This window comes from Pecten maximus, chromosome 6, assembly GCF_902652985.1.
Source record: "Pecten maximus chromosome 6, xPecMax1.1, whole genome shotgun sequence".
Classification (NCBI taxonomy): Eukaryota; Metazoa; Mollusca; class Bivalvia; order Pectinida; family Pectinidae; genus Pecten; species Pecten maximus.
Window position 1 is genome coordinate 29160620 of NC_047020.1, and position 121896 is coordinate 29282515.

At 37.6% G+C, this 121896-nt stretch overlaps 2 protein-coding genes across 2 annotated transcripts; both read left to right on the forward strand.

Annotated features, from left to right (window-relative positions):
- Positions 1–54329: 54329 nt before the first annotated feature.
- On the forward strand, positions 54330–116906 carry LOC117329481 (transient receptor potential-gamma protein-like). The gene is given in 13 exon segments (XM_033887438.1): positions 54330–56048; positions 85254–85715; positions 97583–98119; positions 98354–98588; positions 101029–101178; positions 101664–101803; positions 102370–102722; positions 103353–103548; positions 104898–105092; positions 105465–105506; positions 106270–106329; positions 106331–106460; positions 113295–116906. Coding segments are annotated over 13 exon segments (3099 nt in total). The 5' UTR covers positions 54330–56003; the 3' UTR covers positions 113849–116906.
- A 2742-nt stretch (positions 116907–119648) lies between these two features.
- Positions 119649–121218, forward strand: LOC117329482. Its single transcript, XM_033887439.1, has 2 exons — positions 119649–119950; positions 120051–121218. Exons 1-2 carry the CDS (start codon positions 119869–119871, stop codon positions 120902–120904), a joined length of 936 nt encoding a protein of 311 aa, XP_033743330.1. The 5' UTR covers positions 119649–119868; the 3' UTR covers positions 120905–121218.
- The last annotated feature ends 678 nt before the right edge of the window (positions 121219–121896 follow it).

Consider the following 121896-nt stretch of genomic DNA (forward strand, 5'->3'; position numbering starts at 1 on the left):
ACATGTACAGGTGAGCTGGGTTTTTCATTGTGTATAGACATGTACAGGTGAACTAGGTATCTCATTGTGTATATACATGTACAGGTGAGCTGGGTATCTCATTGTTTTTGACATGTACAGGTGAACTAGGTATCTCATTGTGTATAGACATGTACAGGTGAGCTGGGGATCTCATTGTGTATATACATGTACAGGTGAGCTGGGTATCACATTGTTTTTGACATGTACAAGTGAACTGGGTATCTCATTGTGTATAGACATGTACAGGTGAGCTGGGTATCTCATTGTGTATAGACATGTACAGGTGAGCTGGGTATCTCATTGTGTATAGACATGTACAGGTGAGCTGGGTATCTCATTGTGTATAGACATGTACAGGTGAGCTGGGTATCTCATTGTTTTTGACATCTACAGATGAGCTGGGTATCTCATTGTTTATATATGTCTACAGGTGAGCTGGGTATCTCATTGTTTATAGACATGTACAGGTGGACTGGGTATCTCATTGTTTTTGACATGTACAAGTGAGCTGGGTATCTCATTGTGTATGTACAGGTGAGCTGGGTATCTCTTTGTTTATATACGTGTACAGGTGAGCTGGGTATCTCATTATACCCCCGCAACGAAGTTAGGGGGGTATACTGGAATCAGGTTGTCTGTCTGTTCGTCCGTCCGGCCGTCCGTCCGTCCGTCCGTCCGTCCGTCTGTAGACGCATTTTGTCCGGACAACTCCTCCTAAACTGATGGGCCGATTTCAATGAAACTTCACACACATATTAATGATCATGTGTAGATGTGCATGCCACTTTCTTTTTCTCAAAATTATGGTTGCTATGGCAACTGGTCAATATAAACAGGTTTTCTGATAAGAACCATAACTTTTTGACATGTACAGGTGAGCTGGGTATCTCATTGTGTATATACATGTACAGGTGAGCTGGGTATCTCATTGTGTATATACATGTACAGGTGAGCTGGGTATCTCATTGTGTATAGACATGTACAGGTGAGCTGGGTATATCATTGTGTATAGACATGTACAGGTGAGCTGGGTATCTCATTGTGTATAGACATGTACAGGTGAGCTGGGGATCTCATTGTGTATAGACATGTACAGGTGGACTGGGTATCTCATTGTTTATAGACATGTATAGGTGAGCTGGGTATCTCATTGTCTATAGACATGTACAGGTGAGCTGGGTATCTCATTGTGTATAGACATGTACAGGTGAGCTGGGTATCTCATTGTGTATAGACATGTACAGGTGAGCTAGGTATCGCATTGTTTTTGACATCTACAGGTGAGCTGGGTATCTCATTGTGTATATACATGTATAGGTGAGCTGGGTATCACGTTGTGTATAAACATGTACAGATGAGTTGGTATCTCATTGTGTATATACATGTACAGGTGAGCTGGGTATCTCATTGTGTATATACATATACAGGTGAGCTGGGTATCTCATTGTGTATAGACATGTACAGGTGAGCTGGGTATCTCATTGTGTATATACATATACAGGTGAGCTGGGTATCTCATTGTTTTTGACATCTACAGGTGAGCTGGGTATCTCATTGTGTATATACATATACAGGTGAGCTGGGTATCTCATTGTTTTTGACATCTACAGGTGAGCTGGGTATCTCATTGTGTATATACGTGTACAGGTGAGCTGGGTATCTCATTGTGTATATACATATACAGGTGAGCTGGGTATCTCATTGTGTATAGACATGTACAGGTGAGCTGGGTATCTCATTGTGTATAGACATGTACAGGTGAGCTGGGTATCTCATTGTGTATAGACATGTACAGGTGAGCTGGGTATCTCATTGTGTATAGACATGTACAGGTGAGCTGGGTATCTCATTGTGTATATACATGTACAGGTGAGCTGGGTATCTCATTGTGTATAGACATGTACAGGTGAGCTGGGTATCTCATTGTGTATAGACATGTACAGGTGAGCTGGGTATCTCATTGTGTATAGACATGTACAGGTGGACTGGGTATCTCATTGTGTATAGACATGTACAGGTGAGCTGGGTATCTCATTGTGTATAGACATGTACAGGTGGACTGGGTATCTCATTGTGTATAAACATGTACAGGTGAGCTGGGTATCTCATTGTTTATATACATGTACAGGTGAGCTGGGTATCTCATTGTGTATATACATATACAGGTGGGCTGGGTATCTCATTGTGTATATACATGTACAGGTGAGCTGGGTATCTCATTGTGTATATACATGTACAGGTGAGTTTGGTATCTCATTGTTTATAGACATGTACAGATGGACTGGGTATCTCATTGTGTATATACATGTACAGGTGAGCTGGGTATCTCATTGTGTATATACATATACAGGTGAGCTGGGTATCTCATTGTGTATAGACATGTACAGGTGAGTTTGGTATCTCATTGTGTATAAACATGTACAGGTGAGCTGGGTATCTCATTGTGTATATACATGTACAGGTGAGCTGGGTATCTCATTGTGTATAGACGTGTACAGGTGAGCTGGGTATCTCATTGTGTATATACATATACAGGTGAGCTGGGTATCTCATTGTGTATAGACATGTACAGGTGAGCTGGGTATCTCATTGTGTATATACATGTACAGGTGAGCTGGGTATCTCATTGTGTATATACATGTACAGGTGAGCTGGGTATCTCATTGTGTATATGACATGTACAGGTGAGCTGGGTATCTCATTGTGTATAAACATGGCTAAACTCTTGTTTTAAGATTGCTTAGGGCATGTGAAGGAGGTGGGTGAGATAATGACCTAGAAATAGACAGGGATTCAATTTAAAGCACGATTGTTCAATATCATGAAGACTAGATCAATGTCCAAACTTACCAGGGCCTCTAGCCTCTGTTTATATAGTATTTATGATTGGTGGATCAGGGTCGGTCAAATGCTTGCATGACTTTGTACACATTGAAGCCAACTGAACAAATGATCTTTACCCGAGAACATCTCGGTGTTGACCATTGGGAGAGATTATAAAATCAACACAAACGATTTGTACCAACAGATATTGAAATAACACCACACAGAATTCATGATGTATGTGGAAAAAAATTCCTATGAGACTGTAAATGTCAAGGTAAAGATACAGAAATTGTTTCTTAATTAGCCAGAGTCATGCAATCATAGCATCTTTAGTGAGAGACAGCTACACTATGTATTAATTATCACTTTACTGTTCTTCAAAACTATTAGTTACCAAGACCAACAGGACAACTTCATTTTGGACACATATAACTAGTTTCCAAGCCACAAATTGCTTTTGAAAAATTTAATATCCCAAAAATTACACAACACAATTTTTAATAAATAGGCAATTCAATAGTATCTGTGAACCTAATTTTAGTGAAAGCCAAACTCTAAATCTAGCCATGGATATTTTTTTTTAGTTTACAATATAATATGGCTTGCATGTTCTAGCAATATCTATCACATTATTATATTCCATCATTTATATTCATTAATTGGTAAACAGTATTAAACAGGTATCTGACAGTAACCTGATGGAAATACTGTGATAATACACATCTCTGGACACGTCCACACCTTTATTGGACAGGCATGATATCATCATGCCTACAAATTGTACTTCATTTTCTGGCCTACCTGTTTGCCACGATGTAGGACTGGTTGTCATGGTTATTGACCTCAATGTATTGGTAGTGTGAATCGTGTTTGTTTTCGTGTCATATGAGTTATCCCCCATGAATGGTTTTAACTTTGATCCTAGTCCCACTGGTGTTTGTGTTTAAATGATCGGAGTCTTTCCAATGTTTATTTGTCACTGATCAGGGTCCCAGCAGTGTTTGTACATGAGTGATAAAGGATTTAACCGGTGGTAAACGGTGGTAAACGTATACAGAGCAGGAAAACTTAGACACCTCCGACCAGGGGTAAATAAACGCCTCCTCTAGTAGTAATTAATGGTCCCGCAGTCAGATGGCGGGAATAACAGGACACCAACTTTTCTAACCTGATACTGTTAATCTCAATTACTTTCCACATGCATCATTACAAGTTACATAATAAAATGAATCTGTCCAGTGTCACCACCAAACCATCACATTACAGAAAAAGTTATCCAAGATGGCCGCCGGCCTCCGATTAGCTAAAAGACTAATATGTTATAACTCTTTAACAATTCAATAGAATTCAATAAAACTTTGTTGGACAAATAGTTACAAGATCAGTTTTAATTTTCTATAAAAATTGAAATAAAAAACAAATTGGCCATCATAGAGATGAGTTCTGATTGGTAGAAATTTAGATATTGTTTGATTTCAATTAAACTTAAGCATGTAGGTGTAGTATGGCATTGTGAAAACAATGGCAGTGTTTATGAAATTTGATATATATGTTCACCATGGAACACTGTTCACTTTTGCAACTTCAGTTTCACATTTTAAGAAAATGTCTGCCATTTACTGACTTCTGATTGGTCAAAATTTTGGTCAAAATTGATATTGTTCAATTTGAATGACAATTGGTTTCAGGTACTACATTTTGGGACCTGCTGACCTTGAGGTGACATTTTACCTACCTTTCAAAACTTATCTTTGACCATAGTATGTTAACTATACGAGATTGACATTTCATATTTAACAGGTGTGCTCCTTAGTTAATATCACAAGGCCTTTCTATTGGCACTACATTTAAAGACTTGCTGACCTTGACTTATGACTTTGACCTAGTTCCAAAACTAAAAGATTGGGCTGCCATATTTGACATGTGTGTTCCTTGTCACAAGATCTTTCTATTGGTACATTTAAGACCTGTTGACCTTGTGACCTTGACTATGACATTTGACCAGCATGGTGAACTATGTTGCCTTCTGACAACTCTTATTTGCCATATCTCATTTGTTGGAAGCGGGTTGCATGCATACTGTATAACTCAGACAGCTGCTTCCAAGAAAATGTATAAAAAAATATTCATAAAATGTTTACAAATATAGTGTAATGCACAGAGATGAAAATGTTCATCCGATTGGCTGATTTCAGCCAAGGTCACATTTAGATATTTAGATATAAACGATTTTAAACAAAGGTTGCATATGACACTGTCAAACTCAGGTTTTGAAATCTGTCCAAAGAGGATGTTGAAAATGAACATTCAAGACAAATTGACTGGACGAATACTTGTACAGCTTTTAAACTGTGTGACAATGTCCTATAGCCAGCAATAAACACAGGGTTTGATGTTTATACTCTGTTGATATGTTTCAAGACTTTATCTCAAGATGTGTAACACGAAAAGCCAGTTGTAAATGAGAAATCTACACTGTTAACATTAAAATGTGGCATTCAACAACATCAGGAGAAAAGAAGGCAGGATATTGCAGGTAACTAATGCCAGCATCATTATTGGAAATGACTTCCATTGATATCTTGGCAAAAGACATTCTGAAATTGTGAATAACATGGTCCCTGGTGCCCAGGTATCAAAGTGACAGCTCCAATAGGGAAAACATTAGATTGTATAAATAATAAGACCACCCCCAGGGCCTGATGGCATGTGACGCAAATGGGTCCAAATGGGTCCAAATGGGTGAAATTTCAACCATGGAAATTTAATTTTTTAAACCCATATTTAGTTATATTGATGTCAGAGCTAATTAATCTGACAACGATAATTGATAATTGGGAGCTTTTAAAACAAAAGATTACCAGAGACTTAGAAGATTACATAGATTAGGAGATGAATCTTTTTTATCTGGTGGTGTTTATTAGTCTGTAAATGGTAGCAGCTTGTTCTTTATTCTCTATGGCATTTTAAGTAGTGTAGTTACAACCCTAAGTTTAATGATATTGGCTGATATTGGGCTAATTATACCAGTTTTACTTGGCACTAAGGCTGCCCTTTCTCAATACCTGTATTTACAGAGAACCCAAGTAGTGGTAGGATGTATGTTTGTACAGCAGCTGAAGTCAGACTGAATCAATTTCAGCAAAACGGTTGTGGTCTACAGTGTATTGACTCAGTCTGACTAACTAAGTAGATGCTTAATACTAATTAACAATATTTAGAAGTTTGAAGATTTTTACATTAGACTATTAGAAAATGATATTGTGTATCATGAATGATCATAGTTAGGGTTTCCAAGGTCAGTGCATGGTCTTGATCATTTCGTGCCAACAGGAGCAATTCAGATAAAGGGTATATATATGCTGAATGACTACAAAGTTACAGGGTATATACTGTAGACTATAGAGTTACAGGGTATATACTGTAGACTATAGAGTTACAGGGTATATACTGTAGACTATAGAGTTACAGGGTATATACTGTAGACTATAGAGTGACAGGGTATATACTGTAGACTATAGAGTTACAGGGTATATACTGTAGACTATAGATTTACAGGGTATATACTGTAGACTATAGAGTTACAGGGTATATACTGTAGACTATAGAGTGACAGGGTATATACTGTAGACTACAGAGTTACAGGGTATATACTGTAGAATATAGAGTTACAGGGTATATACTGTAGACTATGGAGTTACATGGTATATACTGTAGACTACAGAGTTAAAGGGTATATACTGTAGACTATAGAGTTACAGGGTATATACTGTAGACTATAGAGTTACAGGGTATATATACTGTAGACTATAGAGTTACAGGGTATATACTGTAGACTATAGAGTTACAGGATATATACTGTAGACTATAGAGTTACAGGGTATACACTGTAGGCTTTAGAGTTACAGGGTATATACTGTAGACTATAGAGTTACAGGGTATATACTGTAGACTATAGAGTTACAGGGTATATACTGTAGACTATAGAGTTACAGGGTATATACTGTAGACTATAGAGTTACAGGGTATATACTGTAGACTATAGAGTTACAGGGTATATATACTGTAGACTATAGAGTTACAGGTAGACTGTAGACTAAGTTACGGGTATTATGTAGACTATGTATGGGTATAGTAGCTATAGTTACGGGTATATACTGTAGACTATAGAGTTACAGGTTATACGAACTAGAGTTAAGGGTATACTGTGACTATAGTTACGGGTATATATGTAGACTATAGTTCAGGTATCTACTGTAGACTATAGAGTTCCAGGGTAATATACTGTAGACTATAGAGTTACAGGGTATATACTGTAGACTATAGAGTTCCAGGGTATATCTGTAGACTAAGAGTTACAGTGTATATACTGTAGACTATAGAGTTACAGGGTATATACTGTAGACTATAGAGTTACAGGGTATTATACTGTAGACTACAGATTACAGGGTACTACTGTAGACTATAGAGTTACAGGGTATATACTGTAGACTATAGAGTTACAGGGTATATATACTGTAGACTATAGAGTTACAGGGTATATACTGTAGACTATAGAGTTACAGGATATATACTGTAGACTATAGAGTTACAGGGTATATACTGTAGACTATAGAGTTACAGGGTATATACTGTAGACTATAGAGTTACAGGGTATATATACTGTAGACTATAGAGTTACAGGGTATATATACTGTAGACTATAGAGTTACAGGGTATATATACTGTAGACTATAGTTATGGGGTATATACTGTAGACTATAGTGTTACAGGGTATATACTGTAGACTACAGAGTTACAGGGTATATATACTGTAGACTATAGAGTTACAGGGTATATATACTGTAGACTATAGTTATGGGGTATATACTGTAGACTATAGTGTTACAGGGTATATACTGTAGACTACAGAGTTACAGGGTATATATACTGTAGACTATAGTTATGGGGTATATACTGTAGACTATAGTGTTACAGGGTATATACTGTAGACTACAGAGTTACAGGGTATATATACTGTAGACTATAGAGTTACAGGGTATATATACTGTAGACTATAGTTATGGGGTATATACTGTAGACTATAGTGTTACAGGGTATATACTGTAGACTACAGAGTTACATGGTATATATACTATAGACTATAGAGTTACAGGGTATATATACTGTAGACTAGAGTTACAGGGTACATACTGTAGACTACAGAGTTACAGGGTATATACTGTAGACTATAGTGTTACAGGGTATATACTGTAGACTATAGTGTTACAGGGTATATACTGTAGACTATAGAGTTACAGGGTATATATACTGTAGACTATAGAGTTACAGGGTATATACTGTAGACTATAGTGTTACAGGGTATATACTGTAGACTATAGACTTACAGGGTATATACTGTACACTATAGAGTTACAGGGTATATATACTGTAGACTATAGAGTTACAGGGTATATACTGTAGACTATAGAGTTACATGGTATATACTGTAGACTATAGAGTTACAGGGTATATACTGTAGACTATAGAGTTACAGGGTATATACTGTAGACTATAGAGTTACATGGTATATATACTGTAGACTATAGAGTTACAGGATATACACTGTAGACTATAGACTTACAGGGTATACACTGTAGACTATAGTGTTACAGGGTATATACTGTAGACTATAGTGTTACAGGGTATATATACTGTAGACTATAGAGTTACAGGATATACACTGTAGACTATAGACTTACAGGGTATATACTGTAGACTATAGAGTTACAGGGTATATATACTGTAGACTATAGAGTTACAGGGTATATACTGTAGACTATAGAGTTACAGGGTATATATACTGTAGACTACAGAGTTACAAGGTATATACTGTAGACTATAGAGTTACAGGGCATATACTGTAGACTACAGAGTTACAGGGTATATACTGTAGACTATAGAGTTACAGGGTATATATACTGTAGACTATAGAGTTACAGGGTATATACTGTAGACTATAGAGTTACAGGGTATATACTGTAGACTATAGAGTTACAGGGTATATACTGTAGACTATAGAGTTACAGGGTATATACTGTAGACTATAGAGTTACAGGGTATATATACTGTAGACTATAGAGTTACAGGGTATATACTGTAGACTGTAGAGTTACAGGGTATATACTGTAGACTGTAGAGTTACAGGGTATATATACTGTAGACTGTAGAGTTACAGGGTATATACTGTAGACTATAGAGTTACAGGGTATATACTGTAGACTAGAGTTACATGGTATATACTGTAGACTATAGAGTTACAGGGTATATACTGTAGACTATAGAGTTACAGGGTATATACTGTAGACTGTAGAGTTACAGGGTATATACTGTAGACTATAGAGTTACAGGGTATAAACTGTAGACTACAGAGTTACAGGGTATATACTGTAGACTATAGAGTTACAGGGTATATATTGTAGACTATAGAGTTACAGGGTATATACTGTAGACTACAGAGTTACAGGGTATATACTGTAGACTATAGAGTTACAGGGTATATATTGTAGACTATAGAGTTACAGGGTATATATTGTAGACTATTGAGTTACAGGGTATATACTGTAGACTATAGAGTTACAAGGTATATACTATAGACTATAGAGTTACAGGGTATATATTGTAGACTATAAGGTTACATGGTATATACTATAGACTACAGAGTTACAGGATATATACTGTATACTATAGAGTTACAGGGTATATACTTTAGAATATAGAGTTACAGGGTATATACTGTAGACTATAGAGTTACAGGGTATATACTGTAGACTATAGAGTTACAGGGTATATACTATAGACTTAATAGTTACAGGGTATATATTGTAGACTATAGAGTTACAGGGTATATACTATAGACTTAATAGTTACAGGGTATATATTGTAGACTATAGAGTTACAGGGTATATACTGTAGACTATAGAGTTACAGGGTATATACTGTAGACTATAGAGTTACAGGGTATATACTGTAGACTATAGAGTTACAGGGTATATACTGTAGACTATAGAGTTACAGGGTATATACTGTAGACTATAGAGTTACATGGTATATATTGTAGACTATAGAGTTACAGGGTATATACTGTAGACTAGAGTTACAGGGTATATACTTTAGACTGTATAGTTACAGGGTATATATACTGTAGACTATAGAGTTACAGGGTATATACTGTAGACTATAGAGTTACATGGTATATATTGTAGACTATAGAGTTACATGGTATATACTGTAGACTACAGAGTTACATGGTATATATTGTAGACTATGGAGTTACAGGATATATACTGTAGACTATAGAGTTACAGGGTATATACTTTAGAATATAGAGTTACAGGGTATATATTGTAGACTACAGGGTTAAAGGGTCAATATACTGTACAATACAGGGTTTTAGGTACATATACTGTTGACTAGCTACTACTGTTACAAGATATATAATGTAGATTACAGGGGTATATGGATATGTATTATAGACTATCTGATAAGGTATATGTAATTAATTACTGTAGGGTTATACAGTTTATATACTATACTTTACAGGATTAGAGGGTAGATACTCTGTAGGTTACATGACATAAACTGAAGATTACAGGGTTACATGTTATATACTGTAGACTGTAGAGTTACATGGTTTATATACTGTACACTACATAATTACAGGGTTAATACTCTGTAGGTTACAGGGTTACAGGATATAAACTGAAGATTTCAGGGTTACAGGTATATATACTTTAGATTAAAGGGTTACAGGTTAAATCTGTAGATTACAGGGTTACAGGTTAATACTGTATATTACAGGGTTGCAGGTTAATACTGTAGATTACAGGTTAATACTGTAGATTACAGGATTACAGGTATATAATGTAGACTACAGGATTAGAGGGTAGATACTGTGTAGGTTACAGGGTTACAGGATATATACTGTAGATTACAGGGTTACAGGTTAATACTATAGTTTACAGGGTTACAGGTTAATACTGTAGGTTACAGGGTTACAGGATATATAATGTAGATTACAGGGTTACAGGTTAATACTATAGTTTACAGGGTTACAGGTTAATACTGTAGGTTACAGGGTTACAGGATATATACTGTAGATTACAGGGTTACAGGTTAATACTGTAGATTACAGGGTTACAGGTTAATACTGTAGATTACAGGGTTACAGGATATATACTGTAGATTACAGGGTTACAGGATATGTACTGTAGGTAACAGGAGTGGGATACATTTGTATCTACCTTGTGGGAATAATTATCAATAGATTCTGTCCAGCAGCTTTGTATTAACAAATGTACAACTGATTAAAGACATGGTGTTACAAAATCTTCCAGTACACCCTTATCATCAGATGGAGGCTATTTGCATTTGCCTAATGATTTAGCATCACCTTGGGGATCAGTAGGGTTTAGTATGACGTAACTGTTTTACCAGTTCCTGGCGTCTTGGGCATAAGGCAATGACTTCACCAGAGGCTCTCTATAGCTGCAGCCACAGGGACAGACACTTGTAGAGCTATTCGATTCCTCATAAATGGATTTATATTTTTTCTGTAAATTCATTTTGCTCACTTTAATAGTGTATGGTGATAGTTACTGGTTAATTGGGAAATTTTAGGACCTAGAAAAGTTTAAATAATAAAATTAGAATAATTCAATGCTGTGAATTGATTACTTTTGTTTGAAAATCTATAGTGCCAATTTTGGACTGCGAAATGACCGCCACAACAGCTATTGGAGGAATCTGTAGTGTTAGTGCTGGTGAGCGGGTGAGTACTAGATAGTCCTGGGCGTGATCAGATGTGATGGACATATAGCACTATCAGTACTTATTCGTTAAGGTTTGTTAAATACCTTTTCGGTGTTACATGTCAAGGTTACTGGACGACCTTTGGATTATATATTTCTGAATAACACAGTGGAAATTACAATATTGCAGTTGTACCTGTTGATGCCGCTGGTGTTGTAAGGGTATACTGCTGTGTTTGACTAAAGTTCACAAGTTAGTGTTAGGATGTGAGACATCTGTCTGAGGAAACAGTTGATGATGCTGATGATGACGATGAAGAAGTAAAAGTGTTCTGGCTGTAAATGTCTGTCACAATCAATATCCCCTAAGGACCAAATCCCAGGAATTGACCTACATCACCGTCACACAGGTAGGCCACCTTAAGCATTTACAAAAGTTGGCAATTATCAATAGTAGGTTCATTTACCTAATTAAGCCATTTTAGATAGCATGTTCGACCCACAAGTAGGCAACCATAAACATCTACATAAGGCCGTCATTATAGATAGTAAGTTTAAACAACAGGTAATAGATGGATGCTGAATTGAGTGTCTGAACAAGATGTATTAACCTGTCGGAAACAAAACCTGTAAAGTGTTGCTCTAGCTAGTTCAAGTACCTTCAGAATGTAAAAACATCAGTTCTGACTTCTTGATGCTGCAAAACATTGACACTTTACTCCATAGAAACTAGGCTCATTGAAGCGTATTGTAATGCTCAGCTTTTCATGCTAAAATGTTACTCTTAAATTACGAATGTATCTTCTATATCCAGCAATAAACCCATACCCTGGTCTTCTATGGGCCAAAGGCCAGGTATTGGAATTATATACTCATTGTGGCAAAACTATGGTAATTTTTGCAAAAACTTACTGGTCATATATGGAAAAATGCTTTAAAATGTCTTGATGCAAGTCCCTTTCAAATCTTTTTTATAATTTTGTTTTTAGACAACATGTTTAGAAATCAATTCCATCTGTGATAAAATTTGAATATTAAGATTTTACTGGTCATAATTTGCAAATATTCAAAATTTCACAATGGCATGTATGTTACTAATGTTCTGTATAATTTTATTTTTAGATAACATCTTCAGAAATCAATTCCACCTGTGATTAAAATCAAATATTAAAATTATCTGTTTCAAACTTCTTTTTTCCAGATTAAAAGATTAGTGATTTAATCAATTGTGTTCACAAAAACTAGTAAATGTACTGTCAAGTAAGTGTATAATCAAGAACATCTGAGAAGTATGTTCACATAAGAAAAATTCTTGTTAATATGTTTAAAATAATAGAGTTACAATTAGAGTATGCTAACAAGCTTTTTTGTTTTAGTCTATACATGATAGGTTCATATTGCTAATTAGGTGTAGAATAAAGTACTGGTCAGCTTAATATCAGGTTCATTGTGTATATTGACACTTTATCCTAACCAGGGATTAAAATGTTGGAAGGATGACAAATCACCTGATGATGAATAGGGTGTGTGATATTGTATATGGCCTGTTGGATTATAGCTATCAAAGGTATTTTTCTTGACTCAGATTTCACCATTGGGTTCCTACTGTAAATTGAGTACCACTAGTTTGGCCCTTGGCTTTGATGTTTTATTTCTATTTCAACCTATTTACATAAAGTCCATTGATTAGATAAAAGATTGGTTCAGATAGCATGAAAAAATATTGATGTAGTGTAATGCATTGTCTAAATAATGCCTGTTGCCACAGGGAATTTCTGAATGTAGCAATTAAGTGAAAATTAATACTTAACTAATCATATAAATATCTAGCAGAGGTTAGAAAACAAAACCAATCATGAAAGTAGGGACATCAGGCATATATATCTCCACATTGGCAGACCTATATCTAATCATGTGCTGTGGTTCACCACTGTGACATACCTCTAGCCGAGTCAGTAACATGTGACTGGGTGGTTCACCACTGTGACATACCTCTAGCCGAGTCAGTTACATGTGACTGGGTGGTTCACCACTGTGACATACCTCTAGCCAGCATAACATGTGCTGGTGGTTCACCACTGTGAATACTTAGCAGTCAGTTAAGTGACTGGTGTTTTGCAAACTTACGGTCATAATGTGACTGCTGTTCATCCCTTAATCTTTTAATAATTGCTTGTTTAGCACACTGTTGAGAAATTACAGTCCACATGTGATAAAACTGTGAAATTATGAGTTACGGGTCATATTTTGCAAATATTCGAGATCAGTAACATGTGACTGGGTGGTTCACCACTGTGACATACCTCTAGCCGAGTCAGTAACATGTGACTAGATGGTTCACCACTGTGACAAACCTCTAGCTGAGTCAGTAACATGTGACTAGATGGTTCACCACTGTGACAAACCTCTAGCCGAGTCAGTAACATGTGACTGGGTGGTTCACCACTGTGACATACCTCTAGCCGAGTCAGTTACATGTGACTAGGTGGTTCACCACTGTGACATACCTTTAGCCGAGTCAGTAAAATGTGACTAGGTGGTTCACCACTGTGACAAACCTCTAGCTGAGTCAGTAACACGTGACTAGGTGGTTCACCACTGTGACAAACCTCTAGCCGAGTCAGTAACATGTGACTGGGTGGTTCACCACTGTGACATACCTCTAGCCGAGTCAGTTACATGTGACTAGGTGGTTCACCACTGTGACATACCTTTAGCCGAGTCAGTAACATGTGACTGGGTGGTTCACCACTGTGACAAACCTCTAGCCGAGTCAGTAACATGTGACTAGGTGGTTCACCACTGTGACATACCTCTAGCCGAGTCAGTAACATGTGACTAGATGGTTCACCACTGTGACAAACCTCTAGCCGAGTCAGTAACATGTGACTAGGTGGTTCACCACTGTGACATACCTTTAGCTGAGTCATTAACATGGCTATAATGAGTACCACTGTTGGCCCTTGCTGGTAGTTTATTTCTATGTTTCCACTTGTACATACAGCCCATTAATTAGATAGATGGTTCACATGTGAAAAAATTGTGAGTCAAGTACATGTGACTAATGATTCCCTGTTGCCAACAGGGATTCGTAATGTGACAATTCACGTGAAAACTTAATCATAACTACATGTTAACTAATATCTACCCAGTGTAAAACAAAGACAGGTGAAATAGGACATCCAGGATATATATGTCCACATGGACATACCTCTACTATCAGTCACTGTGGTTTTCACACTGTGACATACCTCTAGCTGAGTCAGTTACATGTGACTAGATGGTTCACCACTGTGACATACCTCTAGCTGAGTCAGTAACAGGTGATTTTCCACTGTGACATACCTCTAGCCGAGTCAGTAACGTGACTAGGTGGTTCACCACTGTGACAAACCTCTAGCCGAGTCAGTAACATGTGACTAGATGGTTCACCACTGTGACATACCTCTAGCCGAGTCAGTAACATGTGACTAGATGGTTCACCACTGTGACAAACCTCTAGCTGAGTCAGTAACGTGACTAGGTGATTTTCCACTGTGACATACCTCTTGCTGAGTCAGTTGCATGTGACTAGGTGATTTTCCACTGTGACATACCTCTACCTGAGTCAGTAACAAGTGACAAGATGGTTTACCACTGTGACATACCTCTACCTGAGTCAGTAACAAGTGACAAGATGGTTCACCACTGTGACATACCTTTAGCTGAGTCAGTAACATGTGACTAGATGGTTCACCACTGTGACAAACCTCTAGCCGAGTCAGTAACATGTGACTAGATGATTTTCCACTGTGACATACCTCTAGCCGAGTCAGTAACATGTGACTAGGTGATTTTCCACTGTGACATACATCTTGCTGAGTCAGTAACATGTGACTAGATGGTTCACCACTGTGACAAACCTCTAGCCGAGTCAGTTACATGTGACTAGGTGGTTCACCACTGTGACAAACCTCTAGCCGAGTCAGTAACATGTGACTAGGTGGTTCACCACTGTGACATACCTCTAGCCGAGTCAGTAACAAATGACTAGGTGGTTCACCACTGTGACATACCTCTAGCTGAGTAAGTAACGTGACTAGGTGGTTCACCACTGTGACATACCTCTAGCTGAGTCAGTAACGTGACTAGGTGATTTTCCACTGTGACATACCTCTTGCTGAGTCAGTTACATGTGACTAGGTGATTTTCCACTGTGACATACCTCTACCTGAGTCAGTAACAAGTGACAAGATGGTTTACCACTGTGACATACCTCTACCTGAGTCAGTAACAAGTGACAAGATGGTTCACCACTGTGACATACCTTTAGCCGAGTCAGTAGCATGTGACTAGGTGGTTCACCACTGTGACAAACCTCTAGCCGAGTCAGTAACATGTGACTAGATGATTTTCCACTGTGACATACATCTTGCTGAGTCAGTAACATGTGACTAGATGGTTCACCACTGCAACAAACCTGTTGCTGAGTCAGTTACATGTGACTAGGTGATTTTCCACTGTGACATACCTCTAGCTGAGTCAGTTACATGTGACTAGATGGTTCACCAATGGACATTCCTCTAGCCGAGTCAGTAACATGTGACTAGTTGATTTTCCACTGTGACATACTCCTAGCAGAGTCAGTATGAAGACACTTGCTGGTTCACCATTGTGATATTTCTCTAGCTGAGTCAGTAAGAAGCTTATATTCTAATTAAAGCTGACAGTGCAAGTTAAAACGGCTCTCATTGAGATTATATATATTCAGAAATTGTTTCTGAGATGCCCCCTATGATTACAGTATGTTCTGGTCATTGTGTCTAAGGAAGTGCTGACATTTTAGTTTGTGCTCTACATGGAGACGTATACCCTGATCCGACCCTATTGGACTGTTTCTCTAGCATATAAAATATGTCATCATTTATGCAATATATATGTAAATTTGCCTATTCGATATATTAATTTTGCGATATATATGTAAATATTAAGGAATACCTGCAAGAAGTAAACAACATTACATTCTGTTTACTTGTAACTGCTTATGTAAAGTCTGCTACAATAAATAATCCATCATTTGTAAAAAAAAAAAAAAAAGGTTAAATCCCAGTTATGTCCCTTGGGACAGTTCTATTTTAATATCCCCTTTATTCAATCGTAATGATAACTTTTTAATGGTGAAGTTTTTGGTTTACTTTACCCCACTCTTAGTATCATGTGTACAATTATGGTGGTTTTAATGAATTGCTGATGATAAATGTAACATTATAAGGCAAGAAATCTCTACAAAGGGAGATAATCCAAATCATTGTTGGATTTACAAAGGGAGATAATCCAAATCATTGTTGGATTTTCATTGTCAGTAGCATTGTATCTGACACTGTAAGTAATTTGTCGAGGTGTCTGGTGTTTTCACTGCAATGCTGTTTGTAAACAGCATTTAACATTATCACTGTGATGGTATGATAACAACATAAAAATTAATTATTGATGGAAAGAAAACAGATAGATCCATTAACTAATAGTGTTAAATTCAAAACTAGGTGGAAGTAATGGTGTGTGATCAGAAATGTCACCGAAGACTTGATTATAGTTATTTTATTAAAGGGTTGATTGATTTTCTGACACTCTATCAACTGGTTACACATGCGAATGCCTTTGACATGGAAAGCCACTCACAATGAGGCCTGTAGTGGCATAATCTTCAATAAGTGAGGCTGATTCGACCCCTGGGGACAGAGGGGCGGGGCACCAAAATGGAACCTACCAGGATAACTAAAATTTTGCTTTAAGACAATAATCCTACTTTATACCTTAGTGAATTACAACCATATTTGATCTGAAACTTCATTGATGTAGGACAATCATTTCTTACATAAATGAGACTGGTTTGACTTGACTGAGGAGTGAGGACAGAGAGGCAGGGCCTCAAAAGGGGAAATTAGCTCAAATTTGCTTTAAAACGTTAATGCTTTAGTGAATTCCAGCCTATTTTTGTCTGAAATATCATTGGGAAGGGCAATCATTTCATACATAAATAAGTTTATTTAGATATCAAATTATTTATTTTTATAAAGAATTTTGTAACATGATGAAAAAATCTGATCTTCCCAAAAGACCACCTTTGATAAATCATGATAAAATGTAATTGTCTCTCAATGATAAACATGATATACTCTCACTCAATTATAAATAGTGATTTTATTCATTTGGAAAAATCAGTACAAATCATCCTGTCTTTTCCTTGGCTACATGTATTGTTAACTGGGACATACACAATCTTGGATAGCCATCATGTTCACAAATTAATGGAAGCCCTGAGTTCTCCTATCCTCAAATGGTTTTCAAAACAAATAGAAATAGTTCTGCATCATTAGCCCCATGGGCCTCTTGCTGTAATTATAGTAATTTGATACGGTTATTTATTAGCAACTGCTGGTAAGATATCACAGAATTTCATGCTAAGGTGCATTACAATGAAGAGACCTGTGGCCGAGTTTACATCCTGAACGGCCAGCGTTAAAAAACTGTCCCAGTCTGTCTGCTGAATGATAAATTATGTGAGTGACTCCCTTTTCCTAGAGATAAATCGCACACTTCGTCAGAATTCCGCTCACAAGACGTGCTTTAATTCCATCTCATGGGCAGTGTCCTGTATCTTTATATCCTGTTGAATGTGTCAGCTTCCTCATCTCAAGTCTCATCTGTAGCCAGGCTTTTAACATTATATAACATCACTACAAGTCATCAATGTTGTCTATTCATGTTAATTACTGGAGCTGCGTGTAAAAAGAAGAAATAGTTAGACTGTTTGATGACATTCGTTTCTGTATCAGTATATGTTAAGCTTGTGTGGTGAGAGGTAGCTTTGCCCGGTATTTTAAATTGATATGGTTCACCATATTTAAATACTTTCTGTGTTGAATACAGGCCTTGTCATAAAATCAATATCTTCATGCCCATACTTGACGTCTTTGAGTTCCCCACTCTGAAAGTTTAATGCATGTTTATGGAATCTGATAGATATGTCATGGAATATACCTATTCTTGTGATAATTGTTTTGTTATAATATTTTATATTCTATTAAATAACTGAAAAAGTTTACAGAGCAAATCATACTTTATTTTGAAATACTGGCAGGTCTCAACACACCAGAACATTAAAAAGCCATTATCTAAAAAGTAAATAGAAACGATATCTAACCAGTTACAACAGAATATGGTTTTTTCCCACCATTAGAGAACCGTTATTTGTTTTGTCAGGTTTGGATACCGAATGATATGATTTTTTTCTCTTCATTTTACTGGTTGTGGACCATATATCAATTCCTCTTTTGTCTGTAGGTCGTGGCTGGCTGTTTGTCAGGCTAGTTGCATAGTTATATGTTCTCATAACCCTTGCAACAAAGTTGAATGAGGACTGGGGTGGAGGATGGGCAATATTGGAATAAGTTTTTCAGTCCTAATTTTGTAGATAGCAGTTTGTCTTGTTGAACATGATCAGTAATAGCAGTTTGTCTTTTTGAACATGATCAGTAATAGCAGTTTGTCTTGTTGAACATGATCAGTAATAGCAGTTTGTCTTGTTGCACATGATCAGTAATAGCAGTTTGTCTTGTTGAACATGATCAGTAATAGCAGTTTGTCTTGTTGCACATGATCAGTAATAGCAGTTTGTCTTGTTGCACATGATCAGTAATAGCAGTTTGTCTTGTTGAACATGATCAGTAATAGCAGTTTGTCTTGTTGAACATGATCAGTAATAGCAGTTTGTCTTGTTGCACTTGATCAGTAATAGCAGTTTGTCTTGTTGAACATGATCAGTAATAGCAGTTTGTCTTGTTGAACATGATCAGTAATAGCAGTTTGTCTTGTTGAACATGATCAGTCAAGATTTTTGTTGTTTTCATTTCGATGATTTTCCAATAGTCCTTTCCCCACCAAATCGGTGCCAAAGGTATCTGACTTTTGAAGAGTTATGCCCCTTTTATTGACATCTCTACATGAAGTTAAGGGAGTGGAGGGTTTAAGTATAAAGTATTCCATTGTAGTTTTATCGTAAACTAATGTAAGGCTGACTAAGCAACAACATCACACAAATATTACTATTGTTACATATGTAAGGCTGACTAAGCAACAACATCACACAAATATTACTATTGTTACATATGTAAGGCTGACTAGGCGACAACATCACACAAATATTACTATTGTTACATATGTAAGGCTGACTAAGCAACAACATCACACAAATATTACTATTGTTACATATGTAAGGCTGACTAAGCAACAACATCACACAAATATTACTATTGTTACATATGTAAGGCTGACTAGGCGACAACATCACACAAATATTACTATTGTTACATATGTAAGGCTGACTAAGCAACAACATCACACAAATATTACTATTGTTACATATGTAAGGCTGACTAGGCGACAACATCACACAAATATAACTACATGTTACATATGTAAGGCTGACTAAACGACAACATCACACAAATATTACTATTGTAACATTGCATGTTGATGCCAGTTGCCTGTGAATATCAGAATCAATGTTTTAATTAATAAGTGATAAAGCTGTACACTTTCTTACATCCTCAGGGTAAAATGGCTCAAAGTAATTTTCTAGTTTTCATTGGTAAAAATAGAAATGCATGTCCATCATCCTTACTTATCGGTGTGTGGTTGTAAACTGGGTATGTTTTAATGCCCAGTGGAACCGCTATACTGATTAGTATTGCTATTTTGTTGTGGAATATTTTGGGTTTATTAAATAAAGTTGGCAGTGAAACACCAGTACAATGTTATACTATAGTTAACAGGTGAATCTTGGAGTTGTAATTCAATGTTATATATTTTACACATTCTTTAAATTTGGTAATTAAAGTGAAATACAATAACAACAGCTAGGACTTATGTTAGCCGTCTAGAGTTGAAGTTTAATAGTATCTATTTTATAAACATGACTGCTGAGAAGAAATGTTGATTCTCAGATCTATCCGTGATCTAAAATAGTCTGTCTGCCCCCCTACACAAGTTTAGTCTTTTTGTCTTTCCATCTGTCTGTCCCCCTACACAAGTTTAGTCGTGTTGTCTGCCCATATGTCTGTCCATCCTTCTACACTTAACTTTTAGTCTTGCTGTCTGTTTATCCCTCTACACTTAACTTTTAGTCTTGCTGTCTGTCCGTCCCTCTACACTTAACTTTTAGTCTTGCTGTCTGTCCATCTGTGTGTCCATCCCTTTACACTTAACTTTTAGTCTTGCTGTCTGTGCATCTGTCTGTCCATCTGTCTGTGCACCTGTTTGTCCATCTGTCTGTCCATCCCTCTACATTTAACTTTTAGTCTTGCTGTCTGTCCATCCCTCTACACTTAACTTTTATTCTTGCAGTCTGTCCATCTGTCTGCCCATCCCTCTACACTTAACTTTTAGTCTTGCTGTCTGTCCATCCCTCTTCACTTAACTTTTATTCTTGCAGTCTGTCCATCTGTCTGCCCATCCCTCTACACTTAACTTTTAGTCTTGCTGTCTGTCCATCCCTCTTCACTTAACTTTTGGTCTCGTCTGTCCATCTGTCTGTCCATCCCTCTACACTTAACTTTTAGTCTTGATGTCTGTCCATCTGTCTATGCATCTGTCTTTGCATCTGTCTGTCCATCTGTCTGTCCATCCCTCTACACTTAACTTTTAGTCTTGCTGTCTGTCCATCTGTGTGTCCATCCCTTAACACTTAACTTTTAGTCTTGCTGTCTGTCCATCCCTCTACACGTAACTTTTGGTCTCGTCTGTCCATCTGTCTCTCCATCCCTCTACACTTAACTTTTAGTCTTGCTGTCTGTCTATCCCTCTTCACTTAATTTTTAGTCTTGATGTCTGTCCATCTGTCTCTCCATCCCTCTACACTTAACTTTTAGTCTTGCTGTCTGTCCATCCCTCTACACTTAACTTTTGGTCTCGTCTGTCCATCTGTCTCTCCATCCCTCTACACTTAACTTTTAGTTTTGCTATCTTTTCTGTCCATCCCTCTACACTTAACTTTTAGTCATGCTGTCTGTCCATCTGTCTGTCCATATCCTCCACAATAAGTTTGAGGGAACACTATTGCAGAATATAGACATGAAATTACTGAAAATATGTATTACCATATTTATCTGCAATTAAGCCCCTGTTCACAAATAAGCCCCCTTCTTTTTCTTTTGCAAAATCATTAATTGTACATGTATTAAAAATTATCCACAAATAAGTCCTTACCAAGATTAAGTTCTGAACTTTAGGGAAGGGGCAGATGGTCACAGTTCCTAAAAGTAAACTGAGAATATGATGGAAATAGGGTAGCCTAAGTCAGCCCAGGTGTTAACCAGTTTATAATATACCGATCTGATAATATAAATTGTCACCATTAGTTTAGTTTATGTATATGCATTATTTGCTTGAACATTGAATTTGTTAACACACATCACTTCTCTACATTTAAATGCTAGATTTTTTCTGGTGAAAATTAATGTTACCAACATGTCGTCAGTGTTCGCTTCCAAACGAGCTTCCTATCATGACACTAACATATTGCCAGCAGTGATCCTGCTAGTAATCCACACTGGATTGCTTCTCTCCTATAACCCAGGGATTTCAGCTGACACTATAGTTATCTTAACATCCAAACTCATGTAGCTTTATCTCCCAAGAAAATTAAGAAAATTACTTATTGCCTAAATCAATTTCATGAAACTAACCAATAGAAATGCTCAAATTTGCTCTGTTGCTATGGTAACAATGGGGTATGTAAATTTAATTTTTCTTTCATGGAAATCACTCTTATTGGTGTGTTAGGCCTTTTTTCTAGAGATGGTTAGGAAGTGTGATTTTCTCACCAAACAACTCCTTTACATATCAATGAATTGTATTCATTACCATAAGTTGAATTTCAATTTCTCTAAATGATGGAAAATTTGCAATATAGGAACGGTAATGTGATTTCCAGTCATTGCTATTTGCAAATAAAGTGATTAATTTTATGGTTTTAAATTCAGATATTCTGGAGAAGAAATCTCAATCAGTCATCTTTGTGATGATTAAAGGACACTATGATGCCATATTACAGATCAACTACCTAAATCTCACTATGGTGTTAAAGTGACTGTGACTATAAAAGTCACTATTGGAAATATCATCAGGCATAATACTTTAAAAAATGTATAATGGAAATGAGATGTCTGCTACTGTGTATTGGTAAAACCTCAATTGGTAGGTCCTATAGGATTGCATGTAATTACCTGCTCGTAAGTAGAACGATGTGCGGACTCGTCACTTGAACCGACGTGACGTCCTTTCAGCTTTCTCTGTGTAACATTCTTTACAAATATCAACTGAGGTAAACAGTGTTTTTAAACTCGTAAACATACATTTGTATATAATATGTTTTACCAATATATAGATATTCCTGTACACCGTATCTATAGTCCCAAGTTTGATTATTTTTCTAACATACTCTACTTAAAAACAGTGACAAATTGTAAGGTATCCTCAATCTTTTTCATCCCCACATCAGGGAAATATACGTCAAAATTGATAGAGCTGTCATCGTTACAAACGATATCGATGTATTGACGATTCTCATCTTCCAATACGATATCGCTTCATACTTCAGAGTATCGACGCAAAGGTAGACAACTGTGGTAAAATTTGTATATGATGATGAAATTAATATTTTCTAGGATATCTCCGTCTTTCTACTCGTGTCCGTTCTCACTATTCGAGAACAGCCATTTGCCGGTTGTGTTATATAATACACAAAACAACTACTCTCCAGATTTTTAAAAACGACAAATCCTTTCCGTTTTTTTCAACACTGATTGACAATTCTTGTTGTAAAAATATTACATGTTGCAAACAAATGAGAACAACGAATAAAAACGATCTTAAGAACATTTAACATAACAAAATATGGGATGATATCATTTTGAAATTCCGTATTCCGGTTCCATTTTAAGTGTTATTATTCCCCTTTATTTGGACATGAAGCATGGCGGAAGGAAATTTAAATGTATTCGACTTTTCTTCCAAACGTGGGAAGAAAACCGACGTATGGAAATATTTTGGATTCCTGGCCTCATCAGAAAATAATTATGTTCCCGACAGCAATCAAGTGGTTTGCTAAGCTCTAGTTACCTAAGTAAGGGTTAAATTTAAACAGTGCTCAAATATGAATAATATATGTGTAAGTTAAATTTTATTTTTTTATTTGATTAAAAATGGAGAAAAAAACTTAGTTATATTATGTTCAGCTTTGCAGTGAAATCACCTTTGTACTGAATATCCAATGTGATAAACAACATACTGTAAAACATGCATGAGAATGAAGCAAATACAATTATTCATTCCTGACTAGTTGACTTTGTAGTCTTTTACTAGTCTGCATTATGCATAGCGTAAACAATAACCTTGATACAGATAGTCAGATGCATTACTACACAGGTATGTTCATTTTTGTCAAAAACAACAATTAGAACGATTTCATTGAATGGTAAGCTTTATTTGACATTCTCATCTCAACAACATTAATGTTTCGATATATATCGATATATCATGATATTTTTCTTTCGATATATCGATACTCATAACTCATATCAATGACAGCTCTAAAAATTGATGACGTCAATTTACGATGTGGTTATATATTCTACATAACATCATGACGTCACGCTATTGTGAGTGGCATCATAGTGCATGTCAGCTGTCGACTGTCCCTACCTCGTGTGAGATCAATTAATCCCATTCCTAGTAACCACAGGATCAGCCTTGAATGTAAGGATTTATTTTTCTCTTACCCTTGGTAGGGACATTCACAATTTTATCGGGGTGAGATTTTCTTATCTCACCCTAGGGTTGAGACAAGCTACACGTGCTTTCTCAACAATTGTATGACGTCGCAGCAACAATACATTGATGTCCTGTGGACAATTCAATCACGTCATGTCAATCATTCACCCCCTTGGGAATGAGGCAGGGGAGTTAGACCCTCGCGGAAAGATTCTTAACCTGCCAAACACTTGGCAACCCTTGTTTTCCTCTAGTATATATTTTCATACATTCATTTTTTCAATCCAATGCATAAAATCTCATCCATTCTCATCCATTCCTGTGTACAATCTCATCCATTCATTGATACTATCTCATCCATTCATGTGTACGAATCTCATCCATTCATGTGTAAAATCTCATCCATTTATGTGGATAATCTCATCCATTCATGTGTACGAATCTCATCCATTTATGTGTACGAATCTCATCCATTCATGTGTACAATCTCATCCATTTATGTGGATAATCTCATCCATTCCTGTGTACAATCTCATCCATTCATGTGTACAATCTCATCCATTCATGTGTACGAATCTCATCCATTCATATGTACAATCTCATCCATTCATGTGTACAATCTCATCCATTCATGTGTACGAATCTCATCCATTCATGTGTACGAATCTCATCCATTCATGTGTACAAATCTCCTCCATTCATGTGTAGGAATCTCATCTATTCATGTGTACAATCTCATCCATTCATGTGTACAATCTCATCCATTCATGTGTAGGAATCTCATCCATTCATGTGTACAATCTCATCCATTCATGTGTACAAATCTCCTCCATTCATGTGTACGAATCTCATCCATTCATGTGTACAATCTCATCCATTTATGTGGATAATCTCATCCATTCATGTGTACAAATCTCATCCATTCATGTGTACGTCGAATCTCATCCATTCATGTGTACGAATCTCATCCATTCCTGTGTACAATCTCATCCATTTATGTGGATAATCTCATCCATTCATGTGTATGAATCTCATCCATTTATGTGTACGAATCTCATCCATTCATGTGTACAATCTCATCCATTTATGTGGATAATCTCATCCATTCCTGTGTACAATCTCATCCATTCATGTGTAGGAATCTCATCCATTCATGTGTACAATCTCATCCATTCATGTGTACAATCTCATCCATTCCTGTGTACAATCTCATCCATTCATGTGTACAATCTCATCCATTCATGTGTAGGAATCTCATCCATTCATGTGTACAATCTCATCCATTCATGTGTACAAATCTCCTCCATTCATGTGTAGGAATCTCATCTATTCATGTGTACAATCTCATCCATTCATGTGTACAAATCTCCTCCATTCATGTGTAGGAATCTCATCTATTCATGTGTACAATCTCATCCATTCATGTGTACAATCTCATCCATTCATGTGTAGGAATCTCATCTATTCATGTGTACAATCTCATCCATTCATGTGTACAATCTCATCCATTCATGTGTATAATCTCATCCATTCATGTGTACAATCTCTTCATTCATGTGTACAATCTCATCCATTCATGTGTACAATCTCATACATTCATTTGTACAATCTCATCCATTTATGTGTACATGCAATCTCATACATTCATGTGTACAATCTCATCCATTTATGTGTACAATCTCATCCATTCATGTGTACAATCTCATCCATTCATGTGTACAATCTCATCCATTCATGTGTACAATCTCATTCATTTATGTGTACAATCTCATACATTTATGTGTATAATCTCATCCATTCATGTGTACAATCTCATACATTCATGTGTACAATCTCCTCCATTCATGTGTACGAATCTCATCCATTCCTAAACCATCAGAGGTCGGTGTGTGATCACTCCCAATATCTGGTATCCAAAGCTTCAGTAGCATGCTGGTATCAGACCTGTTTATTAAACGTCCTTTTTCTTGACGAAGCAAGAAATTGTACTGGTCACAGAGACTGAGAACTGATATTTCCTTCCAATGGGCTGACTGATCAATACTGAGTCAGGTCCTGAATGTGGACTAGTGTGACGAAGGAAGATAACGATGTTAGCAGGGTGATGTCTAATAGAAGTGCGATCCGCTTGCTAATATGACAGGTCACAGCTCTTTGTGGAAGGAAGATTGCCTTCTAATGTAACACAGTGTCTTGTCAAGAACAGATTTTCTTTTTGATATGGTGTTACATTGCACATGAAATGGTTTAAAAAGCTGTTTTTATATTACAATTACTGGAGAGATTCTGTCGTATACCTATATGTAATCTGTACATGTAGCAGATGAGTGCATTTGGTATCACTCTGTATGTAGTGAATGAGTGTATCCTGGTATATATATATATAACTGATAATGTATGGGTGTATCCTTGTATAACTGTATGTACGAGTGTATCCTGGTATAACTGTATGTATGAGTGTATCCTGGTATAGCTGTATGTATGGTTGTATCCTGGTATAACTGTATGTACGAGTGTATCCTGGTATAACTGTATGTACGAGTGTATCCTGGTATAACTGTATGTACGAGTGTATCCTAGTATAACTGTATGTATGGGTGTATCCTCGTATAACTGTATGTATGGGTGTATCCTCGTATAACTGTATGTATGAGTGTATCCTCGTATAACTGTTGTGTATTTGTCTCATTCTCTTATTGCCCAGCATCACTATGGCGATAAATCACAGCCAACATCGCTTCAATACGACAACGATTAGACAACAGTTAGTAAGACATGTCCCCCCAGGGGCTCCATAACGACCCTTTCAAGGAAGACAATTATTCGTGTTCTGTTACCGTTACAAGCTAAGTAGCAGAAACGGCTTATACCAGTGAGACTAGAAGCCACAGAAGAGCATTATACCCACACGGCTCTATGCTTACACAACTGTTGAGCAGCTCATAAAACATATGGCTAAACTTGGGGTGCTTCTAGTTTGTGATCACCAGGGAGACATTGAAACCCAGAATATTTCGTTTTTATGCTTTAAATTGATTGCTGTAACCAAACATTTTACAACTTTTTCAGCCATTGTTTCTGTCAGGTAGACAAGAATAAAGCTTTGTTAGCTTGTTGAGTTTTTCGGATCTGTTAACAGATCTGGAAGTTTCCGGCTGTCCAAGACTGTTTGATTGATACGAGCTATTAGTGGTGAGTAACTACAGCAATAATCGACAATCAGATGTTAACGAGGAACTTTACAACAATAAAATCATTTACTCCAAAACATTTTCACTGATTTACGCAAGATTCATTGTAGCCGTGATAAAAGAATTTTACCATGTAAATGTTACATATGTTTATTGTCTCTGACAACTTCATACTTCAGTGTCACAATATTACCACGTTGTACTTAGCACAGCTGTCACATGTGTAACCGATGATGTAGCTTATCCAGTACTTAATTAAACATTATAACTGGATAAACATCATTAGATCCTTCAGGGGACTGTGAAATTTAATTGATTTATGCATGATCATTACAAGATAATATTGAGTCTGTAGCATGCTAGTATGAAGGGAAACCAAGTGTTTACATATGAATTGACTTGACCTACTTTCAGGGTCATATGGGTCAAATATGCAACAACTTTTAACAACTACATTTGTACTTCTCAATAATTAAGAGGTCATTTTTCACAAGGAGGTGTATATTTTGAACATGAAAAATCTTAATCCCCTATGGAAATTCCAACAAGTTGGTAAGTATGGAATCCTTGTTACCTAAATTTGTGTTTATTTAGTAAGAATGTAGAGCTATTTTATTGGGTTATGTCATAGGACCTATTTTATTGAGTTATGCCATAGGACCTATTTTATTGAGTTATGCCATAGGACCTATTTTATTGAGTTATGCCATAGGACCTGTTTTATTGAGTTATGCCATAGGACCTATTTTATTGAGTTATGCCATAGGACCTATTTTTAGCTCACCTGGTCCGAAGGACCAAGGTGAGCTTATGCCATACCGTTGCGTCCGTCGTCCGTCGTCCGTCCGTCCGTCGTCTGTCGTCCGTCGTCCGTCGTCCGTCGTCCGTCGTCCGTCCGTCCGTCAACAATTGACTTCTTCTTCATAACCACACATCAGAATTTGACCAAATTTGGTCAAAAGCATCCCTATGGGTAGGGGACTCAGAATTGTACAAATGATGGGGCTGACCCCCTGGGGGCCTCTGGGGCGGGGCCAAAAGGGGTCATTTTTGCGCTATTGATATAAACGACTTCTTCTCTGAAACCAAGCAATGGCTATCACTCATATTTGCCTGGTAGCATCACTATGGGGTGGGGATTCAAAATTGTACAAATGATGGGGCTGACCCCCCAGGGGCCTGAGGGGTGGGGCCAAATGTGGTCAATCTGGCTATATTGATATAAACGACTTCTTCTCTGAAACCAAGCAATGACTATCGCTCATATTTGCCTGGTAGCATCATTATGGGGTGGGGATTCAAAATTGTACAAATGATGGGGCTGACCCCCCGGGGGCCTGAGGGGTGGGGCCGAATGTGGTCAATTTGGCTATATTGATATAAACGACTTCTCTGAAACCGAGCAATGCCTGTCACTCATATTTGCCTGGTAGCATCACTATGGGGTTGGGATTTAAAATTGTACAAATGATGGGACTGACCCCCCCAAGGGGCCTGAGGGGTGGGGCCAAATATGGTCAATCGGGCTATATTCATATAATTGACTTCTTCTCTGGAACCAAACAATGGATATCTTTCATATTTTACTGGTAGCATCACCTTGGGGTAGGAATTTGAAATTGTACAAATGACGGGGCTGACCCCCTGGGGTCTGAGGGGCGGGGCCAAAAGGGGTCAGTTTTACAGAATTGATATATATAAATGACTTCTGCTCTGAAACTAAGCAATGGATATCACTCATATTTACCTGGTAGCATCCCTATGGAGTGGGGATTCAAAATTGTACAAATGGTGGGGCTGCCCCCCATGGGGTCTGAGGGGCGGGGCCAAAAGGGGTCAATTTGGCTCTCTTTATATAAACAACTTCTTCTCTGAAACCAAGCAATGGATATCGCTCATATTTGCCAGGTAGCATCACTATGAGGTGGGGATTAAAAATTGTACAAATGATGGAGCTGACCCCCCGGGGGCCTGAGGGGCAGGGCCAAATGTGGTCAATTGGGCTATATTGTTATTAACGACTTCTTCTTTGAAACCAAGCAATGGATATTGCTCATATTTTCCTGGTAGCATCACTATTGGGTGGGCATTCAAAATTGTACAAATGGTGAGGCTGACCCCCCGGGGGCCTGAGGGGCGGGGCCAAGAGGGGTCAATTTGGCTGAATTGATATGAACAACTTCTCTGAAACTTAGCAAGAGATATCGCTCATATTTGCCTGATAGCATCCTTTTGGGAAGGGATTCAAAATTTTATAAAGGAAGGAACTGACCCCCACTCCCTCCGGGGTGCAGAAGGCGGGGTCAAAAGGGGTCAATTGGTTTAAACAACTTCTTTCCTGAAACTAAGCAATGGATATCACTCACATTTGTGTGGTAGCATCCCTATGGGGTTGTGCCAAAAGTTCATTTTATTTCATGGATTAATGCATTTTTTTACATCAAATCCTAACGTACCCATATAAAATGCCTATGATATATTGACATAGCAATACCAGTGACAAATATACTTAATCATCATTCTTGTTTCATATCTCATGAAATCCAGGTGAGCGATACAGGCCCTCTGGGCCTCTTGTATTGGGTTATGCCATAGGACCTATTTTATTGGGTTATGCAATAGGACCTGTTTTATTGAGTTATGCCATAGGACCTATTTTATTGGGTTATGCCATAGGACCTATTTTATTGGGTTATGCAATAGGACCTGTTTTATTGAGTTATGCCATAGGACCTGTTTTATTGAGTTATGCCATAGGACCTATTTTATTGGGTTATGCAATAGGACCTATTTTATTGGGTTATGCCATAGGACCTGTTTTATTGAGTTATGCCATACATGATTTCTTTAATACTTCAGTTTTTAGCCCACCATCATAAGATGGTTGCTATTCAAATCGCCTTGCGTCCGTGGTCCGTCCGTCCGTCCGCACTCACTCAGATATACTGAGTGATATGTGCATTAACGTTTTATTCCGTGCAAAAATCTTCGTCGCCTATAGGCGATGAAATTAAATGTAATTTTGTGTCTTTTCCCATAATTCATCATTAAACCTCATTGCGCATGTGCTTTTTTAGCGACGGAATGAATGGAAATTAAATGTGATGTCCGTATCTAATTAAAACTTGTGCTTGCACCCTACAAGTTCACAGACAAAAGACTACACCCCACAAGTTAATCCTGTCCGTATGACCGTCGTCCTTAAACAATTCTTGTTATCGATATTTCTGAGAAAGTACTGAAGGGATCTTTCTCAAATTTCATATGCAGGTTCCCCTTGGTCTGTAGTTATGCATATTGCATTTTAAGGACCAATCGGAAAACAACATGGCCGACAGGCAGCCATCTTGGATTTTGACAATTAAAGTTTGTTATCGCTATTTCTCAGAAAGCACTGAAGGGATCTTTCTCAAATTTCATATGCATGTTCCCCTTGGTCTGTAGTTATGCATATTTCATTTTGGGACCGATCGGAAAAAAACATGACCAACAGGCACCCATCTTGGATTTTGACAATTGAAGTTTTTTATTGCTATTTCTCAAAAAGTACTGAAGGGATCTTTCTAAAATTTCATAAGTAGGTACCCCTTGGGTGCATTTTGGGACTGATCGTAAAACAACATGGCCGACAGGCAGCCATCTTGGATTTTGACAATTGAAGACAGACCACGGATGCAAGACGATTTGAATAGCCCACTAGAGGGATGTTTCTCAATTTACACAGATTAGTAAGAGGAAGGGAAAAATAGAGAGGCGAACAATCTGACATGGAACCTAAAATGATCATTCAATGGTGGGCGCCAAGATCCCTCTGGGATCTCTTGTTGGTATGTGATATCAAACCAGTGTATACTTGACGGGGTCTTCTCTTTATAGGTCACATGAGACAAAGTCTTAAAATCACCTTTGTCTGTCATCCTGCGTCGTTCGTCGGTAAACAATTTACATTTTCGACTTCTCAGAAACCCCTGATCCAATTTCAATGAAATTTTGCAGAAACCTTTCATTGCTAAAGGTCTACCAAAATTGTGAATGATATGGTCCCGGTCGCCACCCCAGGGGTCAAATTCATGGAAATTTCAAAAACATTCTTCTCAAGACCCAAATAAGGTACAATCAAATACTCTTCATAGATAGAAGTTCTGAATCTGCTTAAACAAAATGTGAATTTCATGACCCTGGGTTTTTGCGTTTGCCCCTGGGAAGGGTATAAACTTTTAATAACTATAGTTTATATATGGAACTCCCATTTTTGACTATCATTTGTTTGATTTCTATTGGAATTCATTCCAACTTGGTTAACATTATCAGCATGGGATGACAATTTGATGGTATGCACATGTTGGCCCTGACTGACCCCAAGGGGCTGGGGCAGAGCCCAAAAAGGATCAAATAAACTGAAATATTTCAAAATCTCAGGTGACCATCAAGGCCCATGGACCTCTTGTTTACAAATATTATGTGAACTTATACCACTTAAGACATATATATGCATAGAAAACCTTGCTGACTTCAATTCCAAGGGACTAATAGTTCAAGGAATATATAACGTGTATAAGTCCTGAGCCATCATATATCAATCCAGAAACAACCAGCATACTATAATCTTCTTTATTTTTCAAGGTCACAAAGGTCAAATGTCTTGAAAGCATTTCTTCTAATATAGAATAATGATGTTTGGCTTATGGCTGTTTATCAAAATTACCTTGGTATTTCAAGTTACCAGAGGTCAAATATCTTAAATTCAGAGCATTTTGCCAGTAAACAACAAGTGCATGATACAGGCCATTTGTGTTTCCGGACAGATGAGGAAGGTTTATTAATTCTTTCTTGGCAAAAGAATAAGAAAATATACACGTGGAGAAATCTAGTAAAATAAAGAACCAACAAAATATAGGGTGAATGGAAGCTGACTGACGTCAAACTAACAAATTTTCCTGTAGTTGTAGTTTTATTGAATGTTTCATTCCCCTTTAAATATAGATTGGTGATTTTGACAAACAAGAGTGGAATAATGTAATTACTGTTTATAGTCTGTGGGTCTGGCGCTGGCATTCATAGTATAGTATGGTGCCATATCATCCCAATGGGACTATGTCAGGAAAAGGGAGAAGGCAATTGGATATAAACAGCAGCTTAATTCACAGTTCAATCAACTTTATACATGCTTGTACTGCAGTTTAAGATAATAAATGATACACCTGATACAGCCAAGGTAAGGGTATACGATTAACATACACGGGATATTCTATCTGAGGGATCGCAAATGTGGTAAAACAACTATCTGTGGAGTGTTGAACAACGATTTATGTCTCAGAAAGTGCAACATCCCAATCCTTCATGTTATCCTGGGGGTAAGATAGAGTACATTTCCATCATATCTAGCTGGATACCTAATTTGAGATTATCATCAGACATTCAGTGATTTTCCTATAAACTTTTCTAGAAATCCACAATATGCACATATTGCAGACATTTGACGCCGCATGATTGTTAATTCTTGCAAGCTCTCCCTCAATCACCCTCCAGGCCCTATGCTGTAGAATTAAAACAACTCTATCATTATTATATCTATATAATTATATGTATCATTAAAGAAATGTTTCATAAAATTTTGGATAACCTAGAAATTAACAATTCTATTGATGTTACCGTATTTGTCCACAAATAAGCAACTGCAAGCCAAATAAGTTTAATTCCAAAATAGTAAGCTCAAAGCAGTTTACAAATAATCCTTCCCCAAAATTTAATACTTAACTTTTATACTAGAGGAGGGGGGGGGGGGGGGGGGGGGGGGGGGGACTTATTTGAGGATAAATACTGTACTAAACTTTCACAATAGGGACGGGGATTATTTGAGGATGAATACAGTACTAAACTTTTACATTATCGGGAGGGAGATTATTTGAGGCTACTCTTATTATAGAACTGTATATTTGTAAGGATTTGCTGTAGGCTTTGTAGGATTTTTTTACATGCAGTATGAAAGTCATAGAGAATAGATATTCTCTAGGAACTTTGAAAAATGAAGTTGCTGTTGACATGATTGAGAAGGATGGATTATGGCAAATTGAGGATTCTGATGTTAGGATATTCTATAGTCATCGTGCTTCGTCCGTTGTCGTCCACCATCCGCCGTGTGTAAACTTGTAGATTATTTGACATGGCAGTCACAGCGGCCATTTTGTAACATGATTGCGCAATCATGGTTTTCCTGAATAACACCTATTTCAAATTTCTTCTCAAGTTCCGCCAGTGGGATTCAGCTCATACTTATCAGAATTGATCCTGAGATGGTTCTGATCAAGTTTCTTATTATTTGGCTCAATCCAAAATCCAAGATGGCCACCATGGCCAACAGTGCCACTATACTCACTACAGAGAATGTATACTACAAAAGTATAAGGGTCTTTAGAGTCATATGATGGTTAAGGCCCATGGGCCTCTTGTTTTATTTGTTTTTGTTTATTTTGAGGTAGAAATGTTTTTCTCTCATATCTCGCCATGTTGGATAGAGTTTGCCCATGTAAGATAGCTATGTAAGATAAATCTATCTTACATAGCATTTCACGCGCGCGGATTAATCTGCGTTCAAGGGGGACAACTCTCACAACGTCGTCTGCTTGTGTTCACATCCGACAGTCCTTATCGTCGGTGTCGGTTTTGAAACGTTGGACTTAACTATAAAAATACATACATTCTTAGATAAATATATATCATATCAGCAGTAAATCAATAGGGCTACACGGTTAAACGATTAGACATTTCATCTGAGCGAACATATAACTCCGTTACTGTAACAAACAGTTAGACTACGCCTACAGGCCTGTTGTAACAGTTACAGTACAATACAGACTTGCCTACCCGACAGATTTGTCATTTGTCATTAAAAACATGTAAACACACACAATCACCTGGCAATGACAGGAAGTAAAATAAAAGCCATACATAAAAAAAATATAAAAAGAAAATGTCAAACGTCACAACCTATGAAATGGTTCCGTTTGCGTCAGCAGGGGGCCCTGGAATTTGTTTACTCTACGGTACTGTCAGTAACTGTTAGGCCTACTCAGTAACCTGTGTATTTGGAAGTTGGGAATTGGCTCTTAAATGAACGAACATTCGGTAAAAATGACACCCCTCGATGTTCCTATAATAAAATATTTATTTCAATTGTAACTCAGAGTCTATATTTGTGTAGAGTAACCATGAAAACTAACTGCCATCCTAGCCTTTCAATATGATCATCGTTAGCCTATCGACTGACCTACCTTCGTCATTCCATCAAGACAACCGGTTAAACACATATAATCCTATGTCACAGAAAAGATCGAATACTCGTATAGAGTCACTGTTCGCTGGTTCACACACGAAGTTGCCAAAATCACAGTGAATTTAAAATTACCAGCCACGAAACATCGCCGCGTCATGGCGATCGAGATCGACATCACTCTCATTGAACTATGAATGGAATTCCAATGACAGTCGTGACGTCATGCAGTGACGTAGTATTTTATAAAAAAAAAATTGACTTGACATTTAAAAGTACAGTGTGTTCTGTGAAATGATTAAATATGTCGAGGTGCAAATCAAATTATATGTGAAGTTGGGAAACTCATTTCAGCGTTGGCTTTCAGTATTGTTGATAGAACTTCTTTTTCTCGGATGTTGACAATTTGATCACGGCCACGTAAAAGTCGGTCAAGTTACGGTAATTTTTATCGGCGAATTGTTCATTCGTTCATCACTTAACCACAAAATGAATGAAACTTGTGGGCAAACACTGTTTGCCAAAAATAGGGTATGATCTTTCAGAATATCATAAGTATATTTAGTAAAAACGTCAAATAAAGAAATTAAAAAATTGAAGAAAATGGATGGCTGAGGGACACTTTCGCCAGAAATTCGGTAATGATATGAGAGAAAAAGACTCTTTCATTATGTGTGTATGTAGGATAGGGATATTCCACCCTCGGGATCACAAAATGTGGTAAAACCCTCGGCAAGCCTCGGGTTTCACCACATTTTGTGACCCCTCGGGTGGAATGTCCCTATCCTACATATACACATATGAAAGAGTCTTATAATCTTTGGCTGTAAAATATAGATTTGAAAAGCTACCAGTGTTGTTGAGCTCTAGGATTAGCCTTCCTTACATTCCAGTGTATAGTAGGTCATTCATTTTACTTCACCTCTCTCTTGGGTATAAAACAATAATTGATACAACACTGTTTATACATCTGTCAAAATCTTTGACAGGACATATTATGGTATGGCATTGTCTATCTATATATCATAATCTTTTTGTCAAGATTGAGTTCTCATCTCTCAGTTTTGATAGATCTTTTTGAATCTTAGAAGGCCTTATCTGCATTGTGACATGTATTTTTTGCGATCCTGAGCAGCTTTTTAGTTTGAGAATTTAATCTTGTCTGGAGTTTAATCTTGTCTGGAGATCTCCTGTTTTAGTTTATGTCAGTAGGTTTTGTTATTACATGTAGTAGGGCTTTCATTTGCCGCTTTAATTCAATAGTTCATGATCTCCTATTCTAGCTCCTGTTTGTTATTATGTCATTAATAATTTTACTATATTTCATGTATAGTGTTCTGTTAAATGACCAGAGCTGTTTGATAGTACAATACTAAACTGAACAGGTAGTGGTTCAGTCCTTAACTGACCACACCTGTTGATAGTACAATACTAAACTGAACAGGTAGTGGTTCTGTCCTTAATGACCACAGCTGTTGATAGTACAATACTAAACTGAACAGGTAGTGGTTCTGTCATGAACTGACCACAGCTGTTTGATAGTACAATACTAAACTGAACAGGTAGTGGTTCTGTCCATAACTGACCACAGCTGTTTGATAGTACAATACTAAACTGAACAGGTAGTGGTTCTGTCCTAAACTGACCAGAGCTGTTGATAGTACAATACTAAACTGAACAGGTAGTGGTTCAGTCCTTAACTGACCAGAGCTGTTGATAGTACAATACTAAACTGAACAGGTAGTGGTTCTGTCCTAAACTGACCAGAGCTGTTGATAGTACAATACTAAACTGAACAGGTAGTGGTTCTGTCCTAAACTGGATGCTTTTCATGAACACCTAGTCTAGTTCCTACTTGAAAATTGAATTCTGCAAAACTGGAGAGGGAGCAGGGGCATACTTGCAGGTAAATAATTCTGTATGATATTTAATTATGATATTCTGCATGATAATTGCTACTACAGCTGTAAATATTAATGGTCTATACTGTGACCGTCCTGTCTGGGGACAGCCATCATTGATCTTAACATCATTGCCCAATACTTTGTAAGAATCAATGTCGAGTGTTTAATGAAACAGGCTTGAGCTCCATCTTGCCTCTTTAGTAGCCATGTAATATCATTAATAACAATGGTGTTTGTGGGTACAATGAGAATTTGATTGTGTTTGATATTTACTAGACAGCGTATAATGAAGTTATTGTTTACATACATCAGTCACGGTCTAGTCAACCCACGAGGTTCTTGTCTATGTGAGACTTGATTGGGACGTCAGTTGCCACTAGAGTCGTGTAATTACGGCTAGAACCTTGTAATTACTATCATGGTGTAATTAGTCCACAGTGAGATCAATCGTCTCTCCAGGACACTCTGTGACTCTCGGAGGCACTCTTGACCATGGTGAGCTGGCTGTGATTGGAGGATACTTATACAAGTGTTACGTTATGTTGTCCCCAATTGTGGGTCTTGATTGAGTAAAAGATCTCCAAATCGCTTCACCAACTCCAGGACCGATTTGTCTCATATATATGGAAAGAGAAGGCTGTGATTGATGTTCTGTGAGCCAGTGACTCCAAGTGGCTCATTTTCCCAATTTTACCAAAATTTTCAGCAACCTGGAAGATAAAGAAAATGGTTCAGTATATTTTGATGAAAATTGCAAGGGTTTTCAAACATTACAGGATCTTAAGTCTGAGGTAGGTGTTATATCTCTGAGGTATCAACAATAATCAAGATGTCTGGGATGGAACAAGCAAAAAATGTTTGCCTCAACTTTTGTAAAATTAAGAATATGAGAAATAATTGGGAAATTCAGTTGTAAGCACTCAGATTTCATTATATACTCTGAGATATACTTTTTGCCATATAAGCTCACTATGAACATGAACACACACACACACCCCCCCCCCCCCCCCCCCCCCCCCCCCTCCAACCTACTTTTTTTGCCATATATGCCCACTATGACACCAACTCCCACCCCCCCCACCCAAACAAAACCCCTCCCTCAGAACATTGGGAAAAAGCAATGTTTGAATGGATTTGATTGGTACAGTAAAAAGCAATTGTGACATCATTATGGCCCTGCATTGCAGCTGCACTAAAGTAATCATATCCAGTGTCCGTCTGTCAGCACTTTAGTTGTTTCCGGAGATTATCTTGAAATCCAGAAGGTTAAACTTCCTGAAACTTATCATGGCGTTACACTGTGATGTGAAAATATGCAGTTGAGGTTGAAGTTTCTGATGTCAAGGTCACTGTTACTGGAAATATAACTCGGTATCAGCTAGGAAGGCTCTTACAGAAGGTCAATGTTTCTGAAATTTCACATCATGATGCACTGTAATATACACTGTTCAGATGCTTATTAAAGGTTTAAAAAGTTACTTGTATAATTTAAAGTCACTTTCATTAAATTTGGTAATTTCAAGGTTAAATGGTGAAAGGTCTAACTTGACCACTTCTGAAATCAAAAAAATATTTTGAACACAATACCTCATGAACCCCTCATTGGATTGCCTTCACCATAGTTTCATGATATCAAATAATGTTGTATTTCTATATTTGTGGCATATAAGTAGTAATTGTTATCAATGAAGCACTTGGTTAAGGTCAGATTTAGAAAAAGACACATCGCGGGGCCCTCACTGATATGTCAGTATTATTGCCAAGGATTCTGAGTTCTTATGACAAAGTAGTTTGTTAAACCAGACATGGTGTAGTCACGGTATTGAGGTTACTGTAGGAGTTCTGAACTACAGGTGACATTTGTATGTTCAGATAAGAATGGTGAAATCAAGAAATGACCTACAGAGCTGAATGAGATCATTCCCATTGACATGAGTGACAAGAATGAATTTAAAGCAATGATCTATTTATTCAGTACATTGAAGGATGTTGAATGTTAAATGAGTTTGTTGTGTAGGCTCCCCTTGGTCCCTATAGATGTCTCATTTGAATGTAGATTTTTTATTAGAAAATCAAAATGGCCAACAGACGGCCATCTTGATTTTGATAACTGAAGATTGTTATTGTTATTTCTTGAAAAGTACAGGATGGATATTACTCAGACTTCATGTGTAGGTTCCCCTTGGTCCCTAGTGGTGCCTTTTGAATTTAGATTTTTGATCAGAAAAACAAAATGGCCGATAGCTGGCCATCTTGGATTTTGAGAATTGAAGTTTGTTATCGCTTTTTCTGGAAAAGTACTGTAGGGATAGTCGTCAAACTTCATGTGTAGGTTCCCCTTGGTCCCTAGTTGTGTTAATTCATTTAGATTTTTGATCAGAAAAAAATGGCAGACAGGCTGCCATCTTGAATTTTGAGAATTGAAATTTGTTATCAATATTTCTTGAAAAGTACTGTAGGGATGTTTCTCAAAACTTCATATGTAGGTTCCATGTGTTCATATTAGCAGATTAGTAAGAGAAAAAAAGAAAGAAGGGGAAAAATAGAGAGAAGATAAGTCAGACATGGATCCTGTAAAGATCATTCAATGGTGGGTGCCAAGATCACAAAACCAAAATAAATTTCAAAGCCGTAGAAAAAGTACTGTTGTTTATCTTTTCATCAATTATATGCATGTATCACTAGGTCTATTCTTATCTTATAAAATAACAACTTTTCAGTTGGGTGCTGGGGTGGGGCAGTGGTAACATACTTGCATTTCACTTCGGCAGCCAGGGTTAGATTCCCCGATCGAATGTGAAAATGTTAGGCGTCACCTTCCTGATCATGTGGGTTTTCTCTGGGTACTTCAGTTACCTCCCACACCAATACTCCTCAAATGCTTCCATCCAGGCCAACAAGGGACAATAAGATAAGTTGGTATAATTTGTTTCTCAATTGTTGTAGATTAAGAAGTTTAATTTTAACAACATTTTAGGTCATCTGAGCTGAAAGCTTATTGTGACCTACAAATGTATCTCAATTGCATTTGTCCATCATCATTTGTCTTACATTAAATTTTCCTTGTGAACATGATAACTTCAGTAGATATGAATAGATTTCTGGTATGCAGCCTTATATCAATAAGATTGCTGATGAGTTCCACAATCAGGCCAACTCATTTATAATTTACAGAGTTATGGCCCTTTGTAGTTTTATTGCCATTGGACCTTTTGAACACAATAACTTGAATGAATATAAATGTGGATTTTCATGAATTTTTGTATGCAGTCTTATCACTAAGAAGGATCAGTTTGATAATTCATCAGATTAATTTGTAATTTACAGTATTATGGCCCTTTGTAGTTTTATTGCCATTTGACCTTGTGAACAAAATCATTTGAATAGTTATTAATGAATTTGCATAAAGCTTGATATAAAGCCTGATCAATAAGATCTCGGATGACTTTGACAATTGGGCCATTGTAACTGTAACTTGCAGAGTTATGTCCCTTTATAGTTTTATTGCTGTTTGACCTTGTGAACATGATGATTTGAATAAATATGTTATGGCCCTTTTCAATTTATGGGTAGGTCTAGGGTCATGGTATTGGTCCATGAGCATTGCTGGGATGAACAGATTACCAAGCTTATTCAAAGTGAATTACCTTGCCTTGCTTTCAAGTTCACAGGGTCAAAGATGTTAAATGATTAAGTTTAAACGCAAAACTCACCTATCAGTATAGAGTATATATAAATCAGATCTCATGTGACTGATAAGGCCCATGGGCCTCTTGTATTCCAACTAGTCAAACTATTTGGACCACAACAAATGACATAATTCCCTGAATAACAGCATGATGATGGGATGTAATTTCTCTGGATTCTGATGCATGACAAACACATTTCTATTTTACACTTTACAGCTGTATCCTCGAGTGTTATAGGTACGATAATTAGTTAGGGAACAATGACATGTTAATTCAAGTCAAAAACAGCATTACATATTGTATTACCTATACTGATGGACAAAACTCTTACATACATATGTAATTTTACCTATAATAACCAATGCAGCCACAGTGCTGCATATTTCTGTATATATAAGATTTACTGATATGTATGACAATATTTGTGAATATTGATGTAGAAAATACACAGAAAATGCATTGTGGTAATTTGCCTCAATCATTATGTATCGGGCATGAAGGATGTATTATATGTAACCGAGGACCTCTTCTCTTCCAACACTATTAATGTAAAACCCAGTTACACCCAAATATTACAGAAGTCCTCCGATGTCCATTCAGTGTCCAGTCAGTCACTCAATTTATTATTCATGATCAATTAAAAGATAACATCTTGTAATATTAGCAGATTTGTCTTACCCCATCTTGAAAAATAATATACTTGATTAACTGAATTTTATAAAAGGACTTGTAAACTTAGGACACTCTAATAGAAGGACCTGTATACTTAGGACACTCTAATAGAAGGACCTGTATACTTAGGACACTCTAATAGAAGGACCTGTATGCTTAGGACACTCTAATAGAGGGACCTGTATACTTAGGACACTCTAATAGAAGGACCTGTTTACTTAGGACACTCTTATAGAAGGACCTGTTTACTTAGGACACTCTAATAGAAGGACCTGTATACTAAGGACACTCTGATAGAAGGACCTGCATACTTAGGACACTCTAATAGAAGGACCTGTATACATAGGACACTCTAATAGAAGGACCTGTATACTAAGGACACTCTGATAGAAGGACCTGTATACTTAAGACACTCTAATAAAAGGACCTGTATACATAGGACACTCCAATAGAAGGACCTGTATACTTAGGACACTCTAATAAAAGGACCTGTATACATAGGACACTCTAATAGAAGGACCTGTATGCTTAGGACTCTCTAATAGAAGGACCTGTATACTTAGGACACTCTAATAGAAGGACTTGTATACTAAGGACACTCTGATAGAAGGACCTGCATACTTAGGACACTCTGATAGTGATAGAAGGACCTGTATACTTAGGACACTCTAATAGAAGGACCTGCATACTTAGGACACTCTGATAGTGATAGAAGGACCTGTATACTTAGGACACTCTAATAGAAGGACCTGCATACTTAGGACACTCTGATAGTGATAGAAGGACCTGTATACTTAGGACACTCTAATAGAAGGACCTGTATACTAAGGACACTCTAATAGAAGGACCTGTATGCTTAGGACACTTCAATAAAAGGACCTGTATACTAAGGACACTCTAATAAAAGGACCTGTATACTTAGGACACTCTAATAGAAGGACCTGTATACTTAGGACACTCTAATAGAAGGACCTGTATACTTAGGACACTCTAATAGAAGGACCTGTATACTTAGGACTCTCTAATAGAAGGACCTGTATACTTAGGACTCTCTAATAGAAGGACCTGTATACTAAGGACACTCTGATAGAAGGACCTGTATACTTAGGACACTCTGATAGTGATAAAAGGACCTGTATACTTAGGACACTTCAATAAAGGACCTGTATACTAAGGACACTCTAATAGAAGGACCTGTATACTAAGGACACTCTAATAGAAGGACCTGTATACTAAGGACACTCTAATAGAAGGACCTGTATACTAAGGACACTCTAATAGAAGGACCTGTATACTAAGGACACTCTAATAGAAGGACCTGTATACTTAGGACACTCTAATAGAAGGACCTGTATACTAAGGACACTCTGATAGAAGGACCTGTATACTTAGGACACTCTAATAGAAGGACCTGTATACTAAGGACACTCTAATAGAAGGACCTGTATACTAAGGACACTCTAATAGAAGGACCTGTATACTTAGGACACTCTAATAGAAGGACCTGTATACTAAGGACACTCTAATAGAAGGACCTGTATACTAGGACACTCTATAGAAGGACCTGTATACATAGGACACTCTAATAGAAGGACCTGTATACTAAGGACACTCTAATAGAAGGACCTGTATACTAAGGACACTCTAATAGAAGGACCTGTATACTAAGGACACTCTAATAGAAGGACCTGTATACTTAGGACACTCTAATAGAAGGACCTGTATACTAGGACACTCTATAGAAGGACCTGTATACTTAGGACACTCTAATAGAAGGACCTGTATACTAAGGACACTCTAATAGAAGGACCTGTATACTAAGGACACTCTAATAGAAGGACCTGTATACTTAGGACACTCTAATAGAAGGACCTGTATACTAAGGACACTCTAATAGAAGGACCTGTATACTAAGGACACTCTAATAGAAGGACCTGTATACTTAGGACTCTCTAATAAAAGGACCTGTATACTTAGGACTCTCTAATAAAGGACCTGTATACTTAGGACTCTCTAATAGAAGGACCTGTATACTTAGGACACTCTTATAGAAGGACCTGTATACTAAGGACACTCTAATAGAAGGACCTGTATACTTAGGACACTCTTATAGAAGGACCTGTATACTTAGGACACTCTAATAGAAGGACCTGTATACTTAGGACACTCTAATAGAAGGACCTGTATACTTAGGACACTCTAATAAAAGGACCTGTATACTTAGGACACTCTTATAGAAGGAACTGTATACTTAGGACACTCTAATAGAAGGACCTGTATACTTAGGACACTCTTATAGAAGGACCTGTATACTTAGGACACTCTTATAGAAGGAACTGTATACTTAGGACAATCTAATAGAAGGACCTGTATACTTAGGACACTCTAATAGAAGGACCTGTATACTTAGGACACTCTAATAGAAGGACCTGTATACTTAGGACACTCTAATAGAAGGACCTGTATACTAAGGACACTCTAATAGAAGGACCTGTATACTAAGGACACTCTAATAGAAGGAACTGTATACTTAGGACACTCTAATAGAAGGACCTGTATACTTAGGACACTCTAATAGAAGGACCTGTATACTAAGGACACTCTAATAGAAGGACCTGTATACTAAGGACACTCTAATAGAAGGAACTGTATACTAAGGACACTCTAATAGAAGGACCTGTATACTTAGGACACTCTAATAGAAGGACCTGTATACTTAGGACACTCTAATAGAAGGACCTGTATACTTAGGACACTCTAATAGAATGACCTGTATACTAAGGACACTCTAATAGAAGGACCTGTATACTAAGGACACTCTAATAGAAGGACCTGTATACTTAGGACACTCTAATAGAAGGAACTGTTTGCTAAGGACATTCTTAAAGAAGGACTTGTATACTTAGGACACTCTAATAGAAGGACCTGTATACTTAGGACACTCTTATAGAAGGACCTGCATACTTAGGACACTCTAATAGAAGGAACTGTATACTTAGGACACTCTAATAGAAGGACCTGTATACTTAGGACACTCTAATAGAAGGACCTGTTTGCTAAGGACATTCTTAAAGAAGGACTTGTATACTTAGGACACTCTAATAGAAGGACCTGTTTGCTAAGGACATTCTTAAAGAAGGACTTGTATACTTAAAGGACAATCTAATAGATTGACCTGTATAAAAAGAACCCTCTTATTCAATGATCTGTATATTAAGGACAAAGTTATAAATGACACTGTATGAAAAAACGACCTTGAATAGAAGAGTTGGTATAAAAAGGACAGCCATATAGCGATACCTTTACATAACAGATGAGTAAAGCTTAGTTGAGGTAAATGTTCTATTGACCAGGTCTTTATATAACTTTTGTCCCATTGATAGGGTCAGTTATTGGTCACTGAGCAACTGTCCCATATTTACATGGATTCTGTAATACAATAGACCAAAAGTCTCTGGTGACTGTTATTACATTCACCTAGTTCATCAAACTCGGAGTTTGACCTCTAGGGACCATTCGTGTTGGTACAAGGCTTAAATGGTAAGGCGGTGTGTCTCATCAGATGATTTGGGGTTAAGTTTTTAGAAAGAGATGGTGATGAAGTATGTCTAATTGCACAATGATAAATATTTGTACTAAATATCAGACTCATGCACCTAATTATGGTATGGCAGACTTACCTGTAACAGAGTGTTACATCATCTACCATTGAAAACCAATATGAATATTGATAGAATTGTGTATCACTAGAATTCCTGTTTTTAATATATTTTTTTAGCCCAACATCATCAGATGTTATCGCTATTTCTGAGAAAGTACTGAAGGGATTTCATATGCAGGTTCCCCTTGGTCTGTAGTTATGCATATTGTATTTTTGGACCAATCGGAAAACAACATGGCCGACAGGCAGGCCATCTTGGTCTTAGACAATTGAAGTTTGATATCGCTATTTCTAAGAAAGTACTGAAGGGATCTTTCTCAAATTTCATATGCAGGTTTCCCCTTGGTCTGTAGTTATGCATATTGCATTTTGAGACCGATCAGAAAACAACATGGCCAACAGGCAGCCATGTTGGATTTTGACAATTGCAGCTTGTTATCGCTACTTTACAGAAGGTACTGAAGGGATCTTTCTAAAATTTCATATGTAGGTTCCCCTTGGTCCGTCGTATTGCATTTTGGGACCAATCTGAAAACAACGTTGTCGACAGACAGCCATTATCGCTAAATCTCAAATTTCATATATATAAGTTCCCCTTGTTTGAAAAGTACTAGAAGGATGTTTCTCAATTTACACAAAAAACACATAAAGATCATTCAATGATGGGCACCAAGATCCCTCAGGGATCTCTTGTTTCTTTTGAACTCAATGACTTGTACCAGCCCCTCATCTACAGCCACCTTGGAGAATCCTGGTCTTGTGAACATTATTACTTGTCCTTGTACCTCTCATGTACAGCCTCAGGGTAGAGTTCTGTTTTTGTGAAGGTATTGAGTCGTCCCAACCCCTCACTTGTGAACGTATTGAGTCGTCCCAACCCCTCACTTGTGAACGTATTGAATCATTCCAACCCCTCACTTATGGATCATATTGAACCTTCCCAACCCCTTACTTGTGAATGTATTGAATCATTCCAACCCCTTACTTGTGAATGTATTGAATCGTCCCAACCACATACTTATGGATGTATTGAATCATTCCAACCCCTTACTTGTGAATGTATTGAATCATTCCAACCCCTTACTTGTGAATGTATTGAATCATTCCAGCCCCTTACTTGTGAATGTATTGAATTGTTCCAACCCCTTACTTGTGAATGTATTGAATCATTCCAACCCCTCATCCACAATCATTACATGACGACAAAGTACTTTTGCATTGTAATGCTTCATTAAGTTCTCAGGAAGATGTACTCATTAGGTATTAAGTATTGCATTTTTTCACCTGAGCAATTGAGAAGTGATGATGTTGCGTCAATAGTTATGAACCTGGCCAGGCAAGCCTCTTACCTTCCACAGGTATGCTTCATTAAATCTACTTCTCCTCACATCATATGGAGCTGTGAATCAGAAATCAGATTTCTTCTGAAGTCTATGCCGTTTTAACATCCTCTTGATAAAACGGGTCCCAGTAGGGCTTTTAATCACTGTGGAAGCTGTTATCCCCTCATCGAAACTCAACTGTGGCTTGTTGCAGGTAAATCTACCTGTAGAAGGGTGCACAGCTACTCATCACTATTTATTTTGTACAGGGTGGTAGGTGATTTGTGACAGATAGAATATTTCCTCAGGGAAATCTTGTCTTGTTGGTAAATGGCTCCTGTATTCAGATGTGTTATAGGCAAACATACCTCCATCCGTTTAAACTCACACTTTGGGATTTCCATGTTGACACTTTGTATTATTGCTAATCATTTCCTGTGATGAAAAAAAAAGCAACTGTGTTTTAATGGTAGCATCAGATTAAACAGATTTCCTGGCTTTCTGGTGTGTCCCCAGCAACCACTGTTGATTATCTTATTCTAATTCATATACATTTGTATATATATATTGAAGTTTCATTTGATGTGCACAAGGATGCTGTGGACATGTACGTATATCCAGGTATTTTAATCTGATTACAGGTATATTGGACAGATATCTTTTTTTTTTAATTTATCGGAAAGAATTCTACTGCTGCTACCAGGTATGAAACCTGGACCTCAGGTTTACTAGTACTAGTCAAGCCGATCAAGCTATAGAGAAATGAATTTCTCTCTAGCCCAGAGGTATAATTCGGATTGTATTAACCAGGGTTAAAGATTAATGAAATTGTTAATGAAATTATAAACGAAATTAATTAAGATATAAAACTTACACTTTCTCTATCAGCTCGAAAAGTGACGTAGCTTTCCAATTAAAAATTATATTGACAGGCCATGTAAGAACGGCCTGGAAAATAGTTGATAGAATGATGTTTCTAAAAATAGATTATGAGTTTTCTCCTCATGGCATATTAATTTGAAATGTCTTTCAATCAAATACAACATACAAGAAAGACTAGCAGTAACTGAGCAATAATATTGTTTTTGAATTTAGCATTGAATACATTGTCATTGTAAGACTGCATTAAAATATCATTCAATGTTTTTTGTTTGTTTTTTTTTTGTATTTTTGGGGTTTTTTTTTTGCAAAAAGTCATTTTATTATAAAACTACTGTAATTCACAGATTGATCGACCTGAAAAAAACTGATTTAGGCCTCAGCTATAGTTAACAAATCCATATATCAACCTTATTAAAGTTCTATAATTGTATAAGAATAGGGTGAATATAGAGATTTAGATAGGGGATATTTCACTCCTCTGACAATATAATTGACAGCTCAACGAAGAAGATACTCAATAATCTTGCTTGATATGGTGCAACACATCATGGTCAACATTAGCACAATTTGTGATTAGCAAATATAACGCTTTTTCAGAATCAGACGAACATGTTGGTTTCCTGAATGAATGTGGAGTTTATTGTCATGATAAACCTGAAGGATATCCATTAACAAATGTTACTGAAATCTTATCAATGATGATTCATGATCAATGTGATACCACAATGACACCGTTCGCTCTATAATGAGGTTCCAACAGTTTTCTGAAATTCATTCAACAGCTTTGTTAAAACAATAATCCATACTTCATTAGAAATGAGAATGCTTACAGTTCACTGGCGACCTGTACACACCATTATCCCAGCTTTTTCCTTTCGTTTCCTCATATAAACCATCTTTGATCGATATCCAGATAACAAAACATGTTTAGATTTTTTTCCAGCATTTAAGCCAGTAGATTAATGAATAGATTGTGGCATTTGATAGTAATCCAGCAATCTAGGGAATACACAAGATATACCAAAACATGTTCCTAAGGTCTGGGGTAATAACTTTCTCAGACCACCTACTGACCAGTACATATTCCTAAGATCTAAGTAATAGCTGTCCCCATCCACCTACTGACCAGTACATGTTCCTAAGGTCTGGAGTAATAGCTTTCTCTGACCACCTACTGACCAGTACATGTTCCTAAGATCTAAGTAATAGCTGTCCCCATCCACCTACTGACCAGTGCATGTTCCTAAGGTCTGGAGTAATAGCTGTCCCTAACCACCTACTGATCAGTACATGTTCCTAAGGTCTGGAGTAATAGCTGTCCCCAACCACCTACTGACCAGTACATGTTCCTAAGATCTAAGTAATAGCTGTCCCCATCCACCTACTGACCAGTGCATGTTCCTAAGGTCTGGAGTAATAGCTGCCCCCATCCACCTACTGATCAGTACATGTTCCTTAGGTCTGGTTTATTAGTACATCCATTACAAATTCTGACTAATTTCTATGTGTAGATTATATCTGGAGTCACTTACTGAAGAGTGGTTGTGTTGTGAGCTACATGGTGATTAGTACCTCTCTTTGGTCACTAGGTGATTAATACCTCTCTTTGGTCACTAGGTGATTAGTACCTCTCTTTGGTCACTTTGTGATTAGTACCTCTCTTTGGTCACTAGGTGATTAGTACCTCTCTTTGGTCACTTGGTGATTAGTACCTCTCTTTGGTCACTTGGTGATTAGTACCTCTCTTTGGTCACTTGGTGATTAGTACCTCTCTTTGGTCACTAGGTGATTAGTACCTCTCTTTGGTCACTAGGTGATTAGTACCTCTCTTTGGTCACTAGGTGATTAGTACCTCGCTTTGGTCACTAGGTGATTAGTACCTGTCTTTGGTCACTTGTTGATTAGTGCCTGTCTTTGGTCACTTGGTGATTAGTACCTCTCTTTGGTCACTTGGTTATTAGTGCCTCTCTTTGGTCACTAGGTAATTAGTACCTGTCTTTGGCCACTAGGTGATTAGTACCGCTCTTTGGTCATTTGGAGACTAGTACCTGTCTTTGGTCACTTGGTGATTAGTACCTGTCTTTGGTCACTTGGTGATTAGTACCTCGCTTTGGTCACTTAGTGATTAGTACCTGTCTTTGGTCACTAGGTGATTAGTACCTCTCTTTGGCCACTAGGTGATTAGTACCTCTCTTTGGTCGGTCATTTGGAGACTAGTACCTGTCTTTGGTCACTTGGTGACTCATACCTTTGGCCACTTCTTCGGCCACTTAATGACTGAAGTACTTGTTTTAGCCACTTGGTGAATTGTACTTTGTAAAAGTTACAAAAAATTACTTTTTGATTTGGACCATTTGCTAAAGGTTAGTAGTAAGAATATTTACTTTTCCACTCTCTGAAAAGTTGGCTGAAGAGTTTTCTTTTTTGACCAGTTGATGGAGGGTATTTGTTTTTGACCAGTTGATGGAGGGTATTTGTTTTTGACCAGTTGATAAAAGGTATTTGTTTTTGACCAATTTATAGAGAGTATTTGTTTTTGACCAGTTGATGAAGGGTACTTGTTTTTGACCAGTTCATTAAGGGTATTTGTTTTTGACTGATTGATGAATTAAGAGTGTCTATTTTGACCAGTCGATGAATGGCAGTTTTTTCTGACCACTTACTGACCAGTGCAATGCTTGTTGTCATGCTATTTAGACTAGATGTTACCACTTACATCCTCTATACTACTATCCAATAAGATGAAGATATAGATCAGTGTCTGTGGAGGAAACTGTGACATAAGGTCTATCGACTGGCCAGATACATTACCAGCTACTAGTGAAGGGAGGTGTACACTGTTTATTTATGTGGCGGCTGAAGGCCTTATTTTCCATTAGTATCAATAAATGCATTTCACTGACCACTAACCCCACATAAACACACTGGTCAGTTCTGCCCTCCCATCACTCAGTCCATTTGAACCCACAGCAGGAAATTAGCTTTATATGTTGTCAATGTAAGTGATGACGATTTTCAAGTCAATGCTGATTAGACCTGGTCACTGGAGGACATTCCCCCAGTACTGGACAACATTACAACAGTATTGGAATATCGCAAGTCACTTACAAACAAAACACTTACACCAAGTCATACACATTTACCAACAATTAAGTCAAACACATTTACTACCAAGTCATACACATTTACATCAAGTCATACACATTTACAGCAAGTCATGTACATTTACAGCAAGTCATGCACATTTACAGCAAGTCATACACATTTACTAACAATTAAGTCATATACATTTACATCAAGCCATACACATTTACACCAAGTCATACACATTTACACCAAGTCAATTACACCAAGTCATGCACATACATACCAAGTCCTACACATTTACACCAAGTCCTACACATTTACCACCAAGTCCTACACATTTACCACCAAGTCCTACACATTTACCACCAAGTCATACACATTTACCACAAAGTCATACACATTTACACCAAGTCCTACACATTTACCACCAAGTCCTACACATTTACCACCAAGTCCTACACATTTACACCAAGTCCTACACATTTACCACCAAGTCATACACATTTACCACCAAGTCATACACATTTACCACAAAGTCATACACATTTACACCAAGTCCTACACATTTACCACCAAGTCCTACACATTTACCACCAAGTCCTACACATTTACACCAAGTCCTACACATTTACCACCAAGTCCTACACATTTACCACCAATACCAAGTCATGCACATTTACTACCAAGTCATGCACATTTACAGCAAGTCATGCACAATTACACCAAGTCATATACATTTACATCAAGCCATACACATTTACACCAAGTCAATTACACCAAGTCATGCACATTTACACCAAGTCAATTACACCAAGTCATGCACATACATACCAAGTCATACACATTTACACCAAGTCATACACATTTACACCAAGTCAATTACACCAAGTCATGCACATTTACGACCAAGTCCTACACATTTACCACCAAGTCATACACATTTACCACCAAGTCAATTACACCAAGTCATACACATTTACACTAAGTCATACACATTTACCACCAAGTCATACGTATTTACACTTGTTACATGTCTACTAACAAAAACAGCTGAAATACAGAACCTTTCTAGTGTGAATAATGAAAATCACAGAGCCAGGTTTAAGCAGGCTGTCGAGTACCAGCATTGGTATTTCTAAAATCCTTATATTTATTTATGTCTGTGTCTTGTGGAATCTCCCTGAATGTAAGGTCTGCCACCAAATTGAAAATCTGGTGTAGACATCAAATTGGCTTTACCTTGTCCTACTGAGAAGCATTTCATCCTATTCATTTTGTTTTTTCTACAGTTAGGATTAGAAATTTTTAGACTTAATACATTTTATTGATCATTGGCAATCAGTTTGTTTCAGCTGAATTGTAATAATACATTGAAGCATGATAATCAAGATGTCGTCTGCTTTCTGATGAGTGCAGGTCTAAGCATACCACAATAAAAGGCTTCTGGTGTCTGGTAAAGCCCTAATGGGAAAGGAAATGCTACCAACCCAGGCTGGTAATTTAACCTCTGGACTTTATGCAGTGCTCTAAGAAATTCAGCTACACATCACCATTTCTCCTTTGAATATCGTCAACCAAAAGAGCTAGCTCACTCACAATGAGACCAAGATTGGTCACTTAATTACTGTAAGAGGTGAGTGACATCTAAAATAGAATATTACAGTTACAGTAGTGGTATGTGTGGGTAGTGTATCGGTATACAGTGGTATGTATGGGTAGTGTATTGGTATACAGTGATATATATGGGTAGTGTATCGGTATACAGTGGTATGTATGGGTCGTGTATCGGTATGGTAACCCTGGCTGTATAGGTCTATATAGATCCTGATTCCCCTAACACTGGTATGTATGGGTAGTGTATCGGTATACAGTGGTATGTATGGGTAGTGTATCGGTATACAGTGGTATGTATGGGTAGTGTATCGGTATACAGTGGTATGTTTGGGTAGTGTATCGGTATACAGTGGTATGTATGGGTAGTGTATCGGTATACAGTGGTATGTATAGGTAGTGTATCGGTATACAGTGGTATGTATGGTAGTGTATCGGTATGGTAACCCTGGCTGTATAGATCTATATAGATCCTGACTCCCCTAACACAGTGGTATGTATGGGTAGTGTATCGGTATACAGTGGTATGTATGGGTAGTGTATCGGTATACAGTGGTATGTATGGTAGTGTATCGGTATGGTAACCCTGGCTGTATAGATCTATATAGATCCTGACTCCCCTAACACAGTGGTATGTATGGGTAGTGTATCGGTATACAGTGGTATGTATGGGTAGTGTATCGGTATACAGTGGTATGTATGGGTAGTGTATCGGTATGGTAACCCTGGCTGTATAGATCTATATAGATCCTGACTCCCTAACACAGTGGTATGTATGGGTAGTGTATCGGTATACAGTGGTATGTTTGGGTAGTGTATCGGTAAGGTAACCCTGGCTGTATAGATCTATATAGATCCTGACTCCCTAACACAGTGGTATGTATGGGTAGTGTATCGGTATACAGTGGTATGTTTGGGTAGTGTATCGGTATGGTAACCCTGGCTGTATAGATCTATATAGATCCTGACTCCCCTAACACAGTGGTATGTATGGGTAGTGTATCGGTATACAGTGGTATGTATGGGTAGTGTATCGGTATACATTGGATTTTATGGGTAGTGTATCGGTATACAGTGGTATGTATGGTAGTGTATCGGTATGGTAACCCTGGCTGTATAGATCTATATAGATCCTGACTCCCCTAACACAGTGGTATGTATGGGTAGTGTATCGGTATACAGTGGTATGTATGGGTAGTGTATCGGTATACAGTGGTATGTATGGTAGTGTATCGGTATGGTAACCCTGGCTGTATAGATCTATATAGATCCTGACTCCCTAACACAGTGGTATGTATGGGAAGTGTATCGGTATACAGTGGTATGTATGGATAGTGTATCGGTATACAGTGGTATGTATGGGTAGTGTATCGGTATGGTAACCCTGGCTGTATAGGTCTATATAGATCCTGACACCCCTAACACAGTGGTATGTATGGGTAGTGTATCGGTATGGTAACCCTGGCTGTATAGATCTATATAGATCCTGAACTCTCCATTGTTGTCTCTCTCCTCGGGCATACCATCTGTCCTGTTATCTCATTCATTATTGATGAATTCAGCTTGAATTCATAAATATAACTTTTTTAACTGTTTGGAGGTATCAGATGTTAGTACAGCTGTGTAAAAAATTGTAATGGTTGGGTGTGAATTATTGTACACATTGTCTGTGTACATAATAAATAGATATCTGTAATACATCAGTTCAGTTCTTATTATTAATTGGTTGTTTTTATGGCTAAAGGCTGTTACTGTGCTTCACTCTGTTGAGTTAGTTGATTTAAAAATACCCGGTAACTGCTCTTCTCACCACTCTGGGATCCATTATGTTTCCTAAAATAATAAACTTTATAGAGCTTTAAAATAATGATTGCTTATATACCATATGGTACAACATAGACATATGTAGCGGAACTGGACTGAGTCAATCATCGTTGACCAGGTAGCTCAGTTGGTAGAGTGTCCGTCTAGAGTTTGAAGGGTCCGGGTTCGAACCCCGATCTGGTCACTATATATTCTCTTTCTCCTGTTACACATATATATGACATGGTTGGTTGTTCTTCAAAGGGATAATAGGTGCTATTTTAGACACAGTGACAGTTTAGGACAGAACTTCAGCATCTATAGGGCATAGAAAAGGGCATGTTAACAGAAACTTACAGCAGGTCTGGACAGGTTTGGTTTACAGAATAAGAGTGATTTTATATAAACTACTGGGGACCTAGACAGGTCTGGAACTATAAATTAGTTTAATAGACTACTGATGAGGGAAGGGAGTGGACCTGAGAGGTATTGCTGGGTGTGTTTGGGGTCTGTGATAGTACTAACCATTATCCCTACCACAGACACAAGTTACCCCCACATACCAGCAGCCCAGTAAGGATGATTATCCTCACAGCTAAATACTCAGCAGGAGCCCTCCCACAGGATTCATAAGGCCAGTTGGTGGTCATTTGGGGATTTAAGTCTGCATGGTCATAGCAGAGCTTTTAAAATTATCCCAGCTGTGACTATATAGTGTAGTTCCATTAGACTATGTAGCAATGTTGTTGATGAAGGTTCATATACAGCCATCAGTGGTCTGAAGTGACTGAACATTGTTATAATAGTAAAAGTCCTGTGGGAAGGTACAGCGGTGACAGATGCTGTTTATAACAAGATATTGATGACTGAATACCACTAGTATCATGTGTGGATCTATAGAGGGGAAAAAAGGCCACCTGTAGTCTTTAGTCAACACCACCGTCATAGACTCTCAAAATCTGAGAGATTAGAATAAAGACCAGGCTACACTACACACAACTGTCACAGAGAAGGATAGGTATGTGATCAAACACTCCAGGACGATATGCTACACCAAAGACAAGCTATCACAGTTTGTGGTTTCAAGAAAGGAACTATACATATAGCCTAGAAGTTAGTCTAGATACAGTCTACATCAAAGACAAGCTATCACAGATTGTGGTCTCAAGAAAGGAACTATACATATAGCCTAGAAGTTAGTCTAGATACAGTCTACACCAAAGACAAGCTATCATAGATTGTGGTCTCAAGGAAGGAACTATACATGCTATAGTAATAGAACCTAGAGGCTAGAAATTAGGCTGGAGTCTACAGCCCTCTAAGAGAGAAGAAAACAACTCTTGGACCAAATCAAGCTGCCCATATGCAGTGTGTTTGATGACCATCAGCTGTACATGTGTCTCAGCCCACTGTATTGTTAGCTGGCCTCCTCAACCATGTGTGCTCACAGCAGTGAAATCCCAGTACAATATCTCAAATGTGTGATATTTTAATTAGTGCATTTTATAGGTCATTGACTACCATTCATTGTTCCTGATAATTTAGAAATCCAGGCACATTGTCAGCACTTGTGCACACACACACACACACAGGATATATCTCTCTATAACAGGGATATTTCTCTCCCTAACAGAATCTATTGAAGAGCAGTGTTCTGATAGATGAACCTGGCAGTCTAGTGCTGTACATGCAGATGATTAGATGATAACAGGAAGTAAGGATACCAGTATAGATGAGGATGATCATGACTACATTTAGACAGTGTCATCCTGACAGCAGACAGTGAAAAATATTTGATAGATCTAAAGACAATCCATTAGTTGGTTCCTAGCTCAAACCTGTTACATCTACAGACAGTATATTGGTAAACCTGATTCGGATGCTGAAATCCCATGTTTGAACAGTGCTATAATATGTAACAGCATTTATTCAAGTGTATGTCAATTGTCCAACTGTCAGTATTGCTGGTGTGTGCCACTGGGTGACGACTGCCACACCGACTGCCACAACAGACCTGTCCTGCCACAACGGCTGTGTGTCTTGTGTTGATTGCTATGTAGCGAGTGTCCTGTCACATTGGTTGGCTGGATTATGCCTACACAAAAACACCAGGTCTATTCAGCATACTAAAACAATTGGCAGACAGACTGGATTGTGGTTCAGCTATCATTCCTGTTCTTACTCTACCATATGTCGACCTCTGAGATGACGATTGTGATGTAGAATGCACAGTGTGATTGTCATTTGTGATGTAACATACGTCGTCATGACCATGACGTATGTAAAACACTATGTTTATGACTGTCATGATTAAATCTGCTGTGTTCACATTAAAAGGACATGTATGTGCTTCCAACGTGTGAAAGTTTAAGTGTATTGTTGACACAGATTTACACATGCTTTGGAAAAACAGAATTATTGTGTTTTTAAACCACTAAAGGCCAGTAAAGGGAAATCTATTCTATATGAAGATGAGGCGCCAGGATACTAACTCTAGTTCAGCATCAAAGGTATGTGAAGTATATCAAGCCAAAATATCAATTATTTATGACATGTATAACAAATGTTTTGTTACATCAAATCTGACAAGAATGTTAAGATAGTGGTCAAACATAAATTGGGGATGCCACATAGAAAAACAAATTTCTCATGGCATGAAAAAGTAAGTTTTAGACACATAGAAAAATACAGGCTTTTGCATTAGCTCATTTAATTGATGTTTCCTTAGAAACGTTGACTGTATATCCATTAACTTTTATCTGAGACTTAATGTCTTTACCTGTATTACCTTACCTGAGACTTGTCTAGTTATTACTTTACCTGAGACTTGTCTAGTTATTACTTTACCTGAGACTTGTCTAGTTATTACTTTACCAGAGACTTGTCTAGGTATTACTTTACCTGAGACTTGTCTAGGTATTACTTTACCTGAGACTTGTCTAGGTATTACTTTACCTGAGACCTGTCTAGTTATTACTTTACCTGAGACTTGTCTAGTTATTACTTTACCTGAGACTTGTCAAGTTATTACTTTACCTGAGACTTGTCTAGGTATTACTTTACCTGAGACTTGTCTAGTTATTACTTTACCTGAGACTTGTATAGGTATTACTTTACCTGAGACCTGTCTAGGTATTACTTTACCTGAGACTTGTCTAGGTATTACTTAACCCGAGACTTGTCTAGGTATTACTTTACCTGAGACTTGTCTTGGTATTACTTTACCAGAGACTTGTCTAGGTATTACTTTACCTGAGACTTGTCAAGTTATTACTTTACCTGAGACTTGTCTAGGTATTACTTTACCTGAGACTTGTCTAGTTATTACTTTACCTGAGACTTGTATAGGTATTACTTTACCTGAGACCTGTCTAGGTATTACTTTACCTGAGACTTGTCTAGGTATTACTTAACCCGAGACTTGTCTAGGTATTACTTTACCTGAGACTTGTCTTGGTATTACTTTACCAGAGACTTGTCTAGGTATTACTTTACCTGAGACCTGTCTAGTTATTACTTTACCCGAGACTTGTCTAGGTATTACTTTACATGAGACTTGTCTAGTTATTACTCTACCTGAGACTTGTCTAGGTATTACTTTACCTGAGACTTGTCTAGGTATTACTTTACCTGAGACTTGTCTTGATATTACTTTACCTGAGACTTGTCTTGGTATTACTTTACCTGAGACTTGTCTTGATATTACTTTACCTGAGACTTGTCTAGTTATTACTTTACCTGAGACTTGTCTAGGTATTATTTTACCTGAGACTTGTCTAGGTATTACTTTACCTGAGACTTGTCTAGGTATTACTTTACCTGAGACTTGTCTAGGTATTATTTACCTGAGACTTGTCTAGGTATTACTTTACCTGAGACTTGTCTAGTTATTACTTTACCTGAGACTTGTCTAGTTATTACTTTACCTGAGACTTGTCTAGTTATTACTTTACATGAGACTTGTCTAGGTATTACTTTACCTGAGACTTGTATAGGTATTACTTTACCTGAGACTTGTATAGGTATTACTTTACCTGAGACTTGTCTAGGTATTACTTTACCTGAGACTTGTCTAGGTATTACTTTACCTAAGACTTGTCTAGGTATTACTTTACCTGAGACTTGTATAGGTATTACTTTACCTGAGACTTGTCTAGGTATTACTTTACATGAGACTTGTCTAGGTATTACTTTACCTGAGACTTGTATAGGTATTACTTTACCTGAGACTTGTATAGGTATTACTTTACCTGAGACTTGTATAGGTATTACTTTACCTGAGACTTGTCTAGGTATTACTTTACCTGAGACTTGTCTAGGTATTACTTTACCTAAGACTTGTCTTAATTGGTATTACTTTACCTGAGACTTGTCTAGTTATTACTTTACCTGAGACTTGTTTTGGTATTACTTTACCTGAGACTTGTCTAGGTATTACTTTACCTGAGACTTGTCTTAATTGGTATTACTTTACCTGAGACCTGTCTAGGTATTACTTTACCTGAGACTTGTGTTGGTATTACTTTACCTGAGCCTTTTGTAGGTATTTACCAGTTGTAATTTTACCCAAATACAGTACTTGGTACAGTATATACTTGTTATAACAAGGTAACCTGTTAATAGAATAAAGGTATGTATACCTATCATAACAGTTCCTTAGTATAGGTGCAGTGTAGGTATGTATCTGTTGTAAATCTCACTTGAGTGAGGTGTGTATACTTGAGTGAGGTGTGTATACCTGAGTGAGGTGTATTATATTTACCTGAGTGAGGTATGTATACCTGAGTGAGGTGTGTATACCTGAGTGAGGTATGTACCTGAGTGAGGTGTGTATACCTGAGTGAGGTATGTATACCTGAGTGAGGTGTGTATACCTGAGTTAGGTGTGTATACCTGAGTGAGGTGTGTATACCTGAGTGAGGTGTGTATACCTGAGTGAGGTGTGTATACCTGAGTGAGGTGTGTATACCTGGGTGAGGTATGTATACCTGAGTGAGGTATGTACCTGAGTGAGGTATGTATACCTGAGTGAGGTGTGTATACCTGGGTGAGGTGTGTATATCTGAGTGAGGTATGCATACCCGAGTGAGGTGTGTATACCCGAGTGAGGTGTGTATACCCGAGTGAGGTGTGTATACCTGAGTGAGGTGTGTATACCTGAGTGAGGTATGTATACCTGAGCGAGGTGTGTATACCTGGGCGAGGTATGTATACCTGGGCGAGGTGTGTATACCTGAGTGAGGTGTGTATACCTGTGTGAGGTGTGTATACCTGTGTGAGGTGTGTATACCTGAGTGAGGTGTGTATACCTGAGTGAGGTGTGTATACCTGAGTGAGGTGTGTATACCTGAGTGAGGTATGTATACCTGAGTGAGGTGTGTATACCTGGGTGAGGTATGTATACCTGAGTGAGGTATGTATACCTGAGTGAGGTGTGTATACCTGAGTGAGGTATGTATACCTGAGTGAGGTGTGTATACCTGAGTGAGGTGTGTATACCTGAGTGAGGTGTGTATACCTGAGTGAGGTGTGTATACCTGAGTGAGGTATGTATACCTGAGTGAGGTGTGTATACGTGAGTGAGGTGTGTATACGTGAGTGAGGTGTGTATACCTGAGTGAGGTGTGTATACCTGAGTGAGGTGTGTATACCTGGGTGAGGTGTGTACCTGAGTGAGGTATGTATACCTGAGTGAGGTGTGTATACCTGAGTGAGGTGAGGTGTGTATACCTGAGTGAGGTATATATACCTGGGTGAGGTGTGTATACCTGAGTGAGGTGTGTATATCTGAGTGAGGTATGTATACCTGAGAGAGGTGTGTATACCTGAGTGAGGTATGTATACCTGAGTGAGGTATGTATACCTGGGTGAGGTGTGTATACCTGAGTGAGGTGTGTATATCTGAGTGAAGTATGTACCTGAGTGAGGTGTGTATACCTGAGTGAGGTGTGCATACTAGGGTGAGGTGTGTATATCTGAGTGAGGTATGTATACCTGAGTGAGGTGTGTATACTAGGGTGAGGTGTGTATACCTGAGTGAGGTGTGTATACCTGTGTGAGGTGTGTATACCTGAGTGAGGTGTGTATATCTGAGTGAAGTATGTACCTGAGTGAGGTGTGTATACCTGAGTGAGGTGTGCATACTAGAGTGAGGTGTGTATATCTGAGTGAGGTATGTATACCTGAGTGAGGTGTGTATACCTGTGTGAGGTGTGTATACCTGAGTGAGGTGTGTATACCTGAGTGAGGTGTGTATACCTGGGTGAGGTGTGTATACCTGAGTGAGGTGTGTATACTAGGGTGAGGTGTGTATACCTGAGTGAGGTGTGTATACCTGTGTGAGGTGTGTATACCTGAGTGAGGTGTGTATATCTGAGTGAAGTATGTACCAGTCGTTAACCTCACCTCATTTGAAGGTACCTGTTGCTTTACTCACACAAGTTGTCATCTGTTGGTGTTATCACTGGAATCAATACCTGTCCAGTGTCTGTACACATGGGACAGTTCACATTCGGTCAAGGACAATAGCATCATTGTCAAAATCAATAGAGTGTCATATTTAAAATCTTCATTGTTACTGTAAATTTCTCAGATAGTGATGGTTCTGTACATGTAGGTCTGGATTTCAGAAAGCCAACAAGGCTTGCATTAGGCCACTTATTTGATGATGAAAGAGTTGGGTGACATTTCTCATTTGATGGCTAACCATCAATCAGGGATTGGCCATGTTTACTCACAGAAATCCATAGTCATTGGCCATATTGTGTGGTGTACATGTATACCAGGGCAGAATACTGATGAGGAGGCTGCATACACCTTACTTTATCATTGTGATAGATTGACTACAATCATTTATCCATCAATGCTTCCAACAGAAGTTCATTTTACGCGCCACAGAAACCTGGTCAATATCAGTGTCGCAATTGAAATCAAACCTCCAGGTGACTTGACCATGTATTCAGGTGACTCGAGACTTGACCATTTGTCCAGGTGGCTCAAGCTTTGATCAAGTGTCCAGGTGAGTCGGGAATTGATTGTATGTCCAGGTGACTCAAGCTTTGATCATGTGTTCAGGTGACTCAAGCTTTGATCATGTGTCCAGGTGACTCAAGCTTTGATCATGTGTCCAGGTGACTCTAGCTTTGATCATGTGTCCAGGTGACTCGAGCTTTGATCATGTGTCCAGGTGACTCAAGCTTTGATCATGTGTCAAGGTGACTCAAGCTTTGATCATGTGTCCAGGTGACTCAAGCTTCAATCGTGTGTCCTCGTGACGCAAGCTTTGATCATGTGTCAAGGTGACTCAAACTTTGATCATGTGTCCAGGTGACTCAAGCTTTGATCAAGTGTCCAGGTGAGTCAGGCATTGATTGTATGTCCAGGTGACTCAAGCTTTGATCATGTGTTCAGGTAACTCAATCTTTGATCATGTGTCAAGGTGACTCAAACTTTGATCATGTGTCCAGGTGACTCAAGCTTTGATTGTGTGTCCAGGTGACTCGAGCAATGATCGTGTGTCCAGGTGACTTGAGCAATGATCGTGTGTCCAGGACTAAGGTGACTTGAGCTTTGATCATGTGTAAAGGTGACTCAAGCTTTGATCATGTGTCCAGGTGACTCAAGCTTTGATCATGTGTCCTCGTGACTCAAGCTTTGATCATGTGTCCAGGTGACTCTAGCTTTGATCATGTGTCCAGGTGACTCAAGCTTTGATCATGTGTCCAGGTGACTCAAGCTTCGATCGTGTGTCCTCGTGACGCAAGCTTTGATCATGTGTCCAGATGATTCGAGCTTCGATCATGTGTCCTCGTGACGCAAGCTTTGATCATGTGTCCAGATGGCTCGAGCTTTGATCATGTGTCCAGATGACGCAAGCTTTGATCATGTGTCCAGATGATTCGAGCTTCGATCGTGTGTCCTCGTGACGCAAGCTTTGATCATGTGTCCAGATGGCTCGAGCTTTGATCATGTGTCCAGATGACTCAAGCTTTGATCATGTGTCCAGATGATTCGAGCTTCGATCGTGTGTCCTCGTGATGCAAGCTTTGATCATGTGTCCAGATGGCTCGAGCTTTGATCATGTGTCCAGATGATGCGAACTTTGATTGTGTGTCCAGGTGACTCAAACTTTAATCAAGTGTCCAGATGACGTGAGCTTTGATCATGTGTCCAGATGATGCTAACTTTGATCAAGTGTCCAGGTGACTCAAGCTTTGATCATGTGTCCAGGTGACTCGATCGAGCTTCGATCGAGTGTCCACGTGACGCAAGCTTAGATCATGTGTCCTGATGACTCTAGCATCGATCGTGTGTCCTCGTGACTCCAGCTATGATCATGTGTCCAGATGACGTGAGCTTGTATCATGTGTCCAGGTGACAAGAGACATAACTATATTGTCAAGGTGATTTGAGACTCAAGTGTCTACGTGACTCGGGACTTGACCATGTGTCCGAGTAGCATAAGTGTAAAAGTGGAGAGTATATTGGCAGCTTCCTTTTACCAAATATAATTTTTGTAACCAAGGCAAAGAACAAAGATTTTAAATTCCATGTAACAGTGTACATTTATATCTATGTACTTGCAAATTGCAAGGCAGTGATCTGTTTAAGATGTGAATCATCTGTCCATATTATCAAACTTTGTCTGTAATAGGCAATAAAAAAACAGAGAACAGTGAAAAACAACAGAAGAAAAAGATAACTAGCAATACCAAGGAAAGGAAGGAGGAAATGATATATAGATCAGACACAGATTACAAGGAATTCAGACTCAGCACACATTTCACAGGTAATGCTCTCCACGTTCATTGAGGGTTTTCGTCTTGTACATGCAATTAATTTCCTTTGCCATTGTAAATCCCCCCTAATTGTCAGCATTTTTAATCTAAAACAGCTTCCTGATCTATGCAGCAGCAAAATTTATTTTCATTTTGACGGATTGACTCCAGCTGTATAATGTTAGAAATCCAACAACAATTGGCAGACTGATCTGGTAACACAGCCGAATTGGGACTGTAACATTTGAAGGGACAATAAAAGATTGAGAAGGGCAGTATATGGTGTAGATAGTGTTGAGATGGGCAGTATATTGAGTAGTTAGTGTTCAGATGGGCAGTATATGGAGTAGATAGTGTTGAGATGGGCAGTATATGGTGTAGATAGTGTTGAGATGGGCAGTATATTGAGTAGTTAGTGTTGAGATGGGCAGTATATGGTGTAGATAGTGCTGGGAAGGGCAGTATATGGAGTAGATAGTGTTGAGATGGGCAGTATATGGAGTAGATAGTGTTGAGAAGGGCAGTATATTGAGTAGTTAGTGTTGAGATGGGCAGTGTATGGAGTAGATAGTGCTGGGAAGGGCAGTATATGGTGTAGATAGTGTTGAGATGGGCAGTATATGGAGTAGATAGTGTTGAGATGGGCAGTATATGGAGTAGATAGTGCTGGGAAGGGCAGTATATGGAGTAGATAGTGTTGAGAAGGGCAGTTTACGGAGTAGATAGTGTTGAGATGGGCAGTATATTTACATATGATGTGATTTCTCATTGTCTGAGTTTCTGTTAATCTTACTTTAAATTAGTTATATGTTACCTTGTTTTGTATTTCAATCCAGATCCATGCAACAACTCATTAGTGTCAGGCGATAGTATTTCTTTATTGACATAGTGAATGTAGAATGAAAGGGTTAGGATGACCTATAGCCACTGTGGTTGGTCCATCATCCTGCTGTGTGCACAATCCTGGCCTGCCACAGTGTGCACAATCCTGGCCTGCCACTGTGTACACAATCCTGGCCTGCCACTGTGTACACAATCCTGGCCTGCCACTGTGTACACAATCCTGGCCTGCCACTGTGTACACAATCCTGGCCTGCCACAGTGTACACAATCCTGGCCTGCCACAGTGTGCACAATCCTGGCCTGCCACTGTGTGCACAATCCTGGCCTGCCATGTAGCAGTATACCATCCTTAAATTGTTCTCATTTCAAACTTCTGAAGTTTTACCTGTGTAATTCAGCTTTAACTTACCAGAAGTTATCCTGCGAAGGTCCTGACAAACTGTTGTAGTCTATGGGTCAGTTCGAAAATCAAGATGGCCATAATGGCAGCAGTCTTGAAAAACACATTTTAAACTTCTTCTCCAATGTAACTGTTGCCATCAAGCTGAAAATTGGTAGGGCTGTTAAGGAAGGGGAGCCAACAAAGTATTGCTATTTTTTGGATGCATAAAAAACTTCGACATGGCAGCCATTTTGTGAAATAAATGCCAATCAGTTTTCCTAAACAACACTTATCTTAAACTTCTCAAATTCTACCAGTGGGGATTTAGCTCTAACTTAACCTGAAATGATCCAGATATGGTCCTTAGCAATTGTTATTATTATTTTTCAGTTAGATCTGAAATGTAGAAAAACATATTTCAAACTTCTTTTTAAGTTCGACCAGTGGGGATTCAGCTCTAACTTTCCTGAAAAGATCCTAAGATGGTCTAGACCACCTTAGCCAAGTGTTGTATTTTTCAATTTGGTCTGAAATCCAAAATGGCAGTCATGGCTGTTATTTTGAAAAACATGGGCCTCTTGTTTATGCCATCACACCACCAATGCTTTTGAACACTGATCAGGCTCTGTCAAGGTCAAATGGTGTGTTGATTTTACACTCCAAGCTGGGTGTCAAGGTCAAATGTTAGATATTGGTTTTACACCTCAAGGCTGTGTGTCAATGTCAAATGTTATATTTGTTTTACACTCCAATCTGTGTGTCAAGGTCAAATGTTGTATTGATTTTACACTCAAGGCTGTGTCAAGGTCAAATGTTGTATTGATTTTACACTCCAGTCTGTGTGTCAAGGTCAGATGTTATATTGAAATTACACTCCAGTCTGTTTGTCAAGGTCAACTGTTATAATGATTTTGCATTGAGGCTGTATGTCAAGGTCAAATGTTATATATTGATTTTACACTTCAGGCTGTGTGTCAAGGTCAAATGCTGTATTGATTTTGCATTCAGTCTGTGTGTTGATGTTCGAGATATAATGTTAAATCAGTAAAGGATGTTAAATCAGTAAAGGATCGCTCCTAATCATAGGTTCACTTGATGAAGGGGGCTGTGTGTCTTAACTAGGGAAACCTCACTGTTTTCTATAACAATCAAATTATGATAGCTTCACTTCAAAGGCATTTTTGATATGTTTGGTGGCTATATTGCCTAAATGAGTTGTGTTATAAACTGTGCTGCTCAATTTGTTGGTGGTTAAACTTTAAATTATTGAAGCTTCACATAATTACACTGGTACATTGTCTGGAGTGAATATTAATGGTTTCAATGTGTGCCTGTCTCAACTGTTACTGGTGTCTACAGCTAATTACTTGTATTTCTGTCATGGTTATTAAATTGTAAATAGGTACATAATGATCATGTCTTCTAGCTTCGCGCCAGGGGAATTTCCCATTAGCTCAGTCAGTAGAGTGAGGATCAGTAAGCCGAGGGTGGCGGTTCGATCCCAGTGGAGGCACACTTCTCCCTTTCCTGTTACATTTGGTGCCGTTGACCACTTCAAGTGTAAGTCATAGGAGAAAAAGAGCTTTGTTGGAGATAGAACCTGGGTTGGTGTGTGTTTGGGGGCACACACATTTGAGAAGGGGGGGGAGTAGTGTGGCAGGTTTTTAGGTCACCTGAGACAAAGTCTCAAGTGATCTATTCTAATTGCCTTTTATCCGTCGTGGTCCGTTGTCTGTCCGTAAACAATTTACATTTTTGACTTCTTCTCCAAAACCCCTGAACCGAATTCAATGAAATTTGGCTGGAAGCTTCTATGGCTAAAGGTCAACCAAAATTGTGAATTATACGGTCCCCACCCCCCTGGGGCCTGAGAGGCGGGGCTAAAAAGGGTCAAATTGACTGAAATTTGAAAAATCTTCTTCACTACTCTCAGATATGGTGGAATCAAACACTCTTCATAGATGGAAGGGTCTTAATTAAGGTACTTTACCAAAATTGTGAATTTCATGGCCCAGGGGTCTCACGTTTGCCCCTGGGGAGGGGATTAACTTTACTATAGTTTATATAGGGAATCACATTTTTGACTATAGTTTCACTTTGCTTGATTTCGATTGGAATTAATTCTAACTTGGTTAACATTATCAGCATGCGATGACAGTTTGATGGCATGCACATGTTGGCCCTGATTGACCCCCAGGGGCTGATGGGTGGGGCCAAAAATGGTCAATTAAATTAACTGAAATATTTCAAATCTCAGGTGACTGTTAAGGCCCATGGGCCTCTTGTTAATTGTAAATATACATAGTACATAGTACTATACTATTGCCTTCTAGCTTCACACTAGTCTGAATTTCCCTTTAGCTCAGTCAGAGGAACGACAGACCAGTGAACAGAGGGTCATTAGGCTCGATCCCCAGTGGAGACACACTACTCCTGTTATAGGGATATTCTAGGTTGATGTATGTTGGTTCTGGTACAGGTGTAAAAGTAGAGAGTATAAGGTCGCCTTACTAGCTCAGACTAGCAGGAATTTCCCTTTAATCTAGTGGAAGGATGTTTTCCTTTAGAGCGAAAGGTAGCTAGTTCTAGCCCCAGCGCGGGCAAGATATTTTTTATTACTCCTTTCTATTACACAGATTCCTACACAAATTGATATCAAACTGGTTGTTATTATCATAAAACAATATTTTTTCTTGATTGTGTCACATTACTCCAAATTGACCACCTCATTTGCGCAAACAAGTGGTTATTTAAGATTGAACAGAAAAGTCTCACTGATGGTACTACATGGCTACCAGGCTGCTTCTGAAGCAGCCATCAGATTCACACCATGTTTCTTCTATCAAAAGGAGCATACCATGTTTTTACCTATTACCAAGCAGCTGCCTTATGGTGGAATGTTGGATCCGGACAGGATGTACCCTAAGGTGCATCATTGTCATGGTGATAGGCAACATTTTTAGCTGCTCAGTCTGAGTTTATCTTGGTGCACTTAAGCAGATGGTATTTCTCTTATTATAGTACTCTCTGCTATTAAATAATGCAGCTGTTTTAAATTCCTCATTCAAATTAATGTATCGAGTAGTAAACATCCAATTTAAAATATTTGTACTCTATGTATCCTCAATTAAAAAAAATTTCATATGTGTAGAATCTACAATGTCGGCACAAGAGCATTGTCCGTTTTAATTGATATAACAATATTTTGTAATGGAAATTAATGAAGCTTTTTTATTCCTTGAATATTATGAGAGATATGCATGTTTTGTATGTTGGAAATCCGAAGTACATTATCATCGGTATGATAATGATAATGAAACGATCGTCAATATCTCCTTTATTCACAATTATGACAGTGAAACAAAAACGATAAAGGAATTTTTTAAATTACAATTTAGTCCACTTGAGAGTTGATTCCCTGAAAATTGGACATATATTTTTTCACTTGAGTATTGAAGTATTTGATTTAGTACTTAGATGTACACAATCATAGCATGAATGTGTTTAGTGCTAATGTTGTATCAGTTAAAGACATTTCAGGATTTCAGGATGAGAGTAAGAACTGTTTTGTCAGTATGTGTCTGTCACTGACTGTGTATATAATTGAAATAGATAAATAAATACAAAATATCACCTGTAGTGCAAGTTAATTGGTCTGTTTAAATTTGAGAAAAGGATTGTCAGGTTTTGAATTCAGAATTGATACCTTGAGCCAAGTAAACTTTGGTGTCATGAAAAACATTAAAAGCAATATAATTGACTTGAGGCATCTTCACTTACCACAGGTTACAATAAAGAGTATCATCATTGTAAACACCCTTGGCAAGCGAAGACGGACCTGAGAATGAATGTCGAAATTATATACTTATATAAATCATGTTTTCATCATATAATTAGATGTTATCTGGATGATTGAGCCTTCAATCTGTATGTAAACATGCTTGAATTTGAAATATTTCCAAAATTATTCCATTTTCTGGATATTACATTTGCTTTGCTCAATAGATTTATACAGGTGATGAAGCCATATTACTGAGACTTTATAGCCACCAAGTAAAGTTAATTAAGGGTTTTAATTGTCAGAGAACTTAATTCAGTACCAGTGGCCTTTGGTGGTAAAACAGCTGGCATTGTGTTAGGGAAAGTTAAAGTTATTTCTATTCTAATGTAGCTACAGTGTATAAACCAGACAACTTTGTTTAAAACTCTGCTCTTGGAATTCCCTGGAGTAAAGTTTATGCACACACATATCTTTATTTTCAAATTCTAGTGATAGAGTTGTCAAAAGTAAATTAAACCACAAATTTACTAATTAGCTCATGGAGTCCTTGCCTGACATGAGGAAAATTAGAAAGAATAATTATCTGGGTAGCCTAGTGTAAATTTAGTAAGTGTCATGTAATATATCACTCAATGATTTTAATCAAAGTAATTGTTTTGAATGTTTAAGGTAATTTTAAACAGCATTACATGTACCTTTGGAAATATATATATAGCTAAATATGTCTGCTGGGTGTCTTCGGCAGTATGCTTCAGTGAGATAGCACTTAAAATCGGCAAAAGTTCTGGCCTATCACAAGGAGACTTAACACAAACATACCACAGCCTCCCAAAACACACATACGCACCCACCACACACATGCATGTCTCACGCACGGGAGGCCGTCCTTAAATGACCTTAGCTGTTAATAGGACGTTAAACAAAATAAACCAAACCAAACCAAACCACTGACTGATTCCACTATACCCAGAGTCACATGACTGATTCCAATACACCCAGAGTCACATGACTGATTCCACTACACCCAGAGTCACATGACTGATTACACTATACCCAGAGTCACATGACTGATTCCACTATACCCAGTGTCACATGACTGATTCCAATACACCCAGAGTCACATGACTGATTCCACTATACCCAGTGTCACATGACTGATTCCAATACACCCAGAGTCACATGACTGATTCCACTATACCCAGTGTCACATGACTGATTGCACTACACCCAGAGTCACATGACTGATTGCACTACACCCAGAGTCACATGACTGATTGCACTACACCCAGAGTCACATGACTGATTCCACTACACCCAGAGTCATGTGACTGATAGCACTACACCCAGAGTCACATGACTGATTGCACTACACCCAGTCACATGACTGATTCCACTAAGTATATACCGGTATATTGATTGATTCGATCCATGATTTTTGCTGCTTTCCATTAATTTTGGTTTTCATCGCACCCCACACAAAGCTGGCGTTGGATACACAAATGAGATTTGTAGATGCTGTTCCTGGAATATTAATCTCAAAAAGATTTCAAAATAACTTCACAAAACTTATCCAACATTTTTCCTGTTACCATAGAAACACCAGGGGTCGACATTAAGGCTTGTCCGGTACCAGAATAAATTGCTGGCGGACAAGTGAATGTCGGACAAGTAACAAATATTGTCTTCGTGTTGTTTATTTATATTCTGAAATCAACATTCACAAGACTTCACCTTATACTTATGATAAAAAAGAAATGAAAATTCGGAACACTATGCAGATGATAACTAAAATTTCCATGTTTTTCGAAAATATTCAATCAGCCCCATTGGTGTCTTTGAATTGAATATGCATATTGGAAAAAAAGATAATATAAATAAAAGCGTACAAGGAAATTGTAAGTGAATTTGAATGACTAAAGTGGCGACATATGCTGATACTATCAGGCTCGCTATTTATTGCAAGATTTAGCATAAATAGTATTTCAGATATTTATGCACTATTGCATTTCTACAATTATGTTCATGTTTTAGTCAGTTTATTTCTATTCTACTAGTTTAGTTTCGGTAAATCGAAAATAGGCAGTCAGTAGCATTTTTTTTTCTTCTTCATTATGTATCTTGGACAAAACACCAATAAATATCAGTAATATAGTTGTCATTGCAATGTTATCATTTTACTGCATGACACACAGACATCGAAAAACATCATTAAACTGAATTGAAAGTTTTCAAGTGGGACAAGTGATAATTCCATTCGGACAAGTGAATCTAAATGTTACTTGTCCAAAGGGACAAGTGCAGAAAAAGTTAATGTCGACCCCTGAACACTTATCCAAAATAACCAATTTAACTGTATTTCAAAAACCATGCAGGAACAAGGAAAGAATATGCCTGCTGTATCTCACTGCATGCTGTTAAGAGGTTACTAATTAAGGGGCCGTCCTGTAGGGCTGGGGGAGGTTTCTCTTTTGTCCTCTGTCCAGGAGACATTCGATAACCCAAGAATAAGGCTCATTGTATTCCACTGGATGTTGATCATAATAGGCAATCAAAAGTGAGCCTCTTGTAGAATCAGGGATTTTCTTCCATATCTTCTAGAGGATGTTGAACTGACTAAAATAGATTGTCTTCCCCAATCGCAACCCTTGTGGTCTTAATCTTCCCGTTCTCTTCTCACTGCTCTGTCTTTTTGTGCTTTGTTTTCTTATGTCATCTTATGACCCTATAGCTGCAAGGATGTTAAATCATTTAAACAAACTGTATCTCAAAAAAGACACCTTTATGAATTCCATGTACACATCATGTTTAATGGCTTTAGTAATGCCTTTTACTATAGTGGAACTTTCATTGTTGAAATTTGTCACATAGCTGTGGAAACACACATTCAAAGTAACCAGTTCTGCCATTTCTGGATCATTACCGCAAGAAAATAAATAACAGAAAATTTAATGAAATTTCGATTCTTCCTCTAATTTCTATGGTGGGATTTTGACCATGAGTTCATGACTTCAGGAGGGAGCGACTGAATATACCCCATATTTGACGAATGCCTTGGCGGGGATCTTAACAATTATATTGTCCATGCATGATAGAAATTTCCTCTTTTCATTGACTAATTATATAATCATTTACTACAAAAATACAGCCACTTTCAAGATACAATGCAGTGAGCAATTATTTGTGACAAAAACTGTTCTTCTGTTTTCAGTAGAACCAAGCTAGTTATTGGCAGAGTAATTGATTTGACATTAACGGACAGTGAAGAGGGCCTGGGCGTGTAATCTTGTCGCTTTGGCGATTATTACATCGTAAACTTGTGTTTTATGTGAGGAATGCAGCACTAGTTATACACCTGATAATTGGGAAGGGAGTTTTATCACCACCTTCTAAAGAGGTCACTACCCAAGTGTAATTGCCCAAATTTCTAGTAACATTGTTTTTGTGTGAGGGAATGGGAATTTTGACTTAACTGACAATTAATGGTAATTAATTTCTACAGAGTCGTGTCTGTAATAATACACAGGAGATTGAACATCACACAAGAATAAAAACTACAAATCTTCACCATGCACCACTGTAAACTAGTAATGTTGTGTTATTAGCTCTGATTAAATAATAATCTTACCTGTGGTAAAAATATCATTTCTCTTTGTCAAAATGTAAATCTCAACTTAAGAAACTTCCACAAAATGTAAAATACAAAACAGTGAACTCCATACTGTACACATTACATAACAATGTAGTGCAGACATGATCTTCTCCTCACTTTTTAAAGAATCAATATACATGTTAGTGATGCTATAGGTATGAATGCCACCCGATACCCACAGTTAGTGCTGTTCATAAAATATTTCCAACCAGGTATCTTCTAGTATGTTATATATTTATTCCAACGACCAGTCTGGTCATTCCTGTTTTTTTACCACCCATCCTCTTGTAGCTTGTGTAACCTCCTAATGCTGTAGTATCACACCCTCTCCTATCTTGTCACCTAATCCGTAAATTTTACATTAAAAGTTCTTTATGCATTATCTGGCGTAGCGGCAGTAATTGACACAGCAGGAAATGGTATGTCCTCTATCTATACTGCACATATGTCAATGAAGCACGAAAAATGTGATGCATACATAAGACTTTTTAAGGAAAGAATTGTTATCTATGATGTTATATTCTTAACATCCGTCGTTTAATATAATAAAACGGCCATTTTCAATTCAACATTAATTGTCTTTGTTCTTATTTAATTTGCTTGTAAAAGTCTTACAAGCTTGCCTTGATGGTTGCCCTGTATAAATACCTGTTATGCTATGGACAAGATAAGGACATGTTAGTACACAATAGCAATGCTCTGGGGACAATATAGTAACTACACAGTTATGTTGAATAGACAATGTTGCTGCTGCGTCAATGCTTCGATTTTTCTGATTATTTCAATGGCTCGGTAAAATCAGCAACATGTATATATATAAATATATAAAAAAAAAAACGCCAAAACTTCACTTGACATCTGATCATACCACATACTCAGTAGAAGTGTCATGGTAACGGAAATAACAGTTGACCATGGTCAAAAGATCACTGTTCAATTTAGTTAGCCAATTCCATATTTCAGTTCATCCTGAATAAGCAGGTCATGGTTGTAAGTGGCAGAAAAGGCGTGTATTTAATTGTTGCTTACCTTGAATGCTATATGTTACAGACTGCATACAATGAAGTCATGCAATGATAGGTAACACTGTGGGATTGTTTGACATGGTGGCTTTGGCTTAAATTGGCTCGTTGTTGACAGTGTTGTGTACAAGACAGTATTGTAGACAGTGTTGTGGACAAGACAATATTCTAGACAGTGTTGTGTACAAGATTATATTGTAGACAGTGTTGTGGACAAGATGATATTGTAGACAGTGTTGTGGACAAGACAATATTGTAGACAGTGTTGTGTACAAGATGATATTGTAGACAGTGTTGTGGATAAGACAATATTGTTGACAGTGTTGTGTACAAGACAGTATTGTAGACAGTGTTGTGTACAAGATGATTCTGTAGACAGTGTTGTGGACAAGATGATATTGTAGACAGTGTTGTGGACAAGATGATGTTGTAGACAGTGTTGTGGACAAGATGATATTGTAGACAGTGTTGTGGACAAGACAATATTGTAGACAGTGTTGTGGACAAGATGATATTGTAGACAGTGTTGTGGACAAGACGATATTGTAGACAGTGTTGTGGACAAGACGATATTGTAGACAGTGTTATGGACAAGATGATATTGTAGACAGTGTTGTGGACAAGATGATATTGTAGACAGTGTTGTGGACAAGATGATGTTGTAGACAGTGTTGTGGACAAGATGATATTGTAGACAGTGTTGTGGACAAGACAATATTGTAGACAGTGTTGTGGACAAGATGATATTGTAGACAGTGTTGTGGACAAGACGATATTGTAGACAGTGTTGTGGACAAGACGATATTGTAGACAGTGTTATGGACAAGATGATATTGTAGACAGTGTTGTGGACAAGACAATATTGTAGACAGTGTTGTGGACAAGATGATATTGTAGACAGTGTTGTGGACAAGATGGTATTGTAGACAGTGTTGTGGACAAGATGATATTGTAGACAGTGTTGTGGACAAGATGATATTGTAGACAGTGTTGTGGACAAGATGATATTGTAGACAGTGTTGTGGACAAGATGGTATTGTAGACAGTGTTGTGGACAAGACGATATTGTAGACAGTGTTATGGACAAGATGATATTGTAGACAGTGTTGTGTACAAGATGATATTGTAGACAGTGTTATGGACAAGATGGTATTGTAGACAGTGTTGTGGACAAGATGATATTGTAGACAGTGTTGTGGACAAGATGGTATTGTAGACAGTGTTGTGGACAAGATGATATTGTAGACAGTGTTGTGGACAAGATGGTATTGTAGACAGTGTTGTGGACAAGATGATATTGTAGACAGTGTTGTGGACAAGATGATATTGTAGACAGTGTTGTGGACAAGATGATATTGTAGACAGTGTTGTGGACAAGATGGTATTGTAGACAGTGTTGTGGACAAGACGATATTGTAGACAGTGTTATGGACAAGATGATATTGTAGACAGTGTTGTGTACAAGATGATATTGTAGACAGTGTTATGGACAAGATGGTATTGTAGACAGTGTTGTGGACAAGATGGTATTGTAGACAGTGTTGTAGACAAGACAGTATTGTAGACAGTGTTGTAGACAAGACAATATTGTAGACAGTGTTATGGACAAGACGATATTGTAGACAGTGTTGTGGACAAGATGATATTGTAGACAGTGTTGTGGACAAGATGATATTGTAGACAGTGTTGTGGACAAGATGATATTGTAGACAGTGTTGTGGACAAGATGATATTACTGACAGTGTTGTGGACAACATGATAACATTAGGGGAAATATATAATAGAAATTAGACGCTCCACACGATTTACCTCTTTAATTCAGTCTTTAAATCTAGAAGATGCAGAATATGTCTTGGAAATCAGCAACTACAAAATCAGATTCAACACGTATGGGCCCAGGTCAGAAAAATGACATGGCTAGCATTCAGTTATGACAACATGGGTCTTTGTAGTGAAGAAGTTTTCACACACGACTTCATAGCCATAGGTTCCCTAGTTTATAAAGATATCTGTACCTCCTAGATATACATGGGTGGACATTAATTAGGAAGTTCTAATTACCCAGGTATTATTGTGTTTTATCCTTTTATGATTCTACTCAGGTTATCAGAACTCTACGATGCATGAGCAACATACATAATAAACAAGATGTGACTGAAATGTTTGCATTTTTCCAGTAAGTACATTGTAAATAGATTTTTCAAAGGAGACTGCAATACTCTCGGGCTTTGCGTATCTTAATACTTAATCTTTGTGTGTATGATTTATGAAATACATCAAAGTTTCCAGAACCAAACAACAAAAATTACCCAAAACAGACAACAATGATAACCAAACCTTAATTGACACCCCTAGTATCTAGGTGTATTCACTACGTAACTTGGCATTGCTGTAGCTTCCTTTCTTACTGCCAAATATTCTGATACATCATGATCATTGTAATTGTCGTTGTCATGATCATCGTAATTGTTGTTGTCATGATCATCGTAATTGTCGTCGTCATGGTCATCGTCATGGTCATCGTAATTGTCGTTGTCATGATCATCGTAATTGTCGTCGTCATGGTCATCGTAATTGTCGTAGTCATCATTACATAGGTACACAACCCTGAAATGCTAATGTGTAAGTCTGGTATTATCTCCTGAACTCCATGTGACACCCACTCTGACAACCTGAGGTTGTTCATTAATCAATTTGTACCAGCCATCTACTCTCTATCAACTTGCTGCTTGCGCAACCCTCCTTAGCTACTGAACTCCATGTGACACCCACTCTGACAACCTGGGGTTGTCCATTAATTATTTTTTGTACCAGCCAGCTACTGCCTTATCACGGTACAGGTTGTGTAACCCTCCTTAGCTACTGAACTCCTTCTGAGGATTACTGTGACAACCTATGATTTCTACCATACTTTATGTTCAGTTCATTGGTCAAGCCTCTTCCTGCCAAATTAATTTTGGTACTGACCTGTGACATTAATTCAGTCATCAAGAAAAGCTGTCCTATTAGTTGGCTGATGCACTGGTGTGTAACACTGCTTGTTATTATGCCTTTCCTCCCGGCTAATTTGTCTCTATAAACAGACATTGATTCTGGCACTAGACATTCTCTGCCATTGTTACTCTACTGTAACAGAATTCTTTTGAGTATATTAGCGGGAAGATGTGATTGTCTCCAGCCAAAAAATCTAGCAGGGCAGAGACTATCTTAATCTCTGTGAATAAATAGGGTATAAGAAGTGATGTTGTTAGTGTAGCAATATCTATGAGATATTGATTAAATCAAAGGAAGAGAAGAAAGGAAGAACATGCTGGAGTTATATACACAGATAGAAAGAAGAGTGAAAAATAGGGAAAATAGAGTAAAAGATCAAGGATATTGCAGAAGAGAGAAAGAAGAGAAATTAAAAATAATTGAAGAAAAGAGAAACAAAGAGATAGAGAAGAATTTAGAAAAAGGATTGAAGGGAGAAAGAATATATATCATTGAAAGGAAATTTTAGGATGCAATAATAGAAAAAGGATATGGCTGGGTGAGTGTGAGACATATCGCAGGAGAGAAGGTTATGAAAGAAAGAGGATTCTTAATTTGTACCAGGCTCTGAAGACATCCTTCCAGAAAGCATTGTTACAATTATTCTGAATTAGATTTAGATATTTATATAATTCCACAATTTGCCAAACAAAGAAAATTAACTTTAATTTTTAAAATCATATACCATTTACATCAATGAATTTCCACAAAAATTGTCCTTGACAAAATTGGATATTGATAACTTAAGTTAATCAAATAAACAGCTAAATTTGGTTTAGAAATAAAGGAGGTACACTTGTACATGTAACCACAGTGTTAGCATGCAAGTATAATCCAATATTGGTTCTAGAATACACCACAGATACATGTCCCCTACTGGTGAAAACAAATTTTAGTGCTCAAATACTTCTGAAATAACATAAATCCAGTTAATAGCATTTCTGGGGAAATCCAGTTAATAGCATTTCTGGGGAAACATTCGAGTTTATCCTGTGCAATACCTGATTTAACACTGCATCACTTCTAAATGATAACAAAATATCAATATGCAGAAAAACATTAATTTAAAAGAATCAGATATTATGCAATTGTTAACAATTTTACGTCTTCATCTACACGCTTATGTGAAATATATAATATATAGCTTAATATATGAATGTAAATATAAGAATTGAAATGTTATCAGATGCTAGTATACAGTCAAAATTTGTCGGCAATCTGGCAGCTTCATTCATGAGGGATTTTTATCAAACCTCACACAATAATAAAGGGCTATAATATCAGGAACAAGTTTGACTTTCAGGGTGTTTGGGTCAAAGTCAAGCAGGGGCCAGTAGTATAAAGGACATGAATACCCAGTATGCTTGTTTACTATACACTCCCAGTCAAAGTTTTGTTATTTACTATACACTCACAGTCAAAGATTTGTTATTTACTATATACACTCACAGTCAAAGATTTGTTATTTACTATACACTCCCAGTCAAAGATTTGTTATTTACTATACACTCACAGTCAAAGATTTGTTATTTACTTTACACTCAGTCAAAGATTTGTTATTTACTATACACTCACAGTCAAAGATTTGTTATTTACTATACACTCACAGTCAAAGATTTGTTATTTACTATATACACTCACAGTCAAAGTTTTGTTATTTACTATACACTCACAGTCAAAGATTTGTTATTTACTATACACTCACAGTCAAAGATTTGTTATTTACTATACACTCACAGTCAAAGATTTGTTATTTACTATACACTCACAGTCAAAGATTTGTTATTTACTTTACACTCAGTCAAAGATTTGTTATTTACTATACACTCCCAGTCAAAGATTCGTTATTTACTATACACTCCCAGTCAAAGATTTGTTATTTACTATACACTCCCAGTCAAAGATTTGTTATTTACTATACACTCACAGTCAAAGATTTGTTATTTACTATACACTCACAGTCAAAGTTTTGTTATTTACTATATACACTCCCAGTCAAAGATTTGTTATTTACTATACACTCCCAGTCAAAGTTTTGTTATTTACTATACACTCCCAGTCAAAGATTTGTAATTTACTATACACTCACAGTCAAAGATTTGTTATTTACTATACACTCCCAGTCAAAGTTTTGTTATTTACTATACAATCACACTCAAAGATTTGTTATTTACTATACACTCACAGTCAAAGATTTGTTATTTACTATATACACTCACAGTCAAAGATTTGTAATTTACTATACACTCACAGTCAAAGATTTGTTATTTACTATACACTCACAGTCAAAGATCTGTTATTTACTATATACACTCACAGTCAAAGATTTGTTATTTACTATACACTCCCAGTAAAAGTTTTGTTATTTACTATACACTCACATGTAGTCAAAGTTTTGTTATTTAATATACACTCCCAGTCAAAGATTTGTTATTTACTATTCACTCACAGTCAAAGATTTGTTATTTACTATACACTCACAGTCAAAGATTTGTTATTTACTTTACACTCGCAGTCAAAGATTTGTTATTTACTATACACTCACAGTCAAAGATTTGTTATTTACTATACACTCACAGTCAAAGATTTGTTATTTACTATACACTCCCAGTCAAAGATTTGTTATTTACTTTACACTCACAGTCAAAGATTAGTTATTTACTTTACACTCGCAGTCAAAGATTTGTTATTTACTATACACTCACAGTCAAAGATTTGTTATTTACTTTACACTCACAGTCAAAGATTTGTTATTTACTATACACTCCCAGTCAAAGATTTGTTATTTACTATATACACCCCCAGTCAAAGATTAGTTATTTACTATACACTCCCAGTCAAAGATTTGTTATTTACTATACACTCACAGTCAAAGATTTGTTATTTACTATACACTATTGAGTTATAATCTGTTATTGGTCCAGTGATACATATAAAGTGATATTTCACTTCCTCTCCTGTTATCATATGTAATTCTGTCTAGAAACCTGCTCTGCAGTGAGCCAAGCTTCCTAAACTGTATTGATTTAGATGTGATTTCTAACGTCTTCTTGTCCATACAGTTTACATTGATCTTACAGTCTGGCCTCTAGTTACCATGCCTTTTACTGTACAATGGACAGACACTACCAGGGCCTATTTTACACTGCAGCAGACAAACATGATCAAGGCATATTTTGTCTACAACAGACATACATTATCATGATCAGGGCATATTTCACTGTACAGCAGACATACATAATCAGGGCTTATTTCACTGTACAGCAGACATACATGATCAGGGCATATTTCACTGTACAGCAGACAAACATGATCAAGGCATAGTTTGTCTACTACAGACATACATAGTCAGGGCATATTTCACTGTACAGCAGACATACATAATCAGGGTATATTTCACTGTACAGAAGACAATCGTGATCAGGGCCTATTTTGTCTACAACAGACATACATAATCAGGGCTTATTTCACTGTACAGCAGACATACATAATCAGGGCTTATTTCACTGTACAGCAGACATACGTAATCAGGGCATATTTCACTGTACAGCAGACATACATTATCAGGGCATATTTTGTCTACAACAGACATGCATAATCAGGGCTTATTTCACTGTACAGCAGACATACATAATCAGGGCGTATTTCACTGTACAGCAGACAATCGTGATCAGGGCCTATTTTGTCTACAACAGACATACATAATCAGGGCATATATTTCACTGTACAGCAGACATACATAATCAGGGCATATTTCACTGTACAGCAGACAATCATGATCAGGGCATATTTCGCCTACACCAGAAATACATGATCAGGGCCTATTTCACTGTACATCAGACAAGGTTCTGGAATACAACGAAAGGACACAAAGATCCAAATACATTTAACGAACAAGACGAACAGCTCGCAGAAGAGATATACAAACTAAATGGCAAAGTTCGAGAAATAAATAACAACTTAGGTACACACTCCCCAGAATTCTCATCTGATTTGAGCACAAACACAAAATACAAATGCGGGAACAAAAGGAAACTAAAAACCAAGAAACAATATAACTACCATCTATACAAAGACGGAATACATCCAGACACGCTTCTAGCAAAGACGTGGCTAAAGAAAATAGCAGAACAATCGAAGAGAGACTGTTGGGAAAACAGTAATAAAGAGTAAGTCAATCTAACAGAATCAGTCAGCGTGGGTTTTTCCACACTATACTGTTTCATCATGTTAGCATTGACCCTCCTATTACTGGTACACACCATCATCACCAACAACAGAGAACATACAAAAACTTGGAACCATCAGCAACTATTACACAATGCGTTAAACACCAAAATGCATAGCGCAGGAAGAAGACCTATATTACTACCATCAACCTCCAATAAACAACACAACTTAATCATACTTACCATACTATTAGCCGGAGACATAGAACTCAACCCAGGTCCTAACAAAAACGCCAGCATATACCCATGCGGCCTGTGTGAAAGGCCAGTGTCTTGGAACTGCCAAGGGGTATGCTGCGATGCCTGCGACATCTGGCACCATAAATCTTGCATCGAATTATGCACCCAGGACTACGAGCTTCTAGAAAGATCAAACGTCCAATGGCTTTGTTGTAAATGTGAGAGTATAAACGTCAGCTCTTTCACATTCAGGAGCTATGAGTGTGAAACTTCCAACATTTATGAACCACTATCGGGACTAGACATCACTATGGAATCAGTAAGATCAGCCTTTAGCCCACTAAGAACAAGCAGCCCAATAACAAGGAACACCTCAACAACATCAAGAAATACACTACCTAGTGATAGATCAAGACTAAGTAGCAATCCATATGAAGTACCAACAAAGAAAAACCTACGCATCATGACAGTGAACTGCCGGAGTATCAAAGATAAAAGAGAAGAATTTGAGGCCGCAATACACTATTTAAAACCTGACATAGTGTGCGGAACAGAGTCATGGCTAAAAGGAGTTAAACCAGGAAAGAACCACACAAAAGATGCGATAAAATCAAGCGAAGTTTTTCCATCAAACTACATTGCATATAGAAATGACAGAGGAACGCTTGGAGGAGGAGTCTTCATACTTGTAGAGAAGTCTCTCACATCTGTGGAACAAACATCATTCATTACAGATGGTGAGTTAGAATGGATAAAGATCAAGATGAAAAACAACAAGGATCTACTAGTAGGGACATTCTACATGCCCCATAGAGAGCTAAAACACCTAGAAGAGCTAAGAAAATCTTTAGAAATTATTGATAAAGAGAACATAAACAACATCATACTTACGGGTGATTTCAACTGCCCTAACATCAATTGGGGAAATTTAACAGCAACAGGACAAGATAAAGAAATCCAACAAAGGTTAGCAGATATTACCGGAACAAACAACCTCACCCAAATACATGAAACACCAACTAGAGAAGGAAACCTGTTAGACCTGATCTTTGTGACCAACCCTACCTTAGTTAAGTCATCAGTAAATGTACCAGGAATTTCCGATCACGATATTATCATCACAGATTTTGATACTAAGGTACACCATCAAAGCAACGTTAGTAGGAAATGTTTTATATACAATAAAGCAAACTGGGAAAACATCAACCAGGACCTAAAAGACCTAAATAACACCATAGAGAACAACCAAAAGGAGGGGAATACAGTACAACAACTCTGGGACACCTTCAAACATGCACTATTTAGCACCATGGACAGAAATATACCAAACAAGCAAGTCAAATCCAAAAACTCAATACCATGGATTAAGTCCAAACAACATAGGATGCTAAAGAAAAAACAAAGACTATACAGACAGGCACGGAAAACAAATAAATGGTCAAACTATAGATCTTTCCAGAAAGAATGCAAAAGACAGCTACGTAAGGCAGAGTACGAATATGTAAACACCAACATCATAGAGGGCCTAGAAAACAAAAATACAAAACCGTTCTGGAAATATGTAAAATCAAAAAGACAAGACTCCTGTGGTATAGCACCCCTCAAAAAAGGACCTAATTTAATATCGGACAGTAAAGGCAAAGCAGAGATATTATTAAATCAATTTAAGTCAGTATTCACAAAACCAACAGATAGTGGACTTCCATCAACAAGACTAAAATCAAAGGAAACTATCAAACCAATCAAAATATCTCAAGAAGGACTCAAAAAGCTACTACAAAAGGTTAATGTCACAAAATCTTCCGGTCCAGACAACATCCCAAACAGGATCCTAAAAGAATGCGCAGAACACCTAGCACCTATACTAACAAAGATTATGCAACAATCATTAGACACAGGGAACCTCCCCAAAGACTGGAGAGATGCAAATATATCAAGCATTTTCAAAAAAGGAGACAAACACCTACCAGAGAACTATCGTCCTGTGTCACTAACATCGGTCACATGTAAGATCCTCGAACACATAATATGCCGACACATGATGAAGCACCTGGAAAACAACAACATACTCACCAACTTAAACCACGGATTTAGATCAGGCTACTCATGTGAAACACAACTCATAACAACGGCAAATGATTTCCTACGAGAGTACGACAAAGGACACCAAGTCGATGTTGCCATCCTAGACTTCTCCAAAGCGTTCGACACAGTCCCACACGACAAACTACTCCATAAACTAGATCAATATGGAATAAAAGGAAGCCTACACTCATGGTTAACAAACTTCCTCACCACCAGGAAGATGAGAACAATAGTTGAAGGTGAGAAATCAGAGGAAACATCAGTGGATTCTGGAGTGCCACAGGGTACTGTACTCGGACCAATAATGTTCCTATGCCATATAAATGACCTCCCGGATTGTGTCAACTCGTCCGTACGCCTATTTGCAGATGACTGCCTGCTATATCGCAATATAAACGCAGATAAGGACCACCATCAATTACAGACAGATCTAAACAACCTGGAAAAATGGGCAATAGACTGGGGTATGAGATTTAATGCGAAGAAATGCTATATCATGTCAATCAACCAGAAAACATCACGGTACTATGAATTAAACCAACATATACTACAAGAAGTCCGGGACAACCCATATTTAGGCTTACAATTCTCAAACGATCTGAAATGGAACATCCATATAAACAAGACCTACAGTAAAGCCAATACCACCCTAGGCTTCGTAAGGAGAAACCTAAGAAACGTACCCGAAAATTGTCGTAAAACAGCATACATATCCCTAGTAAGATCAATCATGGAGTATGGAGCTACAATCTGGAACCCATACTTACAAGGGGATATCGACAAACTGGAGCGGATACAGAACAGAGCAGTCCGCTTCATCAAAAAAGACTACAAAAATAGAGAACCAGGATTCATTGCATCAATGAAACAACAACTAGAACTGGAAAACCTAGAAGACAGAAGACTAAGCTTGAGATTAATATTAATGTACAAGGTGGTTGAGGGGTTGGTGCCGTCGTTGCCACCAGCCGAATACACAAAACAGACAAGACCCACTCGCCAGATAAAACCGAAGCAGTTCAAAGACCATATCACAAAAAACGTTGTAGAAAAAAGAGTCTGTAACAACTCAAGAGGACTGGTCATTCCACCGAGTAAGACACCACAGTACCAGTTCTCCTTCTTCGTAGACACTACAATACACTGGAACCACCTACCAGACAAAGTCGTGCATGCGAAATCCGTGGAGGAATTCAAAACCGCCCTCCGGAACCAGCACCAATAAAACCCAAGGCGCTCTCTCTCTACCGTTGTATAAAAACCTATATAGGGCACTACAACGTATTCATACAGATACAGAAGGTGCAGTGCCTTGTCTGATCCTTAATATTTATAGATTTACACGTTCACAACTTAAAGTCACCTTTAGTTTAAACAGATGCATACATTTGCATCTACATCACTCATGTATACATGTTCAGGGCCTATATTAGTCACCATAAAAGTAAATACACATCTGAGGGTCTTGTCACATCCTTAACATCAGACATAGTACAAGGAAATCTGCATCATCAGGGCCTCCGTGATAGGGTATTGTCAGAACCGTTTCTGGAAATTAATAATTACTATCAGTTTGTTGGTTTACCAATACATTACACAAAGGAAATTTCTAGTGCATTATCTGTGCTTGAAGTCAAAGTCAGCCTACTAGATTTGGCTAGCAGGAATATCTGTGGAGTCACATGTACTATAGTGTTGTGGCCTTTACTTTGTGATGGTGGGGAGTTTGAACCTGGGTGGTAGTGTTAAGTGGTTTTCTGGAAGATGGGGATGTATTGTTAACAGTTTTAATGGTATGTACAATTGTAAATTCCATTAGTTTAAAACATGGAGTGATGAAGAGGGGAGCTGGGTATAGAATTAACACTCCAGTAGATGTATACTACACCAATATAGTTAGGAATTCAAAAATGCCAAAATTAAATCATTATATAAATAATCAGATATTCATTGATTCTACATTAAATCAGCCAGTATGGTCTTATGTGTGCTAAAGCCACATTCTCCTTGTTTATATAATAATCTCCATGATTAATGATCCATCTGGTGTTACACAAGCCACTATATAACAAGTGATATGTCAATAATTCACTGATTTCTGAAACAACTTGGGAAGTTCTCCTGGAGATTCATATTTTGACATTCATTGGCTGCAATTTAGAAATTTAACGCCTCCGTCATGTGTCATCATGCAATAAAATGATGTAACTATAACATACATATTTCATAGCCATTTCCTGGTTTTTGAAATAACTGTACAGCCATACTGGTGTCAAAGTGAAAAAAAAAATCATTACTGATGGCGTCAGGTAGGGCACAAATGGCCAGAATGTAAAATGTAGATAATACAATCAGTGTTATGCTGGTTCAATCTCGGTTTGAAAACTATTTTTATGGATGCAAAAATGTATGAAATTTAATACGAAATCATTGCATATGCTATCAATATTGTTAATTTACGTACGGTAGTCATTTTTATATCACAAAAATATACCTGGTGGGCCTTCCAAGCGATTACACCATTTACATCATATTATTAAAAAAAAAAAAAAAATGAAGTAGAATTTATATTGAAATTCAATTTATTGTTTGAATTGACTGACTGATCAGAATTAATAGAATTTATATTGAAATTCAATTTATTGTTTGAATTGACTGACTGATCAGAATTAATAAGCATAAATTCTACATACATTAATGAAAAGTGATCGATGTAGATTTGATTCTGGCAGAGTATCTCTTTAAGACAAACTGTTACTAAGTTTAGATACGTCAGTAACTTATTTGACAGGTTACAATATCTATATTCATATGATGATAGCAACACAGTCAGATTTTATTGATAGATAAATGACAATTTATTGGATTTTGAAGGCTCATGGTTGAGAGATTTCATTACCAGCCCTGGATCTTATATCACAATAGGCTATTTACATGCTATTTCAGCATGCTGTCAACAGCAGCATTAACACGAATCTCAATTATTAATCTAGAAGTGAATTAAAGATTGCAGTTGTCCAAGCACTGTCATCTCTTACAATGAATAACTTCCTCTTTGATATCTGACTCTATTTGATATCTGACTTTATTTTGAAACATTCACAGATAGATTGTACACATGTCTCATGTTGGGGTCCGGGTCAACTTAATAACTCCTTTGGTATTTTTATTGAAAACCTATATATAGGGCTTTCGTGCAGATGCCCTTTAGATATAAATGTGTTGTCAGTTTGCCAGTCTGTGTGTCTGTCTGTCAGCGCTTTTAACTTGAGTTTCCTTGAGCCGATGTTAACTCAAACTTCATACAGTGCTTTCTTGCTGAAATTGCTTGTTTAGAATCACTTTTCAGCATCAAAATTCAAAGGTCAAAATCATTTCTACTAAATATAAATAAATAAATCACCTTCCATGCAAAATATAGAGTTTGCTTTAGCCAATCTAACTCAAACTTCTTTCTCCACTTCAATAATTAAAGAGTTTGCTTAGAATTGACTTACAGTTTGAAAGGTCAAGGTCACTGTTGCTATAAATAGAAAATCAGTTTTCTTGCAATGTTGCGAATGTTCAATATCATAAGTGTAATTTGTATATTTGCAGCATATGGGTAGTAATTCTATGTCAGTGTATGACTTAGCTAAGGTCAGTAATATATAGACACAGACACATTGTGGGGCCCTCACTGACGATGTATCAGTGACTTAGTTATTTTTATATTTATATTTGTTTCATTTCAGGGTTCAACCACTTCCCAGTCAGGGTCGTACGTGGACGGCGACCAAGATATGGACAAGGTATACCGCCGTTACCGAGAGACGCTGATGAACTCGTCGCGCCTGGTCGACGAGGGTGGAACTGATATGGATGGCGACTGCTTAGGTATGGGTGTCATACGCAAAGAGGTCGACCTGACTAACGACGAGAAGCAGTACCTTTTGGCAGTAGAACGTGGCGACATCCCCAGCACACGGCAATACCTCAGTGTTGGAGTACAGACTGGTCTCAACATCAACTGTGTCGACCCACTTGGGCGTACGGCACTCCTTGTCGCTATCGAAAATGAAAATATTGAAATGATTGAGTTATTGCTGAGTTACCATGTTGATCTTGGAGATTCACTTCTTCATGCTATCAATGAAGAAAACGTGGAGGCTGTAGAATTGTTACTCAACCATGAATATGCTCTGAAGGGAGAGGAGGTCAGTATTCTGTTTCTGAATCTCAAGGATGTTTGAAACTATAGGGATATTTTAGGGTAAAAAAAAAAATTAAGCCTGCCAAAGGCTTGCCTTCTTTTTCTGTATCCACGCCAAAATAAGATTAAGATTAGCTATTATCTATGTTTTGTTCTCTCACCTCTCTCTATCTCTCTCACCTCTCTCTATCTCTCACCCCTCTCTCTATCTCTCTCACCTCTCTATCTCTCTCACCTCTCTCTATCTCTCTCACCTCTCTCTATCCCTTTCATCTCTCTCTCTATATTATATATATTTATATATATATATAATCGTATCCATGTATGTAAATACATTGCGACCAGGTATTCATATCACCTTATAGACGACTTCCACAATGATCATGTCAAGGTATCGAGCCGACCATCACTGCGCCATTGAAACATTCTTTTTAAGAACGCCGATGTGGTGCAGCGGTACAAGCTGCGGGTATTTCTGGCTAGGGGATTGGGCCGTAGATCGTGAGTTCGAGGCCCAGTCAGGGCACGAGTCAAAAAGTTGTCTTCCTTCGTCATTTGTGTTGCTAAGTTATAATAATGATAACAATAACACAATTAAACCATAAAATCACAGACGCTCTTTCACTTGCTTTCAGAGGAAGCTCTTCAAATTAAAATGACACAACCACTTTATTTAATTTTTTACCTGGAGAGCTTGCTCTGAAAGCAAGTGAAAGTGCTTGTGATTTTATTGTTTGTTTTTATTATTATTATTATGTACATAAACACATGTAGTAAAAAAATAAGTTGTGTCCATTAAATTGATCACCAGCACAATCTTTGAACATTGTGACCTTGACCTTTGACCTTGGCATTTTACATGAGTGTGCATTTTTGAGAACTGAACATCTTTACCAAGAAGTTTCATGGGAATTGGTATTAAAGAGCCAGGAAATGGGCGGAAGCTGCTTGTAAGTTGGTTGTCTAATTTTACTCTCTCTCTCTATATACCAGTATATGTAGAAAATACAGGCTTGTTTCCTACCTGTAAGTATATATATGAATATATATACAGAAAGTCGGATCCTTTTGCACATGTAAACAGTGTGTAAGTAATTAGCAATGATGGTATCCACATAGGAAAATTCATATTTACAAGATGTCAGATTTAGTAAATCTTTAAACTGACGAAAACTAATAACAAAAACAGGTGGAAAGTAAAAATATTTTCAAATCTTGGTGATGACATTACTGTAGTTAGGACTGGTATAGTGATCCCAATACATTAGGTTTACCTATAGGTAGGACTGGGATAGTGATCTCTTTAGTTCCCCGGGAGACTGAGGCTGATACTGCCTGCCATAGAGGTTCAGATTATGTAGCTCTAAGGTTTTAATGCTGAATCCAATCTTCTGTTGAGATGATGGTAACAGTGACATCTCTCCTAGGAGCTCAGCCATGCAGCAGAATAGGAAAAACCTGATGTAGTTTCCAGCTTGATGACAATATAATGATGCAACTACGCTTGAAAGTGTTGTTGTTCAATGATAGTCAGACACCCAGAAGTCATTGGGGAGGATTGATCCAGCCATTACCCACAAAACGTACCTCAGTCACGAGGGTATACACAGCCATTTGTATTAAGTTATATTAAAATAACATCAAAATCCAGAAAAAAATATTGATATAATTTTCAAAAGAATTTGTTTACTTCAGTATAACTAGACTGTTACAGTTATGGGCGCCCACTGTTATCTTCTTGGAATGGAATAAAACCTAACTAGTAGATGTTTATTAGATTAAATGAACCATAAACCATGAGCTTTTCTGATGTAATTGCTTTGACTAATATCTAAAATGGAGATACTGTGACAACATCATACATTGTGGAGGATGAGTCACCATCCAACACCTCAAACAACCCCTTGGACCTTAAAAACTGTATTCATCACTTTGTAAATAATTTTTTTCGGACCCAAAAATGAAGCTTCCACTTAACTCAGATCATGAGCAGAGCTTGCACTCAACTCTGATTGTAAGCAAGCTCTCTTTTAACTCTGATCATGAACAAAGATTACACTCAACTCGTACGTACCACAAAGAAAGCTCCCACACAAATCTGACCACAAATAAAGCTTCTACTCAACTCTGATCTCAAACAACTTCTGAATTAAATGCAACTGTTACCACAACTCCAGTCAATTCTGATCACAACCAGCTTCTATTTGACTCTGACCAAAAAACAAATCTTTCACGTTATTTAATTGCAAGGCTTCCCATACATTTCTGAATAGAATAAATTTATTAATCCAATGAATTTTGATTCTATAAAAATCTTCTGACTGATAAAAGTTTCATATAATATTGGTCATTAGAATGTTAGAAAAAAGCATCAATTTAAAAGATTAATTGTGTTCTTTATATGCAAAAGCTGGATTTTCAGAAGACTTGAGGTTGGTGATTTACATTGTTATAGCAATACATACAACATCTGAACAGCAGAAGATATCGTAGTCTGGATACCAGATTTCATTACACTGATGCATACATACTTAGAATAAATCTAATTTGCAACAGATTTTGGATATGCTCCCTGGAGAAATCATGAGCAAAAAGTGGTTATAAATATTCTACAGCTTAGGATTATAAGACATTTAAATATCTAACACTACAAGTAGTCTACATCGCACCAAATCATGTCTATGAAAGAATTACATCTTGTGTTCTTATACTACAACCACTTCCTGTGGAGGATTACATCTTGTGTTCTAACACTACAACCTCTTCCTGTGGAGGATCACATCTAGTGTTCTAATACTACAACCACTTCCTGTAGAGGATATCACATCTTGTGTTCTAACACTACAACCACTTCCTGTGAAGGATTACATCTTGTATTCTAACACTACAACCACTTCCTGTGGAGGATTACATCTTGTGTTCTATCACTACAACCACTTCCTGTGGAGGATTACATCTTGTGTTCTAACACTACAACCACTTCCTGTAGAGGATATCACATCTTGTGTTCTAACACTACAACCACTTCCTGTGAAGGATTACATCTTGTATTCTAACACTACAACCCACTTCCTGTGGAGGATTACATCTTGTATTCTAACACTACAACCACTTCCTGTAGAGGATATCACATCTTGTGTTCTAACACTACAACCACTTCCTGTGAAGGATTACATCTTGTATTCTAACACTACAACCACTTCCTGTAGAGGATATCACATCTTGTGTTCTAACACTACAACCACTTCCTGTGAAGGATTACATCTTGTATTCTAACACTACAACCACTTCCTGTGGAGGATTACATCTTGTGTTCTATCACTACAACCACTTCCTGTGGAGGATTACATCTTGTTTTCTAACACTACAACCTCTTCCTGTGGAGGATCACATCTAGTGTTCTAATACTACAACCACTTCCTGTAGAGGATATCACATCTTGTGTTCTAATACTACAACCTCTTCCTGTGGAGGATTACATCTTGTGTTCTAACACTACAACCACTTCCTGTGGAGGATTACATCTTGTGTTCTAACACTACAACCACTTCCTGTGGAAAATTACATCTTGTATTCTAACACTACAACCACTTCCTGTTAAGGATATAACATCTTGTGTTCTAACACTACAACCACTTCCTGTGGAGGATATAACATCTTGTGTTCTAATACTACAACCACTTCCTGTGGAGGATATAACATCTTGTGTTCTAATACTACAACCACTTCCTGTGGAGGATATTACATCTTGTGTTCTAACACTTCAACCACTTCCTGTGGAGGATATAACATCTAGTGTTCTAACACTACAACCACTTCCTGTGGAAGATTACATCTTGTGTTCTAACACTACAACCACTTCCTGTGGAGGATTACATCTTGTGTTCTAACACTACAACCACTTCCTGTGAAGGATTACATCTTGTGTTCTAACACTACAACCACTTCCTGTTAAGGATATTACATCTTGTGTTCTAACACTACAACCACTTCCTGTGAAGGATTACATCATCTATTAACTGTATTATATACCAATCCAAATATTACATGTCTTTTGTAGGCTATCAAGTGTGTAACTATGGTATACAATAGATCAATGTAGCATAATATGTACAGTTTACTTCATCATGATTGGTCACTTCTAAACTTCCCTTACCTGGTTTCCATGGAGATTGTGTATGATTAACCAAACAGTGTACACTATAGATCACATTTCCATACATTGTTGTTTTATTTATGTACTTTTGTGGCTGACATATATTGACCTTTAATGATCCAATCTACGTTTGCTAGTATACATACATGTCAGGTGTAGTATGAATTTAAATGAAACTTCTTAATAGTTAAAGCTAAATTCCACGGTCCTGCATAGCAAAATGTCTTTTACAAAATCTTGTAATAAAGTCATCTCTCCTGGATTTCTATATGAATAATCACCCAAGGTTGTCTGTCAGTACATGTGGGAAGTCTCTCCTGTCTTTATGTTAGTACATATTGATTATCCACCCTGGTTGTCTGTCAGTACATATTGATTATCTCCCCTGGTTGTCGGTAAAGTACATATTGATTATCTCCCTTGGTTGTCTGTAAAGTATATTGATTATCTCCCCTAGTTGTCTGTAAAGTATATTGATTATCTCCCCTAGTTGTCTGTAAAGTACATATTGATTATCTCCCCTAGTTGTCTGTAAAGTACATATTGATTATCTCCCCTAGTTGTCTGTAAAGTACATATTGATTATCTCCCTTGGTTGTCTGTAAAGTATATTGATTATCTCCCCTAGTTGTCTGTAAAGTACATATTGATTATCTATCCTGGTTGTTAGTCCAGGTGGGTTATCTCCCCTGGTTGTCTGTTAGTAAATCTCTGTCTATAAGTACACATGGATGATCTCTATTGGATGTCTGTAAGTACATGTGGATTATCTCCCCTAGTTGTTAGTCCTGTTAGCCTAGAGGCGTGTTCAGGATGATCAGGTTGTAAGACCAGGTGGGTTATCTCCCCTATTTTTCTTACTTTTGCAATGGTGTATTCAGAATTAAGGCATAGATAAATAAATCAATGACTGACAAGTATTTTTAATGTGCAAGTTTCGGCATGATATGCAATTTATCGTTTATTTTTTCCTTCTCTTCTTCGATGGTCATGTGTATCAAAACAGTAAACAGTACACTGTTACAGTTTGTAAAATAAAACTCAAATATTTTATTCTTAGTTATTTACACCTGATTATTTTTCTTCACCTTTGCACCTGTATAAAACAATGGGACAATGTTTGACCAACAGCCAGAAACTACAAATGTAACAATAGGCTCTGGTAACACTAGCTGCTACGGCTGATCGGTCACACTCGGTCAATCTGGCAGAGGTCAGCAAATTTCACACAACCACAGTATTAGATTCAACAGTGTTCGCATCATCCATGTTAAATTTACTATTTTATTGTTTTACGGTGGCTAATGGACACTTTAGTCAACATCAGATTATAAGGACAGAAAGAGACACATCAAACTAAAGTAAAATGTTAAAAGGAAAAAAAATAATCTAAAAACCACCCATATCAATTGAACTGGTAGGAAACCATTGAAATTTATGGTATTGTTCAATTTTATGTAACCTTAAAATTCAAAGACATTGTCAGTGTGTCCTTTTGTCTCGTCAATATTAGACAAATAGCAATTGGATATAAATAGATATAAATTATACAACCCGTCAAAGATTTATCAAAATGTTATCTAAAGCATAAAATTTCACTCTGCTTACCTTCCTGAAATCTGATGTTTTGTTCCTAATTTCATAGAATTTAATTGAAATACATGTAGATGTACAACACTTAATGCTACAATAAGTACTCAGCTAGTTTTTATTTCCAGCAAATGAAAATCCAAATATCCAATTCTTTGAAATGCTTAATATTTATAAAAAAAAAAAAAGAAGAAGAAGAAGAAAAAAGATGTTCTGAAGCAATTAATTGGTAGCTTTGCTTTATATCTGGTTTAGAAATTAAATTGGACTATCGTAATAATAATTTTGCTATCCTGATAGCTATGTTTGTGTAAATAGTCACCCCTAATTAAGTGTCACTTGCTCCATGGAGAGATGTACATGTCCATTAGAGGTTATACTTTAGAGTATTAACAGAAAATAACAATTTTTACATCCCATTACAATTGGATAGAAGTGTATGATCCTGTTAATTTTGTTGACATGTAAATGGATCTGTTCCTCCATAGACTAATATCAGGTCTAAGTTCTTGGTTGCTGTTTAATCTTGGCTCAAAGGAGGTCGAAATTTCATGGTTGAAGTCTTCGATAAAGTACGTTTTTAGGATCTATAAAATTGTGATAGATGATTTTAGCATGTAACGTCTAAAAGTCTGTGTTTATGCGTGCATGTCTGTGTGCATGCATGCATGTGAAAACTTCCAAAGTATTTTATTTCTGATCTTGAGAGTTCTCTAACTTCCAAAGTCAGGCAGGAATTTTCTGATCACCTCCCTTATAGCTTCCAATATCGGTCATCGTTTCTGATCTCTATATCTCAGTAGTGTATTAAGTGACAAGGGTACTGGATAACATCAATTCTGTTTCATCTGCTGTCAAATAACGTCATAGAAACTATAGCTGATACATGCAATATATCATACAGAAGTTGTGACATGAACTGCTGGGTACGAAAACCTAGAGGAACTGAATACAGGTCACTTAAGTATTCAAGGATTATGATACAGGGCCCTGGGTACACTTAGTCTTATATATATGTATGACAACAATATCGCCAGTAGGGGATGACATGAAGGGTTCATCTTTGCAGATTAAAAGGCAAAGTTATGGAGGTTCATCTCTATATTTCTTTTCAGTAAAACATAATTCAATTTAACGAAATAAATGTAATAAAAATAGGCTTCAGGGAAACAACTCTCCTAATGTTCTGTGACTTATCCATGTGATCTGTGATGGCAGGCACCAGTCAAGGTCCCCAGGGATTTCTTGTTATTTTAGTTTTATTTAATTTTCATATATACAATACACAGACAAAGATAAGCGACCTAATTCATTTTATGGAACCAAGGTCAAGGTCATTGTACTTTGAATACATCCAAACATGTCACTGTGTAGCCAAATCTATTGTGTAACTGTAATGTCAGGGTCAGAGTCTGTATATTAAGATCTATGTACTGTGACAGTAATCCCTTGTCAGAGTCTACCACAGTTGCTCTTCTGTTTTGCTCAGACAAACAGACTGCAAGGCTCATCTTCTTAAACATAAACTATATTCCCAGAAGGAAAAACTAAACTCAGAATTATGATAGAAATGTTTGATTTGCTTCCAAGTGGTATAGTATTATGGAAATTTTATCCAAAGTCACATTGATATCGATAATTGTGAAATCCTATTTTGGCTCTTCAAAGAAATTGCTTACGGGTAATAATACCAATTTTATTATAAATCCCGCGGCGAGTTTGGGAGGGGATGTAGCATTCAATTCCTTTGTACAAACATTTCACTGTTAATCATTGGTTTAAACATATTTTATTTGCCTTTGATTGGTTATAATTCATAATGACAAATAGGATTTGTGCACAAGTTCCAAAACTTATCGAGGCCCTCTCCTGAACATTAGCTATAAATAAATTTGCTCATTTTGTAAATACTTTACAATGAAATACAATTGCAATTACAATTTCAATTGGACCTTGTTATCTCGAGCTCTCCTGATGGCTAAAAATGGGACTGTATCTATGTTTATAATAGATTCAATAATATTTCAGTTGTGTATTCAATTTTTTAAGATTATATGTTGCTATGTGATTTCCGAACAGATGATTCTTCCTGCTTCGAGATAACAAGGTCCGACTGTTAATCATTACTCTAGTGACCTCATTTCAAAACATTTAATCAAACTTTATACATTGGTCAAGTATACCTCGAATAAGTTTGTAATACAGTGTGTCAAGGTCAAGGACAAGGTCACCATTACTTTTATAGAAATCTGCATCAGCACTCTAGCAAACTTCATATACAGGTAGTGGTCGAGTATACAGGTAGTGGTCGAGTATACAGGTAGAGGTCGAGTATGAGAATACCTTTGAGGTGTTAAATTTGTATTTAAGGGCATATTAATTGCAAGATATGTCAGTACATTTGGATTTGTATCACTTGTGATGCCATGTTTCCAGGATTTTTTTTCTGATTTTCCCACAACACTTGGGTACTTTGTACAATGTACCAACCAACGGCTCCATTTCGTTACCTTGGCAGTGTTTTTTTTAAGCTAACCATAATATTGTGTCTGCCAAGTTTCTGTAACTTTTTTGATTGGAGCTCCAGATCACTATCAAGGTTATTTTGATGGGAAAGATTATTGTAGGGGTCAGTCTGAGTTAGAGGTCATTATAGTGGTCACTAAGTGATGGATCTGTATGATTAATGGAGGTGGTGCTATCTCTAGAAATCACTCTCCACCTGATGCACTGGGGTATTCTTTATACTAGGTAGGGGTTAGATAGTGGATGTGAACACATAGAGCTGGTAGGATGGGAGGAGGGGTACCTCCATGTGGAGGCATAGTGATGGTAGGATGTCATGTAGGGAGGGAGGAGGGGTACCTCTATGTGGAGGCATAGTGATGGTAGGATGTCATGTAGGGAGGGAGGAGGGGTACCTCCATGTGGAGGCATAGTGATGGTAGGATGTCATGTAGGGAGGGAGGAGGGGTACCTCTATGTGGAGGCATAGTGGTGGGAGGATGTCATGTAGGGAGGGAGGAGGGGTACCTCCATGTGGAGGCATAGTGATGGTAGGATGTCATGTAGGGAGGGAGGAGGGGTACGGCCATGTGGAGGCATAGTGATGGGAGGATGTCATGTAGGGAGGGAGGAGGGGTACCTCCATGTGGACACATAGTGATGGTAGGATGTCATGTAGGGAGGGAGGAGGGGGTACCTCCATGTGGAGGCATAGTGATGGTAGGATGTCATGTAGGGAGGGAGGAGGGGTACCGGCCTATGTGGAGGCATAGTGATGGTAGGATGTCATGTAGGGAGGGAGGAGGGGTACCTCTATGTGGAGGCAAAGTGGTGGTAGGATGTCATGTAGGGAGGGAGGAGGGGTACCTCCATGTGGAGGCATAGTGGTGGGAAGATGTCATGTAGGGAGGGAGGAGGGGTACCTCCATGTGGAGGCATAGTGATGGTAGGATGTTGGGTGGGGAGGGAGGAGGGTACTGACATGTGGAAACATAGTGGTGGGAGGATGTCATGTAGGGAGGGAGGAGGGGTACCTCCATGTGGAGGCATAGTGATGGTAGGATGTTGGGTGGGGAGGGAGAAGGGGTACGGCCTGTTGGCACATAGTGATGTTGGGTGGGGAGGGAGGAGGGGTACAGCCATGTAGACACATAGTGATGGTAGGATGTTGGGTGGGGAGGGAGGAGGGTACCTCCATGTGGACACATAGTGATGGTAGGATGTTGGGTGGGGAGGGAGGAGGGGTACCTCCATGTGGACACATAGTGATGGTAGGATGTTGGGTGGGGAGGGAGGAGGGGTACGGCCATGTGGACACATAGTGATGGTAGGATGTCATGTAGGGAGGGAGGAGGGGTACCTCCATGTGGAGGCATAGTGGTGGGAGGATGTCATGTAGGGAGGGAGGAGGGGTACGGCCATGTGGAGGCATAGTGATGGTAGGATGTTGGGTGGGGAGGGAGGAGGGGTACGGCCATGTAGACACATAGTGCTGGTAAGATGTTGGGTGGGGAGGGAGGAGGGTACTGACATGTGGACACATAGTGATGGTAAGATGTTGGGTGGGGAGAGAGGAGGGCACTGACATGTGGACACATAGTGATGGTAGGATGTTGGGTGGGGAGGGAGAAGGGTACTGACATGTGGACACATAGTGATGTTGGGTGGGGAGGGAGGAGGGGTACTGCCATGTGGACACACATAGTGATGGTAGGATGTTGGGTGGGGAGGGAGGAGGGGTACTGCCATGTGGACACACATAGTGATGGTAGGATGTTGGGTGGGGAGGGAGGAGGGTCACGGCCATGTGGACACATATTGATGGTAGGATGTTGGGTGGGGAGGGAGGAGGGTACTGCCATGTGGACACACACAGTGATGGTAGGATGTTGGGTGGTGAGGGAGGAGGGTACTGCCATGTTGACACATAGTGATGGTAGGATGTTGGGTGGGGAGGGAGGAGGGTACTGATATGTGGACACATAGTGATGGTAGGATGTTGGGTGGGGAGGGAGGAGGGGTACTGCCATGTTGACACATAGTGATGGTAGGATGTTGGATGGGGAGGGAGGAGGGGTACGGCCATGTGGACACATAGTGATGGTAGGATGTTGGGTGGGGAGGGAGGAGGGTACTGACATGTGGACACATAGTGATGGTAGGATGTTGGGTGGGGAGGGAGGAGGGGTACTGCCATGTGGACACATAGTGATGGTAGGATGTTGGGTGGGGAAGGAGGAGGGGTACGGCCATGTGGACACAGTGATGGTAGGATGTTGGGTGGGGAGGGAGGAGGGGTACGACTATGTGGATGCATAGTGATGGTAGGATGTTTGGTGGGGAGGGAGGAGGGTACTGACATGTGGACACATATAGTGATGGTAGGATGTTGGGTGGGGAGGGAGGAGGGGTACTGCCCTGTGGACACATAGTGATGGTAGGATGTTGGGTGGGGAGGGAGGCGGGGTACTGCTATGTGGACACATATAGTGATGGTAGGATGCTGGTTGGGAAGGGAGGAGGGGCAACAACATGTGGAGTCTATACCTGCACACCCTGCCATTTACATGTTTACACGAGGGAATGTTATTTCTGATCTATCAGACATTCATATCCCTCCTGAACATCTGCACCCTCCAGATTTCCTCCCAACCTTAGTCAGTGTACTGGACAGTAGGCCAGCTTCCATCCTGATTCTATCTTAATTATTCCATGTGTTTGTCTAAGCTTTCTCTGGAGTGATATAAACTATAAACAAACAAAGAAATGATTAGATCAGTTATGTTTGCTGCCAGTCAGCTGGTTCTGTGAAAACTCCTTCTGGTGCTGACATTAACTGCCTCTCATATTAAATGTTACTGTTTCTGTCAGTACCACCTGTGTCTGGTACGCTGTAATCACTTATACTGCAATTTATACTGTACATTGTAACAACTTATACTGTACATTGTAACAATTTGTACTGTACATTGTAGCAATTTGTACTGCACATTGTAACAATTTATACTGTACATTGTAACAATTTATACTGTACATTGTGTGTATACTTTCATTATCCCAGAACAGCATGTTTCTTCCTGGGGAAAGGATGTAATATGCCCTTATTAATATTTCATTGAATTTTAATTGGAAATACCCGGTAATTCAGACTTGTTTGGAATTACGATATGAATTTAGATGATAATTTCATGGTGTGAATGTTATTATCCTGATCCATTCTAAAGGGCTGAGAAATTGGAAACTAATTGTAATCAAAATAAGATACTCTGGTACATTATAAATCTTAACGTTTTATAGATATTTGATATTATTTAGCAGTATACAAAATGCCAGTCCACAACAGCATAGGGATATCTGTTATATAGAAGGTCCATGGGCCTCTTGTTTTAGATACCTAATGAGTTCAACATCACAAGATCAAGATCACTATCATAAGACTGGAAATGTTAATTTTATCATGGGCATATCAATACAGCTATCTACCATTTCCCAATTACTGTTTCACCTTGTATACTGTATACCATACCCCTTGGGACAAAGGTCAAGGTTAAATTGTAAAACCCACTTTGTATTTATTCATGTCATACAATTTTTTATGATACATTCTGTCTTTGTTTCAGGCCCTCCACCAGACCGTTCCTTCCAGTTCCTTCACTCCAGATATAACACCTATCATACTTGCTGCACACAGAGACAATTACGAAATTATCAAACTGTTGCTGGACCGAGGCTATCGGATCCCCAAACCTCATGATGTGCGATGTATATGTAAAAATTGTTTACACGGCAGTAATGAGGATAGTCTTCGTCACTCGCGGTCACGCATCAATGCATACCGTGCTTTAGCAAGTCCATCCCTCATCGCACTGTCAAGTAAAGATCCAATACTTACGTCCTTTGAGTTAAGTCGTGAATTGAAAAGACTAAGTAAACTTGAAAATGAATTCAAACTGGATTATGAAAAGTTAGCTAAAAAGTGTAAGGAATTTGCAGTTGATTTATTAGAGCAAACACGAGGCTCAAAGGAACTTGAGATTATCTTAAACCATGACATTGGTAATCATGGAGTTACTCCCCCTGAACAGACAGAACCTCCCGCTGAGGAAAAAGTGAGGCTCTCAAGACTGAAGCTTGCGATAAAGTTCAACCAGAAAAAGGTAACCTACAGGAACGTCAGATGTTACCTCACAATGTCGTGTTACTATTGCCATTGAAAATATGTGGGGGAGGAATGAGGCTGGGGTAAAAATGGGTGAAAAAATCGTTAGGTGACGTCATGATTGTCAAGGAAAACTTTTCCATATTTATTTATGGTATTGATCAGTGTCAAGTTGAGTGAGTGAAGTTGTGTTTTAATGTAAAGTTAATTTTCTCTACTTTTGATTTTACAGTTTGTGGCTCACCCCAACTGTCAGCAGTTACTAGCCTCTATCTGGTATGAGGGTTTGCCTGGATTCCGTCGTCATAGCATCATCCGCCGTCTGCTTGTTACCTCGCTCATTGGAATTATGTTCCCCTTCCTGTCTGTATTTTACCTTATTGCACCAAAGAGCGGCCCGGGGAAACTGCTCCGTAAACCTTTTATAAAGTTTATATGCCACAGTGCTTCGTACCTGACATTTCTAGGTTTGTATCATATCTGATCCTTCCTACAGTCGAATGATTCTGAAGCTGTGATGAGGATAGTCTTTGTTACTCGCGGTCTACCATCAATGCATACCATGCTTTAGGATTTTAAAAAAAAAATTGGAGTAGAACATATTACAAAAAAAAGTGTATTTGGATAAAATGAAACTTTTATTTTCAAAAAATAGTGTCAACAATTCGAAATAATTCAATGAACAATGAATTGTTCTTTCCTGTCACCATATGGGTGGTGAGTGTCCTAATATCGTTTTTAGCTCACCTGCCCGAAGGGCAAGTGAGCTTATGCCGTGGCGCGGCGTCCGTCGTCCGGCCGTCCGTCCGGCGTCAACTTTCCATTCAAGCAACTTCTTCTCAATAACCAAAAGGCCTAGAGACCTAATATTGGGCCTGTAGCATGCTGGGGTGAAGGGCTACCAAGTTTGTTCAAATGAATGACCTTGACCTTCATTCAAGGTCACAGGAGTCAAAAAGGCTAAAATCTTCAAACGACTTCTTCTCAACAACCAACAGTCCCAGGGAGTCGATATTGGGTCTGTAGCATGCTGGGGTAAAGGGCTACCAAGTTTGTTCAAATGAATGACCTTGACTTTCATTCAAGGTCACAGGAGTCAAAAAGGCTAAAAAAAAATTAGACGACTTCTTCTAAATAGCCAAAAGACCCAGGGACTTGATATTGGGTCTGTAGCATGCTGGGGTGAAGGGCTACCAAGTTTGTTCAAATGAATGACCTTGACCTTCATTCAAGGTCACAGGAGTCAAAAAGGCTAAAATCTTTAAACGACTTCTTCTCAATAACCAAGAGTCCCAGGGAGTTGATATTGGGTCTGTAGCATGCTCGGGTGAAGGGCTACCAAGTTTGTTCAAATGAATGACCTTGACTTTCATTCCAGGTCACAGGGGTCAAAAAGGCTAAAATCTTTAAACGACTTCTTCTCAATAACCAAGAGTCCCAGGGAGTTGATATTGGGTCTGTAGCATGCTGGGGTGAAGGGCTACCAAGTTTGTTCAAATGAATGACCTTGACCGTCATTCAAGGTCACAGGAGTCAAAAAAGCTAAAATGTTTAAACGACTTCTTCTCAATAACCAAGAGTCCCAGAGGCCAAATATTTGGCCTGTAGCATGCTGGAGTGAAGGGCTCCCAAGTTTGTTCAAATGAATGACCTTGACTTTCATTCAAGGTCACAGGAGTCAAAAAGGCTAAAATCTTTAAACGACTTCTTCTCAATAACCAAGAGTCTCAGGGAGTTGATATTGGGTCTGTAGCATGCTGCGGTAAAGGGCTACCAATTTTGTTCAAATGAATGACCTTGACCTTCATTCAAGGTCACAGGGGTCAAAAAGGCTAAAATCTTTAAACAACTTCTTCTCAATAACCAAGAGTCCCAGGGAGTTGATATTGGGTCTGTAGCATGCTGGGGTGAAGGGCTACCAAGTTTGTTCAAATGAATGACCTTGACTTTCATTCAAGGTCACAGGAGTCAAAAAGGCTAAAATCTTTAAACGACTTCTTCTCAATAACCAAGAGTCCCAGAGACCTAATATTTGGCCTGTAGCATGCTGGGGTGAAGGGCTACCAAGTTTGTTCAAATGAATGACCTTGACCTTCATTCAAGGTCACAGGGGTCAAAAAGGCTAAAATCTTCAAACGACTTCTTCTCAATAACCAACAGTCCCAGGGAGTTGATATTGGGTCTGTAGCATGCTGGGATGAAGGGCTACCTAGTTTGTTCAAATGAATGGCCTTGACCTTCATTCAAGGTCACAGGGGCCAAAAAGGCTAAAATCTTTAAACGACTTCTTCTCGATAACCAACAGTCCCAGAGACCTAATATTTGGCCTGTAGCATGCTGGGGTAAAGAGCTACCAAGTTTGTTCAAATGAATGACCTTGACTTTCATTCAAGGTCACAGGAGTCAAAAAGGCTAAAATCTTTAAACGACTTCTTCTCAATAACCAAGAGTCCCAGAGACCTAATATTTGGCCTGTAGCATGCTGGGGTGAAGGGCTACCAAGTTTGTTCAAATGAATGACCTTGACTTTCATTCAAGGTCACAGGAGTCAAAAAGGCTAAAATCTTTAAACGACTTCTTCTCAATAACCAAGAGTCCCAGAGAGTTGATATTGGGTCTGTAGCATGCTGGGGTGAAGGGCTACCAAGTTTGTTCAAATGAATGACCTTGACCTTCATTCAAGGTCACGTCGATCAAGTATGCTTAAATCTTTAAATGACTTTTAGTGAAAAGCCAAAGTGCAGAGAGACATTATATTGGTCCTGTAGCATGCTTTCAAATAACTGCAGGATCCATATATGAAAAGATCACTGCATTGCAGGTGAGCGATTTGGGCCCATTGGGCCCTTGTTTTTTTTTCAATCATGACTGATATCTGACCTTGACCTTCCTTTGATATTTTTCAAGTGTTACTTATACTGGTGTCCCAGCGGGTGGAGATCCCTTTTCCCTGGTCATCCAAAGTGGAGTCTGTGCCTGACATTGACAAGATCAGCCAGGAGGTACGAGGTGCACCTGCCACTAATGTTGAGTGGATGATCCTCGCCTATGTTGCAGGTAGGAGAACAAAACCCTTGTAGATATAGGACAAAACTGTAAGCACACAATCAGAACTTATCTGTGTGCTTCACATAACTCCTCAGATAGGTGGATGAATATGAAAAGAAATCAAACATTTTATATGCCAGAAAACATTTAGTTTCAAATGGTGCAGTTGTTTGCAAATCATGAAAAATACAAAAAGATTGACGGAAAGATGTTTCGAATATTTGAGTTTTACACATGACAGAAGCAATACCCTGTAAGTATTACCACTGACTATAGAAAAAGTAGTGGTGTTTTGGAAAATAGTTCCCTAGTTACAAAATGATATCTTCCTCATCACGCCTGAGGTGATGTGGCACCAGTATCACTGGACACTCTGGGTCAACTGAACACTTGTAATAGTAGAAAAATGCTGTGACTCTGGGTTACTGAGGAAGATACATTAGACCCCTCTCTGTGATATGTAGTACTAATACGCAGCCTATTGATATTGACAGGTCTAGTGTGGGCAGAGGTGAAGCAGTTATGGGACGAAGGGGCCCATGAATACGTCCATGATATGTGGAACATTCTAGACTTTGTCACCAATTCTCTGTATATTGCTACATTGACCCTGCGAGTGATAGCTTACCTACAGGTAAAGTAGTGTCATACATTGTATGTGTACAGTCATTATATAGTTTACCTACAGGTAAAGTAGTGTCATACATTGTATGTATACAGTCATTATATACAATGTAGTTTACCTACAGGTAAAGTGGTGTCATACAAAGTATTATACAGTCATTATACAGCTTACCTACAGGTAAAGTAGTGTCATACATTGTATGTATACAGTCATTATATAGTTTACCTACAGGTAAAGTGGTGTCATACAAAGTATTATACAGTCATTTTATAGTTTACACCTACGTTATTAGTGGAATGTAAAGGTCAAGTCAACGAGGTCAGCTAGATCAAAGTGTTTTTATTCAATTATTGATCATTAGTGTAAAAATACAGTATTTCATCTAATTATTTCAAATTTTCACTTAATAGTTTCCAACATATTTATGAACCTAGGATTTAACAAGGTCACATTTAGTTTAAAATATGAGTTTGATGAGATAAGAAGAAAGATTGGTATCAAAACATTTATATGTTCATATTAAATATCCACTTCTTCACCTGATCCAAATTCTAATGGCAATTTCTAATCTTCAGGTCCAACAAGAAAAATTGGAGGGCAAAGAATCAGCGAATCTCCAGCGTAAAGACTGGAATGCATACGATCCCAACCTGATTGCAGAGGCCTTGTTTGCAGCAGCCAATATATTTAGTTCTTTAAAACTGATTTACATGTTTACAGTGAACCCCCACCTGGGGCCCCTTCAGATCTCCCTTGGTCGGATGATCGTGGACATCATGAAATTTGCTATAGTGTACATGATGGTGCTTTTCTCATTCTCCTGTGGTCTTAACCACCTCTACTGGTACTATGCAACGCTCCGGGAGAAGGAATGCAAGCTTAACAACATAAAGTCGTCATGTGACAGACGCTACAAAAGCTTTGCAAAGTAAGTAACCGCTATGCTTGGGCCTGCTAATTAAAAGTAGTTTTAGTTTGTTTGTTACCATTAAGATCCAAGATATCTACTTTATTTCTTTTGTTTGAGATTCTCTGTTGAGTTACAATTTGAGATTCTCTATTGAGTTACAGTTTGAGATCCTCCAGATTCTCTTTTGAGTTATGTTTGAGATCCTCCAGATTCTCTGTTGAGTTACAGTTTGAGATCCTCTAGACTCTCTATTGAGTTATGTTTGAGATCCTCCAGATTCTATTGAGTTACAGTTTGAGATCCTCCAGACTCTATTGAGTTACAGTTTGAGATCCTCCAGATTCTCTATTGAGTTATGTTTGAGATCCTCCAGAATCTATTGAGTTACAGTTTGAGATCATCCAGACTCTGTTGAGTTACAGTTTGAGATCCTCCAGACTCGATTGAGTTACAGTTTGAGATCCTCCAGACTCTATTGAGTTACAGTTTGAGATCCTCCAGACTCTGTTGAGTTACAGTTTGAGATCCTCCAGACTCTATTGAGTTACAGTTTGAGATCCTCCAGACTCTATTGAGTTACAGTTTGAGATCCTCCAGACTCTATTGAGTTACAGTTTGAGATCCTCAAGATTCTCTTTTGTGTTACAGTTTGTTTGAGATCATCCAGAGTCTGTACTGGTCAATATATGGACTTGTTGATTTGGAGCATGCCGAGCTGGAGGAGCCACATGAGTTCACAGAGTTCATCGGGAAGCTGATGTTTGGTAGTTACAGCTGGATAGCTCTAGTTGTCCTCCTTAATCTCCTCATTGCTATGATGAGCAACTCATACCAAAATATATCAGTAAGTCCCTACTTTCCTTTACATACATCTCTGTTTATCTTTATGCATTTCAATGTGTCTCTGCATACATATTTCCCTTTATTTACATACTTATCTCCCTTTACTTACATACTTATCTCCCTTTACTTACATAATTATCTCCCTTTACTTACATACTTTAATCCCTTTACTTACATACTTATCTCCCTTTACTTACAAACCTATCTTTCTTTACTTACATACTTATCTCCCTTTACTTACAAACCTATCTTCCTTTACTTACATACTTACCTCCCTTTACTTACAAACCTATCTTCCTTTACTTACATACTTATCTCCCTGTCCTTACAAACTTATTTCCCTTTACTTACATACATATCTCCCTTTACTTACATACATATCTCCCTTTACTTACATACATATCTCCCTTTACTTACAAACTTATCTCCCTTTACTTACATACATATCTCCCTTTACTTACATACATATCTCCCTTTACTTACATACTTATCTCCCTTTACATACATACTTATCGCCCTTTACTTACATACTTATGTCCCTTTACTTACATACTTATCTCCCTTTACTTACATACCTATCTCCCTTTACTTACATACCTATCTCCCTTTACTTACATACATATCTCCCTTTACTTACATACATATCTCCCTTTACTTACATACATATCTCCCTTTACTTACATACCTATCTCCCTTTACTTACATACTTATCTCCCTTTACTTACATACTTTTCTCCCTCTTCTTACATACTTTTCTCCATTTACTTACTTCTTTCCATTTATCTACATTGCTTAACTAAACATATCTCCCGTTATCGACATGATAATCTCCCTTTACTTACATACTTATCTCCTTTCATCTGTATATTTATATCACATTCTCTTTACCTACAAAAAAGTATATACATATTTCCTTTAAAATTGTAAACTTCAAAAACTAGGTAATTTCTATCTATTTATATATACCTGTACAAGCTTATATTAAAAAAAATATTAGTTCTTGTGCATTGAAATTCTATAGGCCCAAGACAAAGTAAATACACATTATTTTTTTAAGGAACTTGAGCACCCCTGAGATCAGATGATGGTATTTTCCCCTGTATGTACATAGATAGACAAATATTAAAAATGACAACAAAATGTTCCATTGTTATGCTTAATTGCCATGATTGCTTATTTCCAAGTGATCAATACAGACCCTCTGGACCTCTTCTAGATTACTGGCTTCAATATCAACAATTTTATATTGGTACAACATACCTATTTTACCTTAGTTATCACATATTGTCATTCATCTACTGTACTATATTGCAGAATATAATTGTCTTGTATATTGTGTTTTTCGAGTAGAGTCAGGCGGATGAAGAGTGGAAATTTGCACGGTCTAAGCTGTGGATCAGCTATTTTGAAGACAGTGGAACATTACCTCCACCATTTAACATAATCCCTTCCCCAAAAACTTTCTACTACCTACTCCTGTGGTTTAAGTCTAAACTATGTGCCTGTTCCAAACACCAGAAGAGGAGTCGCTGGCAAAGTATACGTGTGAGTAATCTTCAGATCAGCTAGTGTTTAACTGATGTTAAAGATAATAAACATATGATAAAATAGCCAGTGGTTTAATGATACCATCGTGATGTAGGGATTAGGTACATGCATACTTGACAAGCTTCCATATTTACATCAGAGGGAAACCATGTGTAAAATTAGAAAAAAAAGTACTTTCAAAGACTTGACAAAATGTGCTGTTTGCAAATAAGCTGATTTTGAGTGATATAGGACGAGTCTGTCCAGATTATTATTATGATAATAATATTGATAATAAATTCAGTAAATTTAATTAAACGACTGAATTTGCTAGAATTAGCATAAAATTACATTAAATTAATGTGTATACTTTGTATATTTTTGTTCTAGAAAATTGTTAAGAAGATAAATGAGAGAGAAATTCGATATCAGGTGAGTTGATAATGGAGCAAGGGAGGTAACTCTTGTAGAACACTACCAGCACCTGCCACATGTAAGACAGCTAGGTTCAGGGATTATTTTTAATATAAAAACACCAAAATTACTTACTGCTGGATTAACGAGGCTAAGATTTACTGCTGGATAAACGAGGCTAAGATTTAATTGATGCTGGATTAACGAGGCTAGAGATAAGGCCGCAGTTTCAACAGTATCTAGATTACAGTAGCTTCCCTTGTCTACACATCAGTGATGAAGCTGTTTCTTATGAACTGAAATACTAACAGCTACTTGTTACTCAAGTAATTATTTTATGACAATGTGTTCCACTTTGCTACATCCCTGATAAAGACTATTTTTGAATGATTGAAAGCAAGAATATGTTCTTGTATAATTCTTAAAATACCAAAAGTTACTTCCTGTAAATAACTACCATCCAACAGTTTGAACTTTAATTAATTTTATCTTTTATATTAAAGCGAATAAGTAATTAATTACATCCAGAAGACATGCTATCATGCTCTGCCTCTTTATTGTGTATATTACCTACTGTTTTATAACCAATCATTACATACATTTTTTTTTCTTTTGTTGGCTTTAATGAGATATATTTCAATAGAGAGGGTGCCATTTTAATTAAAATCAGTGTATACACTGTCAGTGATGTTGTAACTTTTTATGTCATTTTGAAGAAACCTGAGTTACCAGATATGTTAAAACGATGAACAGCTATCATCTCTTGTATATTTTGTTTCAGGCTGTGATGAGAGACCTTATAAAGCGTTACATCATGCAAAAACAGCGTGGTCCTGAGAGAGGGAGAAGGCGTCACAGAGGATGATGTCAGTGAGATTAAACAAGACATTTCTTCATTTCGTTATGAGCTTCTAGAAATTCTACGCAGCAACGGAATGAAAACTCCCAATCCCAACCAGCCAAAGCCTACGAGTAAGAAACTGCGATACTGGAAACAGCTTGTCGGCAGTTTATCCGATAGCTTCGACTCACAGAATTTAACACCAGACTGAGCATGTGCAATCCCTTTGGCTGCACAGCTTTTGAATTGGGTCTCCTTTGGCACTCCCTAACTGTTGTGTTGAGGGTTTTGGGGTTGTAGATGTTGTCTGTGCTATTTCTGATAAATCCTTTTCCCCCTTTGAATAACGTTTGGCAGAGTAGTTGTTATTAGTCTCATTATTTACATTATATTCTTAATCTATTTAATTTATTTTGTGGTTTTATTTAAAAGATTTTTAGCATATTTTATTTTTTTTCTAATGTGTGTTTTTGAGTTTCGATTTATCTGAATTAATTTAATTTGAAAGCTTTTTGAAAAGTGCATTTGTTGTAGGACTGGATATGTGTTAGAGGCGTGGTTTTGTAGGCCTTTTTAGATGACTCTGCACTACCTTCATTTCCTCTGTTAAATCACCTTACATGTTGTTTATGCATTGAAGATGAGAAGTGTGCTGGTTGTACAGATATTACGGGTCTAACATAGAGAACATAAGATTCTGTTTGTCATAATATCATTGACTAAAATATAATGATGTCATTTTGTAGACTTAAAATAGATTTTGGTTAATGTTGATATTTTAGATAAGTAGTGATTCCAAATTTGTATGTTGTGATGGATCTATTTACATGCTGGCAAAGCTGTGTGACTGTGTAGTAACAGAAATTATTCACTAGGTGGCACTGTCATAGGTCGATGATGCAGTGCAGTTGGTAATTAACTGGAAAACCCCACTAGATGACACTGCAAAATGACAGTACTGATAGCGTTGATAACAGAAACAACCAGGTCAATGCTAATAGTGCAGTTGGTAACAGGAAACCCCACTAGATGGCACTGCGGTAACAGGAAACAAGTCAGCACTGTAATTTTGGACTATATGGCTATTTCTTGCCAGGAGATTTCACTTGTATAGGTGACACTGCCCTGGACTTTTGGATTTGAGAGTACAATGTCTGTGGTTGCCGTGGAAACACTATCAGGTGATTTAGAATGCTGTGTATATTTGCAATGCCAGTTAGATTAGATTACTGCACTATCATCTCACTGTCTGTCAGACTCAGATCTGCTTATACTTATGTGCTAACACTGCTTCTTGTTTGTATCATACATCTGACCTCATCTGACCTTGACTTCTGACCTCTCCAATTTCCTTAATCCTAAGGCCTGGTAGCCAGATGTTCTGCCCTCTATATTAGTTGTTATAAATATAAACTTCAAAATAGCACTTAAAAATTTACAGTAGATTACTGATTATGTTCATCATAAAAATATATATTCCCAGATACAACAGATATACAGGGTCGTCAATATTTATTAATTTTGTTCGAACTAACCAGAGGTTTACCGTACTTACTATTGGATACAAGACATATTTACTACCAGATACAATAGACATATCAATTACCACATACAATACATTTTTATAGTCTGACCAGAATGACCCGTCATGTTGAACTTTAATTAGCATATTGATTACAAACGAGTCTATAGTCATTTAGGGAAAATAGGTGCTTTGTATATATAATGTAACAAACCTTATCATCAGCATCATTTGTATTTGTACTGGTCAAGATTTGGCGACAAAACTGTTAACATGTGAACAATTGATCACATATTTAGTTACTTCAATATGTGTAAACCATGCATCACAAATAAATGAGACAATCCCTGTGTTGTCAATATAAAATTGTAACAAAAACAAATGGTCCAAAACAGCACCCTGCTGGACACAGTAGTATTCCTAATCAATATGTTTTGTTAACACACCTGTGCACAAATAGAACTACCCACTTTGAATATTCCAGAAAAGGTCAACGCGACAGGTCATTCTGGTTTGACTATACTACGTACTGGATACAATACATATTTCCTACTGGATAAAATGCATATTTACTACTGGATACGTACAATGCATATTTACTACCAGATACAATAATATTCACCACCGGATATAATACACATTTACTACTGGATACAATACATATTTACTACCAGATACAATACATATTTATTACCAGATACAATACACATTTACTACCGGATACAATACTTATTTACCGTCAGATATAATGGACATGTGTACTGATCATGCTTACTATTAAGAGATAGTTGTACTTGTGTCATGATCATAACTGTATTACGTGCGATTTGATCAGTACAACCTTTATGTTTAAATTAATACCAAAATGACCATGAAATTTCTTTGATTTTTGTTTTTTAATTTCGTTTTGCTAATTCTATCTACTTTTGACCTCAATCTTCATTTCTGATGTTTGAATGACCTTGACATCTCAATCTTCATTTCTGATGTTTGAATGACCTTGGCATCTCAGTGTTCTTTTCTGATGTTTGAATGACCTGTCACATTTTCATCCTCATTTCTGATGTTTGAATGACCTTGACATCTCATCCTCAATCATTTCCTGATGTTTAAATGACCTTGACATCTTCATCCTCATTTCTCCTGTTTGAATGTCCTTGACTCAGTCTCAGTCTTCAGATATTTGAATGCATTTGATATTACATTTTTGGTTGAAGTTTTTGAACATTGTATTTCAGCCTTCAATGGCATGACCTTGATTGTAAATGACAGTTTTTGAGTGACCTTGACACTTTACCCCTTTTTATACTGTATAACTATTTCCTTGTTCAATGGGAATCTGTATGACCTTGTTATTTCTATCTTTGGGTGTAGTAGCTGATGAACATGTTGGTTCCAAAGCTTGGAAGGTGAATAAAACACTACAAAATCTTTAATTGACTTATAAGGTGGTATACCACAGCTTATATATTACCAAATAACATTTTTAGCTTATAGCAATTACACCCATTATGATTTTCTCCTCTGATAGATTCCTCACCACCTCCTCGTACAGTATTTCCCATCCATTCTCATTTGCCCTACTTGTCGTGCATGTTCCCCCTATCCTCATTAAAGCATGCTGGACCCTCTCATGAATGCTGCTTCCGTTTATGAATGCTGTTCCCCAATACTTATTCGGGGGTCAAAACTGGAAATCTGAAGATCTTCGGTCTTTCAAAAGTTGATGTTCGTGGATTGTTACTTAAATTCAATCATTCTTGTTGTTTAAACACCTTATTACAATGCCGTCTTCTGAAATGAATCCAGTTTTAAAGAAGAAAAAAGTGATATAAATGAAAATGATACATTTTCTTAGATTAAACTTCTATTTGAGAACAAAATTTTGTGATGAGAATGCCAACTAAACTGTGGCTCCAGTCCAAACTTGACACATGTGATTCTCAGTCCTGACAGCCTTACACATCTGGACCTGGTTCAGTTGATAGATACATGTAGATCTGAATTTTCTTATTGGCTCACCTGTCCTGAAGGTGGGCTTATGCTATGGCGCAGCCTCCATCGCCCTTCAGCATTGATTGAATACTAATGAAATGAGTCTGAAATCATATCAAATAACTTTAAAATTTGCTAGATGTGAGATACACATATATTCCTGATATTAGGACCAGGGGACTGTGTCACAGGGCTACTACTCTGACATATATCTTAGCTGATCCTGAAAGGGTTTTGGTCTTTGAATCAGCCTGAGGTATGAAGGGTAACATGGAAAAAAGGAGAAATGTTTAACAGTCTGTTCCTCTTTAAGTAGCCACTTGTATTTTTCTCTGATTTATCAGCTCACCTTGTCCGAATGACCAAGGTGAGCTTATGCCATACCGTACTGGCATCCGTCGTCCGTCATCTGTCCGTCAACAATAGACTTCTTCTTCATAACCACTGATCGGAATTTGACAAAATTTGTTCAGAAGCATCCTTATGGAGTGTAGGCTCAAAATTGTACAAATGGTGGGGCTGACCATCCCCTGGGGACCTGAGAAGTGGGGCCAAAAGGGGTCAATTTGGCTATATTGATATAAACAACTTTTTCTCTGGAACTAAGTGATGAATATTACTCATATATGACTGGTTTAGGTGATCGGGATTCAATAAGCTGCAGATTGTGCAGTTGAACCCCAGGGGGCTGAGGAGAAGGGTCGAAAGAGAGCAATTTGGCTCTTTTGCTCTAACCATATAAAGCATTGTTGGGCATAAAGAGATAAACACAACCCTGTTGTAAAATAGGCTCTGGGGTCTTTCCCCACCCTAAGGACTTGATTCCTCTGTTATATTATCTTTGAAACTGTCTAGATCCCAATCCCATAACCATATATAGCATTGCTGGACATCAAGGGATAAACATGGCCCTGATGTAAAAACAGGCCCTGGGGTTTCCCCCTCCTCTTAACATTTATAATTTGTTTCTATGTAATATCTTTGAAATGTAGAGATCCGGACCCCATAACCATATACAGCATTGCTGGTCATGATGAGATAAACACAATCCTGATATAAAGATAAGCCCATGGTCTTTCCCCACCCCAAGGGACTTAGTTCCTTTAAACACAATCATGTTGTAAAAACAATCCCTGGGGTCTTTTCACACCCCTAGGGAGTCTGGACTTTGTTTCTGGGTTTTATCTTTGAAGCAGTACTAGTTGACATCAACAAATAAAGCTATCAACAAATTAAATTGAACATGAACATAATATTATTTGGATGTTTGGTAAAATCCAACCAAGTGAGTGATACAAGCCCTCTGTGCCTCTTGTTTTTATACCAATTAAATCAATTTTAGATCCTTAATGGGGAAAGTGGTTATTATATAATTGAAATAGAAGTTTTTGTCATATTTGGAGAAATATCCAGGTGAACGATACAGGCCGTATTGGCCTCTTGTTAGAAAACATCTTTATGTCTAGAAACTTAAGTGTTATTTATTGGAAAATTGTCATCATTAGTAGATACAGTAGCTGAAGCTTTTGTACATGTTATGTGGTTCTGCTAGGATACAGACTCTCTAGACCTCTGGTATGAGGAGAGCTTGTATTAGTGTTTACATGCATGTATAGAAGATTGACTGTAGTTGTGTGTAAATATTGTTTGTCATGTATACAGATATAACTGGTGAGTTTAGCGGGATAGTTTACACAAGTTCGGATTTCTTATGATGCATAAAATTGCAACAAAGTAAACAGTTTGAAATACTTGTATGCATTTTAAAAGGACAAGACATAAGCTTTATTTATATTAATCAAGTGATGAAATTATGATCCCAGCAGAAAGTGAACAGCATACACACTTTTTTATTTACCCAATAAAATCTATGATCCAGTGACTCTTAAGTTCCACATTCCCTGATAATTTTCTATATTCATGCAGTCTGATCATAGATATATTGGCCTAGGGTATTCCCACCAATTGTCCAAACTGACCAAGAGAGATATTTTGATGCTGACAATAATTTCTAGAAAGAGTCTTTAAAAGTTTCATGGTTCATCAGTGATGGTGATCCTTCATTGTTGAACTATGATCCTTCATGGTCCATCTGTGACACTGCATGGTTGATCTGTGATCCACGGTTGGTCTGTGGTCCTTCATGGTCCATCAGTGACACATACTGCACAGTTGGTCTGTGATCCTTCATGGTCCATCTGTGACACTGCATGGTTGGTCTGTGATCCACGGTTGGTATGTGGTCCTTCATGGTCCATCAGTGACACATACTGCACGGTTGGTCTGTGATCCTTCATGGTCCATCAGTGACACATACTGCACGGTTGGTCTGTGATCCACGGTTGATCTGTGACCCTTCATGGTCCATCAGTGACACATACTGCATGGTTGATCTGTGACCCTTCATGGTCCATCAGTGACACATACTGCATGGTTGATCTGTGATCCTTCATGGTCCATCGTTGACACCTACTGCATGGTTGATCTGTGACCCTTCATGGTCCATCAGTGACACATACTGCACGGTTGGTCTGTGATCCTTCATGGTCCATCGGTGACACATACTGCATGGTTGATCTGTGACCCTTCATGGTCCATCAGTGACACATACTGCATGGTTGATCTGTGACCCTTCATGGTCCATCAGTGACACATACTGCATGGTTGATCTGTGACCCTTCATGGTCCATCAGTGACACATACTGCATGGTTGATCTGTGATCCTTCATGGTCCATCGGTGACACATACTGCATGGTTGGTCTGTGATCCTTCATGGTCCATCGGTGACACATACTGCATTGTTGATCTGTGATCCATGGTTTGTCTGTGATCCTTCATGGTCCATCGGTGACACCTACTGCATGGTTGATCTGTGATCCTTCATGGTCCATCAGTGACACATACTGCATGGTTGGTCTGTGATTCATGGTTTGTCTGTGATCCTTCATGGTCCATCGGTGACACATACTGCATGGTTGGTCTGTGATTCATGGTTTGTCTGTGATCCTTCATGGTCCATCAGTGACACATACTGCATGGTTGGTCTGTGATCTGTTGTGGTTAAATATTGATTTTTGTGATGTTGTTTGGTTAGTTAATTAAATGTACGTTGTTTTCTAATATGATGATGATAATTAAAAAGAATAAAACAGTTTTATCTTACTGGATTTTTATATTAATGAACTATTGTATTTCTATATCATTAAGTGTTATACATCTGGCATAATATTTGAATACAATACATTACAATGATACTCTCAGAATTGGTGCTGTTATCATGCCTGCATATATTTATGAATTATGTTGCCATATAAAAATTAATGTTAGAATGAACTTTGTATTAAATTGTAATGTCATAACAAAATTAGTTTTTTTATGAAAAGATATGTTCAGAAAACAAAACATATGTTCTTAATGATTAAGACAATGTAATATTTTGATTAACAGATCGACGAAGACTGAGCTCCCGTAAGCGTACTCAGATGTTGAACCGATCGTTTGGGAAAGGGATGTCTGGAGGGTTTCCCAGTAACGGGTGTCTCGACCTCGGATCTAAGCCTACCACACCTACATTTGGAAATGGAAGTACAATTCCAGATACAATAGTGGAGGAAAGTGTTGGGGACACAACCAGTTCCCTGGGGGAAGGACTCTTGGGGGTAGGGTCAATCTCCCCCTCACCCAGTACCTCCAACCTCATTGATTTTTCCCCAGAATCATCGGGACAGAGCGGGTCAGTATTACAACGCAAGCAGAAAGCTTCGCTACACTTACAGGCCCTCCGTACAGATGAAGGGCTTGGGGAATCCATCGACCTCAACTCAGAACACAGCAACTATAGCCCCAAGATGACTGACAAATTTGAGGCTGACACACAGAGACCATCCAAACATGAACGTAATCCAGGGTCCTACCTTGACCCTGATTTTGCTATGTTATCTAATTACAGTCCAGGTGAAGGTCACACAGACAGATCGGGAAAGCGTGTTACGTTTTTATGATTGTTGATACATGAAATAGTTGAGCAAAGGGTTATATGTGTATATGGATCACTGAGAAGTCTAAATGTTCAACAGTCATTCAGATACCTTTCGTCGTTGTATCGTACAGACACCTTTGCAGTGATAGATACCCGGTTTTATTAGCCCAGCTGGCATGAGGTACCAATGACATTATATGGTATGGTGCAGTTTCCGTCATCAGTTTAATAAACTCGAATATAATATTTAAAAATCCTTGGTGTCTAGATTGATGATAGTTAGACATTTCAATTCCAGTATTTAATTCCGTTCACCATGGCTAGGTCAATAAAGGTCAACTTTGAGTATTAGTTGTTGTCAATGTAAAACTTTGACTATAATTGGTAACAGATTAAAAATATCCCTTTCTTTTTTTTTGTCTGCAAAAGGCCAAAGGTCCTGATATTTAGCCAGTAAATTCATAATGAGTATTCCTGTGATGAAAAGTGCACTATAATTCATAAATAGATGACCTTTACCTACTTTTAAAGTGACAGGAATGAAAACTTCAGAAAAAACTCTAATTTTTTTGTCTAAATCCTAGGATGTATAGTGAGGATAAATGCAAGCATGTAATGTCATCCATGCTGGTGAAATTTTTTTTTTCTAAAATACATTGAGAGATTGTCATTGACATTGTCTAAGATTAGCATGGGCTATATATTAATCACAAAGCTCCAAAGTTCCATACAGCCAAATTAAGGTCCCAAGATTTTGCCTGTGGGAACCTAGAATAGATATTTCTAGTATTGTTTTGTCATGTTACTTGTTTTTATCCAGGGGAGCGATACAGGTCCTTTGGGCCACTTGTCATACAGATACCCAAGGCCTGAATGAAAGCGAGGTTGTTGAAGATGTAAAAGTTAAAGACGGATGTTAATGTTAGAGTGATTTGTTAAAGTTTGAGGAGGATGGTAGAGATTGAGGGAAATATGACAGGATTTTATAAAAAGAGAATGTATATTAGGGGATTACTCACCCATATGTTTATAATGTTAACATGCTGGATAAATATTATTCTTATGTTATTATACTTGTACATATATTCATTTGGTACTTGTTTTCAATTTGGGTATGTCTAGTCACAGTTGTATATATATTAAACATTTATCTGTCCTGATATGGCATTTATAAGTCCCTATGAATGACACAGCACATATTGTGAGCTAGCATGGGATGGTACCTATGTTTGTTACCAAAGCTTTGTCATTCATATTGACTATTAATGCCATACCAGACAGGTAAGTGATTGTATTTATATTTTCTACACTTCGATGATTAAGTTCTAATTTAATTAAAGAAAATGAAATCATACGTTACTGACAATGTTAACAGCCATTTTGACAAATGCATTGGTTGTCGTCCCCATAGTAATGTGTTTATGCAGTCACAATGATCACACAAGTACCCAGTAGTGACATTTATAGTCAGATCAATACCATTACTATCTGTTAGGCCTAAATGTATATAAGGGAATCTACCATGCAGTTATAGTCTTTAAAATGCAGGGGTGCTTTTGATGTACATCTTTTCTGCACCTTTGGAATATCTGTCCCGACAAAATTGGATGTTCTCAATGGCGTTCTGGACTGGCAATTAGTTCCCCTGCACCCCTGGTAAAAAATATAGATAGGAATAGAGAGTGATTTATAATGTAGGGAGCTTATTACTTGTTTCCTTATTGTCATACCAACACATTCACCAATAAGGATGCTGAAAAGATAAAGATATATAGAGAACAACTGATGTATTTTGGAGATGTACAAATATAGATATATACATTTATGTACCAGTACTTGTTTGGTTTATGTTTGATGACACCTAGATATGGCTTTTTGTCTTACTGCAAAAGAAAATCTAAAACAATTGATTAGCCAATCATCCACCTGTGATGTTTAGCTCACCTGTCCAAAGGGCAAGTAAGCTTAGGCAGTGGTACAGCATCCATCGTCTGTCCATCCAGAGTCAACTTTTCTCTTTAAATAACTTCTTCTCAATACTCGAGAGGCCCAGAGGCCTAATATTGGCCTGTAGTATGCTTGGGTGAAGGGCTAACAAGTTTGTTTTAATGAATGGCCTTGACCTACAGTCAAGGTCACAGGGGTCAAATCTGCTAAAACATTTAAATGACTTCTTCTCAAGAACCAAGAGGCCCACAGGAACGATATTGGGCTTGTAGCATGCTGGGATGAAGGCCTTTCAACTTTGTTCAAGGTCACAGGGGTCAAATTTGCTAATATCTTTAAATGACTTCTTGTTAATAAGAAAGAGGCTCACAGATATGATATATTGTCTGTAGCATGCTGGAATAAAGGTCTACCAAGTTTTTTTAAATAAATTATCTTGGCAGACTATCGAGGTCACAGGGGTCAAATATGTCAAAATCTTAACAAATCTTAACAATAATCAAGAAACCCAGAGACCTGATAATGAGCAAGCAATATGCTGAAATGAAGGGCTACCATGAATAAACCTAGCCTACTGGTATATTTGAATCAAGTGGTTATCATATTAGCAACTGCATAAATGACTTGGATCAATTTCAATGTTCTTTAGAAACAGGTGAGGGATACAGGCCCATACAGAATCTATATTCTGATTATTCACAGGTAATGTAAAGTCATGTAAAAGTAATATAAAAATGAATGTAATATCTCCAGCAGAAATCACAGAATGTGTATGGTTCGCCTGCCACAGAGCAGATGACGTTTCTACATTTTTTTAGGTCACATGAGATGAATTAAGTCTCAAGTGACCTGTTCTAATCGCCTTTTGTGCGTCGTCGTTCGTCAGTAAACAATCTATATTTTCGACATCTTCTCCAAAACCGCAAAACCAAATAGGAATCTTCTATAGCTAAAGGTCAACCAAAGTTGTGAATTATATGGTCCCCAGGGACCTGAGGGGCGGGTCCAAAAGGATCAAATTGACTAAAACGTCAAAATTCAATTCTTCTTTACTCTCAGATATGGTGCATCAAACACTCTTCATAGATGCACGGGTCTTAAGGTGCTTTACCAAAATTGTTAATTTCATGACCCTGGGGTCTCGTAAGTTTGCCCCCTGGGGAGGGGGTAAACTTTACTATAGTTTATATAGGAAATCACATTTTTGTTGGATTTGTATTGGAATTCATTCTAACTTTGTTAACATTATCAGCATGCAATGACAGTTTGATGGTATGCACATGTTACATGTAGCCCTGACTGACCCCTAGGGGCTGATGGGCGGGCTAAAAATGGTCAAATTGACTGAAATTTCAAATATCTTCTTCTCAAGACCCAAATAAGATAGAATTGAATACTTTTGGTAGATAGATGGGTCTTAAGGTGCTTTACCAAAATTATGAATTTCATGACCCTGGGGTCTCACGTTTGCCCCTGGGGAGGGGGTAAACTTTACTATTGTTTATATGCAAAATCACATTTTTGACTGGTATTTGTTGTATTTCTATTGAAATTCATTCTAACTTTGTTAACAGCATGGGACGACAGCTTGATGGTATGCACATGTTGGGTCAAAATGGGTCAATTAAATTAATTAAAATATTTCAAGGTGACCGTCAAGTCCCATGGGCCTCTTGTTGTTTTTTTAAATTTTTTGAATCAGTTGTTATTTTAGTAAATGTGTGCACATTATGACAAATTTATCATTTAGGTTTTAATAACATTACCTGTCTGGATTTCATATTTCCTACAGCTTGGGAAATAAGATATCCAGACGGAATATAAGATCATGTTACCTGCTTAAAACCTAAATAAAATAACTAAAAATGTACAAATGGTTGAGAAAAGGAGTCAATGAGTGATGGGCAACATTAGATAGGTAACTGAGTTAATTGTTATTTCATATACTGATAGTACATAGTTATCAATATCCAAACCAAAATATTTTCAAATATATGTATATATGCCTAGGTTTTTAACAATCATTTGATATTTGTTTGTATGTTTCTCGTGAGGTTTAAATCTGATACACATTACTTTGAGGTTTAGTAGTTCTAACATGACAGACTGCTGATCCTACATTTATCACACAGGTTTAATTTTCATGGTTATGTTTGATACAATTTACCAGCATAATAACATTCACCATGCTCAATACCACTCCATTTATAGTATATCATTGTCCTACAGCCTCTTTGGATATTGTTACTTTCATTTTGTCCACAGATAAAATGACTCTACTTAATGTTACTTTCATTTTGTATATAGATTATATGACTTCATATTGTTACTTTTATTCTGTATGTACATGAAGGTTATATGACCATAAAGTGTTACTTTCATTTTGTATATAGATTATATGACTCGGACTGTGGTATGTTCTTGTTACATTGTACAGTGATATACACATAATAACCAAAGTAAGAGTTAACTGTCCATCCATCCAACGACTCCGACAATAATTAGTTTCTTGGCAATTCTTCCTTTTATTTCCGATTTCATCTTATTACTACTACCTTTGTAGTGGTGTTGTTTTTTAGTATTTAATCCATTAATATGTCATTATTATGTGCATGTATTGTTTTTTTTCTGTCAATAATATGTCATTGACAACTGTTGGTTTGTAAATCCAGATCTACAGGCCACACAGCCTCTTTGTTATTGGAATTTGCTTGATGTTATGCCAAATAAACTGTTTTCAACTTGTTTATCTACTGTAGGTGAAATACATGTTCATGAGTTTATCTGTTAGATAAGTTTGTTGTTTATATTGTTGTGACCATCATTTGTGATAAACACTTAACCATTGTGTGACTAATATATGAAAAGCATGTGATCAGTGTTTGATTGTCATGTGATGAACATGTAAATCATACAACCAAACTTTTCTGTCATGTGACAAATTTGTAAAACCAAACTTTTCTGTCATGTGACAAATTTGTGAATCATGTGACCATAGTTTGAATGTCTGACAGTTCTCACTTGACTGTCATGTGACCAAAAATTGAATATCATGTGACCAATGCTTGACTATCATAGACCAGCATTTAAATCAATTGGCAAAATTTTAACTCGTGTGACCAAAATATTGTCATGTGACCAATTTGTAAATCATGTGACCACCATGTAACCAATATTTGACTGCCATATGACAAACTATGATAATTCTGACAGATTATGACAAATACTGATAGATTAAGGCTCTTTGACAGGTATGACAAATATTGACAATTGAATTTGTTGAAAGGTAATACAGTGTACCAGTTACATTGACAGCGAAGTTGTGCTGACAGCTGACAAAACAGGGTTAACAAGTAAACTGACTACCCACCACTATACCGAGTGGTAGCTATATATATATATAGTGATAGACCCACCACTATACTGAGTGGTAGCTATATATATATATAGTGATAGACCCACCACTATACTGAGTGGTAGTGATAGGCAAGTGCTGTAAATGCTGTATTAACAGTTATTACTGATTGCTGTCTACATTGTACATATTGCTGTTTCTACAGTTATTAATGTACAGTTTTCTGTATCTACAGTACATTCACACAGATAACTGTACTGTATCTACAGTTTACACGGATTGGTGTATCTACTGCTTGTTAGGTCACCTGAGACCTATTGGCATCGCTTTTTGTCTGGCATCGTGCTTCGTAAACAATTTACGTTTTCAACTTCTTCTCAATTCCCAGCTGGCCCAGAGCCCTGATATTGGGTCTGTAGCATGCTGGGATGAGGGGCTACCAAGTTTGTTCGAATGGATGACCTTGACTTTGATTCAAGATCACAGGGGTCAAATATGCCTAGATCTTTAAACGACTTCTTCTTTATAACCAAAAGGCCCAGAGACGCAATATTAGGTCTTTAGCATGCTGGGATGAAGGGCTACCAAATTTGATCAAACAGATGACCTTGACCTTCATTAAAGGTAACAGGGGTCAAATATGCTAAAACCTTTAAACTTCATTTTGATAACCATGAGGCTCAGAGACCTGATATTGGGTTTGTAGCATTCACGGGTAAAGGGCTAAAACGATTGTTCAAATGAAAGACCTTCACCTTCATTCAAGGTCCCAATACATATTGTTGTCTACATCATACAGATTGCTGTATTTACAATTTGTACATAGCACTGTATCTACAATTTGTACAGATCGGTGTATCTACAATTTGTACAGATCGGTGTATCTACAATTTGTACAGATTGGTGTATCTACAATTTGTACATAGCACTGTATCTACAATTTGTACAGATCGGTGTATCTACAATTTGTACAGATTGGTGTATCCACAATTTGTACAGATTGATGTATCTACAATTTGTACAGATTGGTGTATCCACAATTTGTACAGATTGGTGTATCTACAATTTGTACAGATTGGTGGATCTACAATTTGTACAGATCGGTGTATCTACAATTTGTACAGATCGGTGTATCTACAATTTGTACAGATTGGTGTATCTACAATTTGTACAGATTGGTGTATCCACAATTTGTACAGATCTGTGTATCTACAATTTGTACAGATTGGTGTATCCACAATTTGTACAGATTGGTGTATCTACAATTTGTACAGATTGGTGTATCTACAATTTGTACAGATTGGTGTATCTACAATTTGTACAGATTGGTGTATCTACAATTTGTACAGATTGGTGTATCTACAATTTGTACAGATTGGTGTATCCACAATTTGTACAGATTGGTGTATCTACAATTTGTACAGATCGGTGTATCTACAATTTGTACAGATCGGTGTATCTACAATTTGTACAGATCGGTGTATCTACAATTTGTACAGATCGGTGTATCTACAATTTGTACAGATTGGTGTATCCACAATTTGTACAGATTGGTGTATCTACAATTTGTACAGATTGGTGTATCCACAATTTGTACAGATCTGTGTATCTACAATTTGTACAGATTGGTGTATCCACAATTTGTACAGATTGGTGTATCTACAATTTGTACAGATTGGTGTATCTACAATTTGTACAGATCGGTGTATCTACAATTTGTACATAGCACTGTATCTACAATTTGTACAGATCGGTGTATCTACAATTTGTACATAGCACTGTATCTACAATTTGTACAGATTGGTGTATCCACAATTTGTACAGATCGGTGTATCCACAATTTGTACAGATCGGTGTATCTACAATTTGTACAGATTGGTGTATCTACAATTTGTACAGATCGGTGTATCCACAATTTGTACAGATCGGTGTATCTACAATTTGTACAGATTGGTGTATCCACAATTTGTACAGATTGCTTTATTAAAAGTTCTTACAAATTGCTGTACATGTCTCATTTAGTTCATACACATTGCTGTTTCTACAGGGATTCGTCATTTCTTCATGGAATAAAGGCATGGTTGAATTTGTTTTGTATTGCTGTTATTTTTCTGGGACTTTAAACAAACCACACACTAATCCCATGTTTTTTAACTCAAACGTTTTGGTATAAGAAAGACTCGTCCTTCTAGAACACCTGTTTTAGTTGCAGTTATTACATAAATGTAGTTACAAGAAAGACTTGTCCTTCTAGAACTTCTTTTAGTTCCAGTTATTAGTTACACGAAAGACTCGTCCTTCTAGAACACCTGTTTTAGTTGCAAACCTGTTTTAGTTCCAGTTATTAGTTACAAGAAAGACTCATCCTTCTAGAACGCCTGTTTTAGTTGCAAACCTGTTTTAGTTCCAGTTATTAGTTACAAGAAAGACTCGTCCTTCTAGAACACCTGTTTTAGTTGCAAACCTGTTTTAGTTCCAGTTATTAGTTACATGAAAGACTCATCCTTCTAGAACGCCTGTTTTAGTTGCAAACCTGTTTTAGTTCCAGTTATTAGTTACAAGAAAGACTCGTCCTTCTAGAACACCTGTTTTAGTTCCAGTTATTAGTTACAAGAAAACCTCATCCTTCTAGAACGCCTGTTTTAGTTCCAGTTATTAGTTACAAGAAATACATGTCCTTCTAGAACTCCTGTTTTAGTTCCAGTTATTAGTTACAAGAAATACTCGCCCTTCTAGAACACCTGTTTTAGTTGCAGTTATTAGTTACA

Coding starts and splice junctions, on each gene's coding strand:
- LOC117329482 (XM_033887439.1), top strand. CDS start 119,869: ATGAAAGACCTTCACCTTCATTCAAGGTCCCAATACATATTGTTGTCT. Junction 119,951..120,050: donor GCTGTATTTACAATTTGTAC/ATAGCACTGTAT, acceptor TACAATTTGTAC/ATAGCACTGTATCTACAATT.